The 136,831-nt window shown below is 38.3% G+C and overlaps 3 protein-coding genes across 11 annotated transcripts; 2 read left to right on the plus strand and 1 right to left on the minus strand.

Annotated features, from left to right (window-relative positions):
- Positions 1 to 23,105: 23,105 nt before the first annotated feature.
- On the minus strand, positions 23,106 to 72,864 carry GALK2 (galactokinase 2). 7 transcript variants are annotated; one of them, XM_030498173.2, is made up of 10 exons: positions 72,012 to 72,514; positions 69,347 to 69,435; positions 67,904 to 68,027; positions 62,882 to 62,972; positions 59,857 to 60,003; positions 46,902 to 47,000; positions 44,057 to 44,209; positions 38,844 to 39,054; positions 29,738 to 29,939; positions 23,113 to 23,591 (listed from the first exon to the last, which is right to left on the minus strand). In XM_030498173.2, the coding sequence occupies exons 1-10, from the start codon at positions 72,062 to 72,064 to the stop codon at positions 23,384 to 23,386; spliced, it is 1,377 nt and encodes a 458-aa protein (XP_030354033.1). In that variant the 5' UTR covers positions 72,065 to 72,514; the 3' UTR covers positions 23,113 to 23,383. The 7 variants fall into 7 exon arrangements, with proteins under 7 accessions (XP_030354030.1, XP_030354033.1, XP_030354031.1 ...); XM_030498170.1 differs by lacking the exon at positions 62,882 to 62,972 and having other exon boundaries at positions 23,106 to 23,591; positions 72,012 to 72,864; XM_030498171.1 differs by lacking the exon at positions 67,904 to 68,027 and having other exon boundaries at positions 72,012 to 72,864.
- Positions 72,865 to 73,632: 768 nt separating this feature from the next.
- Positions 73,633 to 96,881, plus strand: COPS2 (COP9 signalosome subunit 2). 3 transcript variants are annotated; one of them, XM_030498180.1, is made up of 14 exons: positions 73,730 to 73,795; positions 74,806 to 74,873; positions 83,734 to 83,847; positions 84,913 to 84,990; positions 85,544 to 85,669; positions 87,144 to 87,254; positions 87,387 to 87,464; positions 88,326 to 88,500; positions 89,543 to 89,721; positions 89,834 to 89,886; positions 92,205 to 92,302; positions 94,032 to 94,114; positions 95,280 to 95,338; positions 96,125 to 96,872. In XM_030498180.1, exons 4-14 carry the CDS (start codon positions 84,967 to 84,969, stop codon positions 96,267 to 96,269), a joined length of 1,131 nt encoding a protein of 376 aa, XP_030354040.1. In that variant the 5' UTR covers positions 73,730 to 73,795; positions 74,806 to 74,873; positions 83,734 to 83,847; positions 84,913 to 84,966; the 3' UTR covers positions 96,270 to 96,872. The 3 variants fall into 3 exon arrangements, with proteins under 3 accessions (XP_030354038.1, XP_030354037.1, XP_030354040.1); XM_030498178.1 differs by lacking the exon at positions 74,806 to 74,873 and having other exon boundaries at positions 73,633 to 73,795; positions 87,165 to 87,254; positions 96,125 to 96,881; XM_030498177.1 differs by lacking the exon at positions 74,806 to 74,873 and having other exon boundaries at positions 73,649 to 73,795; positions 96,125 to 96,881.
- A 6,919-nt stretch (positions 96,882 to 103,800) lies between these two features.
- On the plus strand, positions 103,801 to 133,862 carry SECISBP2L (SECIS binding protein 2 like). The gene is made up of 18 exons (XM_030498169.1): positions 103,801 to 104,032; positions 114,452 to 114,630; positions 116,011 to 116,335; positions 116,860 to 116,995; positions 117,436 to 117,665; positions 117,752 to 117,776; positions 118,574 to 118,689; positions 120,268 to 120,399; positions 120,699 to 120,782; positions 121,822 to 121,989; positions 122,147 to 122,288; positions 123,931 to 124,100; positions 125,358 to 125,490; positions 125,772 to 125,934; positions 126,540 to 126,760; positions 127,407 to 127,561; positions 128,050 to 128,269; positions 129,256 to 133,862. The coding sequence occupies exons 1-18, from the start codon at positions 104,015 to 104,017 to the stop codon at positions 129,927 to 129,929; spliced, it is 3,291 nt and encodes a 1,096-aa protein (XP_030354029.1). The 5' UTR covers positions 103,801 to 104,014; the 3' UTR covers positions 129,930 to 133,862.
- The last annotated feature ends 2,969 nt before the right edge of the window (positions 133,863 to 136,831 follow it).

Genomic DNA, 136,831 nt, shown 5'->3' on the forward strand with positions numbered 1-136,831 from the left:
TGTGTCTGAACTTCTGTAAATAATCTGTTCTTGAGGTCAGAATATCAGGTCAGAGATATCCAATGACTCTGTGTTAAAGCAGGGGAGCCACAGTATCTCTCATCACTAAAGTTTTTAGTTTGCATTTTTAAATAAACCAAGAACAAGTGCAGAGTGTATACAGTATCACAGCCCTATGTTGGCAGAGAAAATGTCTTCAATAGCTTTGTTCCATCATCTTGAAACATTGAGTTGGTTAAGTTGGTGAAATATTATATTTTCAACAATCCATATACAAGAAAGAATCTCTGTAAGCTTGTGCTTATTTGAACTGATGCTACATTCCTGGCAGACACGGGTGCATTTCAATGGTAGGAACATGGAAATATTTCTACCTACTATGTGCAAAAGTACTTTGGAACCCTCGTCATATTGTGGTGCTATTATATTTCTCTGCCAGATGTTATAAAAAACTTCCAAGAAATACTTTACTTTGGGGGAATTATAGAATCAAAAAGAATGGAAAGATGGAAGAGTCTTTTAAGAAGTGAATTTTATTATTTGTTTGACTTTTATTCCTTTTTCGACACTATATAATTTCAGAATTTCGGCTGTATTTTATAAACCATTCTCATCTTTAGAATGTTCTGCTTTGAAAGGACTTTCGTGAGTCAAAAATATTTTTTGTTTCTACTGAAGAAGGGGGAGAAGAATCACTCTACTGTCCATTTGGCACTTTTAATTTCCCTAGTAGCCAATTTCAAGCTGTGGGTACTGAAAAAAGTTTCCAACCTGGGATGCTTCTGAAGTCATAGATGGTGTGCATTGGCTAATGTTTCTGATGTTCAAATTATGCCCTAATTACAAACCAAATTTGGTTTTCCAGGTCCTTGGTTTAATTTGTATATTCTTGTGGTCTAACTTCAAATGCTTTCCTCTCATATTTTTCTCATATGAATTACAGTTTAACTTCTACATGAGTTGCATAAATGCTTTCAGGACACTTGGGGATGACTGTGTAAATAATAAAATAATAAATAATAAAAATAAAATCATAAATAATAAGAAGGAAAAAAGCTTCCCAATAGGTATGATTTCTGAAACCTGGCAACTTTCTTCAGAAAAAAAGTTTACGAACTCCATCCCAAGAGGCATAGGGAAGCAGCAGTCATATGGAGAAATAACAGTCAGTCATTGTAACTTGGGATCATAGCTGGGAAAAGTGAGGTGTAAAGAAGACATGTACAATTTCCAAGGCTATGAAATGAGGGAGCCACGATGCAGGAGCTTTCAGGAGAGCAACCACTTAGGCTGTATCTTGGTGTATGCATTTTGCTTTCTAGTTTTCCTAGAATGGGATAAAGGCTCAGTAAATGGTGAAGTCATGCAATATCTGTGACTTTTGAGAAATACTTTTCCATGCCCACCCTCCCTCCCCCCCATTCCTGAGCTAGTTGCAGCTCAAGCATGTAGTTTTTCACAACTCTCCCCTTATCTTCAGTACCAGAACAGATGCTCTTTTTCCCAAATTTTATCTGAACACTTCCCCTCCCTCTATCCCCACTAAAAATCATCAGCTTCCACTTCTGTTCTGGAAGATGCTACTGTCTTGCTTATGGAAGCCAGTTTGATATTTTTTTTTTTTTCTTTGGCTTGAGAAACAGCTGTTTTGCTAAAATTATTCTTTCTGTGTATCTAGTGCTAGCTTGGAATTTTGCTGAATAAATGAGGAAATAAGGTGCAGGTGGGTAGGAGAGAGGCTGAAAGAAATATTTGGCATGAACTGACTTTCTCCAAATAGTCAAGCAAGTTAATAAATTTTAATACATCTTTAATAGAATGAAATATAAATGTAAGTATAGTTTATAAAGTAAAATGTGCCATTTTTTCAATGGTCAAACTATTTATAAATCAGTGGCATAATATAGCCTCTTCTGTTTCATTTTATACAATTAAACATCATTAGTTTTCTTTCACTTTCTCACTACAAGTAAGACGATACTGGATCATATCATTCCTGTATTCTGGAACCAGAAAACCCACCTGACTTCAATCATTTTGGTTAAAAACTGATGGCATGATAAAGTCATTCTATTTAACATCCAATATTGTAAGATAAGACTATTAAGAGCAGCTTTATTGTGCAAAATGAAAGCAGATAAATTATCTCTGCTCTATCAAAGCTTTACACATTCTAGAAACAGATGCCTTTTCAAACCAATACAAAATTCCTAGATATTAACTTTTCAAACAAGAACAGCTGTCAGAAGTCAATCCCTTGTGATTAACTACTCTTGGAGTAGGCCAGATTTTTTATTATTTTTTTTTAATTTTAAATGAAACACTGTCACACAACAAGTTTCTAACATCAATGTATTGTTTTCATGCGTGGTCTAAGGACATGCAAGCTAATTCAGAATTCATTGTATATTTCATCCCATATTTCATGATATGGGAAATTGTTTGTAATCCAAGTTAAAAAGTTGCTTTTGTCTTTGATTACAGTTTAAGGACTATATAATGCAGCTTTTCTATTTCTTTTTTTCTGGTGGTTTTAATCTAATCACAAGAGTGACAAATGAATGAGGGCTGGTATGGATTCTGTCAGTTGTATTGCTTGCCAGGATAAATTATTTTGGCACCTTTTTGAAGAGATGAGTCAGTTTGGGAGTTTGACCTAGTCTCTCTGGGTTTTGGTTTTTTGTTGGTTTTTTTTTTTTTTTTTTTAATTGCAAACAGATAAATGTGTAAATTAAATATTTGGAGATAAAGTTTCAAACTGTGGGAGAGTGTCTGATGTCATAGAGCCGGACTCCTGCTAGATCCTCTGCCACATGCCTGCGTACACATGCAATTCCCTGCCCGACTGCACCTGTTCGAGCTTTTTGCTATTCTGAGAATACATCTGTGTATGTGGCAACTAGTCTGCTTTTTAAGTGGAGATGCATTTCTAGTGCCTTCTAGGCAACAGCATTCAGAGACTCAGATAGCATGGTGCTTTCCCAGTCAGGACTAAATTAAAAAGTGAATCATTCTTCCCTTCACTGTTGTTATTACCATTTTAGACTAAAAGGATTTGGGATTTCAGATGTTCTAATCTATAAATTGATGGTACAGTTTAGTGAGCAACACTAGAGATAAGGAGCAAAGCTCAAATGATTTCTCATTCATAACCCTCATTTTAGATATTAATTTTTACTAACCAGAACCAGCTTTCTGTATTTTAGGTGATCACAAGTGAGATGTGGTTTTACATGGAAAAAAAGAAAGGTGATCTGTGGTTTCTTGTCCATCTTTGGGGCGGCTGCAGCTCTAGGTTTCCACTCAACTTAGAAGCAGCAGTAACTGCATAACTGCACTAATGAAGCTGCTAATTGTCACAGCCAGAGATACTGTCATTTGTAAGAATGTAAATCTTTCAAGTTTATCACAATGCTTTTCCTATACCTTGTCACTGAAGACAAGTATGATCAATATTTGACACCTAATGCTATTTTCAAGCATGAGGCCCACTAATACAGATACAGAATTACATGGCTCTAATATTGATGTCTGTACTCAAAAATGAATTACATTTGAAGTGTCAGACTCTCAAAATAATATGAATAAATTTGTAGTGTTCAACTTGGAGGCATCCTAAGGGTGCATATTTTTAATAAACTTTTTCTCTGATGGGGATCTAAAAGCACTTGGGTTATACAATAAGTGGCAGTAATTAATTAATTAGGACTTATAAGATATCTTCTGATATCTTATAATGTCAAGAAGACAGGGATGAATAAAAGCAGGCTTTCCACTACTGTGAAAGAAAATTATATAAAAGATCAAATTCTCCAGACTTACATAAACACTTTCAGGAAAGGAACAGTTTTTAGGTATTTACACTGAGAAAAATAGACCTCAAAGATTTGAGTTCCATCTACAGCACCAGTTCTTTTCTGCTTCTATCTTGAAAATCAGGGAATGAATTAAAGTGCTACCAGGTTCTCATCACCTGATAGTTGTTCATTCAAAATTACCGTAATAATTAGAATCTTAGCTCCTTCCTCTTTCTCAGGAATAGCCTCAGAGAATAGAAAGGCCTCGGAGTGTTTCAACATTCACTGAAAACCAAGCTGAACTCCTAAAGGCTCTTGGAGGTTGCTCTTTCAGTCAAAAATATCATGAAATCTGAATGGCAGTAGTGGGGAACAGAACTTCTGTGCCTGTTTTTTGGGGTAGGGCTTTTTGTGTGCATGCATATTTGAATGGCCATTTTTCAAGAGTTCAGTATAAAAGTTTGCCGCTATGATAAAAATGCATCAGCTTTTTCTTGCTAATACTGTTGCTGTTAGTCACAGGGTTATGTGCAGTTCTTAATCAGAAAGAAAGCGTATACATATTTCTACTCTTATTCTTCTATCATGCGAAAATATGCAAACCCGTTTATATAGATTGTTTTGTGGCCAATAAAAGAAGGGGGGGGGGTGTGGGATTTATTTTAATTATGGACTGAGTCCACTTTACCCTAAAATCTGCTGCTCTAGATTTTTGAAATGTTTTTTTTAGTGTCTCCCTAGCTGAAAATAGAGATACTTCTTTTTCTTCCAGCATGCAAATACTACTCAGAGAGGTTCTGGAAGCATTCATCCACCATGTAATCTCCCTGACAGTGCACACACTACTAGCGGAATTTCCTACATATGTGTGCAACAGTCACTGGCCTCATCTCATAAAATGGGGGAGATGGGACCTCATGTGTCATACTTTTGTTGACTAGGTAATTATAAATAAAGCCTCATTTTCAGTTGTTAGTGATTCTTCATTTCTTTTTCCTTTACGGGTATTTCATGTCGCGCTACAAAAACTAATGACAGTCTAGATACTCTGCTTTTAAAAATAAAAATAATAAAAAATATTTTTAAGAGTTAAATGATTTTATTTAAGCTGGAAAAAAACCCAGCAGAGTAAAAGTTTATGGAGTTCAATTTGTGTATGATGCTACAACAGGCTCAGAGTTCATTCTAAGTTTCTGCATGGCAGCTGCACATGAAGAGGTATTGCAGAACCCATTCCACAGCTATTATTACTAAATAGTAAATATGAGAGAATCTGACTCTTCTTCATGTTAATTGAGAAAATCTGGATTCAGAATTTGGGATAAAATTGTACTTAGACTTCCATGTGAGTTTATAAGGTATCAATTTTTTTCTGAGTATGTCCTGTATAACCTGATTAGGGACTCATCTTGAGCAATTTGCTCATGTGGCTTTTCCTCTACACACCTTCAACTTATAAGTCTATTTTCTAAATCAGCTTTTTGTAGGTATGAGATATTTTCAACAAATTCCTCTGGAAATTTATTGTAGCAAATGTGATATTGTTTCCAGCTGTTTCTACCCAGAACTGATATTAAATACTGGAAGATAACGCAACCAAATCACTTTCTCTATCAGTCTTTGACACTAGGTCATGGGAATTAATAATGTTCAAAATATATCTCGCATTGAAGCTGGAAAAGCCAGTCAGAGATCTCAACCAGCAGCAGATGTTAAAGCTGAACTCTGGTTTAGTTATAACCTTGCACTGCAAAAGAGGAAAGATATTCTGGAAGCCAGTCATGACGTTTGGTTTTCTGGGTGGCCTGCTTGTCTTCTCTTCAACTCATCTATTCTGAATATTACTGAAGACACTTAGAGGTCATTCAGCTAGCAACACAATGTTTCATTCCTTCTCTCCGCACATTAAGATATTGGTGAGATAAGATGTGGCCAAGATATCAAGAAAGGCAGATCTAAGCTAATACAATCAGATTTATTTTAACTTTTAAGTGCCTTATTTTGTTAGGGCATAAATGTTTGGCAAGTTTCCATACTATTTTCTAATTGTTTATGGGAGATAACAGTAAAGGTGATATAAAAGTAATAATGTTGAAAGTGAATGAACACCCACTTGTTCACCAGAAGCAGCTGACTCAAAGTACTGGATGCTAACCACAAACTTTATTTGCGCTTCTAGATATTGCTGATATTTCTGGTGTGGTGAAAGGACCACTAATATATAGCTACTTAGACATTCATAAATGAGATAGGGAGTATAGATTGCTGATCTAATTTGCTCATATGCATTATGTAATTTGCAGTGGTCTCTGAAGACTCTGAAGACTTTAGACTTACAGAACCCTGTTCCTGAAACCACTCCACTTGGGAGCAGTGCAGTAGCTGTTCCACTAGGATGTGCCACATCTAAAATAGCTTGGTGTGAAAGATTTCCCATACTTGCTGGGAGGCAGAAATTTTTTCAAGGATCAAGGTGATCATTTAACTCCAAGTGGTTTTTATGAGTTCATTATGTCTTGTACAGTAAAATTTGTTTCTAGGAAACAAAGTAATTAAAAAAAAAAAAAAAAGGAAAAAGGGAATAAATCCTTGGCAGCACCTTGGGCAGCAAACTAGTTTGTCGCTCCATTAAGTGGGCTTTGTTTTCAGGATAATGCATTTCTGTATAATTATACAGAATATAATGGCTAGTTTTCCTAGACAGAATTGTGGGTGTCCAACATTTTCTTGAAAGAACGTCTGCATAAAGCTAACAATCCCAATAAAGGAATAGTTCTGCTAGGAACAAATCTAGGTGAATCCTGAAAAATCATTGTGGGACAGAGCTGCTCTGCTCTTCTGATCGCGTTTGCTCTTTCTGTCTCTTTTCCTCTCACTAGGGCTACTGAGAAGAGTAGAATTTAAATTGCTATGTATTGACAGTGCCTCGGTGAATAGCTACTGAGAAAAGCTGTTTGCTTTGACGTTTAAGCTATTTGTATTGCTTAAGGACCGAGCTAAGCGAGGTGTGATAGCTTTGTTTAAGGACTAAGTGAGATACGCTTTAACAACTGTGCATCTCGGTATCTTGGTCTGCGGACAAGCTCATTTTTACAGTGGTTTATAAGAAGGTAGGGAGAATAACTGATCTGCATCTGGATAAATAGTGTTGTAAAATAATCTGCCAGTAAAATATAGTCTAATGTTAGAATATTTGACAAAACTGCTATTAAATTTTTGGTTATACTATAAGAAGTTGAAAATATTGAATTCAGAAAATATAAATTCTTATCCAGTAGTTAGGGAATATTAAATGAGCAGAATCAGGAAAAGGAACCTCAGTTCCTTCTGCCAGACGACGTTTTGGGAGAAGAGCTTTCTGTTTGCAAGATGTCTTAATGTATAAAATCTTCAGCTGTCTACTGCAAGATTTTATATGAGTTCTTTGATTATTTCCTAATTCTAACACAAATGAGACTAGTAGAATATCAGATTGAACTAAAATAAAACAGAGAAGTAGCTTTTCATACAATATTGTTAAGCACCAAAGAACACTAAATTTTTAAAAGTTCCAAAGGTTACTGAACTAGTTAGAAGAAACTTGTACAAAGCTGTAAGAGTGGCTGCCTCTGGTTACTGAGCCACAAAATGCTTGTGGTCAAGAGAGATCTCTGTGGAAATGTCACTATGTGCTTGCCACAGTCTTAGTCTTCCTTAGGCATCTGACATTGGTCAAAGCTGGAAATTGGATACTGTGCTCTATGTACCTTTGGTTTGACTGAGTACAGCTATTCTTGTATTCTTTGGTTATAACAGGAAACAATCCAGATATGCCTTATTTTTTTCTATGGAGAGAAGTCAGATTTTTTCAAGTATAGTAAAGCAGATACAGCGTATAGCTCTCTAGTGACTTTTAGTCCTAAAAACACTCAGTGTGTTCATTTTGATTTTTAAAGTCTTCTCATCCAGATGGGGAGAAAATCTATAGAGTCTATATTTAAATAAGATGGATCTGATAGCAAATCTTGATTTTTAAATTACCTCATTTCACTCAGAGCCTGCACACCTTAGCTCCACAGGCTTGCTTAGAAAGCCATCTCTTTCCTTCTCTTCCCCCCCTTCCCAAGATTTTGAGAAGATTCAGAAGAATTAAGTGGTATCTGATGGTTGTCAAAGTTGTTCTTATGCTTTGTTGTTAGAATGATGTGTTGGTCACATTTTGAAATATCCTTCTGTCACTGACCTCTTCTTGCACATAAAACTTTGAATGTCCAGCCTCTGACACCTGGTTTTGTAGTTTACTTATCCTGCACTTAGTCCTTTTAGTACTGAATGTCTTTCCCTTTAATCTTCCTTGGGTCACCAATCCTTATTTCTTTTAACAAATCAATTTTTCTTCAAGACTCACAGGACCGGTAATGTAGATAATTTCAAACTGGAGAAGCAGGTGACATGACGTTTGCACCATGTCTGATTTTGAGTCCCTTACACAGTGAGGAAGGAGGATGTTAAAATAAAACCTCGTGGATCTTAATGTGCTAAAATAGCTTCTCGACCATAGAAACCCTACCTCATGTCTCTGGACCAGGGGTGGTGATAGCACCGCTCATACAAAGATCTCCTGTTTCGTTCTTTTAAAATTGGGGTCCTATTTTGAAAAGCATTTTCATAATTCTTGTATATCTAGAAAATAAAATTTCAAAAGTTAAAGGTTACAGCACTTTATACAGCAACATTGTTCTCTGCTGAGATGATCAGAGGCAGCATTTCTCACTTTAATGACAAAGGTTGCTCAAGTTTTTCCCATGTTGCCTTGGCTGTAAAGAACTCGCACAGATTTGAGACGCTATATTAGATTTCTTGCAGTGGTTAACAGAGTAATCATAGACTTTAAAAACATTTTAATTGTATGTATATAATATCTTTAATTAGCTCACCAATGCTAGTGTTTTCAAATTATTTCTATATTTGAAAAGCAAGGATTGAAAAATGTGCATCTCCAAGCCTAGTCTGATGACAGTAGAGTGTGGTCAGTTATTATGCAGAAAAACAGATTACAACTTAGTTTGCAAGCTGTCATGCAAAATAAGCCAGTTGATTTTAAACACCAAAAGGGTGCAGATGCATCACATGACAAGAAGAGTTTAAAAATCTCCAAAGCTACTCTTAAGGATTTCTTTAAGAAATGGTCTTATGAGAAGTAGTGGCTGGTCTCTTTGCTTATTGTTGAGTCTGTTTGATAATGGGCTAGGTATATTGGGTAACTGTTTGAGGCAGATTGTTGCAACACACTTTAAAGCTGACCTGCTGTAATGTTTTTCTTTCTCTTTAGGACGACAAAAGCCATTCTGAATTTAGTAACATATTTCATTAAGCAAACCAGCTTTTCCTTCTCCTTTCACTCCACTTTTCTCCTAACAAGGGGCTGAGTTCTGGTGAAGAGAAGGCACTAATTCCTTAGCAGTAAGTGAGAAACTGGATAAAATGAAAGCCTGTGAGGCTCTTCTCTGTAGGATGACATGTTGTAAAAATATAACTGTATTCTGAAAAGTGACTGTAGAGATGGCATCTTGGGAGTGAGTGGGGGAAGGTTATGTTTATTATCTGTTAATGACTTCCAGATCAAGTTTGCTCAGTTTGCAAGTAAAAAAATCAACCCTTTTTTAACTGCTTTCTCTGTAGACTCAGTTTGGGATTTAAAAATCATGCTGTGTTAATTTTAATCCAAGTATTACTGTCAGCAGTAAAAAGGTTCTTTGGGGTATATTGTGCCTTTAGTTAAACTGTCCGTCAGTGGACTGTAAACGAATGTTAATTCTGTTGATGAGAAGCTTGTCAAAATCAGGATTTGTCTAGTCCTGGTTATTCTTGATTAAGTCTTTATTAATTAAGTCTTATTAACTCTTTTTAAACACTTATGTCTGTTTAAATGGTTTCTGGACTTACCTACTGTAGAGGAATGTGACAGGAAGAGGAGTAAACCTCAGAGCTATTATTTTTGCATTGCTCATAAGGATTGATGGATGGGGTAATAGGAGTTATAAAAGAAGTCCTGTTGAGATACTGACCATCTTGCTAAGTTTTAATTTCTTTGAGGATTTGAGTATCTAGTGTTCATGTGTACCACAAATGAGAAATCTGAGGGAAGAAGCAGTATTTTAATTAAACCAAATGATGTAATTTGGAAAACGTCAGCTTTCAGACATGCAGGTCCTTCTCTAGATCCGGTTGTAATTATGGTATCGGAGACAGAGCCAGCAATTGGGGAAATGTTGAGATTCATTGAAGTGTGGCCTCTCTCTGACAGTGCTTTTATGGCAGTGCCACTGAGCTTGGTGGTTACAGTAAAAGAAAAAGGGGTGTCAGTGGTAATCCTGCACCCTTCTTCTTTGACAGATATTCAGTGATTCAAATTGTCCTCAAATCTTGTCAAGACCTCATTACTGACTTGGCAGGCTGCAGGGCTCAGCCATGTTTTGAGAGGTGACTTCACTGCTGTTCTCACTAGGCTGGCCAACTGGGCTGGATGCTGCCTCTCCCTGTCTAACTTAGCCCTGGGACATTAGGCTCCCTTGGGAATTGAGCTAGGAAGAGAAAGCGTTCATGTTCTTTGGGATTCTTTTCTCTTCCCCCCTCCTCCCTCTGATTACCTGGCACCATCTTTAACAGCAGCTTTTCTTTAGCCTCATCTTGTTGGTTACCAGTTTGGTTCCAATCTCCATTTTCTTCTTTCCAGGGGAACACTATAGCAGGAAAGCACCTTAAGGATTTGCGATCAGTCCTGATTTTAACAAGCAATGTAATTTCTGCCTTCACTACCCCATCAGAGGTGCTCTCCATCTTCTCTGGTTTTGCACCAATGACATCTCAACTTGTTATTTCTGTTGATCAGCTTTTCAGGTCCTTGTCCACCTGCTTGCTGCCACACCTTTCCATGGAAAAGAGTGTTATTTCCCAGACAGCGTGTCTCTAAACACCACGTTGTGAATAAGGTTAGATTACAATTCAGTTTGAGTTGGGACATTACCTTATCTGTTTTCTTTCATAAATTCACATCTTAGGACTAAAGAGTTTCTACTCTCTTTGATTTCAGAAAGTCCTGAGCTATGTCTGAAAACCCAAGTCTTTTCAACGTTGTCTTCATTTGGTTTTATTGCCGAGACATGTGACTACACGCATCCTTTTTCTGAAGCTCTGTGCTTGAATAAAATGCCGTATTCGTGCCCCTTGAGTCATTGCTTTGCTAAGAAAACTCTCAGACGCACTTTGACATTATTATTGAGCTTCTGGAGGGGAGCACTGCCTTCTCAGTTACAGTGTAAACAAAAGGACAAGTAAAAAAAGGGAAGAGTACTTTCCTGTAACTACATATTTTATATATGTTGCCCAAATATGATCCCTGTCACAGATCTTTCTCTTTTTTTTTAAATGCTTCTGAAGCTGTGAAGAACTGAGTATCCCTATGACTGTGCACATAGCAGGGCTTGAAAAAGGTTGATGACTACATAACCTGGGTGTACTGCTAAGGCAAAAGGAAAAGTTGTGAGGTGCAGGCTGCTGGAGTAGATGTTTGCCATGAACCAGCATATTTCGGTATTAAATAACCTTTCTTCATATTTTTATTCTGACATCTTTCTAAGAATTCACATTAACTGATCTGGAAGTGCGTGGTACCTCCTTACCGTTTTTACTAATTTTCAGCAGTCTGGAACATTATTCTCACACATATTCTTCTTGTGAATATATAAATTGTTTTGAAGCCCTACGGGATGTCATTGCTGGAAAACTTCTTTTGAATGGTGTTTGTCTGCCAGCATCAGAACTTGAGGAGGTTATTTCATCTTGGCTTTCATTTCAGTTCTATTTTAGCAGTTCTTTGTCTTCCACTTCATCTTCTCTGTGCACTGAGCCGCTGTGTTCAAAGACATTTTTTGAAATAAAGTCTTCACTTTGTGGTTCTTATTCAATGATGTTATTTCTCATTTTAGGAGCTTTTCTATTTCTTTAAGGCAAATGAGGCATGTTAGTGGTTATTTGTAATTCTTTTTTGTTCAGTGGATTTCCTGTTATGCAGAAATGTAAAGCTTTTCTCACTGTTCTTCCAAATTTTTGTTTTCCTGTCTTGATACTTTTGTACATCTGTGTCTGCTTTATAACCTGTGGCTAAGATGCACTTGCCCAGTTAAGATCTGGCTTTGTTTTCATGGATGCCTGACAAGTTACTGTAAAACTGCAAGTTAGAACTCTTGCTTGTTTGTTTCAAGACCTTCAAGAAGGGAACAACTTTCTTTAACAGTTTTTCTGAATGGACATGAGGGTACCAAAGATCCATCTAAAAAAATCAGCATGTCATGCTTACAATATTCCATTTGTCCAGTAATCATTTTATTCATTTGTTACTGTAATAAAAAGTTACAGGGGGAGCTTTGTAGAACATAAGGCTTGCACTTGGGCAACACATGCATGTATGTGTGCACTGCATGAAGTTTAATGTTTCTCTGTGGCGCACAGGCAAAATCCCATCAGCCTGCTTCCTGCTCAGACTGCACAAAGTTGGATACTTGCATATGTTTTACAGTTTTTCACTTCAGTAGGCGGGCAGGGTGGGACAGGCGGGCAGAAAGATGCCAGTCTTGTGAGACTGGATATTTACTCTCTACTTGCTACCACCCTAGGAATCTAAGATTATTAATAGTAGTCTTTTTAAAACATCTGAGATAAGCAGAGTTAAGGATCTGTGTTTTATCACTAGCGTTAGCAAGATGTTGTCTAGTTTCCAATGAATCAACAGATCATTTATGGCAATATTTGTGTATTGCATGTAAGTGAAACTGTCTGATCTTTCTATTTTTGTTAGCAGAGGATACAATTTGCAAAAATCTACTTGAAGATAGGAAATATGTGGCAGATGAAGAAATAGGTGAAGATTGTGAATGTAAGATATATGCCAAAGGAACCCAAAACCATAACAGAAGTTTGCTTTATGTACTTCTGATATTAAAAGGAGCATACTATGGGTAGCTCACTAACAAAAGCCATGCCTCTGTTAATATTTATAAACTATGGTACTGAAATGTGCTACAGAGCAAAGTTATCTACATAGTGGCAAATCAGAGGATTATGGTGAGAAAAGAGCAATACATGTAATTGGGGAAAATAAACAGAAAAACACTCTACTGATCTGTAGGTGCCGTAATTTTAGGCATGTGTGTGGATTTTAAGTAGACAAAAAGTCAGACATAAATGTAATCTGTGTGTTTATTGTGTAGATTATGCTCAGTTGTTTTGAATAGTACTGCATTTAAGTTGGACTTTTATAACCTGTATTTGTGCTGGGTGTTTTTACATGGTTTTTGTGGGTTTGGTCCCCGCCCCCCCCCCCCCAATGGTCCTTTATACTGTATTTTAATACTTTCAATGTTGAGAAAAGGACAGTGCTTTAGCCCTAGTTTAAGGTAAGAGCATGATTGTAGTAAACTGCAGTTTAGAATGGGATTCAGTAGGTTCTTTATTAATAAAACTTTATCACGCACCTCTTTTTTTTTTTTTTTTTTTTTTAATATATATTACTGTGCTTTAAACACTGCATTGATTTTTAAAATCACTCCAGCTTACTTGCAGGTGTTTATATTCCGTGCCAAGGACTTGATTTTATACCTATTATAGTCTGCAGTTTTCCTGCTTGGAATGGAGAATGGTTTCGCCTATTATTAGATCACTGCCATCAGTCTTTGTCAGAAATTCTGATCCCTTCTTGTACTGCTATCACCATCATGCAGAACAGTGCCTTGTGGTTTTTAAATGATCTGAGCATAAATATCTTTTAATATGAATGTAGAAGGTCCTTGTCTGTTCTGTTACTATTTTCAGACAGTTAACTTGATAATATCTTTTATTGACACTTCTCCTGTTTGTATAGTCCTCTTGTATCAGTTTGGATCCAGAATGCAAGTGTGTGCTTTTCAGACTTCTGTGGCCAAAGCCTTTTGGTCTCCTACTATCTTAAGACACATGAAATAGATAATGCTGTGTCATAATGATGACGTGCAGGACTAATTGTACTGAAGTTTACAAACAACCATATCCTTTTTGACAAGCAACCTGTATTGTGTTTAAAAACTTTTTTCTTAAAATTTTTGCCTAGGTGGTTTAAACCAGCTGGGGCAGGGAGAAGAATGCATTGCTAAAGTCTCACCCTTTTAATTTGTTTCCTTTTTCTGCTATGATCCACAATAGCTGAGACGGTCTTCTCTTTTCTAGACTGAGACAGACCACAGTAATGCAGACAATCTCAGCAAGTGGTTTGCCTAAAAGAGAGAAACTTCGAAATACAGAAAGAAAGATTTGATTGGCCCTTCATTTTGTTATCCTTTAACTTAACGCATGATTTAAGATGTCTTAAGTAAGTCTGCACTTCAGCTTAGTTACTTTATTGCTGTTAGATTTTGGGGGAATAAGGCTGAATGAGAAACGTAAATCAAACCTCACAAAATATAATGAAACTCCTATCGTATCTGGATTCTAGCTTTATATATTGACTTGGTTCTGTTGTGGCCCTGAACTATACTCTTTGGATCCAAACATCTATAAATCTTGAAGAAGTTTAGAGTATTTTCTGAATTTGGACATATTTCTGCCTGACATGTATCTTTCTGAATGTAGGGAGGATTTATTTGTTGTGTAGTACAGATATTTGGAGCTCTTTTTGTTTATATCTTGAAAGGGTTTCAGAAGCTAGTGTTTCCTACTTAATTCTGTTCTTTTCCTGGTGTATATAAAATTGTTCTAGCTAGACTGGTTTTGGCGTTCCCCTGAAACATTTTCTGATGGAAATTCTTAGAATTTTGATCTTCTGTATATTGAAGTGTTTGCACACAACACATTAAAGACAAAGTAGTTTGCCACTGCCTTTGATGTAGAGTACTCAGCATAGGAAGTCACTGCTGACTTGTAAGGAAAACTGTCAAATCTCAGCAGCTCTTGTTACAACAGGGCAACTCTTACTCAGTATATTTAGGTGTCAGATTCTGTGTTATAGTAGTTTAACTTCACTGGCTTCAACAAGTTTCGCAACATCATATAGAAGAGTGGAAAACTTTTTTTTTTTTTCCTTCAGCTTTCAGTGTGGTGTCTTTATTTGTCGTGTTGTTTTTATGAACTTTACAAGGAAAAATTGTAAAACTTGTTATTAGGCTGACTAATGGGATAAAAAGAAAACTTCGGACTTCTTGTGAAACTGATTATGTTTTTCTCAGCAGATTTTAGGTGATTGTTCACGTTATGAGCAGAATTCTGTCTAAAAATAAGTTGTGTCCACTTCTTTATGGGTTTATTGAGAACAGAAATTTCCACACCATTCTCCCTTTAATGTGACCACAATGGGCACTTGTAATTTGTCCATTTATATAAAAATAAGTAAATTAGCTACCAGAAACTGTTAGTATATCCACTTTTGCTGACATGTTTATTGTAATGTGCAATATGCATGATGCTGATTTTCAAAAATGTTCCTTTTTTTTGGAGTATGAATTATAAATTCATGAATTAGAGAAAGCAAAACTGTAATAAAAGTTGGAAACACTACTAGCACTCATCTATGTCATCCTCAAAAAAATCCAAAAACCTAGGATGTTGAAATTTTTCATAGTTTGATTAAAAGCCTAAAACCTTCTATTCATTTTACAGCTAAGACAGGGTGAGATGGATGGGGTTTTGTGCAATTATATAATGAGCAAAAGGCAGCTAATTAACATGCCAGGAAATGTCTAGAGAAAACCTAAAAATGGACAAATATGTAAATTTCAGTGCACCGCTCAGGCCATTACACAGCATAGAACTTCATAAAATAAACGCATAACTTCGTCTAGAGACTTAAAGTATTTTAATGTTTTGTTTTAATGGTACGTATTTCAAAGGAAAGGAATGTATCTCCAAAAACACATCTAGGAATTAAAGATGGCCCCTAATGAACAGACAAAGGAAATATAAAAAGGAGAAGTCTTTGCAGCCATAAAAGTAGAGTTCAAAATATCATCCCTCTTACAAAATATTTCCTGAAAATAGGCTTGTGGAGCACAAAAGTCAGTTCTGGAAACTAGAACTATGAAAGCAAGTCCAGTAGTTGGCACTTTCAAAAAATAAATAAAACCATCAGGCAACAACTGTATGCTAATTGCATTTAAGAAATAAGAGACCACCTACATAGAAATAAAATAAATCTCATTAGTGGAGCTGAAGTTGAGATTCAGTCTCTGTTAACTCAGCCCCTTAGGCTTGCTTGAAAGAGTTCACAGTCACTGCCACTTTCTTAGTGATGGAACAGAAGTATAAAATGTGCACCAGCATCTCAGTGCCCCGAGCTCAGGGGTGCTGCAGTAGTTGTGCATCTCTTGGCATAGTTGTGCCCTCACTTTTCAAGGATCTGACCAGATTTTTCTTGCTGAATGAGCACAGCTAAGACAGGGAGAAAGAAGGTCACTGAGAGCAGGTTGTGTGCAAGAGGCTGCTACTTTGGTACAATAGTAAGAAATCACACAAATCATTCTGTTTTTTCTGTTAATAAAATTTTATTCATTTAACCATTTGTTTTACAGAAAATAAGCTTTGTGAAGGCAAACCCCCAAAATCTCATAACCAAGAAAGTTAAATATTTTATGAATTTCAGACAAGATAATAAATTTTGGAGTTTTTCAACAATAGCGAATGTCCTGCAAGTCGTCTCTTGAAGCAGCTTACACTAGCCATGTATTCCCTCTAGAGGAAGTACTGAAAATCATTTGCAACAGTGTCCCTCTCTCTCCCCACTGGCCATCATCAGGTTATAGATCTTCAGAAACAAAAGCTGTCCAGGCTTCCTCTCATTCTCTCAAATGGTATTCTGAAAAGAACTAAAAAATCACGGCTTGTGAAAGTTCATCATCTGTTCTACTGCTGATAGAGTTGGATTGGCTGTAGAAAGCATTGCACAGGAATTTAACTGGATATAATCTTAGGGTCAATGCCTGACAATAACTGCCTTATAAAACAGCACAATAGGTATTTTTTCCCTTGATCTTTAATCCCTTTGTCCTCAAATTTTTCCATTCATAGTTGGTATTTCGCTCTGATTATGTTTATAATTCTACTTGTAAAGCTTTAAATTCATCTGACAGAAGTTTTGTAAATCCTTGCTAGGCTCTTTTGGTTCTGATTTTAGCTCCTGTTTTCTGTTAGACTTTTAAATTCAGCTATGAAAATTAGAGCTTTATGTTTCTAGCATAAAATTAGGTTCAGACCATAAGAAACCCTGATTATTCCTGCAGCTGTTACTGCTGCTCAAAAGTGCCTCAGTGAGTTTTTCCTCAAGGACAGGGTCTTCTTGTCTTAATTCTTCTCTGGACGGAAGCCTGGACAGGAAAGACACAGTTAAAAGAAAGGATGTTCACTGGGATAAAGCCATTCAGCCATCCAGCATTTAGTCAGAACAATTTAATTCTGCTGATAATTGATCAATAGAAACATGACTAAAAATCCCACTTGTTGTTTTAAGTTGGAACAGCTTAGCCAACAAAAATAAATATATATATTTGTCACATGAGGGACAGATAAGAAACCAGAAAATGTGGAACAACACGAGTAAAACCCTCCATTATGTGAAATTTGGCAAAGTAAGGTGTTTAATAATAATCCTCAGGAACTGCTGTAAGAGTTTCATACAAACCTACTTCAGCGTCCCTTCAAAAATTAATTTGGATTGAAAAAAAACATCCTACACATCTGGCATTATCATTGGCTAATACAACATACTTTTATTCCCACCCCAAATCACACACAGCTTGGCTGGAAAGGAGACAGCTGCCTGGGCACTAGTGTGTTTCAGTTTGAAGTACATCTAATCTTTATTGAGTTATTTGAGTCTCGTGTGCCAAGTGCAGAAAGACATGCTTTTGTGGGGAGAGGATTTTTATATTGTTTTCCTTTTAATATTAATGTGTAATTTTGGCCAACAGTACAGTGCTTAGGAGAAAATAGCAATTCTCAAAATGCATTATGCTTAAAATCCAATAAATATACCAAAACCTTTTGTATAGATCCTCATCCAGTTTGTTACTTCTGCAGAATCATTGCTATTGGAAAACAATCTCAAACATCTTATAGATCAATTAATTCTGAAAGCTCCTTAGTGTCTTCTCATCTGATTAGCTTCAATATCTTTTAGTCCTCTGTAGATCTTTCCATTACTAGATCTTACACCTATGACAAATTTGGCATGAGTGCCTTAAGTACATGTGAGATTTTGGGCACATCAGTTTTATGTGCAAACTCTCACTCAAGCTAACTCCATGTTCTGCTGAACTTGGTGACTGTATCTGCAGAGGATTTAGGGGCTCCAGAAGCTGTTTGTCAATTATAGCTTGGTTCTACTACCTTAGTTAGACTGAGTATTGCAGTCCTGCTGAAGTATGAGAGATTACAGAGGAGGTTAGGTTCTCTCCACCGTCAGCACCATAGTAGATTCTGTCTCTTACTAAACATGGTGCTGTTATTGGAGGCTGTGATGTGATATCTTACAGAATCTCATAGTTAATTACTTCTGACACAAGTCTAAAAGCAGAGGACAGAGTATAAGAGATAAGATCAAGAACAGAATTAATCTTTTGTCTCTATTTTATGGGATATTGAATCTCAGAAGACTGCTCAATGAAAAAGCTGGCTAAACTGAAGAGCTGAGGTAGGACAGATGTGACAGCAGTACTGCTTGGCAGCACTTTCTCTGCCAATCTTGTGTGCACTGAGAAAAATCTGTCAAACAAGGCTGCATCACAGGTAGTGATTTTTGGTTACAGTTTTATGTTCCCCAGTGTGTTCCTTTCTGCATTGTGAATTAGTCTCTAACCAATAGCTAACCTTCCATCTCAAAATTAGCATTTAAAATATAATTTCATATGCTGCAAGATTCACAGGTTTCATGATGTTAAGCCTTACCAGTCTGTTTTCATGCTGTTGTTACTTTGCAGCATAAGTCCTTTTATAGAGTTCATTTTTCTTGATGAAGCATACAATCACAAGAATCAGAAAGCACTAATTCAATCCTGCCCATATCAGCTATGATCTGCAAAGTATCTTTTTTTAGAACAAGATAGCTTTTTGTGAATGTTGTTCTGGATCTATATTTGTTTAACTATATCTGATTGGGATTTAGCATGCAAATAAACTGTAGTTAGCTGAAAATACAAATCTTTCGCTTGACCGGATCTGTAGTGCAACAGTTGCTCCAACATATCAAAATGTTATTAAAAAGACGCATGGACTCAGAGGGGAATTTCAGAAGGATTATACTGAGTAAGCACACAGCAGTTACTAAAATAAAAGTTGGCATTCAGATCATACTAATGAGAAACCAATATACCTGAAAATGTTATTTAAGTAACTACTATATATTAGGTTGCCGTATGTGTGTGTCTGTGTGTGTATATGCGCTGTGTCCAAGACAGCAAATGCCAAATATACGGTAGTGATCCCCTTCTGTCAGGTGAATGGTAAAATTACTCTCATTCTATTTTGGAGCATGCGCATGTTCCTGTGTAAAAGATACAGAGTCAGCAAGTACAGTGATGAAGACATACATGTCAATGGGATTAAGATAATACAGAGTATTAATATGGCACCAGGCAATATTGCTGCACTTAGATGTCTAACAATATCTCCATTCCAAATCCTTTTTGGAAAGATTTAGAACCCATTTACTGCACAGTAAGATTAAACTCATGATTGACTGAATTATGGTCAGACATTATAGTAAGACAACGTCACACTCCACTGATAATAATAGCTTGTGCTGACCGGATGCATTGCCTCTGCACATGTTCTGACATTTAATTTTGTTACTTTCCCAAATACACACGTGTGTGCGTGTGCTGCAATGAATGGCTGTAAATGCTTCAGGAGGGATAGGAAAGGAAGGAGAGGCGGTGGGTCTGCACTGTGTATTAGGGAGTGTTTTGGTTGTCTAGAGCTTGATGGTGACAATAGGTTTGAGTTATATGTAAGAATCGGGGGGAAGGCCAACAAGGCTGGTAGCATGGTGGGTCTGTTATAGGCCACCCAACCAAGATGAAGGGGCAGATGAAATATTCTATAAGCAGCTGGGAGAAGTCTCTCAATTACTAGCCCTTGCTTTCATGGGCAACTTACCAGCTGCCTGCTGGAAACACAATACAGCAGTGAGGAAACAGTCCAGGAGGTTCCTGGAGCATGTCAGAGAACCTCCTGACACAGCTGGCAAGTGAGCCAACTAGGGAAGGGACCAGTTGTTTGTGAACAGAGAAGGACTTGTGGGTGTTGTGATGGTTGGAAGTTGTCTTGGGCATAGCGATCACGAAATGATAAAAGCTTTTGATTCTCGGAGAAGTAAGGAGGGCCCCTCACTCCAAGAAAGGTACTGAGGTGCTGGAGTGTGTTCAAGGGACAACGAAGCTGGTGAAGGGTCTGGAGAACAAGTCTCTTGAGGAGCACCTGGGGGAAAACTGGGGGTGTTGAGTTTGGAGAAAAGGAGGCTCAGGTGAGACCTTTCACTACAACTACCTGAAAGAAGGTTGTAGTGAGGTGGGTGTTGGTCTCCTCTCCCAAGTAACAAGCAATAGAAGAAGAGGAAATGGCCTCAACTTGTGCCAGAGGAGGTTTAGATTGGAGATTAGGAAACATTTCTTCATCAAAAGGGTTGTCAAGCATTGGAACAGGCTGCCCAGGGAAGTGGTGGAGTCACCATCCCTGGAGGTATTGAAGATATTTAAAAGATTATGTAGATGTGGTGCTTAGGGACATGGTTTAGTTGTGGACTTGGCAGGGTTGGGTTAATCGTTGGGCTTAATGATCTTAAAGGTCTTTTCCAACCTAAATGATGCTATGATTCTATGATTCTATATATCAATTAGCATTATTTTAGCTACAGAAGAGATTTTGAAAATATAGTCAGAAAAAGCTATTAAGAATACAGATCTGGAAAGACTAACTCAGGAAATACACTTAGGAGTCGTTCTTTATGCACAGGAAGTTTCATCCAAACCAAGATCGTTTTGCTTTATTATTAGGAATACCACTAATATCCTTGCTGCTTACCTTGCACACTGTTGGTATATTGTTCTCATGTTCTGATTATCAGGGGGTTTTACCGTTACGTAGAAAACTTCTTCAAAGGTTTAAAAAGCAAACAAAAACCCCCGTAACACAGATTCATTAAACTGAAGCAATACAAGAGACATTGAAGTCATTGAAGCAATCAAAAAGGAAAGAAATTAATCAGAAGTTTAGAATGTTCTGTATTATTCTTTTATATTGTGCCAGTTTTCTGTTTTCCTTTTCTTTGTTTATGAGAGCATCTATTTATAAGATTCATTGACAGAAAAATTCTGAAAGGTACAGCAGCCTGCATGTGCTGGGGAAGATTCCATGGCTGTGTGGCATGCTCAACTTCAAAAGAAATAAAAAGCCCCTGTTTTTATTCTGCCCATACACTGATTAGTGCTTTCATGAATCCAGCTGAACTAAAGTTCAATGCAAATACATTAATGAAAGGATTGGTATGTGCTGTCTTGTTCTCCATTTTTATGACAAGATAATAAACAGGAGCTCAATTAAGATGAAGATTATATTTAATAAGGCCATCTGTAACAAAGCCATGGCATTATTTTCTTTAAAATTGCTAAGATTTTCTTGGAGATTTTTGAAAATATTTACTACTTAGTTTTGATTTTTTTTTTCTTTTTTCTTTTAGAGTTCTATGATTACAGATTTAGTTGAATTTAGGGCATATCTACTGTAAATTACAAAAGGGTTACAAGATGGTCAATTTCCATAGGTAGCAATAATGAATGATTTGAGATTACACCTTTCTATAATTGCACCTCTTGTTCTTAACTGTCTTGCTTATCCCTTGCTTTCCCCTTCTCAAATGCATGCTTTAACTGTCCTCCCTCCAAATCCTTTTCATCTCTCCCTGTGTCTATGCCTAGAGCCTATCCTTTTCCTCTCTGGAGGACTTGATTTGCTTATCTACAGCACTCGCTGTTCCATTTTTCCTGGCTGTCAGACAACAGAAATCTTCTCTAGTGATAGTGTTACCATTACATGTCCCCTCTGAGGTTCCTGAAAAGATCTGGCAGTTTGTGTTGGCTGTTGTTCATCTGCTGTGCTCAGATTTGGCAGAGTCCTCTCGCAGAATTTGTAGCCTCTAAGAATTTGGTTTTGGCTGGAATTAGCGTGGGTAATGTACAGAAGATCTCTGCTGAGAGATCTCTAATTTGATGCAGACTTCTGGACATTAGCTTGTGCTTAGCATCACAAAAATGTGCAGAGGGACAAATCTTGCTGTGTCTTTTATGGCTGCAAGGGTTATGACACTCGCACAACTTCTCTTTGGTTTTCATGTTGGATATCAGAGAATCAGAAGTTAGTGGGCTGTGAGAGAGGGCACAGGTCCATAACCTTCCCCTTGGAAACAGGGTTTGGGCATCATTGGGTATCTTGAGGTACAGTCATCTTTCTGCAATCACCATCATTCCTCCTACTGAGGAGATGGCTCATGAATTGCGGGCACTGTGCTCCAATGCAGCTACAGCCTTGAGATTCAGGAGTGTAAAGTGGGAGTGAGACAGGAGCTTGGCAGTAACGTGTCAATGACATTTGCTCTTGGTCTTGCCTATTTACTTTTGCTTGGCACAACTGAATTATCTCCTTAATTATTCCTTATTGATTTTAGTTGCTTCTTTACATCCTCAGTGGATTATATTAGTCCTCTGTAAGTTTTGCATGAAAATGCAAATGTTCTACCCTGTCGAAGCACAACTAGGGTTCAACCATCAGAATACAGTGTCTGGAGAACTCAAAACCAAACTCTGCTTCATTATTTGTTCATTCACTTAGGGGAATACGTTCTCATACTGCACAGCTCACAGCATTTGTTTTTGTTGAATCTTTCATAACAAGTCACCCTTGCACAAAGATACGTCAGACACGTAGCTGGAAGGAAAGTTTTCTTGCTTAGCATAATGTATTCCTAATGTTTTCCTTGGCCTGTAGGTGTTCCTTCAATATTATAATTAATTACAACATTAATAATCCTATTTGAGAAGAGTATAAAACTTCTCATGTTTAGCAAAATCCTTCCAGTTTTCTGAATGCTTCAGTTTAATCTTCCATTTTATAGGCCTCTGAACAAAAGAATACCCAGCACCCAAAGAGAACTAGCACTGCACAGCCCTGCAGGCGTTGCAGGGTTCCTACCCTGTAATGAAACAGCTCATTGCTCCGCCTGGTCTTACTTTTATGACAGTAAATGGAAAAGAGAGGAGATCCACTGTAACCAAGTATCATCTTTATTTCGGTTTCAGTTTTCCTTGTCAATAGGTTTTGGTAAATCAGTGTTTATACTGAAAGATATTTTTACTATGGAAGGAAAAAAAAAAGACTTTATAATCAAAGAGTGTTTGTTTAATCACTTCTTCAGAAATATATTTTGATAATAGCAACTGCTCGTTACAGTAAAAACCAGCAAAGGCATTCATTTGCTGTGGCATGGGAAGTACTGCCAGTTCCAAATGCCCTACATAGTTTCAGAGTTTTTACGTTCTTCAGGCCTCAACAAAAACCAAAGCTCCTCTTCCAGGTTTGGTGGCAAACAGACTGTTCTTCTCCAGTGCTAACCTTTGGACATCACTTTGGTAATAAGCTTTTTTTACATCTTTTAGGAAAGCGTTCAACTTGTCAGTAGGCACCATTGACACAGTGCAGCCACCCCATCCAGCTCCAGTCAGACGTGACCCGATGGCCCCAAATTGCCTAAAATGAAATAACAAAAAGAAAAAAATCATGTAAAATAAACCATAAGGGGGTAATTCGTCATATAGGAAATTTCTATAGGAAACATGTGAATACTTTACTCAGAACACATCTATGTCATCTGATTTTTCTGAAGTATACTTGGTTGTATGTGACATTACAGCAATTTGCAGTTACCATTTTGGAGGAAAAAACCCCGCGCTGACTCTTTAAACTGCACTATGGTCATTAGTCATTTCTGTCAATTCCGAGAGTCACCCTCGTTTATAATGCTTCAGTATCAGCTGTTTGGAGGATCACAGCACAGCCACGATGAAGAAAGCAGGAGAAGAAAGGAATTGCGTTAGCAACATTCATAAGACATCAGAAGTGAAAACAGAAATACATGACAAAAATAACAAAAGAGGGGTCATAAACTAATTGCACAGGATGTAGGCATGCAAGTCATTTTCTAACGTGGCAAAGACAAATAGTTCTATTCTTCCAGGACAGATCTAAAACACGCTGAAGATTCACAGGCTTCTGCAAGGCTGCCGAGCGTGCCAGTCAAGAAAAGGAGAGTTCAGAAACCCTTCAAAAGTCCTACAGAGCCACTGCACTCAAACATCTGTTCATGCCAGTGACAGAGCTGGGCATCTCTCTCCAGAGGAACCTCATGAACTTCACAGATTTACAGCAATAGAGGTAAAACAAGACTTTAGTTCCAAAAGAAAAAAAAATGCTCTTACTGAGGAGGGTGAATAGAAAGAACAATGACAAATAAATGACATCCAAAAATATAAACCATTCCCAGACTCAAGATACTGGCCTTCTAGAAGTGTTCTACAGCAAACCCCACGCCATTACTCTACAAGATTCAGGCACCCCCTCATTAGGATGTAGCGGAATTTCATTAGTTTGCTTACCCGTGTTCCTGATCTTTACCTAGATTCAGAAAAAGTAGGAAAATACCATGTAATAACCTCCTTTGGGACTTTTCTAACCGAGTCAGAACAGGATGACTTAGAAAACTCAGTTAAAATCTTATTTGCAGGAGATCTCTAATCTGATTTGCAAACAGATACTTTTGATACATTTCCAATAGCCAGGCATGGAGATTTACCAGTCCTCAAATGTGTTAGAGGGGAGACAGCATCATTTGAGTAACACTGGAAAATGACAGCTCATTCTGAGTAGGTTGTGGTGGCTTTTCATATGTGCATTTTATGTTAAATGAATCTGGTATACTGCTGGGTTAATAGAGGTTTAGGTCATATTTCAAGCAAGTACTTACATATGTGTTTGATTCTCAGCATGCTTACATCTCTTCTTGAACAGAAACACTTTCTTCAGTGTGTCTGTGTGGTGCCACCCTTCATATTGACTCGATTTGATGTTCATTCTTTATTTCCTGTTGGTGTTTTATTTTACTTATTGTTATTCCTGTAAGCCACTCATTCTCTGATGCAATTTTTATAGTTTCTGGTCCATGAAGCAACCTCCTAAAATGTGCAGGACCCAATTCAGTCTCGATTGCAATCAATAGGGAAATTCCCATTGACTTCATAAGGCCCAATCCACTTTTCGGAGTCAGCTGAATCAACTCTCTGTACTCACTTGGTCTGTTACCTCAGTCAGAACTTTGTATTTCAGATGGTGTCTGGCTTTTATTTTGGTAGGCAACTGAAATCCCTTCAGAATTGTTCTGAACCTTTTATTGATTTCATAATTCTCTGTGGTCATGCTCATGCCTCATTTTTACTGAGTCATTTTAAAATACTTAGTTGAAATAAAGCATAATGTAGACAGAAAATATGCCTGTCTCAGAGCTGAAGTCACTGTGTTTCAAAATACTGTGGATAACAGTTTCAAATGTGGGGATATGATTAGACACTTGGGACTTAATGCCAAGGAACTTTGCGTTTTGATGGGCAGCGCTGCAACATCTGAAACCCAGGCAGCTGATACCACAGGAGTTCAGAAGGGAGCACCTAATTCCACATCTAGTGGAGATGCAGTGCATGGGTGGTATGTTAAGCATCGAACACAAGGAAGTTAACCTTGGAACAGGCCTGAAATTCTCTTTCAAGTCTTCATCAGTTCAGTCCTATGCCAGACCCCTCTGGTGAAGTGGGATTTGTAGCCAGACACTGTTCTTGTGCATTGGCATCCAAATCATGTGTTTATGAAGAGGAATATGAACAGACAATGATCTCGTGGATGAAGTGCTCACCCACATGGCAGATGATGTGGATTTAATGTGTGGGGAAGTGCGCCGTGCACTACCTGGGCTGTGCTGCAGCCATCAGGACAAGTAATGGAGGGAGAGTCAGAGCATGCGAGAAAGAGAACAAGTCTGTAGCCCAGAAGTCTGGGGCACTCGGCTCCCAGTATTCACTGGATAAACAGAGAATTAGCTTATGAGAAAAAGGGTTGGGTGTGTAAATGACAGTAACAACATGTGTGCTGCAGCAAATACGTGTATGGGGGGACAAATTATTCTATTTTGTAGCTTAGTGTGCATTTGAATAGCATCTTTGATTCTTTCTGGCTCTGAAAGAGCTGCCAACTTCTTTCTGGAGGGTGTTCTGTTTGTTTTGTTGAATTTTCACACTGTGCCATGAATGCAGGCTTTGCAGCATTAGGAGACTCGTCAGTGGTAAGAGTCTTGATAAGATGCAGAGGTGTTTTGGCTACCATAAGGCATCTGATGTAATGTAAAAATCATATCATTTAGCCAAACCCTCTCTGATTACTTCTATCTTCAAATGCAAGAGGCATGGCTGGTAACATCAAAATTATCAGGATTTATACCACCAAAAGATGGAGAATAAGAGAATGAAAGTAAGTTATCTGCAGCACTCAAGGATTCTGAGAGATTTTCAGAAGTACTTACTGAGTTCAGGAGCTCAGATCCAAGTTTTTGTCCTTTATTTGTTTTGTAAATCTTCTGTGTTGCTTACTTTGAAAGTCTAACAGGTAAAACAGCTTTTAACAGCATGACATAGGTTAGAGAAAGTACAAGTCTTCTGTCTTTGCAAAAGGGAAAAAAACAACTGACCAAGTCGTGGTTACAGTTTTCAGCACTACAAACCGCAGCAAGTATGGATCCCTTTCTCTCTTGGCAGAGGTTGTAGAGTAAAACATAAAGATTTAGGCAAAACAGAAAACATCTGGATATGCAGATTATTCTTCACAGTTTAAACCTTGTAAGGAGAGAGCAGCCGTAGACTCAGGCAATTCTGTGGAATGTATTTTTGGAAAGGCTTTTTAAAGTTACAGGGCAGCTGTATAGCATTGTAAGTAAAGAATGTAATTTATGTAGTTCCTGGCCATTTCTGTAATCACCTCAGCCAAGCTTTCCTAGAGTGACTAGTGATTTTATGTCCTTTTTTTTTTAATGTACAACTTGAGAAAAATTAAGACTTTTTCCAATAGTTTCCAAAAATTAGATGCTGGCTTAAGCTGCATTCATCTAGATCAGCAATACACTCTTAGAGATCTAATCACAGAATAGTTGAGGTTGGAATGGACTTTAAGATGATAATTACAGAATCAGAAAAGCACTGAAGAATATCAAACTTCTAAAGGAGAAAGATACATTTCTTTGGAAATTCTCTTGGTGGAACAAGACTAAATTATAATGAACAAATAATTTACTTGTTTCTGTGCAATGAATGTAATAGAAAAATCCCAGATTAAGTAATTTTAAGATACTAGTTAGAAATCGTTTCACACAAATGACACTGCTGTGGTGCTCAGTTATGCTCATCACACTAGCTGTGGGCTCTTCTGCTGGTAAGTAACAAATCTGATGTAACATGGGCACACACATCATTTTTTTTTTCTTCACTATTTTGGTCCTTGGAACTGAAATGCTCTGATTAATTTTAATTTAATTTGGTAAAATCCTAACTGTGTACTCCTTTCCTTTGGGTTCTGTGGCTGGGTCTATGCTACTGCCTGCAAGCCAGTGTCACGATACCCGAGCTAGCTCCGAGAGCCCCAGCTGTCTAGCCGTGAAAGCACAGAGCTCAGCAGAAATGAGAAACAGAGAATTTCCATCCCCATGCTGAGCTTCATGCTGCAATAGGCAGTTGCTAGCATCCACAGTAGTTTATTTCAATGTAGCACAGGTAACTTCACACTGCAGTGCAGATCTTACCAGTTTTCCCCTTTTTTACTTGTTTTTCTTGACTTGGAACAGGATAGTTTTCTCCCAGCATTTCTGAGAACAGCCCCTATCAATGTGATTCAAACTGAACACCCTGAGTGAAGACACAATGACTAGTCACTTCTGCAAAGTTCAGTCATCAGGTGCTAGTGACTGACAATACCCAACACTGTAGTTACTCTACCTAAAAACAACGCAGATGGTAAGTGTTAAAGCTCTTTCTCTGTCAGTAGTGTCACGGAACAGGGGGTGCTGGTACCTTGCACTGGATCAAGACTTTGTAGCCTAAGATTTTTGATAATTCAGTACAGTGTAGTTTCTATCTTCAGCTGAGACTCTTGCCCTGCTGAGTGACTGTCATAGCTCATTCTACTATGTGATCATTATGTGATACAGTAAACTGAACGTAGCCTGTGAATTACCTACGGGATTGGCTCCCAACAGAAGGAACAAAACCTGTATTGCTAAATTACTATCAGGCTGCTGTCCAATGGCTGTCAGAGCTCCTCTGTGTGTTAGCACAAAACCAGCATGTGTATCACATATGCAAAATAATCTGTGGATGTCCAAAAGTCTCCTGTTTGGATTTTAAGTTTGTAGTTTTCTGGCTCAAAGGCCATTCCATCTTGTCTGCTGAAGAAATCAGACTAACCTAAATAATTACCTGTATCATACTCCTACCAATTTACAAACCTGCTAAATGGGTGTTACAGCGTAGAAAATCCACAGGAGTATAGAAGTAAGAAAGCACATGGCAAATGGCATGTTTGTAAAATTCCTATTTTCATTATAAACCAGACTTAGTTTAAAAAAAAGAAAAAAAGAAAAGCCAGTTGCTGGTAAAGAACTAGTATTTTGTAACTTTCATTTTCAGGGGGTAAGGTATTCATTTTTTTTTCAGCTTCAAATCAAAACAGTTTCTGTTTTCTTCAAGACTGAAAGATAGAGGATGGGATATTTGCTTCTAAAAGACAGTGAAACAATGTTTTTTGACCTCAGGCCTGCAAATGCTTCTGGCACCCTGTTTACCTTCTGGCAGGGCAGTAACCCTCTGGCTTGGGGCAGAACTTCCCAAACCAAGTGCACTCTTCTCCAAAGAGAAGCAGGAACCGTAACAGACGAGCAGAAGTATAAAGCTGGCATCATGAGGAGCTACACACAACCACCTGTGCCTTCCAGCTCACCTCATGCCATTTCTCAAACTCAGTTGATTCTGGCTAGAGGGTGTGAAACTGGGGAGGAATACAAGCAGAAGAGAAGGGACAAAATGACACCCAGGGAATGTGTCTGGGAGCTTAGAGGGCTTGTTTTACTATGACCAAACTGAGTTAGAGAACCCATCTAAAAGAATGAGGCTTATGCAGAGATGGAGGCTGAGTAACGTGGGGAAAGCTCAGACACGCAATGCGGAAAGGAGAAGTGGGGTGTTGGCCATTACAACAGCTCACACACCTTTTGCATGGTGAAATGCTGTCCAACCTATCTCATACCCTGGACAACGTATGTTTTTAATAGAAAAAAAATGCAACAGCATTTCACAATATGCCATTATGATTTCAAGGCAACCTCAGAATGTGTAACAGCTTGTTTATGCTGTTCCCATGGTGGTAGTTCTGAAATGGTTAAGAAATACCCCAAAAGTACCAGCGTTCAAATAGAACAACTAAGATGATGTTTTAAGAAAACCAGTCATGACTTCTACAACTTAAAAAAAAGAACAGCCAACAGTCTAACGTAACACTTGTGACGATGAGTCAGCCCAAAAGCAGAGACTGTAATAAAGCCATAAACTGCAGCTTTCATCTGAAAATATTACACACATGTCAGTAGGGAAACAATTGACCATGTAATGTCCCTGCAGGAGATTAATTTTGTAATAAGAGACAAGAATACTTTCATTTTAAAATTGCAATAGCCAGCAATGTCATATTTTCTCATCAATTCAAACAATATTCTCAACAGGCGATTACTCTTCCTTGTGGTCAGAACTTACAGGCAGATGTCTACCAGGCGATCCAGTTCAGGACAGCTGCACTCATACATCTCCCTGCAGCTGATATAGCTCTGGTTCATTAATTCTCCCAGCAGCTGGAGCGCATTGGCAGGTGCTTCGCTGCATATCTTCTTGAATTCCAGCACTCTCGCAGCCTCGCTGTACACATGCTTTGCACGCTGGTACAACTTAAAGGTGGAAACTAAACAAAACAAAAACCCAAAGTATCCAGTTATCCATTAATATTCACTACAAAAAGAACATACAAAAGCATAGCAGAATTACATTTTGTTAGTAATTCACATTCTAAATTAGAACTCTCTGGGCTGAAAGTCTTCTGCAAAAGCTCACCTACATCTTCTTTCACAGCCCTAATAAAACAGTAGTTAAAGGTCATCTAAATACAATGTACACATTTTTTTTCAGGTTCGTAACTTCATGCACATGCTCGGGTTATTTGCTCTATCACTGAAGAGACCCAGTCTCTCCTTTGACTTTGCAGAGGCAAGCCACAAGTTCAAGAGTTAGCAGTGACAGGCACTGGGGCATTTATCTAAAGCTTTCAGGTTTCCAAATACCAGCAAAACTGAGTCATGAGAACACCAATAAGGCCCCCAGCCACCAGGGTGCTGTGTGTGACTGCTCCAGGCCAAGCCCACATCAATTATCTAACTGTGCCAATGGACCTTTTCTTGAAAAATCAACCACCAAACCACAGAAACATCAAACACTTCTTTGTTTGTTTCTTGAAGCCGAGGTTAACAAAACTGCTATTATCCCTGTTTCCTGGTGCATTCATAAGGAAGCCTTCTCAAATGTTTTCACAATGATGCAGGCTCACCCTGACTGTAAATAATACTAGATTAGAGGTACAGTGCAGAGCACAGGTGCTTTCAGTTTGGTTTTCAGGGTTTATTTTTGGTTTATTTTTGGACACCATTTCAGAGTGTCAGTGCTGCCTGTGTGGAGGTGAAGAGATGTTGAGCCCAGACAGGTATTGCTTTAGTATTCACCTGCTGAGATCAAAGGCTAGTCCAAGGATTTGGGCTAAAATGTTTCAGTTGTGCCATGAAAAAGCAATTCCTCTGGGAAGAGTGAGTGTGGGGGTACCATGGGGTGTGCCTGAACCTGCATGGCCGTCAGGGTAGAGATGCCTCCACCAAGCCTGAACAGTGGGAAGGGGATGGTTGTGGTTAAAGGCTCCTCAAGCTACTCCTATTTACAGGAGGGTTTGGTTTGTGCCTAACACCAAAGAACTGATCTGCCTTTCCCAAGCTTGTGCTGTAGTTCATTGTTTATTCTCTCCCAATATAGTTCTGTTTGTTTTAATACCATGGCTGCTATTGAGGAAGTATTGTTCACCAGAAGCATGTGCGACATAATTTAATTTATGATTAAATTGGTTTGCTTGAGCTGTTTGGGTGGTAAATATTAGACAAGTGGACTTTATTCTCTATGGGGGGCACCTACTGCAATATGTTGCTTTATTTAATCACAGCACACTCTTGTTAGAGCACCTCAGAGCACCCCTCATTTTCTTTCTACACGCAAATTTTCCTTCAGAGTAACGTTTCTCTCCTCATTTGAGCTTCTGGTTTCTCTTGCTTTCTAAGATGGCTGATGAAACACTCACATAGAGGTAAAAGAAGAAGAGAGACAAGCCCTGTATTCAAAACAGAACTCATGATCTGACCCTGACACATGGAGTTCCTACTTGACTGTTCCGTGGAGACAGCCAAGTCCTGGAACCACTTCTGATGACTTCAGCAATCTACAATTGCAAGTGTATGCAGAAATCTTCCTTGAAAGGCTGGAAATAAGACTGTGTCCAGTACTAAGTCTCTCATACATCTCTCGTACTCCAGGCTGCAACCCTTACAAACTAAAACTTCATCTGTATAATCCCTTCATATTTCTCCATTATCAAGTGTAAATCACAACTGTAAATGCTAAAAATACAGTGCTGAGACACAAGCAGTCTAAAATGATAAACATTGAACATAGCAGTGTTCTGCTACTGGTGCTATTTATTTTGTAATCTGATACAGCTTGCTACTGAGAAGCCCTGTGCTGCTCTCTTTGAGCAGGCCCTCTGAGTGCCTTTCAAACCAGGACAGAAATGAGAAAACTGAGTGCCCCCAAGAAACATCGCCTTGAGAGCATCGCACGGGAAGAGCAGACTTTGGTTCCCATTTAGAGGTGTGTTTTACCCCATCGGATTTGCTGCTGCTGCAGTTACTTGCACTGTATTTTGCAGAGAGTTGCCTTGCTATTTTTGAGTGTTGAAGAAAGGCAGCTTGGCCTATTTTTAAGGATGGTTTCTCTTTAAATTTTCTTTTCTTATGAGCCATTGTTTTAGAGCAAGGAGATTTCTAAATGTGCATTCGTTTAGGGAATATCTAACGTTGCGTGAGAGATTGCCATAGCTCACACTCTCTTGTAAATCACCATTGAACAGTAGTAACCCAAAGAATGAACTGAAAACATGTCTGGTTTCAATTGTCAGGCAACAGACTTGCCAAAGGCTGTGATTGATTCGGAGACCACCCTTTGGTAGAGCAATGCTCCACTGGCCAGATTACCTTAAAAACTGCTGGGGTTGTGTTGTGCTCATCATGTTGGGAATTGGCAACCCGAATGGGTGCTCCAGCGACTGGCTGCCAGCCAGAAGATCCGAGCTGTGTCCTTGATGGCACTGGCTCCCTGGAGAGCCGCCCTGTGTAGGGGAGAACATGCTACCTTGACACTGGCTTTCTCTGGCTGCCAAAGCAATCCTTTCAGGCAGTTCTCAAGTGAGAAAGCGCGGCTGTACGTTATTTCCAGACTCTTGTGGACGTTCACCGAATACGGACCAGTTAAAGGCTGGTATCGTTACCTCAGCTATTGGTTGGTTATCAGCTGTGTTTTATTTCAGGAAATGCCATTTGTGTTTAAAAAACCTTTTTTATAGCTTGCTTTTCCTCTCTGGCAGTGGACTCTTGAGGCAAAATTACCGTCAGGACAGCAAACACCTCTGTACTCTCTACATACTATTCTAAAATAATGAAATGGTTCGCATATTTTTGGCTTTCAACGCTTAAATGCCTCTGGTAATAGAAAAGCCTTCTTGTACCTCTTCTGTTTGGATGGGTAGTCCAACTAACCATTTCTATATAATAAAAGATAGCAGAGCACACATGGTATTTCCAAGAATTACACCTATATTGGAATCTCCTTGCTACATCACAGCCTGTATATTAGCTCCACATAAGTAAAATCTGAACTAACAGGACATGCCGAAGAGCCCAGGAGGATGAGATTTTAGAAGACGGCAGAAACTCATCAGAATCTGCGTGCTTCGTGTGGCCGCATCTTTTACAATTAAAAAGGACTGATTTCTTAAGCCATACTTTGTCACGGTTAAAAGAAACAAAACCAAAGTGCACACAACTGATTAGTTTATATCTGAGCTAGGGCGGGAGTGCTCTGAAAGAGGAAAACTGAAGCCCTCAAAGTAAACTTTCCACTGTTGCACAGGACTGGGTTATATGGTCTCACCCTCTGTGGTATTCAAAGGAGAGCAAAAAGCAGGGTGTAGGGAACTAATGCCAGATTCTTAAAGGCATGTCGATCCTTAAATCTATTATAGTGTATGGAAATCAGGTACTTAATCTGACTGAAAATGTGAATCATAGAATGGTTTGGGTTGGAAGGGACCTTAGAGAGCACTTAGTTCTAATCCCCTGCCACGGGCACCTAGGGCTTGGAACGTTGGTTCCAATAGAGCAGGTTGCTCCAAGCCCTGTCCAGCCTGGCCTTGAACACTGCCAAGGATGGGGCAGCCACAGCTTCTCTAGGCAATAAATACACTTTCCTAATCCAGTAAACTCTAAAGGCTTGGTTTCTCCCACTTAAATTTATTTCTGAATTAGGGGTATAGGTACCCTCAACTCCATCTTCTGTCAGTGAAAAGGGCAGATTAGGGAACCATTTACCTCTCATGAGACCCAGATTGCCCTGTGGTACCCATCTCTCTGGTGACTAGAGAGGAACCTAAAAGCTCTGGTGTAATGAAACTAGCTGGCTGCCACGCTGAGGTAAAGCGGAGTTGTTCTAGGGCATGTCTGAAGTACCGTTCCCTCTCTAAGTGGATCTGTGTGATGCCCAGTGGAAGTGCTCTGCTTGTTTAAAATGATGTAGAGCCATTCGGACTGAGGGAGAGTTGTATTGGCTAGGATCCGGTCTCTGACCAGAATCATGCTCTCAAAAACTGTTCTTTGAAAATCATTATGCATTTTCTCTCTGCTACATTCTGCGTAGTTCATTGCCATGCAGGAATGAACAGTTTGACTTTAGACCTAGACACACTCACACAGTTAGAATCTCAGGGTCTTTTTTGTCCCCTCCTGAAAAGAAGGTAAAGAGATTGGGATTTATTTTGTATGGTATCAGCTGCACACAGAAAAAGTTTCTTGTGGACTTAAGTGATGGTGAGTAACACCTTTTATGGATTGAAACAGATACAGATCAGAAGAAATTAAAGTCAACCTGAAAAGTCAAAATGAGACCAAAGAAAATTTTAAGGAGGACAAGGAATCCTATACCTGGGCCTGCTCTTAGTGACATTTTGTCACTAAATTTTAGCATGTTTCACCTGTATTCAGGAACATCTAATCCACCTTCCAGGTCACAGCCTCAATAACTGTTTCTGAAGTTTCAAAGAGGACACAGTGAATCTTCTACAAGGAATCTCCTCCACTGTTAACTGCTTTGTATTACCAGTTCTCACCTATTTTTCAGAGAATGTCAGCAACTCTTGCTGACCCTTTGCCTAGCTTTGCTCTTCTGCAGAGGGTTTGTAATGTCATCCACAAACAGGTAGATTCAATTCACTTACAAACCACCAAATGCCCTTGAAAGAAACGGTGACATTTTCTAGCGCACTAATAGCTCATTCTGCAGCAAGAGCCAAGTTGCTAAGATACAGCAGACTAACGTTAATGAAAGTTTGTCCAAAATCCATATAAAAATCTCTTAAAAACAAACAAAAATCCTGGGCCATTAGTCCCAAATAACTGTGGGTTAATTAAATATTACAGAAAAGTTGACTGTGGGTTTTCAAACGTATGGTCATATTTTTAATTTTAGCTTTACAGAAAATGTGCAAACCTGTCCACTCCATTTACAGGGACTTTTTTCTTTATAATTAAGCATTGTTGCTTCTCAGCAACTCATATTATTTGTTACAAGTTCAACTTCAGCAGATTCCTTTCTTTAGAGGCTTCCTGTACAATTCTATCTGACCTTTAGCTAAAGACCAACCTCTTCAGGCTATATGTTTTTTTTCTACTTGCTTTGGCAGCTTAAGATATGTTTCACTGTAGATTAATGAGCTACACATGGCTGATGGGACTGTTAGAAATTTACAACAGGAAAAACTCACTGACGCAAAATCATGTAGGGGACAGTTTCTACCACCATTACTCATGTGGAATAGTACCCTTCTCTGTTAGGCATCCTGCTGATTGAACATGATGAGGGTGAAGGTTTCTGGCTCATAATGTATATAAGAAAATGCTGCCAGATGGCTTTAATTTGAGCCAGATTGTGAACCCCTACTTGAAGTGGGGAACAGTTACTCTACTGGGACTGCTCAAGTAACTGTTTGCAATCTGGCTTTCTGAAAATAAACCAGGGGACGAGTCATTGCTGGATTCAGTGACCCATTTAGCAGACACCTGCTTTGAGATTATGATAACTACTGGTTTAAAGTGATTTTTTTCTCCAGAGGAATGCTAGCTCCAGCAAGGCTTTTGCTACTAACCTAGGCCAGTGAGTGCCTGTGCCTAACCTGTGGCTCACCCCAAAAGCTGTCAGCCTCCAGGTAGCTGTACCTCCAGGATCTGCTTAGAGCAGCCACCACTCTGGGGCTCATCCCTACTAAACCGTGTTATTATGGAAGGGGATGGTTGAGGCTGGGGTAGGCATGTGGACCCTCAAGCCGGGAAGTGCTCTAAGGTCTGCTAGTTTGAAGGTAACTTCTGTTCATGTAAGACTCTACTAATGCATACGGCAGAGCTTTATGTATCCCCGAGCAGCCTGAGAGAACATCCGAGAGTTCACCTTCACGTACGCCTGTCTGTGCGAATAGAGCGGAAACTGTTCTTGCCCTGAGCTCACCATTAATACAAATTACTTGGCAGAGGGAATGAAAGGCTAGTCAAGCACCACTCACTGAAGCTACAGCATAGATTTAGAACTCTCTTTCCAGGGGACAGCTAGGAGAGCAGTTAAACAGCCAAATCCGCACAGCAAATGGATGCCTGCTCCTCCCATGGCGATTTCCTTCCCAGGTTCAAATGTCAAAATTAGATTACAGTTTTATACATGAAAAGGAAAAAGGGGTTTAAAAATATCTCATTTAAGAAGGAAAAAAAAACCACTTCATGGTTAAAGGAATACAGTGTTTTACAGGAGAATATCCTTTTGCGGTGAAGCTTATAAATACTTAATGTCCCACAGTCACCACACACTAAATGTTCTGTGAAGCACTCAAGGCCAAGCCAAAATCATGGCACAGTGCACCTTAGAAAGTAATAAATATTATTTTTCTAGAGATGTTCAGAAGCCACAAGTGCAATCCATGTGTAAACATCTGCAAGGGAGATTTAAACTCAGGATTTTGAGTTGGCCAAGGAACAACTGCACGAAGTTTAGAGAGGCTTTATGCACCATCTGTACTTCTCCAGACCTGGGGAACAACTGGGCTGTACAGTGGGGAACTGCAGAAATCCTTGAGTACTCATCTATAAAAGGGATGCAGACCTGGCCTGAGACTTGCCCAAAGCCTGTCCATGCCATTTTTCTTTGGAATGGGGAGTTTTAGCCTTATGCATTTATAAAACAGTACAGTACTGTGACTGAAGGAGTAGAGGAAGGGAGGTTAGACTTAAGGCTAAAATAGTATTTATGTAGCACTTTCAGATCCTTAAACATGAGACACAATGCCAGTACAAAACATTATTTGTAGCTATCATTGGGCTTTCAATAATACAAAAAATTAAAACTACAGACAATTTATACTCAGCCACAGAGAAAACTTAGAATTCAGTAAATTATCTAAACAGTAACTCTCATGCGAACACTGTACCCTTAATGTTATATTGTTATATTTTATCAGAAAAGTTGATAAAATAGTAATAAAAAGTGATAAAAAGCGTACAAAGGAAGAAGGATACTCTAAATGTTATAGTTTGTTTTTCATGTTGAACAAAGCAGTTCAACAGCATTCTGAAATTGTCTGCAGAGATTACTTATTTGTCAGTATGTTCCTCTCACATGAAGCAGCCAGGCATTGTCATTAAAATATAGTGGGAAAGTAGAGGGGATATAAGAAAAATATTTTTGTCAAACAGCCTCTAGTTTCCCAAAGACAACACAATGTGTGATTGGTTTGGTGTGTAACAAAAACAAACAGTGGATCTAGATTCCTCCTTTCTGTGTCTTGTTTCTTTTTTACATATAGTTTTACAGAAATCTGTTATTTAATTTTATATTGTACATGCAAAGAGACTTTGGCATAAGCCATTTTAATTGGCCTTATCAACTGAAATCAGGGTCATGCAGGTTTAAGAGATTCTGTTCAGCAAACATCTGCAAATGCTATTCAGAGCCACGGTACGAAATTTCCTTTGAGTTTCTTCTATAGCTTTTACGTTTAAATTTTGTATCCAGACTTTGGGTTTTGGGAAAAAAAAACCCACCAAAAAACCCCCCCACCTATATAAACAATTCAATTCTACAGAACTGTAGAATTTTGTTTTATAAACCAGGTATAAGGATTATAAACATCTGTAAGTTAGTAGTCTTGTACTGCTTCATGAAGGGGAGAGTAAGGGGACAGCGTAGAAGATTTATAACCTTGTAGCTTCCCATGAAAACGCTGCAGAGTGCAGGTACATGGTTCAGGATATTCCTCATGTACGTACAGCACAGAGTTACCATAACTCTTTCTACGGAGATAAAAGGCTGGATTAAGACATCATTTTCTATCCTGGTACCCTCTGGCAGTGTAATTAGACAATAAGATAGTTTGATACTCCCCGATACCACCAAGGTGCAAAACAGGTTTTAGATTCAGGACCTGGTCCTGAACTGTTCCAGATATACGGATTATTTAAATATAAGCATCAGTGTACATAGATATGTGACTGATTTATATGCATCAAATACATGAGTCCCTGGAAGTGGTCTCGGGAAGGACTGGCAAGGATATAATTCAGCTGCAGAACAGTAGAGGTATTAAGGTTACAGAATGGGAACAAGGAAGTAAGGGTTATTTTAAGTTCTTAAAGAAAGATTCTGATCACAACTGGAAACCTGTTGTGAATGTAAATGCATTATTTCATAAATGCTCTATTATTCAGTATTATTAGCAACCCTACTATATGCATCCAGGATCCATTCCATGTCTGCCAATGCTCATGATTATTCCATGCCAATGCATGGTATAATCATAAGCAGTAATCCGTGGGAAATACTTTTTAAATAGTAAATTGTTCATCTCCACCAACGTCTTCTTTAAAGAAGAAACAACACTGACAGTGACAGGAACTCTCTCAGGAGAGACCTAGAGGACTTGCTACCCAGTGCATGTCTTATGAAGTGATCATGTATTTATCAATTCAAAAACAGAAACACAAGCCCATCTGTGCTGGTCTCTAACACCAGTCAAGGGAGAGCAAACAGGATTCATTTTAATGATGCTGTAACCATCCAAAATGTTTGGCTTTGTTAGAGCTATTGCCTAAAAAAGGAAGCCTAGTTTAGACTTTTCCCTAGAATAAAACCTGGGTTATTTAGAGACAACTTTCAGTCAGCACAGGCTCGTCTCAAACAGTAAATGATCTGCTACTTCTGCTATTTTAGAAACAGTTCAATCAAAATCCAAGTTTTGCTCTAAGTTAAAAACTAGAATGAAAATCGTGATATTGAGTCTCTCACTGGCCACCCAAGATTCTAGGGAAGTATTCTGGGAAGACTTCCACTTGCACTACTTATTAATACATAAACTTTTTACGTAATGCACACGTTGTACACTAAACCCCACCATTTCATATATGCTTACCGTCTCGCGTGTTTTGACTCAGGATCTGAGAGCGGAGCTCCTCCAGGCTAATTCCCAGGCATTTACAAATTTCCTCTGCGCTGTAAGGCTCAGGATGTAATACCTCCTCGACAATGGTCAGCATTTCCTCCAGGCTAACTCCTAGCTTAGTTTGCACATCGTGGAGTCTCAACATTTTTTCCCAGTCCAAGCCTTTTGACTTTGAAAGAAGCTAAAATTCAAAAAATAAAACAGAAAATATTGTGCCTTCCTCTTTAAGACTATTGAATTGTCCATAAGCACAATTAAGACCCATTTGCTCTTTTCATTCCTTAATTGGGAACCATCAGAAGCTACTTGCTATCAATACATAGCAGATAATCATTATATTTATTTATAAAAGGTCTGTGAATGACAGATATTCTTCCCTCAAATCAGGTGCTGTCTGTAAAAGCCCTACTGGTATTATTTGTGTGGTATCAAATCAGTGATTTATCCTTTTCTATGGATGTTGTTACTTCAAAGCACTTAAAGACCTTTTACAATCACAGACAATTGCTTATGCAAATGTTACAAGACTGTAACAGTAGAAGTCCCTAAGAAGTCTGTTTCTGTACTGTTAGAGTTTGCTCTAACATTTAAAACTCACTTTGACCTTTCCAATACATTCCTGGAGTTTCCTGATGAACATTCGTGGTTGTTATTAAAACCCTTTCTCATAATAGCCTTAAAAATACGAAGCAGGCATGTATTTTGTGTGGGATTAAGGCTGTAAGGGTGTGAATTAACTGTAACCTCAATCTTTAGAGTTTAAAGTAAATTTTAAGTATGTTCTTTTAACATCCAATTTAAAGGCAGTTGTGAGCCTTGCAGGAAGGTTATGATGTGTTAGTTGGAATCTGCTCTGTTCCTACGTGATTGCTATGATGCCAACTTGTTATAGCTATATCTGTTTTTCCCACTCCAGACAACTATGTCATGCTTCGTGTATATTTGTGGTGTTTTGGCAATTGACAGTAGTTACTTCAACACACCAGAATTCTAAAAGGAAATATGTCAAAGAGGCTTTATTCTAGAAGGTTGCTCCATGTCTTGATGCTCTCATGTGCCTAATGAAAATGGTTGAGTAAAGCAGTTTTCCTCAGAAGGTGGAATATTTTTAATGTTATGACTTACATATTAAGTGGTCACTGTGGGATCCTACTGATGTACCACCTTTAATTGTAAGAGATTACTACAGAGTAAGACCCAGATTAGCTGATGTGCTTTTAGTGTATTCACAGGCACATGACATACCTCCAGTTCTGCACCATTTGAGATTAAAGCTTCCAAGTGTGCCAGATCAGGCTGTATGATTGCAGACAGTTTAAACCAGAGCAGGAATACCCATGAATGCCATCCTTTTCCTATTCAAATCAGTGTTAAAACCTCTCATCAACAGGGCCAAGATTTCACCCAGGGTGTTTTGTTATTCTTTCCAATAAACACTGGGTTTGAGTGAGATTGGTTTGAAATAATTTACGTCTCAATTCAGCAAAGCCACTTAACTTCTTGGGTTAAAAAAACTCATGGGATTTACACACATGTCTGAAAAGTTTTGCTTGGCTTTGTGCAAAGTTAAAGAATGAAATTTAAGCAGATGTGCTGCCCAACTATCTGCTACAGATTCTCACTCTACTGCTCTCCTCCAACAGTGCTTTTGCAGGGGCTCTCCCAGTTTTGCTTTACTACAGTATATAAAAATTAACTACTTTTGGTGCCATCTAGTGACTTGCTAAGATTTATGTGAGGCTTAGTAGAGCAGAACAAACAAAATCCAATCAAAATCCTAATCATATGACTCTGTCACCATCTAAAACACAGTTTTGTATATTCAGTGGTAGAGGAAGAAGCACTAGGGGCAGATGCAGAAAGCAGGGGGAGAAAATTTTCTTGTAAAGACTGCTTAAGTCACTTCTGGTCTGCTTTTCAAAGGCTCCGAGTACCTAGAACTCCTTAGCCTTTATGTAATTGTATTTTAGCTTACTTATTGGTAAGTTAGAATGACAATTATTGCTTCCTTTGTTTTACTTAAATACTCACTATCTCTTATGTTGGTGCATGTTTGTGACATGTTCTTAAATTTGCTTCAAGATGCTAAATGAATGGAAATTTTTTTCCTCATACTTTAATCCTAACACTCAGCATCCTCTAGATATTATTACCAGTAGTTAGACACAACTAAGAATTTACAAATAAACAGTTTTATAAGGCAACAAAAATTTTACACTTTTTAAAATAAATAATCCCATGTAGAAACCTGTCACGTGTATTGTCACGTGTTCCTGTTTCTATATTTCAAGGGAGATGCTGTATCTTAGATGAACTAACTGCGCTGGGGATTTACAGGTCAAATGTTCCAAATGGAAACTGACCCCATCAGGCCAGTGGGCAGGGCTTAGCTGGAAAGGTCTGTCCTGCTTATAGCAAACTTTCAGTTCTAGCAGCACCTGAAAAAGTGTTACAGGCAAACAGAAATGGTTCGTGAAAACAGTCTAGCTGCAGCAGCTCAAATTGTAATGGACGCAGAACAAAAATGGGAAAAAATCCCATCTATTTAATGAACAGTAGTAATCCCAACACTGATCCCACAGTTGGATATTTTCTTGATGATCTCTGACTAGATGGATTAAAGATGTGGACATCCTGCAGCTGGCTCTTAACTGCCAGGATATAGCATCTGTAGGCTTCATTGTTCAACACAGGCACACTGCAGAACTGTAAGCAGCTGAGAGGAAAACATGCTTAGTAAATGATGGGACAAATATAAATAAAATTTGACTAGGAGTAAGTATAGGAATACTTATATAGCAACATCTTTCTTACACTTTACATTTCTACAACAGCATCGGAGCATCTTTCCACATTTAACAAACATGAGTTGATTAACAATATGGCATTGCAGTTGCAGACATTCTTGGCACTGCTCTGTAGCTGACAGTGAAGTGAACCACACACAGTGAAGCAGGGGAGAGCACAGCATTCGCTAATGCTCATGTTCATCTGCAGCACCTACTGTGAGAGTTTTCTGAAGTACAAGTTAATTTCCTTTGGAATCATGAGTGTTCTGCAGAACATAAGTGTCTTTAAACATACTCTTTAACAGAGTACAGAAAAGCACTCAGAGACTACAACAAGAACAGAGAAAGAAACAAATCCTAATAATCAAAAGAATGATTATCCAGAAGGGAAGGGAAAGGAACAGAACCTGAGAAAGATAATTCTGTGAGGATGATCAAGGGGTTACTTGCTGTAGGACAGAGTGACATCAAAATATTCTACACTAATGCCAGCAGGGATAGGTTGTGTTGGCTGACATCTTTACTTACATGGAGCTTCCTGCAAACAGTATGAAATTCTAGAATGACCTAAAGCAGAAAGGGGAAAAAAATCCTATCCTAAGGCACTTACCAATGAGAATTTCTTTTAAAGCATTACTGCGAGGCCCAGCATGTTATTTCATAGTTCCATTAGCTTAATGGTGCTTAAAAAACTTCCCTGCTTCCGCTTACATACCTGCCCTCTTTCACCCCACTGTGACCTCTTCCTAAACACAGGGGTTTTTCCTGGCTCAGTGTATTTTTATAGTGTGTGCAGCTTTCCATCTGGATAGCATGTGTATAAAAACAGGCAGGTGTACGTTGTTAGTCTCCTTAAAATCAAGCATCTGCTAAAGGCACCTTTTTGGAGATTGCATCATAGCTAGCAGGAATGTTAAAAACCAATTATCCTTCCTTACCACCTTTTCAGTTTACTGCATGGGACCAATCATGTAAAGCAATTTAGAAAACTGTGATTCAATTCACAAAATGTGGCCTGTGGTACAATACTTCAAAAGGTTTTACAACTCCGTGCATTGCTCTCGTTTGCTTTTTGGTTTTTTTTTTTAGACTACATCTTCTGTGAAGGCTCTGTGGTTCCTATGCAAAAAAAAAACCTCCCAAAACAAGCTCTTGCTAAAATACCGACTTAGTCAATTAACTCTTCTAAATGAGAGGTTTATCAGTTACACCAGAACCAACACACAGACAGGTCCTTATCTTTCTTAATGGCATAAGAATCTTTTTATGAACTTCAGTGACAGTTTTAACTCTGCTCACTGCTGCTGTTATTTGCGCCGTATGTTATATACACCTAAAATGCAGCTACGTTCTTTATACTTGCATTTAAAGCCCATTTAAAAAGTCACCTGAAGTGTAGCTTACATCCTCAAAAAATATCTCCACACGGTATTTTATATTACATTTTGTCCACATCTGAGCACTTCAACTCTTTTTTTTAGCATTAACTATGGTAATTTTTCATAGAATTATGATGCCACCAGATGCTCAAAGTACTTTTGAGTATTGCTTAGATTTTGGCAAAGTGTTTTCTGGCAAGGAGTGCCATGCTACGATCTTTAAAGCTTTCATCTAGATTTTCTGACCCAATCCTGTTCTTTCACACAGCACGCTATTTTGAGTATAACTGCAGTGAATCTTTATGCTTGCTCCTCGCTTAATCTAATCAAAGAAAAATCCACCGTATTCCTGTAACAAATTCAAATCAAACACTACATCTACATATCCCTAACTGTATGGTCTACAGAATCCAGAACTAAAGTGGAACTTAAATTTTTCATGTTCAAATTCCATACATTTTAGAGCTAATTGCAAGCTGTAAACTGGCAGCACAATCTAAATGTTGAGGTTTGATTCAAGCCTGGTTTTAAACTTTGCACTGACATACATGCTGCTGTTCAACATTTCCAATATTACTTCCAGGCCTCCAACTAGCAGCTTTGATGTCTTCTAAATCCTAGAAAATACATATCTATTGCCATATATAAACGTGTGACCACACTGGTTGCTTTCCATTATTTGTCATTATTCAGCTTTAATTAGAAACAGTCTATCTTCTTAACTGAGAATATTTTTTGCTGAAAAATAGACTTACTTTGTCTACTGAAATATAATATAAAATATATTTAATAGAGCTAAATCACATATCTTCTATTTAAGGGCACAGTCCTTGCACTTTCATTAAACTCAGCAGGAGTTCTGTTTCTGCAGAGATGGACGTGTCTGGTTCTGGAAAGAAAAATGCTACTTAAAGTAGCACCTAGCCAGGTGTTAAAGACATGACTGGTCAGAAGTGAAAAAAAGCACGTATTTAGATGAAGGTTTCATTAGAGTTTGACATAAACCATATGTTACCTTTGTAGCCAGACGACACTCCATTACCCTAATATTGTAATGAGAAGTTGCTGCTTTATTCATTTCAACACAACTGTTAGCAATAACAAACGCTGCTCCACTTGGAAGTCTAACATCAGTTGCCCTCAGAGGACTGAACTTTATCAACTTGGCCTATTGAAAGAAAAATGAATGGTTAGTTTTAATTTACTACTAGCTAACAGTGCACTTAGTTCTATAAATCAAATGCAAATTTGCATATGTTTTCTCTCTTGAAAATCCAGGGACAGTTAAGGCAAGAAAACTGACATGAAACAGCGAGAAAAGAGGTTTAACCCCATTGGCCAAGTTACACATACATTTCAAACCTTCCCCTTGTAGCTGGATTTTAAAATGTTTCCATTAAGTCTTTGGGTTTTTTCAGCATTTCACAGAACCCCACCCAACCTATTTTTCTTGCCTGTTTAAGACAACAGTTTTTCTTTGATCTACAGAAGAGTACCAGGCCTGGCTGAAGCTAATGTGCATGCCACTAGAAACAAGGGGCTTCACATTCCCTTCCTCAGTGTCCATCTTTCCCTTAGTTTTCTGGTTTTCCACTAAATCAAGATTAGGCCACAGAGGTACAGTACAGTACCAAAATTTTAGGATTGACTGGAGACAGTGATCATGTTACATATGGGCAATCAAACAGACAAATGAAATAAAACTATATATAAAACCGTAGTTACAGTCTCCTTCCTTCTGACAGGAGACTGCCTTGCCTTACAGATGCCTTACAATGGCTGCATAAGATGTTCCCAACATTTGCGACCTTGTCATGGAATAAGCTAGGCATCCATTAATTAAATATTTCAGGATCTTATGTAATCAAGAGATTAAATTCACATCTGGTTTTTCATTGGGATAAATTGTAAATCATGTGCCCTGCTTTGGCTTCTTAGAATAGACTGTAACTCTGCAAGCAGGGATGTCTGACTGGTTTTGGCATTGTTCACCCCTAGAGAGTTCCTTGAGCAGCTAGAGTGCTAAATAAACAATGACAAATCCACTTGTACATTATGTACAGCATGTGTGTTAGTCCCTGCCATTGAGATTCCGGACCACGTCACAAAACTACTATCAAGACAGACATGCTTGCTTACATTTAAATATACCCTTTAAGAACTGCTACATTAGATCAGAATGTACCACTAAGCTGGTCCAGTGTCCTGTTTCTGACAGAAGCCATAAATGGGTATTAGGGGGAATATAAAAATAGGATAGATACAAAGCAATCTTTTTCTTGGGGTATACTTTTCCAGCTTCCCATAAGCAAAGATTACGGTGGTTACACTCACACTGGAAGAAACATCAGACTATTACGTTTAGCAGCTACAAATAGGCTAAAACTCTTATCAGCGTATCCAAAAAGTTCTTTTTTTGAACCCTTTTGCTTTCCATGACATATGGTATTTCTCAATTTAACAATGAATGTTTTTGGGGGGAAAAAAAAAAAACAAACTTCCTTGTTTGTTTTTAACAAGCTGTTTGCTAATATCATTGTGTTTTTATTAGTTCTTCCACTATAAAAAACACTGAATTCTCAATTTACCTTCTCTTGACCATTCAGGGCTTTTACAGAGCTTCAAAATATCACCTGCAACAATACTTGTTTTCCAGGCTGAAAAGTTTTAAATTATTCAGTCAATGTTCATATAAAAAAAAAATAGCTTTGATCAACCTCAGTGTCCTTTAATGTACTTTTCTCATTCGTTTTTTTTCTTTTCAGATGGGAGGCCAGAAGTGAATTCAGCTGCAAGTGTACTGAAGTGAGGATACTTTCAGGTGTGTTCACAATTTATTCTCTAACATTTTCTTTTCCTTTTGATCCCCACCTCCATATATCAGAAGAGCCTCCACTTTATGATCATCTCTGTGTATGCCAGAAAAACACACTGCTTCCTTCAGGATTTATGTAGCTGTGTGTCTACTACTAACAGTATAAAGTGTGAAGGAAAGATCTAGAGCAGGTACAGGAAATGTGAAATTGAATACAACATATGTCTCATGATGGAATTAAATGTTTGGTGTAAAGCTAGGAAATAGCTTATTTCATACAAGATACGGCATTAAGGAATGAAAGCTGTAGGCATAGAATAGCACAGTTATAAGGAAAGTAAATGTTGTCATGAAACGCTACATTGATTTCAATAAAAGTATTTTGGCAGGTGTTAGGTTTGAACAGTCACAGTCCTGTGCACCTTCTGGGACAGTGGATGAACTCCATGGTAAATTCCACTGCAAGCACTCATGCATAACTTGGCAGGTCCTGTTTATCATTGCTAGTCCACCTTCTGTCACCACGTTTAAGACAGCTAAATGCCTTCTACATCAGAAACCAGCCACAGAATTGTCTGGAATTAGCAAAACTGGGAAAAAAAAATCCCCATTGTCTTTGCAACTGAACCTGGCAAAACTTCCTAGAACTTCTTGGTTATAAGACATTTCAAGAAAGCATTTTTGTAATAATTATCCCATTTGCACTGAATACAAGAACATACCAACCATTCAGACTTCATTACATCGGAAACATTCTAAGTTCAGTGATCAATGAGCCAAACAGTGTGGAACCTAGTGGTCTTCTAGAGTACAGCCTTCCCCACAGCTTTTCTTACCTCCTTCTTGTCATTTCTCATTTTCATCATCTTATTCCTTCAAACTTGTCATACTCGATTGTACACAAGTTTATACAATTCCTGTTTCATTTGCATACCAATACTAAGGTATTCCAGTTTCTTGTCTTTCTGCCAGACACACATGAATGTATTTTTGTTAACATGAATTAATATTACGTTGTTAGTTTAGATTACAAAGGTCCACATACAGTTCCTTCTTCTGCCAGAAAAGAGATTGACTGGTCCATTCCTCCACCTTCTGTGCCAATGTAACGTTCGCTCTTTGTGCAAATTTCTGCAAGTTCCACCTGAAAAAAACATTAATGTGAACCTTCAGCCAATGTTAAAGATGGTATTTTTATACTGCTTACATATGAACTAGTGAGAAAACAAAGGAGATGATGATACAGTTCTGAAACCATTGTCTCCCACACACCAAGTAGTGTAAGCTTGTATCAACCAGGATGCCACACGGCCCCTTTTTCCTTTTGTTCTGAAGCAAAAAAGAATCCACTATTCAGCCTGCACTGGACCCACCATAGCCAGATGCTTTTCAGAGTATCTTTGTTTAGATGCTTAACTCTTGCAGCTGTCCTCCTCTCACCTTCCTCATTCCCTTCACACCCTTCCCTCCCAATAGCCAATATTTTGTTGATATATTAGTTGAATCCATCTATATATGCACCTTGGCAGCTTGCAGAAAAACAGCGAGTTGTTACTTTTTACTGTTTAAATGCACTGGCTCCATAATCAGAATTCATGTATTAAACCTAACTCAGAAACCCTTTCTCAATATAAATACTCTAATCAGTGGTGCTTGTCATTCTGCTTGAGATACTGTACTCTGCTTACACTGTTTATCTGAACTAATTTGTAACTAGACGTGATTTGAATTCTTTTGTGACATTTTAGGCATATCTTTGTGCATTCTGGTATCAGCAGGTCAGAGGATACTATGGGAGGGTGGAATATCACTATGTAACTGTCAAAAATAATAATTTACAGTAAAGCTTTCAGCCATCAAGCCAAGTCAAAACATACACAAGAGAAGCCTTGGAAAATGGTCAAAGAACACAGACTAGTAGAAAAAAAAAAGTCAGTAAGTCAAAAGGAAAGCATCCGTGTCCACCTATTGTGACCTCTACCATTTTTTCTAGGCACAAGGTAACCACAGGCAAGATGGGAAAGAACTTTAGAAAAGCCATAGTCCTTTTTTCAGTCTGGTGGCAAAGTCAGATTCAGATTCCACACTAAGGATGTAGCATCACAGGATTGAAACAAACTAACCAGCAAGACAGGGACATTAGCCAGCACACAGCTGTAAAAGGCAGCAGATAGAGGCAGTAAATCACCATGCTAGGAGAGAGGTATGTGCAGAGTGCCTGCCTGCTTGCTCCTCAATTTCTGTAATGGCACCACAGACAAAGTTGTAAAATTGGTGCTTAGATCAATATAATCAGGCTGAACTGTTTGCAAATGCACTAACAACCAATTTACTCAGCTCACAATGCATTTAAAGCCAATAAGCCTCAGGCTGATAAGCAGTTACCAAAAGAACATTAACAAAGTTACTCTAAAACTATGCAGACTGGATCTCTTTGAATCAAACATGGTAAATGACCACTCCCAAGAAAAAGACCATTAATGAGAGAACACAGAAAGTACAATCAGCAAAAAGACTCTCCCTTCCTGCACTGCCTTTCCTTTGTGCATTTTAAAGATGAGCTGAAATAGAGATAATGCTTCTTTTATTTTTTCTTAAGAAAGTACAGGAACATCACACATTTTGGTGTTCTTTTGAATAAAAGCCATCTCCTAGTGCCTGACTTTTGCTGAAGATCAGGTTCATCAAAATTCATTTTTCCTCCTTTGCTCCATGTCCACTCCAAGCAGGAGTGGACTCCCATTTCCAGATTGAACCTTAGGCTTCTTCATCCCATATTTAACATCCAGTCACCATATGTCCCTGCTCCAGTACATGCTGAAAATGATTCTGAATGAAATGCTAATGAATGTAGTGATGCCTTTTTTTCTCCCATTTAATGCTAAATACTCAGCAACAGCTCCACAGAAGAGAAAGTATAAACCTCCACATGCAGCTGTCTCTAGATGCTCGCTCCTTTCCACATGTGAAGGCGTGCCTATTTACAAACATCTGTTGCTGGGATGTGCAAATGCTGGCATGTTTCAGCCGGTTCTGCTCAACCTGCCTTTCACCCCTCTGAGAACAGAGCAATACCACATCCCTGATTTTTGTAGCCATTGGCAGAAGACATCAGACTGGAGTTCATGAATATTACTCACTGGCAGCAACAGAAACTTCTCCACACTGGCTGAGAAGACCACACCAGCACACTGGTCATGCACGCTTAAATAGGAGCTGTGGCTGTGCAAACCTGGCGTGAAGTACAGCTCCTGAGGTACATGGTATTCTGTACTCTTGGACCCAGGTACCTGAGGTATTACTTCATCTGCAATTGTCAGATAAAGCTTTGCAAGGTCAGAAATTAAGCATTTCACCCTTCACTTAGTCTGGCTGCATGTCATCTCCATATACACATCAGCTACCACTTGATTGCTTAAATCGTTTAGATTTTACGATCCTGGGCTTATTAAATAAATATCAGGAGAAGTCTTACAGAGGAGGAATGTTAACAATTAGGACAGTGCCACTCCCCTGTCCCTTTACATGGTTCTGTGAATTGTGCCTGGTTAAGCACTGGGCCTCGCTTCGTCCCAGCTCACCAGCCGTGCAGCTGCGGATGCCGGGCTAACAGCACTGTTCGAGCTTGAGCAACTTTTGTTTTGAAACTCAGCAAGGATTGGCAGGACCACCAAGTAGTAACTGGCAAGGGTTGAGAAGAACCCTCTCCACAAGACAGCCCAAGGCATCCCTGAAACATTATTTGGTTTCTAATTTAAACAGGCCCTTGCTGACACAGGCTGGCCTTCCAACACTCGGATGAGAAGCATGTGAATGGAGAGGAAATCATCATCTGTATAGAAAGCAGTTTCTACTTACTGTTGAGACAAATGGGCAAATGTTTGCCTTATTGCTAAAAAGAGTAAAAGGGCAAAGTTCAGAGGAACTGAATTGTAGCATTGGAAAATAATGTGAACACTAAACTGGAGAACATTGTGTATGTATCTGGTACTTGGAAAAGGATGGTCCTATGACTGAAACAGTGAACCAAATGGGCTCCATTGCTAGCTCCACATTAAGTTTCTTGTGATTCAGGGAAGGTCCCTTTACTTTACCATGGCTCCATTTCCTCAGTAAAATGAGCATCTTCCACCTCTTTGTAATTACTAATTGCTACTTGGGGTTCTTAGAAGACAATGCTATAAATATGTGTGACTTCATTACTACAAACCGAAAAAAACCCGCATTTTGCTACACAAGTTCTCTGACTTAAGGCTTCCACAGAAAATATCTGTAAGGAAAAAAATTGCTAGAACCATGTAGTCAAAGGAAGTAACTTCTGCCTATTCCAGAGCAATGCCTTGTTTCCGTTCAGCTTGCAACACTTAGAAGCTCTTTAGGGCAGGTACTGTTTGAATCATCTGTTATTTATCTCTCTCCCTAGTGTATGTCTCACCTGTAAAAATACAGAGCTTCCCAAATCCCAGATTTCACTGCACAATTTGGCAACATCTCAAATGTATGTCTGAACAATACCTAGGCATTGCATCCCCACCTTCCTCATGGCTGCGCTGCCATTCCTGCAGAGAAGTAACTCCGAGCATTCTCACAGCCACATTTAGGGGGACCATGTCCCAGGCGACATGACGGCACCATCTGCCACGGCAGGCAGGTCAAAGGGGGCCGGCCCCTCCTTGGTAGGGTCCAAAGTAAACTGTTATGCATATCAAATAAACAGTGTCATCCCTACTGAGTTCTGCAGGAGCCCTAAACAGGCATTCTTGTAGAGCTAGGTGAAAACAGACATTTGCTCTTCATGAAGCACCATCAGAAATATGTAGCAAGAATAAACCTCATCTGCACATAGACTACACTTCATCCCATGTATTCTGATCTGTGGAGAGATCACTGCGAGCCAGCCACAAAACATACCTAGTTCTTCACACCCAAGACTCATTAGCATGTTTTTCCATCCCTAAAGCTGTATTTCAGAAACACTAATAAATCATAATTTAAGTCTTCACAGAATTTTACATACTTTAAAAGCATTCCTATAAGGCTGCTGTTATCTTCAATTTAGAGACAGCACAGATATCTGCATGATTTGTTCAAAGTCACGTGAATCAGTCATTAAGCTGAAATGAGAATTCAAAATCCTCCCTATTTCCAGTATTGTGGCTTATTTCTCTAAAGAGTATTTAGTCTCAGGGAAACATTTGCAGGGAGAGTTTAAGATCTTTTTAAGATGATGGTAATGAAAAGTGGAATAAAATGATACTAAAACCAAAGTAAAAATGGGTCTGAACAGTAGCACTGTGACTCCAGAAAAAAATTGCTTAATCAGATGAAGCAAAAATTTCCTTATCCTACTGTTCTGTGATCCACAAATGCTACTGCCCTCTGCATTTCTATATTATTGTTCCACAAAGTTGTTCCAACAGGACTGGCTAGATCAGGTCATCATTTGCAAATAAAAAGTATCATGTAGACTGTAAGTCCTAAGCTGTCACCTACACTATTCAATAATCAAAGTTATGTATTTAATATAGTGATTAAAAAAGTAAAGCTCAAACATCAGGAGATGTTTCCTTTGATTTTGCCCACCCCAGGCAAAAAAATAAACCCTAGCCAAGAAGGGAAGTGCATATAATGCCTGTTAGTAAGGAGTTGTCAGCTAACTAAAATTCATTAAAAGGCTTGGATCAGAATAAAAATATAGAATATATTAACATATATTAATGTCTCTGTGCGTCAAACCAATGCCACTTCTAGCTCTGTATCTTGTACCTGAAAGCGAGCTCTTAGTATGAACCAGAGGACAATTATTCGGGGTATTTCCCCAGAATGTTATTTTTTGATAAAAGAGACTTCCTGAGTTGAATGAGAATTTTGCTCACTTAGTTCTCAACAATGGATTTCTTATGTATGAACTTGTCCAGACTCCCTTTTAACCCGTTCAAACTTCTAACATGTAGAACATCCAGTAACAAGGACTTCTACAACTCGTTAGGTGAAGAATCATCTCCTTTTGTTGATTATTAACATGACTAGCTTCATTTAATACTTTTTAGCTTTTATAATGTGAGGGCAATGAAGAATTGATTCCTATCCACTCCATCCACTCCGTTCATCATTTTATGGGCCTCTATCACTTCCTCCTTAAACTGCCTTTTTCCAAAGAATCCTAGCTGACTTTTATGGAGGTCATTCTGTACCTTTGATCATCCACGTGGCCTTTCCCTGAATCTTTTCCAGTTTAATGTCTCAGTTGGTCAGGAGTTGGTTGGTCAGTTGGTCAGTTCTTCTCAGGAGAAGAAAGGAGAGAGGCAGACTTACATCCTTTCTTAAGACTACCTTAGAGAAAATGTCACTGTTTCTTTTGCTATTTTTATGTGGCAAATGAGCCACATAAAATGTGTGTTAATTAGTGTTGATATAGACATATCGTAATGCCACCTCAACCAGTTCAGCACTACTATTCCGTGTCTTTCACTGAGGTTACTGTCCTGACACCATAGTCGGTCAACAGGAGAGATTATGAGTGACCATGTCAGCCACACCTGTGCGAAGTCCCTTTGTTTAAACCTGCTTTGCAGTGGCATGGCTAAAACAAATCGTTCCCTTCTGCTGATTGTAGTGAGGTCTGTAAACATGAGCAATAGTAAGCAGGGAAGTTGGGATGGAAAGTTAAATATCTAAACTTAATCTACAATACCCTGAGCTATTTTGTATACTTGATCTGTTCAGCCTCTGAATACGGGAGAGAGATAAGGATAACATGACAGCAGTAGTAGCTGGTAGGTGAGTTAAACCTTGAAGTCTCCCTGGTGATCTGGCAAGAAATACTAAATATTGCAGCTCTTGAATGCCAGACCCAATATTATAAACACAAACGCAAATAGTACTTTTATAGTTGTTGGCAAGTACACGTGCCAGGTTGGCTGTGCTTCACTGGGAGATAGACGTTCAGTATCAGTGAGTTGCATGATTAGGGGTTTTTGTCGTTTATCCAGCAAGAGAAGATGCAGCACATTAAATGAGAATACCCATAATGAAAACAATACAAAGCAACAACATTAGGAGTAGAATCTCAGTGCATACAAATCACCCACTTGCCTAATAAGCACTTAAGCATAAGAAATATATGTGAAGTAATTACTTAAGGAAGCTGCTGTCTCTCAAGATTTCAAAACAGAACTCTCAGGTTTTAGACAACTTTAGTTGGAGCATTTGGAAAAATCTGAAGCAATGTACAAAATGTATTCTTTTTCAGGCTGTTCCTTGTCAGAAGTTTGATTCTGAACGTATCCTATTGCAGGAGGCAGTGCCTACCAGTTTGTCTACCAGGCAACTGGCCCCATGTGCAGACCTAGGCTAGCCTTTGATCTAAGAGCTCTACTAACTACCTCTGCTTTTTGTTTGAAGCAATTTAAGGTTCTTCCTGATAAGAAGCAAGTCAATCTTGGGTTACAAAGGAAGAAATTACTACCACTTAAATCTGTTTTATCTTTGAGCCACAAGATTTCCTATCCAGCATGCAGAAAGTCTGATCTGGGAAATCATATTAGTGGAGATACTATTTACTCTGACAAAGAAGGGTTGTGATGTTTTATTATTAGTTGCCTTATGTGTAGTTATTCTAGATGGAGAGATTTCTTGTAATATGAACTCATCAATAGCTCTGCATCATGTTACCTTGTTTTGGATTTTTAATGGAAAAAGTGGGTTTTCAGAAAAACGATACTTTTCACTCGTACATATTGTTTTTCTGCTTGTTTACGTTTCAGTATGAAACACCTAAAATTCAGGTTTTGCTTTTCAACAGAGTATTTTTGATCTTTCAAAAATGTTGAAGAACTGATAAAAGAATATTTTTCTGACTGTTTCCAGGCACAATCCAGCATTGTGTTAAATTGGCCATAGATACCCTGATACTTCAGCAGCATGATAAATTATGAACCACCCAATATTGGTCTGATTCTCTGTTGCCCCATCATTTATTTTAGTTTCTCTCAGTTTAATGTTATTGAAAATGAATATGAAGGCATAAATGTACAAAGGTATTTACGTATCTGAGGAATAATGACAGTGAACAGATGATCAATTACTTACAAAAAAATTCCTAAAAATGTAAACCTGAAGAATTATATGAGTGAGAACAGATAAGGGAGTTTCACCTTTAATAGTCCCCTTGCTCACTAAGAGGCCAAGGGCTAACTGCTCTGATTTTCACTCCTGCAATGGGTCTGGACAGTATGTAAACTGTGACAGAATTTGTCCCTATATAACTGTCACTGTCAATATATTCTATCCCAGTGATCAATCCCCTTCAATCTCACATAGACCTTTAAAGAAGTAAATTTGTGTAAGATTAAACCCCTTAAAAGAGTAAGACAATTAGTGAGTAGGAGACAGGCAAATATCTGTTAGTAAAACAGAATTAGTGTTGCTTAGTATTTTTTTGGAACAGTTCACCCTGCATTACCCAGAAACTTGATATATACAAATCCATAATGACAGCAGCCAAAATAAAGCAACCTTCTCTATAAAATGATAATATTAAATTACATCTGCCTTGGTGGTTTTACGTAAGTTCATTTTGGCCCAAGTTAAACATGCTACATTTTCTATATGTAACAACACAGGAGTAGTGAGAGCTAGTCTTTAAAAATAAAAAAACCCCACAATTTTCTTCCTGTTTTAAGTTTTGTTGTTTGTAAAGGGAAGCTCCATGAAGAAAACACATTTGTAAATACGAGCTAATTTTAGACTGTCATTTTCAGTGCTCCAAAGTCTCTTCAGCATGCAATTTTAAGTAACTGGAGTATGTAAGTATCTATTGAGCCTTAAGTCCCATGCATACATTCACTCTCTCTACAGCAACACAGTAATGGTTCCCCAATGCGCATTCATTAACATTCTGGCCAGTTTAATCTAAAAAGTCAGACTCAGTCTGTTGTCTCCCTTTACAACAAATAATGTTGATCATTTTATGGCAAATTTAGTGTAGATTTTCTGTGAAATTCTACAGGGTTTGGTTCACAGCACACAAGAGAAGAATCATTTATAGATAAGGATGTGCATTTTACATTCGGAAGAAAACATTCTCCATCACTTAGGGAATATTTAGAGTCTAGTTAGATGGTAATTTTTTTTTTTTCAATCTGTGCACATTTTATACATATGTATAGACATGCAAAAATAACTTCTGAGCTACAAGGCACTATGTTTTATTTATTAAGGTATAAAAAGATGCCCAAATTTTGAGGTTATTTTTATCACCAGGAATGTCCTTATTTTTAATATCTGGTCTTGACTAGGAATAGATTGCTGGAAGTTGCCATCTGCTTCCAGTTTGCATACAAAATCCCAATTAGCTGAACCTCATATATGTTTTGCAAGGTAATTATGCTTACTTTTTTCCAAAATGGGAAAATATTTGTCAGATAGTATCTGGATGTCCTCATAAGCACAGCAATCTTAGCTTGACTTCGTCTGCCCTCTAACATGCTCAAATAGAAGGTTATCAATTTGGTTGATGAGAGATTATGGCCTTTGATTACCGCTGCTCCAAAGTACTCTGTTTTTTCTTGATTACAAACACACATAGTGAAACTTACCAAGTTAAAAACCTCTCAGTTTTAATTCCACAGGGAGAAAGGAACTTTAACATTTCTCAATATTAACAGTACTTTAAAATACAGTATCTATGTCCAATTTTTGTTTAAGCAATTTGAGTTTTGCACATAAATAACCTGAGCGCGCATCTATCAAACATTTTTGATGCAGCAATATTATAAAATAATCCTAACTTGTGTTACCAGCAACATCATACTATCAATATGAATACTCACAGATTTTCTTGCCAGAGAGCTAGATATTAAAGCCCTACTGCACAGTAGAAAAATTATTAGGAATTGGTAAAGTATTCAATTAAAGCTTTTATTATAAACAGGCTTCAGTAGAAAGCACTCCAGTTAGCCTATCTGTTCTCCCACTGAAATCAATGACGTTACCAGGTATGGTAACTATTTAAATATTGTTTAAATATGTTTAAATCATAGAATCATAGAATGGCTAGGGTTGGAAAGGACCTTAAGATCATCTAGTTCCAAATCTCACACTCAAATTCATCTGAGCCATAGTGTGAGAAAATTGAAGCCAATGGACACTGTGCCGTTACAGATTAGATTTGGTTCCTTTATCATTCTGACTTAGATTTTTCTTAGTCTAGATAGAGCCAAATATAATTCAACTTCCTATGTGCAACATCTCACATTAAATTAAATAAACCCTATTTGCTTTTGATCTATTTTTCCCAGTAAGTATGTGCACAGTTGCCCTTGAGCAACAGAAAAAATGTTAGGGGTGGCTGGACAGAACTTAGTGCCACAAGATTTAACATTTGGACAGCAACATTATCATCACATCTTTCAAGTAAATCTAGTTACTCAAAAGTACTAAGAGATTTTCTGTACTCATTAATTCCTACCATGAAACACAAAGCTCAGACAATTTAGAACATTATTATATTTCCTTTACAAAATGTGTCGTCTCCTGATGAAAAGTTCTACAAAAGATTGATTTTGTAATAGTAAAATAAAAAATCATTTTTAAATCAAAAGCTAATACTGAGCATTGCTGTTCTTTGAGTGATGCCAACACAGTCTTAGACTGGCATCCTGTTTGGAGGAGAAAAATGGATTCTTTTTAAAGATTGCATTCTAAATTTTCCATCTTGTTACTTGAATGCTATTGCACTGCTGCAACTGGTTAGCACTGCACATCTGGCTGAATTGTCTTGGACTGGTATTTTCCCTAAACTATTGTGTATGTGTGTGATGGGTTTTTAGAAAAAAACCCCTATGCACACTGAAACAATGCCCCATTGCAGACTGCTGCACACAGCAATTAGTGAGAGCACAGTTTTTTTTCCTGATTTTGTTTTCAACATCAAAAAGATGCTATTTTTAAAGTAAGCCACCATGAAATTCTAGCTATCCTTTTACAATATTGTTCATTTTTGTTGTTTTTGGCTCTTAATCTCATAGGCCCAAACTTCACACTGGAAGTGTTATCTCATAAAAGTTCTGAATTTCAGAAACTTTTACTCTGCAGCTACTATTTTAAACTTACATTTATCAGGAAAAAAAAGCATATAACTAAAATATTCTCATAAAAATAGTTTCACAGAAACAAAACAGATAAATGTTCTATTCAGTAAAAGGTCATTTTTTCATAACTTTGGCTACAGAAGCCCTACAATTCAGCCAAATTTGATTCCAGAGCCAAAAGTTTCTATGTCTTGCTGCTACAAACCATCGTATTAAGATTTTGCAAAGTCCATCAGACTAATGAGGGGCATCTCATCTCTTTTCTCATAAAATTACCACCATGACCAAATATTGTTACTTATAAATACTACCATGTACAGCTTTCGCAACGCTAAAACATTTGGGAAAAAAAAAAAAGGCAGAGGGGTGAGGTAAACCCGTATTTCTCCCTTGAAAATAAACACATAAATATCCAGACCCCTAAAAATGCAAAGTCCTGGTTTGCTTTCTAGTAGAAAGGATCTGGAAAGTCCCTATTTCTAGTCAGCTAAGAATTCCCCTGCCATCGGGGAGCTCCCAGCTGATACACAGCCAGCATTATGGGATCCTGCACAGATCCCATTTGACACCAGCACAGGATGCATTAGGAGCTGCAAAGAAGTGGCCAGAGCACGTTTTATGCTTCTGAGGCCTCACATGCCTAGATTGTTCTAATTTATACTCAGACTAGCACTGCCTTATACAAGGCAGTTCTGCGAGGCTAAGCATAAATTCAGTGCAACAGAGAATCTGGATTTAGCTAGATGTAAGAGGTCTCTAATGCTAAATCATAAATTAGCCAAGAACACTGAACTTGGTTTTACTGTTCTGTAAGATTTGGGGAAATTTAAGAGCCTGGACAAAAGTAACTGCTCTTCAGAGCTGCCATCCTTTGTCTTAACTAGCACAAACAGATCTCTTGGTCTATGCAAGCACACAAAACCTTGGATATGTTCTTAACAGCTCCTATGTTGGCTATTGGAAATTCTCATCTGTACATTAATTGCTCTTTTTTTTTTCACAAGTGCAAAATATTTGGCTGCAGACATCAGGATTTCCTAACAAAAATATGCAATTGTGTCTCTTGTGTTTGTCCAATTACATTTGAGACACAAGATTAACTTTCAGCACATTTCAACCAGCAAGCAAAACAGATTTTGGGCTGATTGAACAGGACACATGAGAAGGAAAGACATTTAGTGGAGTCTCTATCATCTTCCTTCTGTTCCTCCACAAGTTTCTATGAAAATGCCAAAAGGAGGTTTGCACCTTTCTTTAAACAGGTCTGGCATAATGCTGGCCAGTACTCCCAAGCCATGTGTAAATTCAGCTCAAGATACACACTGTATCATTTATTCTTTGAAGAAAGCTGTGCAGTATTTCTTGGAATACTGAAAACCTGGCTTCTGGTTTTCCAAATACAGATTTCTACTATCTAGTAAAACTTGGGCTTTCTGACCTCTATCAGTTTTAAGTATTTTGCAGATACCCAATTTCTGATCACATGCACTCCAGTGATTTGGATCAGTAGTTCCCAAGCTTAGCTCATTTGGTTACCGCCATCAGAGATGGTGCTCACCTGTGGTAAGACCATCTTTGCAGAACCAGACGCTTCTTGCCAGGCCAGGTACACATGTATAAAAAAGCACATCTGTCACTTCCAACCCTCTTACTGCAAAGCTCATTCATCAAAGTGGGATCCTCCACTCCGTTTTCATCTACCATTGCACTATATGTCTCGCCTCACAAACTAGAGCCTCTGTTAAGTGTCCAATCCCTTACTTTCCACACCAACACAAAGCAGTGTGACAGTGACTGTAGCCACACCACACCCCCCCCCATAAAAAAGATGCCCTGCCTCACCAACCCTGCTTCCTTCTGCCTTAACCCTGCCTGATATCTTCCTGAAGCAAGCACTGTGAGCAGCGCAATGTGGGATGGAGCACTTACTGCTGAGCGGATTGCTGCAGCTGCAGCTACATAGAGAAGCAAGTCACAAACTGATCAGCAAAAACCTTCTGTGTGGATCTGTTTACCTCATTGCTCAGATAAGTGCTTGTATACAAGCCCAGTTAACAGCTGCCATCATCATGTACCACTTTAAGTTGGCTTTCTACCACAATTGGGGAACGTCTGCCTTAAACAATAGGCACAAATATGTGTAACAGTCACATTTAGATCTGGTTTTTTCTCTTCCTGACAATGTTCTAATTTAAGATCCTAGTTTCACTTAACCAGATATTTTTACTGGAGAGAACTTCACTCCCATATGGCACCTTCAAGGACCATGACTCCTCCAGAAATTTGTATTACACAAGCCAAATTCTCCTAACAGTTGTACTGCTAACAGGTCACATACTTGGGGTTTGTGTTTAGACTAATGTTTGTTTAAAAAAGTGAAGACTACATTCTGGATTGTAAATATGTTCATTCCAAAAAAAACGTGAAGAGAATAAGGAGAGTCAGATGGAAGAATTTTACCTCTACTTTGTGCTGATTATATAATTTATCAAGAAATTGTTCCACAGGCCTCCAACAGATGCTCTGCTGTTAAAGCCATGAAAAGTCATTCAGGGAGAGGGTAAAGGCCTCGGGGGTGTGGTCCACATGCTTCAGCACATACATCCTCAGTCCTGGCCTGCAAGATAGCACATCTGGTCTAGGCATGGACCTGATGGTTGGCCAAAATACAGGCTTACAATAATGCTCCTTTTTTCAGCTTTAATGTAAGCCTGTTTTCTTGCCAAATTCAAGTCCTGCCAAAATTTGGCCAAAGATGTTTGCTCAATTGTGCAATATCTTAAGTTTATATCCAACAACTCTTTGCAAAAACAATTGTATCGTGTTTTTAATGTTTACAGGCATTAACAATATTTAATTTTAAGTAGAATTTTACTGCTGACACTCTCTTGTTTTACAGTAAATTACCTTAGAGAGGGTTTTTCCATTAGCTCTTAGTGTCACGAGTCCTGCACAGCACACCAAAGCACTGGAGCTAGAAAGACCAGAACTTGGAGGGATGGTTCCATCTAGCAGACAATTCATTCCAGTTGGGTTATTAAGACCAAAATGTTCCTAACAATGAAAAAATAAACAATCTCAGTTTCAAGCACAGACAGGCTCAGGCTTGCAATTATCTGATACTTAGAAAGAGAATCTTTCGGCTGAGTTGCTGGAACCAAGGACCTGCTTCTGGTATAAGCAAAATAAAGCAAAATTTTAATTCTATTCCTTAAGAACAAACCCAATGATAGGGCTTTGCCAAAGGTATGTCTCATACACAAACATGTATGAGCTGACAGAACTGTACCCCAAGCAGAATTCAGTATGGGCTAAACACCCAAGAATTTACCAAGCTTCGTGGGTGGGCTCTGCTCTGAGCTGCCATGGTGACAGTACCAGAGGTTACCAATCACTTTATATCCTACTTTTGTCCTTTTCCCCACAGCTCCTGACGTAAGGCATCCTAAAGAGCTTAAGGGCCACTTCATGCTTCACTTCTAATGCTGGCACGTGGCATCAGGGAGTCGTATCACAGTGATGAGGAACTAGTAGCCATGCAGCTATACTCAAAGCCAGACCTTCCTATCTCATGAAGCACTCACAGGACTGACAATGAGAAAACCACAATGGTACTTGAAGGACACTATGCTTTAGGAGGCACGAAGACATACCTACCAGCAGCAATCGTCTCTGTTATGCTATTTTTAGAATAAAGTTTAAAATACTTTTACATGTATGATGGATATCAAAGATTATAAATTTAATCCGAAGTCATAAATCCTATCATACATACTCTTTTAATTATTCTTTTGTTGCTCTGTGTTCGTATTTATAATCACTTTAATATAAGTTTCTCTCTGTTGTTAGTTTGAAATAAACATGCAGTACTTATTAAAAACTCATTGAATGTATATGGGGGGTATATGAATAGCTACATTCCGATACAGATTTGTATGTCAATAAACCATGTTGCAATGTGAATAATCAGAAAAAATAGCAGTATTTCTATAAAGAAATGCCAGCTTTCAAAAAAATATCTACTTTTCCTGAAACAGCTTCAACTGTAAATACCAATGGTAGAGATCAGCAAACACAAAGAGCCTCCTTTAATGTCTTCTGCCATCATTTCGAATTATTTTAAATTTTCCTTTCTCCAAGTATAAGGGAATTCATACCTAAAATACAATTGCTGCCCATGCCCCTTCATGAAGAACACTAGACAGGCTTGTTCAAAAACAGAAAATGCTTGAGTAACCAGAAACTGATCCACAGTTTCTGGATTGTCTTGAATGTGAATCAGGCTTGCAGACTTATCACGCGATGTTTAAATAGAAAACGTACTTCAGTTTCAAAAATGAAAATGGACTTTGCCAACTTCTGCAATAGTTCTGTCCCGAAAGGATAGCATGTTCAACTTAATATAAACAGATTATCCCGCTGGACCCTCTGAGTACTTGTATTTCAGTGTTTCTTAAGTCTGTAACATTTATGCTTCTTTTCTGCCAGCGCTAGAGTCTGCAAACCTGCTTTGCAAATTAACCTTCAAGTATGAAAGCTTGTCCTTAGGAAACAAATCTCAGTAGCAGACTGCAAAATAAATAAAGTCAATTGGTCATGCTAGCCTTAATATAAGAAAGGATATATTGTAAAGAAACCTAATCTATATCTCTACAGTCAATGCAATTTAAATGCCGGTGTTACTGAGCAATACAAAATTGAAAATACTTATGTTACTGCAAACATAAGTCATTTATTGGAGTCTAAACACACGGGCGATGGTCTCTTTAGGAACTGTGGATTGTAATAAAGTGATTTGTGGCACTGATTGTTCCACATATTATATTTTGAAGACTCCTGTGGCAGGTTTGAGGCAGGCTTTGTTGGCTATCTGCAGTCCTTATCTATTGGATCATCCTGTGGGGTGACCTAGATGGCCTATCCACAGGCAACCTTCATGTGTTTTAAAAAGCACATTTACCCACAATTTTGGCTGGCTGTGGTGACCCGTTCCTGACCTAGCCCACATTGCTTATCCCATCTGCCCTTCCAGAAACATCAGTGGATTGACATGGAGCTCAGAAGTCAGCATGTTTTTTCCTCAAAGGGCCATGAATCACCTGCAAACAGCAGGTGAGATTTATAGGAAGCCTCAATTGTGAGTTCAGGCTGCTTCCCAGGACAACACTGACATCAGCACTTGCTTTCACAAGTAGTGCAGTCTTCAAGTCAGTCTGGAGACAGGCTCGCTCATAAAGAAGAAGATAAAGTTCAAATGAAGAGACAGGAAAATGTCTCTGTTCAGTGTTCCTGCCTTTACCGTAATGTGCTGTTTCCTGCATGGCTGCTCTCTTAACTCAGGAAATTTTAAAAATCCCATTCAAATTCCACACAGGGAAATTCTGGATAAGTAATGGCTCTTACTGGAATATTTTTTCTGTATGCTGTTTACCTACTTTTTACACTTTCTTTTGCCTACTGTATGAACCATCTTCACTCTGTTGTTGAGCACAAGTTGTAGGTTTCCAACATTAATGGAAATTAATGTTTTTTAAAATGTTTCCATAGGAAGAAAAGGACTAAAATAGGATTTTGTGTCCTGACAGACTAAGCCTCCAAACCTTTTTGAATGCAAATGCTAATTAAATGATTCCGTTGGAAAGCATTCTTTTTAACTTCAAAATATAAAAATGTCATCTTGATAATGAGTTTAATAGTGACTTTACTAAATAATTATTTGTTATTGCAATTCATGTAATAAAAATGAAAATAGTGTTCTGCAGATATTGTAAACCAAAGCCACTCATAGCTCCTCTTCAAATTTTAACATGAAAATACTTAACTGTATGTCAAGAAAAGCTATAGAATGCAGGGAAGTACTCCGAGGGTGAATAGGTAGGTTTGTTGTATTTTACTTCTACTTAATTTCGTAAGTGAAATGGATTTGGCTTACCTGAATACCCTTCAGTCCACACAGGAAGTAGTTATGCCATTGAGGTTTGGTTTTGTTAATCTGAATGTTATTAACACTAGTACTGAAATCCCTGCAAAACAGAAAAACCTTGAGGCTTTGTCAGTAAATTTAGTTTGAAAAAACATGGCTTATTACTGCCACCTGCTGATGAACAAAAGTATTCCAATGTTCATTTTTTCTGTGCCATGTTTTTCAGAGGTTTTTTACAGATCTTTATTAATCAAATCAGTAAGAATATTTTAGATGGAAGCATAAGAATTTTTGCTTAAGTTATAGACTTTATTAAATAAATTCAGAAAGTAAGCTACCTTTAGTATCCTTAAGGCACCATGCTTTCCATCACATGTGTGTATGTTCTCTTGATCTCTTAGAGAAGTGAAAATCTAAATAATCCTATCTGTCAAACCTAGAAAGAGATAAATACACTTCAGGCTCTCTGGTAATCCTTGCTCAGGAATTCATCTTCATTACCTTTGCTCTGAATAGCACTTCACTAGAACAGGCCTAATCCTGCAAACATATTATTTTTGTTACATGATAAAATAATTTAGTTTAAAATAGTTTATCTATTTCTTTCAGGATAATTCTGATAATGTTCTTTCTACTCCATCTTCATTTCAAAACAATAAAAATGGGAAGCCTGAGTGTTCCTAAAGAAGCTAATGGTAGGATAGGTGCTGTCAAAATGGTGTGATACACAGTGGCCTCGGAGGAGTTAATCACCAACAAGTGTAGATTGTTCAGACATCTATACAGTTGAATGCCCAGTAACTATATCTACCTGATGTCATTATAGCAGATGCTCAACACACAAAGAGGAAAGGCACTGAGAATGTCAAGAAAAGCTAACAAAAAGTTTCAAAAATTGCAGGCTAAGCTGTGCTTTACAGGGCAAGGTCTGCCAAACAATATGAACAGAGGCAGGTGAATTCCCTGGGAATATTTAGGTTTAATAGTAATAAAAAAACTTCAGGAAATTAAGCAGTAGGGGGGATTCTACATCTCCTAAGAGGCTGGAATTTTTCGTTCTTAGGCTAGTCCCAGTCTGTATCTGTACACTATGTAGGTTAGTGATGTGCTGGTTTTATTTCTATCCAACATAGTATTGCTAGTTAATACCTGTAATGAATACCTGTGTGAAGGTGTTTTCATTGCTATGAAGAAATAGTTGTTATAACTATAATATATAAAGCAACTTTACAATAATGTAATTGTCCTCAAATGATGGCTGAAAACTTCACTTTATTCTGGTGCACTTAAAGGCTGAAATTTTTGTGTTATGCAACCCCCAAATCTGACAACCATTGTAAAAATGGCCCCCAGAATCCTGCCTCCTCTTGCTATGGTCTAATGCTAGCTATGCTGTAGTGAGTTACTCCACTTGTACTACCAGTCTACAACCTATTCCTAGCTCAGTGTTACATGACAGATCGCACACTCTAAGTAACAACTCAGAATGACCATTCCGTCAGTTATACATTCAATTTCAGCATTCAATACTATGCGGAAATAGCAGAGATTGGTGTCTTTCTATCTGAACTGTTCAAAATAGTGCCACTTCCAGGATTTTATCAGCAATGCAGCATCCAAGAATTGTATAAAGTTAGTGTCAGACATTACTGGGGTTTGTAGAGTAACACAAAGACCTGAAAGGGAGTATTGAGATTACAATACAAGGAAAGTTTGAGAATAGCTGTAAATTCTTCCAATTGGAGATTCATGTGTATTTAGAACAATATCCCAGAGAATAAACAACATTTTGCTTATGGCTTTTAAATATAATAATATTTAAAAAACCCCACAGAAGTACTCGCAAAATAGAAAATACTTGTCAAAAGTAACAAAGATTTAAAAAGCCCTATGTATGCTTACGACTGTTTTCTTCAACAATCCTGTATTATTGTAAAAAAGCAAGGCTGATGGAAATCAATGTGTAAAAGTGATTAACACAAATCAAATTGGAAGTCCTCTTTCCCTCAACAAAGTTCTAAAATATTTTATCTTTGTAATTCTTTTTATATGATCAGACAAACTAAAACTGCAGTGAACAAGAAGACATATATTATGATTGTATTTGCTGGTTCTCAAGATAAAATAATGTCGTCTTAAAATGCATTTTGCTCATTTCTGCAATCCTCTCATAGAAAATCAAAGAAAAATTGGCTTTGATTTTGGCATGTTTCATATGGACATAATTCACACAAACACAGATTGCGGAACTGTCAAGATCCCCAGATCCTTTAAATCTATTTTTGGTTATGACATTCAGTTTGTTGTAAAAACCAATTCATAAATGCCTAAGCTTTATCTTAAATCTGTAAATCTTCAGGCTTGCCTTTAATCCTCCTACTGGAAAGTAGGCAGCTTGCTCTCAGGACTTTATAATAAAATAAAAAATTGGGAAAAACATACCCATAAAGTAAAAATCTCTGATATTGTCTGTTCCAGCCTTTCTGTTCTAAAGGATTCTTGGGAAAGTTTGCCCCTCCTCTAAGGCTATAGATGGAAGCATTCCAATTCTTCCGTATAATTAGATGAGTTTTTCAAGTACTGTGAAAAAAACCATGTGGCTGAGGTGGTATTTACTGCTTGAATAGTAATTAATCCTTATTTTTTTGGAGAACAGTTTGGTTCTTTCTCACAGAACCTCATTGTCTTTTCAACCTGTCAGTTTCTCTGCTCGAGTCCTCTGGGGAAAAATAAAATAAATCTGAGGTTTTTAAAAAAAGATTTTCATATTTTGCCACGAGGTGGAAACTGATTGGTCATCATCAGCCTCTGGTATTTCTGAAGGTATTTTGAGAATTATCACGTCAGATATTCTCTGCACAAGTATTTCTCAATTACAGAGATGTTATGTGAAGGAGAGGTATCAGAAACTTCAAAAGACTAACTTTTGAATACTGTTTTAGCCCAAATAACATAAATGGCATCTGATCAGTTGGGGTGATTTATGATGAAAAACACATGGGTGTTTTTTCTTGCAACCTGTTCTTTCTCCTGTTTTTCCTAAAAGTCAACATGAACTATCAAGGTGGAAGCGGGCTACAGAACTGTTAAACATTTCACCAGTTCACAACACAAAAATGAAATAGGAAATAGTGATTCTGTGGAGGCTTATAGTTCTTGTTCACCAAAGGCCTATACATATGCATTCACCACAAGCATAAATCTACCAGCGTAACATGCTGGGAAAAAAAGACACACTGTCAACAGTATTGTTATGCAGTGTAACATCCAAAGTGTTGAAAAATATTTCTTTGTTATGAAATTATGGACATGTTTGAGCTTTGTTTTTAAGCAACAGAGTCTCAACAAAACAGAGATGCTTAATGCTGTATTCTGAGACCTCTTCTTGGTTTATGGTTTAAAACATACAATTTCAAACTGAAACAAGGGCAGATATAAAAATACAGTGACTGTGCATATAGCCTGAATTCAAAGGCTGTAATTCTAGATTTGGTAGGAACTATGTACCTTAGGAGAATGCCATTTCAACTGTGATGTAGTGTGCCAGAGCTTAAAGACCAAGTAAAAATGTTTACCTTTTGGTTACTGCTTTATTTAGTATCCACTATGACAACTTTTCCTAATCAAAGCTATTATAATTCTGGCATCGCCTCTTGCAGAATGGTTTTGCAATACAGCTTAAGCCCTGTTGGGAGGTTGCTATTAAAGAAAGAGGAAGGTCCCACTCATATCATACATTTCCTTTCCCCCATTTCACCACTGCATGTTCCCACTATTTACCCCAAGTCAGCTTTAGTGCTGAGTGCATGGCAATTCAATTCACTAAAATGACACAAAATTAACCAAAAAAAAATTAAGCAAAAAAAAAGGAGTGAATAGTGCACTTTAGCTTAAGATCAAACAAATACTACATGTCGTAAAAGGCAAAGGGTGAATCAGTGTTAGAAGCAAGGAAAGGGAGACTAGGGGTAAAATGAAGCAAGCCATGACCTTTTTGCAGTGACAAACTCTCAAATCAGCCCAGCTATAATGTGAAAACAGACACCACAAAGTGAGTGAAAAATATTTGAGTATTTATAGTTATCGCAGAAGTAACAATTCAACTGCACTAGTCACAGACAGAAGCTCAGAACATGCTGTTACAACAAACTGAGCTTTAAGCAGAAATACATGCTCAAATAGTTGGCTTAAGAAAAATGGCTTCAACTACGCTTGTGCTGATTATGATTTTTGCAAAATGCCTACAAAAGTTCATGTGGATGAATGACCTCATCTGAACTGCCATGCAACTACACAAATACCAGTCTGTTACAAGGAAGGAGGCAGAAGAATCTGGCTGAAGTTGAAAAGAATGGCGGGATTATTTCCCTATGTTCAGCACTTGTGAGACCATAGCTAGAAAACTGCGTCCAGTTTTGGAGTTTCCCATTACAAGAAAGACATGGCAGACTGCAGGGAGTCCAGCAGAAGGTGATCAAGACAGTTACAAAGGATCTCCAAAGGTCCCTTCCAGCCCAAATTAGTCTATAATTCTGCAAACAAGCAGCTGTGGAGGAAGTGGAAAAGAGGGAATACAGAGTTTTTGAGCCAGGATTGTTGCTAAAGCTGTTGTGAAAATACAGCCCCAGGTCCTCCAGAGCAGGGGAGTGTTAGCTTATATATGCCCTAATTGATTACAAAACATTTCAATCCCTTCTCCAGGGGAAACTGAGCTGCTGCCAGTTATGGGGATTACATCAAGAAAGATGAGCTAAGAGAAGGGAAGACAGGACTGCACTTTTAGAAAGGTTGAAAAATCAGAGGTCTCACAAGAAAAATCTGAACAGGTGGGAGACAAAAGTAGCAAACCTATTGCTCTAAACTAATATGCACAGCATAGAGTCAGTGGGATTCCATCTGCTTGTATCGTTCATTTTACACAATTAAACTTTATATTGCAATGGAAGTTTGTCAGATCTGAAAAGTTAACCTGAATTGCAATTGCATAAGAAGATCCATCAATATATGTGAATAAAGAAAGTAATTACTTACAAATACAATGAATTGGTATTTGCCAGGTGCACAACTTGAGTTTTTACAGGTTCTACTGCAATCAGTATATCTTGTTCTATAGCCATAGGGAGCACAGCATAACCACAGTAGTCTATATGTTCTCCTACCAAAGAAACAGACGATTAAAATATTTTGGAATAATTCTTCCTAGAATAGCAAGGCTTCTACAGGGCTTCGGTGTTGTTTACTGTATGAGACAATTTCTCAGTAGAGTCTCAACTTTTATGATTAAAAGTTTGGGGTGCATTTCCTCTATTTCATGTTGTCGAACAAAAGTTTTGTTCTTGCTTTAGTAATTTTATCTATTGCATCTGTTTGTAGATGTTCATGTTCTAATATTGGCTAATAAAAATTTAAAAAAACCCCAAACACTACATAAATTGTTGTCCAGTAATGAGAACAGCCACATTATTTGTGCACTGTTGTGACAGTACAAAAATTCAGTCAAATCAATTGCATTTAACTGATGACTGGAAGAGATAAAGAAAGCATATGACTCCTCATGTGATCTCTGCTCATGTGAGTGATTCCCCAGCCACCAGATAAGGTCTGTGGTGGAATTTCCTCCCCACCCCCACTGAATTTCTGGACCTTTATACAAGAAAATAATAATTATATTTAAACAACCATTAATACAGGTGTGTACAACACATACATATTGTTGTAAACATCCTCTCTCTTAGGAATAATTCCCAGTTAGTATATGCTGTCTATTTAATCTATATGGTATGTTCACACAACACCAAGATAAAAATTATCATTAATTGCACAATGGAGTAATTAATTTTTAAAACTCTGTTTTGAAGGATCCTTTTACTTAAAATGTCTTCAAATGTGTAGGGTTATTTTCAGAGTATACAAGAAATTGAGCTCTAGAGAGAGCACAATCCTAACATGGATAGAGAAATCTCAAAAATAAGGCTACCACAGAAATAAATAAGTCCTAAATACAAAACAATTGTGTCTCTCCAGTCTGCCAGTGAATCACAACCAACTATTCTAAGTTCTGTGGACACATCTCTACAGAAGAGTAAAGAAGAGGAGATTACGGTAGAATCATTTCATGCTTTATCATATATATTGCTGTGTGGCTGGTTATATTAGGTAACTTAAATGGAAGAGAAAAAAATTTACCAAGTTAATTTGTGGATGCCTTGTTCATCAACTATTTGCCATCAGCTGGAAAGAAGCTTCTCCAATTTTCAAAACTGTCACTACTATCTATAATATTTTTTTTCCAAAACTGATATTTGAGTGTGCAGCTGTTTATAACAAGGTGTAGTAAAAGCTAGTAAAGTAGTATATTCTCTTTTCCATTTATCTTACCTTATAAAATTAAGAATAATATTATTTTGATTCTATGTTTTTAACTACTAGATTTCCATGATGGCAGACAAAATAAGACTAATTTTTCTCTTTTACCTATTAAGTTGACTCGCCCCGGTGCACGAACATAAAACTTGGGAGCCGATCCAAATTTTGATATAAACAACTCCTTCAGCTTCTGCAATCTGAAAGGGGGATTAGAAACGTTTAGAAGGACTATATTTGCGTAAAAGTCAGGAAGTATCAATGTTTCTCAAAGTAAATTCAAATTAACTTTTCGAAGTACATGGAGTTTTTTCTGTTACATCAGGAGCTACATTAAGGTCTTTATTTTTGCTCTTCAATAACATTAACTGTGACCAAGAAGACTATATAGAATATTCTGATTAATAAGAAATATGTATGTTCACTTGAGACGCATGGAAGGTGACTTATTTTATGTAAGTTCTCTGTCTAGGCTGGTTCTAGACAGAAGCAGGGAAGGCAATTGCCTGGGTAACAAAATACCATGGCCTCACCCATCTCTCCTGTGCCACAGCTCTATAAATCTGTTACCCATTGAGGAAGAATCTGTCAGTGTGGACCAGTGGCTCCTCTGTGGCACTGGGATTTGTCACACACACACACAAAAATACTCCCTTCAGCGTCAGATCTGACTGTAGCAGGCCTGAGCAAATTCATTTTCTTCCAAGTTTTAACTTTTATCAATTTCCACATTAGACACTACCCTATTTTTGTACAAATGTGTATACAGAGAACTAAAGTTCCAAACCTCAGATTAACCCTGCTACTTAGTATTTACTCTACAGGTTTACAGCAGCAGTTCCCAGAAAGTTCTTCAGGTTTCCCATTTGGAAGAGCTGGATGTGCTGTGAACTGAAAGTTCCAATGCAAAGTAAAACGTGGCATATTGCTTTATTTCCTAAGACTGGAAAGGTATCTAGCTTCCACCCTGTGTTTGCAAAGTTGGGATGGTTTAGTGCGTCATGCAGGAACAGGAGTAAACAAAGACCTGGAACAGATAGAGCCATTATCTTAGTGAAGCATAAGAAATTTGATAGTGATTCACTTCAAAACTACCTTAAAGCAATTTAGGTTGCACACTAACCCCTTAACTTTCATTAATGTAAGCAGCAAACTAACATGGTGAAAAAGCAGTAAGAATACAAGAAAAATAATCTTTAGAATGGGACTTACAACATTTCACTGGCATACGCTGCTGGCTTCCAAGCATGTGGCCAATTATTTTTTTGGGTTTTAGTCTACTAACAAAAATCCAGTAACAGGAACCGGCTAAGGTTTCTACATTTAGTCTAAAACTAGAACTGGAAGCCTAGTTAATGCAAAGCATAAGTAATAAGACAGCAATGAGAAACAGATGTTACAAAATTTCACGGTCAATTATTTAGTTTGTACTTCTTTGTAAAAGCTGTGTTATAGTCCAACTGCATATATTCGAATGTTTTGGGGTTTTAGATGGAAAACTAAAAAATATTATTTGTTGTGCATTTGTTTTTTAACAGATCTTTCAGTACTTTTCCATTGTGGTACCCAGTAACAAAGCTGTATTAGGTCCCTTTATAATTTCCCCTTCTTATACTCTCCCCTAGTATTGACTGGTTTATCCCCCTTCCAATTAGCAGCAGCAGTAGTTTCTGCCATTTCATTGTACAATCTCTTTTCTAGATCACATTAATACTATTATAGTCCATGGGGGAAATCTGTTGGCAGAATTTTAGGTGTTTATTCCTTTTTGTGTCAGTATTTAGAACACTTCTTTGTTTCACAGATATTTTTATAGTGGTGTTAGTACCAAGAGACTAAGAACAAACAGCGCAGTCATGGGGGCATGTTTATCTAAGTGCTGATTGATCTCTTTTTTTAGTGTCGGTTTTACAAGCAGGCCTGATGAAAGGCTATTTACAGGCTTTGGCCTTGATGTTGCAACTGGTATGCTGCATTTCAAGCACCTACATCAAAGATAATTATCAGCAGTGTTAAGCAAAGGCATCCTTCGCAACTTCACACATCCATGTCTGGAAATACCGGAGTCGTCCTTGCCACACGACTGTCATCGAAACACAGTGCAATCACACTCAAGTAACACAAATTGCAAAAATGACCCTTCTCCAGTGCTAACACAGGTTGAAAGGTTCATTTGTGCATCCTGCTTCCACGCATCGAGTGCAGCTCCATAGGGAAAGTGCATGCGTTGGCACGTGCTGTAGGCATATCAAGGCAGAGCCAGGCCTACAGTGTTCCAGGGAATGGCATGGGCATTTCTTTTACACCCAAAAGGATGAGAGGATAATCGGTATCCCCAAAAATGTGGAAAAATAAAAGCTGTTCGGAGGAAAGACGAGTGAATTATTCCTCCTGCCGACCCGGTAGCACTGTGTGAGGGCTGCAGGGAGCGGTGTTCGGTGGGAAATGGGCAGGAGCGCCCGGCGGGAGAAGGGACCCGGCCGCGAAGGAAACCAAAGTCCGCCCGGGCCAACGTGGCTGCGGCAGGGATGATCCCGCGGCCACCCGGAATGCAAGTGTCCCCCTGTTTGTGTGGAGGCGAAACAAAACAGCACAAGCCAAAGCCCCCTCACCTCAGAGCCGGGGGACGCAGACACACTGCCCCAGCTGCCCCCCCACCTCCCCTGTCCGCCTGCGCACCGCCCGCCCCGGGATAAACGGCGGCGGACTTCCGCGTCTCGCCTGCGGACGTGGCCTCCCGCTCCCGGGCCGGGGTCGCGGGGAGCGACCCACCCACCTGGGCTGCTCCACCAGCTGAACCGGGAGGGTGCCGGGAGCCTCCGCCGCCATGGCGGCTCCCCTCGGCGGCCCCGGCTGAGGCGGGCAGCGCACGATGCGGTGTCTCCGGCTGGACCACGGTCACGGGACAGGCAGACACCGTCCTTCCGGGCGGCAGAGCTGGCAGCCCGGCCTCCTCCCCGCCCCGGCGCCGGTGGCAGGGCACGGCTGAGGCGCTCAGCCCCAGGCCCGGCTCGCAGGCACAGCGGCACCCCGCAGCGCGCACGCTGTGGGGCCGCTCAGCCCTCAGCTCCTCGCCCACCATGGCCCAGAGGTGACATGAAAGCTGCTTCGACGCGTGGAGGGAATGGTTTCTCCTTCATTCCTGTCAGAATTCAGCAGGCAACAGCGAGACTTCAAAGCCGGTGCGCGGGGCCAGGTGTAGCCGCCCCGCGTTGGCATCGCCTTCAGCGCCGTGCGCTGGGCGAAACACGAGTGTAATGGAAACAATAAACTGACCATGCAATATCCTACGGCGTTATCCACCCCCTTGTTTTTGTTATCTTTCTGGTGTGTGGTGCTTCCAGCCTCCCTCAAACACGCAGTCTCATAGCTCCTGTTCACCTTTCAAGATTAATGGCGGCAGTTACTTTGAAGAACTAAGTTTTTCAAATTCTTCTACAAGCTCACTCGCTCACTGTTACTGTTTATTTTGGTGTCCATGTTAAAGCGTCTAGAATTCCACTCATGAAGTTCTAAGTGCTTGGACTGAGAGAAGCATACTGACACTGAGATTCCATTGTGGATTTACTTGTCTTTCTGAGGCAAAACCTTTTTCTCCTGATTAGCATGGTTAGCGGAATAGAAATCCAGGTTTTTAAAAGACACTTGCAGTAGCCACAGGGAAAAAAAAAAAATCCAACAAAAACCATAAAAAAATGTAGTAACATAAAAAGACCAATCTAAGAACAATTTGGACACCCAGTAAGCACTGTGAACGAAGGAGAACCACAGCCTTGTGGAGTTTGTGGAGAGGCAAAGCTTGTCTGTCGGGGGGTTTTGCCACAGTTGAAGGTGGCAGCAGAAATTACTGTGTAAAAATCTTTACAAAGCCAGTGTTCTGTAAGGGCCGTGCTTTTTACAGTTTAGGCCTTTCAAAACTGCTGCTGCAGCGCTGTTGGTGTACAGCAGCGCAGTGCTTGTCAGCTGTTCGGCGGCGCCGAGGGCGGCACGCAGCCTGCCCTGAGGACCGAGTGGCGCGGCCCGCCAGTTTGAATTCGCCATTCGGGGACGCCCAGCCGCAGCACTCGCCGCTCCACGCCGGGAGCGGGCCCTGCGCGCTCACACCAGGACACACGGACACCGGCCCCGGCGACACCACGGCGCGTCCCCCCCTCGGGCCCGCGCGGGCGGCGGCAGAACCGTGGCCCAGCGCCCCGCCGAGCCGCGGCGCCGCTCCTCCAGCGTCAGGGGACGAGGCGGAGCCGCAGCGGCCCGCTACAGGCCGCCCGGGCTGGAGGGAGGGAGGCGGGCCGCGGTTGCTAGGGGCCGGTTGCTAGCAGGGAGAGGAAGCCGGCGTTAGTGCAGCGCGGATTGGGCTCCGTGTGCTCCGGGACGGGGGCGGGAGGGGGGCGGGCGGCTGCGGGTTCCGGGCGAAGCGGAGCCACATTGGGCAGCGCCGCGCGGGGTTGTGGGAGAAGGGGCTGTACTCGCTGCCTCCTTCCTCCCCCCGCCCGTCCTCCGGCCAAGATGTCTGACATGGAGGATGATTTCATGTGCGATGATGAGGAGGACTACGACTTGGTAGGGCGCGGGGAGGCGCGGCGGCTCAGCGGCGCGGGCAGGAGGCTCGCGGGAGCGGGGCGGCTCCGGGCCGGGGCTGGCGTGGCGCGTCCGCCGCTCTCCGCAGCCGCGCCGGGTGCTGCCCCGTGCGGGAGCACTGACAGGATGAGTTTCCCTCCCGGGGAGGAGGGCGGGTGGCAGCCGGCAGCGGCTGCGAGGGGCGGGTGCTGCTTTCGGAGCAGGCCCCGCCGGGCGCCCGGCCACCTCGTAGCGGAGAAACAGGCCAACTTCGGCCCCGGACAGTTCGCTAGGCCCCGGGCGAGCCTGGGCTCCCGGCTGTCTTCCGCAGGGGTCAGGGAGGGGAGGGCTCCGGCGCGCTGCCGCCTCCTGCCTCTGGCCCAAGTGTGGGGCACGAAGTGAAGTCACGAAGTTGTCTGTCCTCCTCCTCACCCGTAGCTGCGGCGGCGCCTTGGGGGTAGATGTCATTCGTGTGCTTGCGTGAGCGTCCAACTGCGGGGAAAGCGGGGGGAAGAGAACGGGGAGCGAGGGGAAATGGCCACACAGCCGGTTTCTGATGCAACATGCCAAGGATGTGCTCATTTTTAACTTTCTGTCTTCGTAGTCTTAGCGAGCTTCCTCCCTCCCGCCCCTTTTTTTTTGTGAATTGCAGTGTTTTGGGGTATTTGTGTTGTATGTGGTTACATTTTCACATCAGATTTTGTTCTAAGGTTTTACAGTTAAAGAAAAGCTGTTTGCCGTAACCAACAGACCAATTTTTCGAGGGGAATTTGGGAAGGTAATAGGATTGTTTTGATGTAATGAGTCTCCTTTAAATTATTAAACCCAAACGTTTTACAATGAGTAAAACCATATTGGGGTAGTTAGTAAACTAAGTAGCTGTCATATTTGAAACAAAAAATGTTTTCCATGCTTTCAGATTAGTTGTAACTCTATTGCCGTTATCTTATATTGGAGCTTGAGGCTTGGTTGGGTTGTTGTTTTTTCTTGGGTTTTGGGGTTTTTTTGAACAGAGGCATTTTTTAAAAAGCTGTGTGGTTGAGGCTTGAAGGTCTGTATTTCATTCATTCCAGCTAAACCTGTGTGTACAGTACTGCAATTTCACTGAAAAACCCCAGACGCTTGCTTCTGGAAGGTTTGCTTTCTACCAGATTACTTAACAGTCATTGCTACTTACGAATTCCTTTAAAAGACTCGGCTGATTTTTTTGAAATAGTTTCTTGGCCATTCTTGTTAAGAGTTGCTCAGAATGGCTGGATGACATTGGTGACATTGGATATAGAATAAAAGCTCTAGTTTTGAGGTTTTGACATTCACGTAAGAACACTTGTTTGACATGCATTGTCACCTTAATCTTATGAGCTGCTTGTGTTAGTATTCCAAGAGTTGTTGGTGTTCTATTAAAGTCTATGAATGAATTCACAAACTTTTAGAAACAAAGTTTCTGGAGGAAATACACTGAGACTATTAAAAATATGTTGTTGGTCCAGTTTGTTCCAGAATAAATTTCCATTCACTTTCATTAACACTGAAATCCATGTCCTGATTTAAAATACTGTGTTTATTTTTTATATGATACAATCAAAAGAATACTAAACGCAGCTGAATTCATGTTGAATATGCATAGCATGAGAACTGAACATGTAGAGAAACTTTTGGAATTGCATTTTTCAATCCTTAAATGCAGCTCTCTACATACGAATCTGAGTAAGAATGCAGCTCTCAGCTCACGGTGCATAATGTCAGTTTTCCCCTAGAATAATTACTGGTCTAATGCTTTTTCCTGTGGATCTGTTTTCTGAAGAACTTCCTTCCTCATTGGAAAGCCTTCCTGAAATTTCTTGCTTGTGGCAAATTTCAGCCTCCGACTGTAGTTACTTTTCCTGGATCATTTTCATTCTTATTAATTACCACTAGCCCAGACCTTTCCAATATGAAAAAAAAAAAAAAAACTGCTTATAATAATGAGGTGTGTGTCAGTTTTTTCTTCTCAGTGTGTAATTCCTTTGTAAAGCATCAAATAATACTTACACAGCATCTTCAAATAAAACAGATTGTTTAAATTTAATTTGTGCTTATAACTGACAGGGGGAAAACCCAAAATAACACAGAATTTAAGAATAAAAATATTCTAGCCAGAGTAGTTTCAGCATTCTCGGACAAACAAACCATGATTGGATGTTGTTTCCAAATGTGCTTGAGACTGTAATTGCAGTGTTCCACAAAATTGTTTTGGAAAATAGTTAGGGGCCCTGAAGACAAGGCCCGATTTGTTCCTTTCATATTGATGTAAATCTAGTTAAAATTAGGAATGACTATAAGGGTCTCAAGTTCAGTGTAAAGGCTGCTGCAGAAGGGTTTGAATCAACAACGAAAAAAGAGTACAAGACAAAGTACCCCAGATGAGCACAGAATTGCAAATAAAAGAGCACATGTGAGTGTTAGTGAATATTTCTTTTAAGGAATTGGAGGAGAGGCAGAAATTATAGAAATAATGAAAGAAAAAATAGCTATTTTGTCAAAATACAGCATGGCAAAACTAGATTCAGGTCTCCCAGGGTAGCTACTAGCATAAAAATAGTAATGAAGACTCCCCAAAAAGTTGTAATTTTGTCAGCTTTTATTAGATGCAGTTATGGCTGTTCTTCTTTAAACATGCTCTTGACCTGCTGATTATGTAGAACCAGTCAGTTAAATATCCTTAAGTATGCAAATGTTTCACACGTGAATTGAAATGTGAACAGATATTCTGAAGGCCCAGCTCTTTCCCAGCTTCATCATGGATTTTTGTATAATTAGAGTAATTACTGCACTGTTAAACAGCTGAAGACTACTCACTTTATAGATCAGATACAGTAGGGCCGTGAGGATGCTTAGAGGGCAGGAACATGTCCCATATGAAGAGTTGAAACTTAAACAGGGGAGGTTTAGGTTAGATACAGGGAATAATTTCTTTACTGTGAGGGTGCTGAGGCGCTGGCACAGGTTGCCCAGAGAGGCTGTGGCTGCCCCATCCCTGGCAGTGTTCAAGGTCAGGTTGGACAGGGCATTGAGCAACCTTGTCTAGTGGAAGGTGTCCCTGCCCATGGCAGGGGGGTTGGAATTAGATGACCTTACCATTCTATGATTCTATTCTATGATCAGAGTTGACTGTTTCTGCTTAGGTTTTTTATTGGGCTAAAAGTCAAGGGGTTTGCATGTAAATGACCTCAACTGCTCCTGTAGAAGTTAGTAAGATCTTGGTATCAGGAAAAAAATCCATTTATATTTGTGAGTGGATGAACCTAGATTCACAATTTGCTGGTAATGCACAGTGACAGCCTTGATTATAATATGGATTATTCCACTTTATGCTTCAATGACCAGAATAATGTTTACTGGTCATTACGAAAACCAGTCAATTTTAATTTCTCGTTTGGTGCTGTTAGGTGCCTTGTGTAATTTCAGTCCAAGTTCTTTTTGCTAGTTTCAGCTTGAGGGTGGAGAAGAAAAAAGAGGGAAGGACTTTTGTTTTCAGTCTCAAACAAAAAGCTATGTTTAGAATTGACTTTGAGACTAAACTCAGCCTTTCTCCAGAAATTGATAATTGATTCTTCCAGGCACAATGACAACACATTGACAGTTGTTGTAATACATCTACTTGATTTTTTTCTTTCCACCCTTGTTTTAAATAAATGAGGATTTGTCTGTGGTGATCTTAATGAGACATCTTATTGTGTTCTGAAGCATAGACAAATTTGTTTGCTGAGCAGCTTGTCTTTTTATGTTACAGAGTTGTTGTATTTTGGTCACTTCAGTAGAAAAGCTGTACACAATTCCAGTGAAGAGCCAGCATTCTGCACCCCAGTGAGATGGCTACAGGTTCATGAAGACAGCTCAAATATGGGGAGCGTGCCTTCAGATTACTGAGGATTTCCTTTTTCAGTCTGTGTTGATATTAAGAAATAGGCAGTGATACTTTTTTTTTTTTTCCAAGCTATCAGAGTGGTAGCTTAGTAAATGTGAATTGGTTCACTCTTTCTTTCCACCAGGGAGAAATATACTCCATTTCAAAAGGAATTTCTTTATGTTACCAAACTTGATAAGCAATCTCATCAATAGAAAGTGAGATTTTCCTACATTATATGGATGCATTTAATGGGTAGAGTTGAAATTTCATGCAGATATGGTCACCTCTTCCCAACTCTTTGTTTCAGTATTGCCATCATTTATGTATGTATGTATATTGCAAACAAACAGTTCCAAGTCAAGCAGATCCGCTTTACCCTCTTCTGTTTCTTTGTTAGGTTTAATTACATTGGTATGTGATTAAAAAGATAAATAAGTGAGCTTCAAGGAGGACAGCATATACTGTTCTCTGAATTAATTATTGCTTCATATTTTTATAGATTCAGTGTGTGTCCTGATATTTTACTTTATACGTTCTCTTCAGACTCATCTTTAAACACAGGATTAATATATTTGAGGCTTGTTTTGCTCATTACAGTAACATCTCAGAAGTAAGTATTGAGGCAGAAAGCATGAGAATAATTAGTAAATTCTTTCCATCTGAACATTGACAAGTGTCAGTAAATTCTGGGTTTTGTTAGTTTGGGGTTTTTTGAGAGAGTTATTTAGCACTGTGTTCAGAACAGAGTTCCCCAGATCTGATGTGCAGTTGGGTGTTAAACAGAAGTAAATTAGATCTAAGGTATGCTAAAACCTGGACTTGTAGAAAAAGATGCACATAGCAAGTGATAGCTGTGTGATGGAGGTAGAATGAAAAGGCACTTCTTTTCAATACTCCTTACATGTCATAATACCAGGGTTTTTTTCTGCAGTCTCCTGCCTCGCTTCTGTGCCTCTTCCAACTTCTACCTAAAAGAAAGAAAAGGCAGAGCACTGTCCTTCCATGGGACTGTACTGACCCCATTGCAAATTGCTGGCTTCACAGACTGATTCCTGGTGTCAGCCCTGGTGTGAGCCAGCAGGCACTAGATCACTTGTGGAGTTAGCAAGTAGGAGCAGAGAGACCTGGAATTTGGAAAAGAAAACCTGGACATCCAGTGCATCGTTCAGTGGTTGCAGACTTCTTACACAAATCACACTCTTGTTTTTACTCTCTCGGTTTGTCTCTTTTCTTTTCCTCCTTGCTCTTTTGCATTCCAGTCTGATTGCTTTCTTTGTATTCATGCGCCTGGATACCAGTGGCAAATGCACATAGAAACTGTTACTTGCTTTTTGTGTTGGTGCCTGGGGCCAATGGTCCAGGAAGAGCAAATTCAAGTTATACTTACTGCTGGGATGGTATTTGGTTGGTTACTTTGGCAGCCAATGTGTATGAGCTATGTGAAAATAGCGTATGTTTATTGTATGTGAAATGTTCAAGAAATTTATCTGGCAAGCTACTATATTAAAATATTGAGGAGTTACTGCCTTATTTTGTTATTGTTGGCCTCATTTGGGCATTTTTGTGTTTTTAAAAACAAAGTGCCCCCTCTCCCCCAGCCCACATCACTAGTGCCCTTGCAAAATATCAGGTCTTTGCTCCAAATCCTAGAGTTAGCAGACCTCCTAAATGTCATGGTTATGAAACAAACTTAGCTGAAGTAAAATAAAATTTGTACCAGACTTATTCTCAGAAACAATTGCACTTCATAAAAAAAGAATGGTTTGAATCAGCTCAATGGTTGAAATTTGGTAAAATTACCAGCAATTGAAAATTGACAGTTATAAGTATTGTTAACAATGTCCTTGAAGGATAAATTTATACAGAAATAGAACCCTTTGTATTGTGTCTTTTGTCTGGAAAGTTGCCTTCTCTGTAGCTACTTTCCCTTTTTTAGGAAAAAAGTTTGTGAGATAGGAGTTTGGTTCCTATACAGCAAAGTAAAAGCTCAGACCACCGCTCCACTTTCCGTACAGAGGTTAGGGAAGTGCTTTAGGCAGGAGAGGGGACAAGAAAGTTAGTTACAAGGGTAGCTTTCACAAAATATTTTTGTCTTGGTTTTGTACATGTTTAATTTTAGAGTGGCACATTAACCTGGTCATCTGCCAGAATACCACAAATTTACTGTTACATGTCACTGATACAGTGTTAACGGTCTCCAAGTTCATGTGCCTTATTCTGCCATGCTTCAAGAGCGCAATATAATCTCTCAAAACCACATGGACTAAGACTCCTGCTACAGAAAACCACAGCTGGTTTTCTTACCCTCCCTGGTCACCCGCGCCATCGCTCACCAGCCTTAGGGCTTCGTCTGGGTAAGTGTTGGCAGGCCTGTTCTCTCAACCCCAGCAGGGTCAGCCATCCTGAAGGACTCGTACAGCATAAAATGTTGAATCACTGCAGTGAAGGGGGAAAGGGATGCTAGGACTAGAGGGTCAGGAAGTGCTGGGTGCCTTTAATCTGCCTTTTCTACTGGAGAAACTGCAAATGGATCCATACCCTAAAAAGGATGACTAAAGCTGGCTGGGGTGAATTGTCTTCTGTGCATGTTCATTTTAGAATCTGAGGCTTAATGTTTCAAAGCTGTTTACTACTTGAAATGAATTTTGTGAAAACATAATCCATAGTCTAATAAAGACTTACATTGGTTCCTTGGTACTAATTTATCTCTTATTAAAATTATTTGAAAGAGGTATGTTCCAGGCAGAGTAAGCTACATGAGAGGTTCTGTCTCCATTGCAGTTCAGCTACTATGGTAATTTTTCTTCCCTCAAAAAGTAATGTGATAGGATTCGATTGTTTATAACTGACTACATTTAGAACACTCAGTTTTTCAGTGGAGCAATGCTTAAATAATGTCTTACGTGTCTTTTAACTACATTTTTTAAAAGCTGTATCAGGGCTTTCTAATTTAATGAGTAATGATAAAAAACCCCACTTGTTTGTTTTGATCCTCTTGGGAAGGGAGAACTAAATGAGTTTTAAAGATCAGTTCTGTGTACTCAGACTTCTGTTGTTTTCATTTGAACTGGGAGTGTTGATGTCCATTTAAAAATATCACCAAGATCTTAATAAAAAAAGTTCTTAGGCCTGTTACCTTTTTTACATCAGCTGGAGCTAAATTATATCACACAGGTGCTTTTATACCTTGAGGTTATAATTAAGGGTGTTCTTCACTGTGCAGAATGTTAGGTCTAGATGGTACAGTAGAGATGTTTAGGCTTATGTAGAAATCCTTTTTGTAAACCTGCTATTCTACCTAATTTCTGTGCACTTTTATTTTTACTGCATTGTTTGATGCAAGAAACTTTCTCCCTAAAAAGGTTGAGCTGGGGAAGTTGTTCAGGCAGGAAGCATGGGTGTTAAAAATCAGGGTGCAGAAAGGTTAGGTGTTTGGTATCTGAATTTATTGTTAATAGAACTTTCCTGTTCAGTACTGGGAAGGAAATGCATTTTTTCCTTTGAGGATACAGCTTCACACTTTTCCTTTCCTCCTTCTTTCATTTTGTTTTTGGCAAAAGCCGAATGTTCTCACATCTGTATCATACTGCACTAAGCCATCTCTGCATCAAAAGATGAAGTGCTGGTCCTTCTGAATTGAAGCACTGGCATCATTAACACTGATGCTTAAATTAAGACGCAGTATCTACTACATAGCAGATTTATTTTTAAATTTTTTTTTTTAATTGCTTAAAGATTCACAGCATCATCTCGTACTTAGTTCATAGTTTTAAAGTTTTCTTCACAGCCATTAGGTCTAAACATGTCTTTTGAAGGACGCACCTTACCTTACATTTTCTGGAAGTAGGAAAGCCCTGTCTCCCTTAGAGCTGTGAGTCTGTATCAACATCCTAAATTCGATGTAAGGCAAATAGGCATGAAGTGAAGGAAAAATACAGCTGTGGGAACATAGAACACTACCTTTGATGCATTTTAAAGCATTTCCATTAAAAAAAAAAGGTATCTAGAGGTATCTAGACTTAACACTTACTCTATTATATATTAATATTATTATAAAAATAGCTTTATGGGATATTTACCATTGAGAAAAATTATCTGAGAAAAGGCTTCTAGAATCACTGCCAGAGCTAAGATGAAAATTCAGATGTTTCTGGCTTTAGGCTAACAGAGCACGTTGCCTCCTAAAAGGAATTAATTTAGTTTGCTCTTCTTTTATCTTTACAAATAGATGCTTCAGCCAAAAATATTCCCCGTTGCTCAAGTTCAGTATAAACAAGGCATCAGCTGATTACATGTATCTTAAATGCTGTGTTGTTTAAGCTTTGGCAGCCTGGATCTTCCTGAGGTGCCTGATGCGCTTACAGCTGTTGACATCATGTGCACGTTCTTGTAGCAGCTCCATCAGTGTTGGATCAATAGGGTAAAGAATTACTGAAACCAACCTAACCAGAATGAAAATCTGCCCAATGAAATAGGACACTTGCTTCCTGTTTTCATTACAGTTTTCAGTATTAAGTTGTATAGTTTTCTGGGAATTTAGAGGACAGGTTTGTGGGATTCACTAGGCTTTAAAATCCATTTAATTCTCACTAAATACTAATATATCATGTGAGTATAAATAAATACATACATGAGCAACTTGCCTACATGTAACAAATAGAAATATTATCAGGTTGAAGGATAAATGTTTCAAGGACCATATTTAATAAAATTTGGGCCAACTGTGAGCTCCCATAATTAGCTTTTCCATTAGAAATTAAAAAAAATAATTAAACTTTGAAAGGTTTGCTTGCACTGTAGGGAAGAGAGAGCTAATTTAAAACTTCTCTTTTGCCTCATCTTTTTTTCATTCCTTTTCATGGTTTTGAAGGAGTCCATTAATACTAGAAATAGATGAATGAAAAAAAGAATAAATTTGAAGAAGTGCATGGTAAAGAAGTACAGTAAAAGAAGAAATTTGAACTTAAAGAAGGGCACCTGACTATGCAGTTTATACTGTTACAAGGGAAGGTTACTCTGACAACAGTAACTTTTGGGATTTAAAGAGATTCTGTGAAACAGTTTGTCTCCTAATGGCTAAGCAATCTGTTCAGAAAAGTTGGCTTGAAAATGCAGACGTATGAAATGTTTTTGAATTGTGTAAACCTCAAATGAAATTATTATTTGAGCTTAGCTAGTGTTTTGTAATTCAGACACGCAACATTGTCCTTCAGCAAAAGAAGATAAATTATTTAGGGTTTTTTCATCAGAAAAAGCCTCTGAGTACTTTTTTTTTTTTTTTTAAATGAAGTAATAATTGGTAGAAGTAAATTATTCCATTTGTTTGGCGCTGGTGTACATGATGGGTAATTATTTGATTAAATTATTGTGCCTGTGCCCCACCCCACCCTCTTTGGCAGTATCTGTAGCATTTTCTCAATCATCTCCTGCTTCTCAGCACAGAAGCAGCTGGTGTTATCATCATTATTCTTTTTCATTTTTTTTAATTTCCTTAGACAAGTATGAATCGTTATGGCATAAAAAGACAGATTAGAGAGAGATTCATGGCAGCATTTTATATCCTCTGTAGCTGAATCATTACTTGTGTGACAGCTCAGCCGGAGTCTTTTCTGTGGATAGCAAAGGTCATGTAACTGAGTGCCTTTTAGAAGACTAGTGGCCAGCATGTTCTCATCCACATACAGAAATGGCATATGCTATTAGCCATCTGTCCTTAAAATCCAAAATTGGTAGAATTTTAATAATACAATCTGTACTTGTCATAAAAGTGAAATTGGTAGAGCTATGAGTTTGTCAGTCCAGAAAGAAATCTGTTGACAGGCAAGTGCTGGTGGATGGTGAGGCTGGCCTAGTAACAGGGAGAGGTGAAATCATCATGAGAGTCCATACCTGTTACATGCTCTAAACCCGAAGATTTCTGCTAATATACAAGCATTTTGAGGAATACATCTTACTGTGGTTTTTTTACAGAATATTAGATGATCTGAACTTATTTTTTTCTCTCTGGTTTTTTTTTTTTTTTTCCCCTTTTCTTTTTTTCTTTAAAATGTAGGAATATTCTGAGGACAGCAATTCTGAACCAAATGTGGATTTGGAAAATCAATACTACAATTCCAAAGCTTTGAAGGAAGATGATCCCAAAGCGGCATTAAGCAGTTTTCAGAAGGTTTTCTCTCTTTATATTCTCTCTCTTATATTAATTCACATTTGAAAATATTTGGTTATCATTTGGGTTATTTTCTGGAATTTTAAGAGTAATGTTTATATTCTAACTTGCTATGTGCTAAGTTTATCACTTGACAACTTAGACTCCTGGCTGACTGCCTTTCAGGATCATTCTTAGGGAGCATAAATAGGATGTGGAATAGTCCTATTTTATCACAGAACTGAGGTTTTAATCTTCAAGATTTACTAAGTTAATTAAATAGTCCTAAGCGTGTTTTCATGAGTCAACTATAGAACCCAGATCCTTTTGGTTTTTAAAACGAAATTGTGTTTCCCCCAGTGTCTTATGTATTATATTTAGTTTGCTATCTAATTCCAAAGCTTTAAATATATAAATACTAAGTGACACAGAGTTTCTTTCCTTCATGTCATTTTTAAGTTTTTAATGTTTGCACACTGTCACCAGGAAGCAATATGTTACATGTAACTTCTTAAAGAAAAAATAGATCTTTGCATCTCTTGGTTTATTTATAGTGTATAACAGTATTATATACATGACTGAAAAAAAACTTGCTAAAATTTTCACTTACAAAACATTCCCTTAATTATATTACTTTAAAGCCTGGATGCTTTTCTGATATGTGAAGAAAATACAGAAATCCAAAAGTGTAAATTTTTGATTAATTTAGGCAAGGGGGTGGGTTGAGTCAGTTTTGCAGGGGGTGTTACAACTTTCTTGTGTATGTGCATTTATAGAGTGGCATTAAAGTTTAATGTTTGCTGTTAGATTTTTTTTTTGTTGTTGTTGCCTATAAATAACAATTGACTCTCCCTATATCAGCCAGCTAGCGAAAAGTAATAAGGTACATACCGCTCACTAACTTTCTCAATAATATCAGGGAAGAGTAAAATTGAAAAGCAGGGCAGAGGGAAACATTACTTTGAAAGGAGCAAAGTAGAGGGGGAAAGGCGTGTGTGTGATATGTACATTTTATACAAGCTGCAAATCAATTTAGGTTTGAATAAAGCTTTTATAAATATTGTTTAAAAAATTCTTCTATTTCAGGTTTTGGAGCTCGAAGGTGAAAAAGGAGAATGGGGATTCAAAGCTCTGAAGCAGATGATTAAAATAAACTTTAAATTGGTAGGAATTACAGTTATCACTTGAGAGTAAATGGCATAAATATGTATTTGATCCAGAGATCTTAAACTGTTACTGTAATTTATGGCTATGATAACTAAATCTGCTAGAACCTATCTTTTGCATCTGTTAATGGCTACTACAGGCATGTAGTGCTTAAACCACGACAGAAGGCAAAATGGATGCGAAATAGCTGCTGTAGTTCTTGCTCTCTTGAGGTATCATACCATTTAAACCAGTCGTATTTCTATATGTGTGTACTTCCCCAGAACGAATCAGTGAAAAATTTATATGCTACATACGCAACCATTCCAAATAGTTGTATAGCCAGTTCTGCATTCTTCGTTGATATAAATGTCTATTCCATGCAGTCTTCCTGAAGTTACTCGTCATTCTGCTGCTTTGAATAAAGCGATGATGTAAAAGCTCCTAATAGCAATCACTGCCGCATAGTCTTTTCTGTTATGCTTTCTTTTTTGTATGTTTATTTGCAAGATATAACTCTTTTTTTAATCATTAAAACAAAATCTGTGAAATAATTTTGGTTTTCTTTTAGACTAACTTTCCTGAAATGATGAACAGATATAAACAGCTATTGACCTACATACGGAGTGCAGTTACAAGGAATTACTCTGAAAAATCCATCAATTCTATTCTTGATTATATCTCTACTTCCAAGCAGGTTAGATCATCAGTTTTTTCATCTTCATGGTTTTCCATTTTGTGTTTTTAACTATGGACTTTTTTGTGTATGGTAGTCTGGTGGTTTGGGGTTTTTTGATTTTAACAGAGAACATTGGCAGTATTAATTTGCTGTCATATGTTAAAATAGATTTCCCACATTTAATGGAGTCTGTCAACACGAATAACTTTTTCATAAATTTGGGTATTTTTGGCAATATTTACCTGGTGTTTTTATGCTAATAAGTAAAGTAAATGCTAGTGGTTTCTTGTGGGTTTTTTGTTTTGTTTTTTAGCATAGCAGCTACACACTGTCTAAGTGCCTTCTCAAATGTAATTTGTAAATAAACAATACCTTTTTTGGGGTTTTTTTGTTTGTTTGGAGGGCATCGTTGTTTTGGGGGGTTTTGTTTGGGTTTTTTTGTTTGGGTGGTTTTTTTTTTTCTTAACTTTGAAGGGAGAAGGGAACCTTAGAAGAACTTTGGCATGAAGTGTTAGTGTTAAATAGTGCCTGTCTTTGAGTGTACTGTGCAAGCTAGGTACATGTTCATAGATACACAGCCCAGCTCCTTTTCTTTTGTGGTATTGTAGAAGCCTTATGGAGAGTAGAAACCTCCCCTGACTGACTACCTGCAAGTAGCACCTGCATATGGAGGATCACTGGTCTTTAGTGATGACTCCTCTGTCATTATCGCATTCCTTCCTGTCCTGCCACTCTTAGGAAATGGAAGTTTCATAGTTGAATGATGGTTTGCTCTTAAGGTCTAAAGGATTGTCTTAGACTATACCTTGTTGGCAGAAGTCAGTGTATTTGGTCTAAATGCAGTTGGACCCAGACTTGGAGGGACAATCTGGAAATCCGAACCTGATATATAGCCACAGATCTCTTATCCCCCAAAGAACAATGGCCATAAACAATACTAATGCGTTCTCTGTAGAACCTTTGTTAAAGGTCACACTCAGTACCTTGATTTCTATTTTGGGGTTTTTATGCAAAGAAATGGTTGATGTGCTCAAAAGCTTTCTTTGGTGCAGCATTGGTAGTGTAGAAAGGAGAAAGCATTTTTTCCTTTGACCATTTCTTGCTGTTTGTAAATCGTATTTTCTTTTTGATATGTAAATTATTTTTGTTTTTCTCCTTTTAAGTAGGAGCAATGCTGCCAGTGTTTGTCTTCTGTTACGCAACATAAGAATGTTATTGCTTGGTTATATAAGATGGGCTTGTATAAGGTGGCTTTCATTTTCACTAGCATGATAGGTGGTTACAAGTCTTAAAATGTGAATACTTTTTAATTATAGCTATTTTATATAATAAAAGCAAGTGTACTTAGTTTTGTTACTTTAGAAGCTCTTTACAGTTTAAAAGCAGGCATTCAGTAAGATGCAGATACCTTATTTTGAAGTTCAAGCATGCACTTTTAGTTTGTTCAGATTGACTTTATTAACAGGTACAAATTTGCTGTTTACAATTATAGAATTCTGATTTTTTATGTCAGATGGATTTGCTTCAGGAATTCTATGAAACAACACTTGAAGCTCTGAAAGATGCTAAGAATGATAGATTGTGGTTTAAGACAAACACAAAGGTAAAATATATAACTTATTCTGATATTGTTTGTAACACCTTCAGCTAACTCTTATTTATAAACGATAATTGTGAAATCTTAATAGACCTTAGTACTTCAACCTTTTTCTTCTTTCTTTTTTGTTTTTCACAGCTTGGCAAATTATATTTAGAACGAGAAGAGTATGGAAAGTTACAAAAGATTTTGCGTCAGCTGCATCAGTCATGCCAGGTACACTTATATTCCAAATCACTGTAGCTTAGTAAATGGCATTGTTGTTTGTGGGGGGGTTTTATTTGTTTTGTTTATTGGGTCTTTTTATATCTGTTGTTGGCCTTTGAGGCATGTTGCTGAGCCTTGGTAGAGAGGGAAGAAATAATGTGCTTGCTTTAATTTATCTGTTTGATAACGAACAAAAAAAGGATGTGTTATTCTTTGCTTAAAGATGATTTAAAAAAAAATATTCACAATTGCTGATTAAGTTTCCTTTTAGTCAGCTGCAGGGATGAGAAAGAAGTGAATAATCTATGAATAACCTGTAATGCATAGACATTTATTTTAAAATATACTGCAGATTCCAAGTGAGCTTTACTAAAAACTGAAAGTACGGTTGTCCCTTTCCCATTTGGAAACGGGGGGCGGAAATTTGCCATGCTGCCTGCTGTGCCTGTTTTTGTCCCCTTTTCTTCTTCCAGCATGAAAAATGGGTTACAAATATCTGGGAAATGGTTCTGTTATAGGCAGCAGGAGAGTCATATGTATTTTTATATATATATATGTATATATGTCAGTCATTGTATTTATATGCTGAGACTGTGGTTTAAGGAAAGCGGAAAAGAATAAAGGGCAAAGTTATGAGGAAAACATTTAATTAAATAAAAATAATGACTTTTTTTTAATAAAAGCCTTCAAAATTTGGCCTGTGATAAGTTCTTTGAGCGTTATGCTTTGTGTTAACAGCTATATAAAAATTTTTAAGTAGGAATATCCTTATTTCTGACAGGAAATTACGGAGAGTGTTTGGTACTAGTATAAAACTGAAATCACTGTTCTCTTAAAATTTCACAGTATTTATTACTTAATCTATCCTAGACTGATGATGGGGAAGATGATCTAAAAAAAGGTACTCAACTATTGGAAATCTATGCTTTGGAAATTCAAATGTATACAGCACAGAAAAATAACAAAAAACTTAAAGCACTATATGAACAGTCATTGCACATCAAGTCAGCCATTCCTCATCCACTGATCATGGGAGTTATCAGAGGCAAGTTAATCTTGAATTTTTCATTTAACTTCTGTTGTATAGATGAGTTTTATGAAAATTGGATAATTAATGTTTCTTCCAGTTCCAACTGTAAGGACAGGATGCTGTAGATTGAGAGGCAGACAAACTACAAATGCAGTGCCTGCAGTCTCATCATTCAGTGTTTGCCTCCTGTGGGACTTCTTGATGCCTAAATACCAGATGTGCTGGTCAGAAGGGCAGGACAGTGGCTACGTGCAGTGTAGGAGAGAAGCAGTTGAAGAACAAGAGGAAGACTTGAGCTTAAATGTTTGACACCACAGCAGGCAATAAAGGATACACGCAAAGGAATTTGCAAAGGATAAAAACAAAGGCTAGACAGGACTGCTAGCAGAAGGAACTGCTATTTCTGCAGTCCCCTTTCGTAAATTTGTGCTTGGTGTCTCACCTCAGTGAAATTCATCAGAAACTGAAGGGCTTTAAGATGTTCTTGAAAATATTATTTATTATGCGTAATGATGAACTATAGTGGAAACATGCCATTTGACTTGAGAAAAAAACTCTCCAGAATACTGTTGTGCCTTTCCCCTTCCCCTGGTGCAGGTACTTGCACAGAGAATCGGGCAGCAGTGGGTACTTCAGAAGTAAAAGGAGACAGATTATTTCTCATTTTTAATGTGCGGTTTTGCTCAACAGATAGGAAAAGTTCCATAAATACAGGAAGTCTGTTACCTTTGAAATGGAGATAAATTCCATTTCGGTTTTTGTAGTATTTTAACATAAGGTTAAACTAATTATTGGCTGTAAGGATTAGTGTTCTTTTAGATTTATGGTGTGGGTTGGGTTTTGTTTTTTCTTCTTTGGAATAGGTTTATTCAAATGGCAATGCTGTACGTTGAGGCCCTAACGATTTTTTTTTTTCCCCCTAGCAATTTCAGAGAATGAAAAGACTCCTGAAAATATTTCAGTAATCTATTTAGAAATAGCGTGGAACTTCTGAGTACAATTATTGTAGTCAGCAGCAAGCACGCAGTGTTCCTTTTCATCTGTTTTTTCTTTTCAGAATGTGGAGGCAAAATGCACTTAAGAGAAGGAGAGTTTGAAAAGGCACATACTGATTTTTTTGAAGCGTTCAAGAATTATGATGAATCAGGGAGCCCCAGAAGAACCACTTGCTTAAAATACTTGGTCTTAGCAAACATGCTCATGAAATCTGGAATAAATCCATTTGACTCTCAGGAGGTATTTTTTAAATGTTTCATCTCTCCCGCCCCACAATGGATAGGGAAATTATCCAAAAGACAAAAAATATTTAAAATGTAAACATGCATATTGTGCTTTCTGTTCTCTTTAGGCTAAACCATACAAAAATGATCCAGAAATTCTAGCAATGACAAATTTAGTAAGGTAAGATTTTAATTTTTCTGGAGAAGAGAACAAAAATAAGAAGATGTAGTGTCCAAACCAGAAATGGAGTATTTTTAGAGATGTTTTTTCCCTGCACAGCTAATGCAGTTATTTCGTAAATATTGGGAAAATATTTGTACACTGTTTTTTTTTCTGAAGAAACTTATTTACTGTGACATACCAGTGAATATATACCATGCCAGGTAGGGACACAGAAACATGCTGTTATCTTCTGCGATGTTGCATTTCTAATGCAGTGGCAAAAACCTCATTTCTCCCTTAAAAAAAGTTGTCCCACCTTGTACTGCAACTGGTCTTTACGTTTGGCTGATTATATATGAGAAATTGGGATAAGATTGACCTCTCGTACCAAAGCCAACAGACTTAACTGGATGCATGGGCATGATTACTGAAGGAGTTTCATAATTTAGGAATATGAAACTGAACTGTCAAGTCATCTCCCCTATCCTTCAAACATACGTGAAATTCAAAAGAAGGCTTCATTACCTCTTAGACGCAACAGTGATGTGAGAACTTCTAGTATATTAAGACCACTAGGTAAAACAAATTGAACTGAGGCAGTTTTTGTATACTGTGCTTTGAAGCTAACCCGTTCCATCCACTCATCCTGCCTTTGCTTTATCAGCGAAAACAATGAACAAGTAAAAACGACATGTAGGAAAACTTTTCCCACCTTTTCATTACGTAAGAAGTAATGCCTGCTCACGCTTTAAAATACACAGTTGATCTTATGTTGGAACAACCCTTACTCTGATACTGCTATGGTGCTGTAACCACTGTATGAATATAAAATTGTTTCTGAAAGTGCGGCTGTTCATTCGTTATTGCCATAATGATGAATAAATTACCTGGCAGCTATATTAGGGGACTATTTCCTATAATTGCACTTTAGACATGTCATTTCTACTTCACTCTCATAGTTTCATGTGAATTTGAGGCAGAAGGAACTCCAGATGGCCTTACCCAATCTGATTTTCTTCATATTCCTAATTTATATCTTTTATCTTGACATTTGAGTGTAACTTCTTTAAAATTAATAATGCAATTAAAGCAGTGTAGATAAGAAATGCGCAGAAGATAAAATGAATTCCAAAGATTACAATTATGTTTTTAGTTCTTCCTATGTTCTACTTTGAGAACTTGAATGTTTTACATATGTTAAAAAGAAACTTCAGGAATAAACGATAAAATATACTCGACTGAATTTCCTTTAAATTATGAAGTAGAATTTACGGGTTTCATGTGATACAGTCCATTCCACTCATATAACTCTATAAACTCATCATGTTCCACCTTAAATTTAACAGGTCTTTTTCTTGCCCATTTTACTGATATTAAAGGATGACATTTTTTAACCAGCTTAAAAACAATTTAAAAATATACAGAGACTATGAAGGAAAAATAATGTTTTTAAAATGTTTGATTTTAATATTAAACAGAAGTTGAAAGCGTGTATTGGACACTATGTCTTCCAGGTTAAATATCGGTAGCCAGTAGCTTAGTATAACTCAATTATTATGTAAGTTTAATTAGTTAGTAGGTAGTCCCTATTACAGCTGACTGTTCCTGTAAGCAAAGATGATAGATTTGAATTGTAAAACCATTATATTTGAAGAAAAAGGTCTTGTTTCAGTGGTTACAGCTTTTACCTTAATGCTCTTAACTAATGCTGTGGTGCCACTACTGAACAACTGCTGTCTGAACTCACCTCCTTTTTGTAATCCGCTCTCCGATAACAAGATGGACTAGTTAAATGATATATAAACTAAAAATTAGCTATAAATAAAAATCTAGAAAGTAATATTATGCCAGAATTACTGATGGTTAATCGTAGCAGTCAGGATTTCTTCCATCTTCTCATATTTTTAGAAATCAGCTTAAGATGGACATTCTAGAAACAGCAACAGTCCTCTAGACTCTTTTTAGCTCATATTTGTTCCATAAAGTATGGCTGCATGAAGCCAAAATTCAAGTAGTGATACTTTCCAAATTGGCTGTTTTTAGGGTCTAGGCTTATTTAAAGAATAACTTCTTAAAGTACAGAAGTTTTGAAACTAGTGTGCACTTGTGGAATAACTGAATGCTCATACTGAATTTTTGTACATGCTGCTCAAATGGAAGTAGGAGAAAGGGCATTTTTGTTGCATCTCATGTTGAAATAGTTTTTCCTTATAAAGGTTCTGAATATAATTATTTGCCACCAACACTTACTACAGGGGTTTTTTTAGAAGCATAGAACACGCTCTTATATATTTAACTTTTAAAAATAATAATTCAGTCTCTTGGTTTTGGTGCAGTGCCTATCAGAATAACGACATCACGGAATTTGAGAAGATTCTGAAAACAAATCACAGCAACATCATGGACGATCCCTTCATAAGGGAGCACATCGAAGGTATTTTTGCAGGCTATTTTAATCCTTTTTGTTTTCACTACTTGGTAGAATAAGAATTCTTTGTAATTACTTGTGGATGGTTCCTTTACTGTTTCCAAGTTCTTTAGAAGTTGATCAAGGCCAGCATGCATTCAGGCATGTAGAATGACAATGAAGAATTGCAGGAATGAATGGGAAAGTTCTAGCAAGAGTGGATATTCTAAGATAGTATCTACGGTGCTGTTATGCACTGAATATTTTGGGTGGTTTGTTTTTTTTTTTCCATTGGAACGATTGAAGAAGGGCAACCCTTGCTTGTGAAGGTGGTTTGTGCCAGTCTCAGCAGTTAGATATTTAATAGTTCATAAGGTTAATTTTCTGCTTCAGATTAAAAACAAAATATGTAGACAGTGTAATGAAGGTTGTATCGATAAATGTGTAGTAATAAAATAGGTAACAAGACACATAATTCTAATGTAGAAAACAATGTTTGGATTTCTAGTACCTATGCTTGAAAAAAACGGGAACACACTAACAAATGCTCTTCCATTCCATTAACATGACAAAATACAGTTACCCCTGCATTTGTCATGTATCTGATAATTTAAAAGTCTCTTCACTTGAATATAGTGTCCAGTTTCTCAGGTAACTACTGTTTTCATCAAGAGTAGGGCTTACTGTGGCCCAGCAAGGTCATTTAGCCGGAATGACCAGCTTTTATACATGAAAGAGAAGAGCAGAGACCTGGTTTTCTTACACTTCTTGTTTGTAAAAGAGAACATGGCAAACAGCAGGGGAAACTAAATATAACTTCTCTACTGCTGCTACATGTCGACTACTGGTAAGCTTCAAAGTCTTGCACGGAGATTCTGTAAGATTAGAGAGACGGATGCTTAAGGAAGAAAGTAGAACTGGAAAGCAAGAGATGGAGGACCGTTAAATGATCGAAGAGAATTTGAGTTTCATCCCACATATGCTAGTGATACCTCATCATTTTCCCTCTGTAGTGATATAGAAGGTACATTCGTGGTTATAATGTTTACGTACCTTGCCTCATTGTTTTAATCTTAGTTTTGTTGAGATACATAATCTGGACTTCAGTATTATTTTTCATTATATAAACAGTGCTTGTGTAACCAGTTGGGTAAAAATGGATCTAGCTCTTTTTCTGTTAATTTACAATTGTAATTTATGCTTTCATTTTATCCAAATTTAACAATTTAAGAATTTCTAAAACAATGGCTGCACTATCTTATCAAAGCAAAATCAGGCACTTTATGCAGACTCCCTTTTATACTTCAATTCCTCATCATAATTATACCATTAGGCCCTGATCTTTTAACTTAAAATCTGACTTTTCCCCATGAAGTTACGTGCACGCAGACTGAAGTTTCAGAGCCTTAAGAGTACCTCTTTTCACTTTTGGACAAGACAAGCTTTCTAGCCATCAGTTAGAGGGGCAGATATATCGTGCAATAATCTGTATGATTTATCCAGTTTGAATAATAAAAATTTTTACTAGGGAATATGTTGCTCCGTGTTTAACCAATTTTCAACTCTATATGTTCATCTTCAGAATTCCATGTTGCTTGGAATCCTGGAAAAAGAGGGTCCCTTTATTTTGCTATCCTTCCCCTCAATGAATTACTACCTTAAAAGATCATGGTATTTAGGATATCTTTCTATATGGAGCTGTACTGCATCTTTATTTCAGTACTGTTGTTTTTACAGTATTTATTTTCTCTTACAGAGCTTTTACGAAACATCAGAACACAAGTGCTTATAAAATTAATTAAGCCTTACACAAGAATACATATTCCTTTTATTTCTAAGGTATGTGTCAGTGGAGCCTTGCATTTGCCTAAGTAAATGATTAATTGTGAATAGAAGCTCTTAAATAAATACAGTGCTTCCAGAAATAGAACATCTAAAATATAAACCATGAAGTAGTACTGATGCACTGCTGGCAGTTTTGCAGTGCGAAAATGTAAATTACAAGCGTCGTCCCAATGTTTTTTATACTATGTACTATGATATATTTCTAAAATACTCAATTACCATGTTCTACTTGGTATAGAAAAGCATTTTCTAAAATACTCAATTACCATGTTCTACTTGGTATAGAAAAGCACTTTTCCCAAGAGAACTATAAAAAGTGAAATTTGTATAACTCAAAATGTAATTATGAATGTAAATTTTGTGAACATAAAAATGCAAATTTTAATTCCTTTTGTTCAAAAGATATCTTCAGATGTCTGTGTTGTATGAATTACAGAACTGTGGTAATAGAACAAACCAACTATTATACTAGAATCACTGATTTCATTCCCTAATCTGGAAAGAACAAAATCAAAACCCAGTGACAATAGATGACTATTTCCATCTCCTGTGAGACCATGATTTTTCTTGCAAAAATTCACAGCATTCAAAAATATGTCATGAAGTATTAGAGATGCCTGGGTTTTATGCTAAAATTCTCTTTAGAACTCTGTATGCCTTTTTTTAAGATAACCTAAGATTTGTAGAATTTACCTGAGCTGGAAGATGCAATTAGCCCTTTAAATGGTTTTGAGTGCAGACCCATTATTTTCTGACAATTATTTCTTATTTTGTTTCCTGGGTTTTGGTGGGGAGATTTTGGTTTGGGGGTTTGTATTTTTTGTGTGCGTGTGGTTTGGAGGGGAGGTGGTGTGGTGATGGTGGTGGTTTTTTGTTTCTTTGTTTTCCAGTAAGTCAGTGAAGGAACTCATTTCTGGAGCTTCCAAGAGTTTTGCTTTAGCCTCTTCAGCCTTTTCTGAGAGGTTACTGATCTCTTCTTGATCATTGGCCATGTATACTTTGGGAGAAGTTCCTTTGCTTGATAGTTCATTACTTAATTGGCTCTTTTGAACACAAAGAAAGAGAAATGAAATCAAATTCTGTATATGAAAATAAAGATTGGAAGGATTCAATGTTGCAAAACAGAGTAGCAGCATAATGAGTTTTCTTTTTCTTTTAGGAGTTAAACATAGATGTAGCTGATGTGGAAAGCTTGCTTGTGCAGTGCATATTGGATAAGTATGTATTTTATTCTTGATCACTGATATTTGATTACTTTAAAATAATCAAAGTATATATGAAGCAACAAAACTGTATTTTTGTGCATTGTGACAATAGCGGTTGATTCTAGAACCAGAAGGTAATGACGCTGACTTTGGATTTGCTTTGCTTATAGGCACTAAAGTATATTTGTAAGACATGAGTGAAGAAAATTAAACAGAGAGGTTGAGCGGCATGTCCTTACTTTGATTTACGTAATCATTTACGTGAATTATCATGAAATTATGAAAAATATTATTCTTAGTAATTGCTGCTTATACCCATATATGTTTTTGAGTACGTTTTCAGGTTGAGAAATGAGTAGTCTGCTCTCCTTGACTTGAAAAACTTAATTACAATTTGTAAAATCTTTTTTTGGAGGATAACTTGTTATAGCTATAGGAAAATATAATCCATACATGGGTTTAATTTCTTTTTATATAAATCTCCATTTTCCATGATTCCTTGACTTTCAAGGACGGTTTACCTCATATTGCTTCAGACTTTTATGGGGGTCATAGCTTGGCAGATAAAATATGCATTACCCAATGAATTAGTTAATTTGATTTCCAATCATGATGACAACTAAATAGGCAGGACCGCCCACAGTATATGTAGAAGTCAATATATTATAGAAATGCTGAATTTTGAAATGGACTTTGTGTCTCTCTTGCAGAAGTTGACCTCTTATTTTACCTCTGATTTACTGTTAGCTCCTATTTGCATGTGCATTAGAGATTCATTTATTTATTTACTTACTTCCAGCACTATACATGGCCGAATTGATCAAGTCAACCAGCTTCTAGAACTGGATCATCAGAAGAGAGGTGGTGCACGGTATACTGCATTAGATAAATGGACCAACCAACTAAATTCTCTCAACCAGGCTGTAGTCAGCAAGCTGGCCTAACAGAAAACAAGCTTTTACAAACGTACTTAAGGCAACAGTGCAGTGATGTAAACCTTAAAAGAACTGGGAATGGCAAAACTACTGTCGGTTGGTGTGCCCTGAAATTATTGGAGTTATGGCAGAAGTGCTTTTTTGATCAGCTGGTTTGTGTTTTGCTGCTGCATTTATCCCAAGAAAAAAACAGCTTTAATCTCCAGAAGAAAACCAAAATGCCACGGGATTTATGCTGTATTGACATCTTGCCCTAAACATACAACATCGTAGTAATTTGTCAAAGGGGCAATTAATGACCAGAGAGAAGATTTTTGTCATGATTTTAAATACACTGACACGTTACCGTTGGTTAATTTTAAACATGTTTTACCTACAGAAATTCTCTCACAGAAATAACCTGCAATAACTTGAAATGCATACCCTTTGGAACACTTCCTTTTCTCATGTATAAATTGAAATGTTTGCTGCATTTTGCAAAATGTCAATTCTCCAAAAATGTGTCCGTATATTTCTGTACCTGCAGTGTAGTAAAGGTTTAGAAGAAACCCCATAATTATAGTGGCATACTGTCACTTAGGTTTCAAGCAGCAAAATAAACAGTGCAGTTCAGAAATTGTACAGTTTGTTTCTTGATGTGCTTTCACTATACTTTTTACTTTGGTTATTTTAAAAGAAAATAGGTATTACTTCCTTTTCACCCTGCTTATGAAGGACAATATGGAGATTTTAAAGCCTAAATGTTGGTATCTAAAAGCCTAAATGTGTGCTGTTATTTTTACTCCACTCCCCTTCCCTCCTGGAAATAGTTAAACATAAATACTAATGAGTTTAAAAGCTGGCTAGTATCTTGCAAGACACCCAACTATTATCAGTCCTGTCTAGTTGCTGTTGGTGGGTATTTGGTGTTTCTCAGGAATATGCTTGGTATTTATTTTGGTACTTCAAGAATACAGGTTTGCCAAGCAGTACCCTGGGAATAGAAATGCAGACCCTGATTGTTACCTTTTTCCCTAATCTGTGGTGGTTTTGACCAAATTCAGTGTATATAAGACGACACTGTGTGTATAGTGTGAGGACAAATCTGTTCTGTCTCAAATGTTTGATTGTAATGTCATCCCTTCAGAGCTGCTATTCAAGTCCTGAAGTCCTGTCACATAGTAGGCACAAGCCTTTCATGTCCTAAGATTTTTGGGATCATCAGATCCATTTTAAATATAGAGCTGCAGTGTTGACCCCAGCAACACTTTTCTTCCTGTAGCAGGTTGTCTGGAGCTGACAGAAAAATTCTCTTGCAGGTCTCAGAAATGTAGAAGAAATTTTGTAGGGTCACTTCTTCCATAACTGCAACTACTCCATTTTAAAGCTGAGGGTATGGTGTAATGATGCACAAAGCAGTGCCACACACAGTCATTGTTGTAGTAGAAGGAGGAAATATGGATGCAGAGCAATTAATGCTACCCCAAAAATAATGAAAAAGCCTAATAAATGACACATGGCAATCACATACATGCAAGACAGCATGGAAAACTCAATGTTCTAGGACAGGATTTAAATTGGTAACAGTGTATAATTAAATAGGATAAAATTAACTTTTACCTGAAGGATAGTTATGTCCCTTAGAAAATTATTTTGCTCTGCAGTTGTCAGAGCAAGTGACTTTTTTCCCTAGAGCTGACACAGTAAAACTTAATGTGTTGCATGAGTAGCATGATGCTCAATCTTGGGTGGGCCATTTCTCCTTCACTGATGTATATTTTTACCAATAGGTGTTTCTAATTTATCCACTTATTAGTAAAATATAAATATAAATTGAACTTAGTTTTTATGCAAAGTTTTTCTTTCATAAAATCTGTATTTACTACAGCACATTGTAGTTTGTTTCCTTACAGTGCTGTGATGTGCAACATAGTTTTTACTTTGAAAATTCCACCAAGAGCTGGTGATGTGAAACCGAACTTAATAATACTGCACAGTAACTGGGACCCTTCCTACAGATAGAGAGACTTTAATCTGGATAGCAAATCTTGCAAGGTTCTTCCTCCCTTAGGGACAAGGGACTGTGACAGCTATTTCAAGGTTCTCCTTCCCATGGGGACAGTGACAGCTATTTCAGCACATTTCCTTTCTCTGCCATTTCCTGCCACCCTTGCTGTGGGAAAGAACAACTATTCTCTTCTAAAGAAGGGAAAAAAAGAACTGTGCATAAACTTAGTGTCACTTAAAAAAAAAAAAGTCTAGACTTTGTCTGTTGTAACTGAGGTAACCTTTCCCATCCCAGCTATGTCTGTTGGGAAGGCATGTTTGGGTTTTTCAAGAAGGAAATAGGAACACTGCAGTAAATCTTGTTCCAACCATCGAGTTCCCTTGTTTTATCTTTTTGTTGTGAAGGACTAATTGTAGTAGGACTAGTCCAACTAGTGAAGGACTACTAATTTCAATAGTGAGGGCTAACAATGTGTTTTTAGACTGAGAAAGTGTCAGTCTACGTCTAGTAAGTTGTGTGTTTTGGCATACTTTAGTTCTTACTCATTCATATAGTGCCTTAGCATCTGTGCTCTAGGCACATAATGAAGATTTATATAATCCCTAAGGGATTCTACCCCTTTTCTGTGTTCTCATAATTCTTAACCTGGAAGATGAGAATTCTCTGCAGGGAAATACGGAGGAGCTGTGTTGTCATACAACTGCAGCAGAAACTGCTAATAGTTGCTTTAGCCCACTTAGTGGTAGATGTGGCTCTGGTGTAATTTCTATCTCCTCAGGAAAAGTGAACAAGCAGTTGAAGGAAGAGGGTGAATGAATTCATTTTTCAAATAACATTATTGCACTGCAGGTTGTTGCAGAAGTGCTGAGCAGCCTCACTGCATTCTCCAGTCTCGGTTCCAATCATTATATTTCTGCAATTGTCATTAGTTGTTAGAGCCACGCTTTTCACAACTTTTTTGATGTTTTTGTACACCTTTTGTTGCTGTTGGTACAAGACAAACTGGCACTTTAGCTAGTACCAGTAACAGTGTTTGCAAATGAGCATTTTAATGGCTGTTGTAGTCTTATGTAAGATTACAATAGTGATTAAGCTGTGTATATATAAACCCCTCTTCTAAGTTTCTGGCAGCTTATGCATTAAAACTGAACATCATTGCAAATGAAATCTGGGAGGATGCGTGTGCTGTGTCTGCATGCATTTTAGATTTGTTTTAGTAGTATTTATCAAACATACGTTGGAAGAATGTATTTTTTTACTCATCTCAAAGTCCTTCTCTAATGGATCGGATCTGAAACCGTGATGTAGTGAGGATTTAATTTTCATTTTAAGTAGGCTTAGAAATATATTAAGCAAAAAGAAAACAGAAAAAAGGCAAGACAGCTAAAATGCACCTGGCAGAATAATATAATGAAGGTATTTGAATTGTAGTCTGTAAATAAACACTGTGATTTTTGTAATTACTGAGAAATTGTCAGCTGTAAAACATCATGTCTGTATTTGAAGATTGTATTTTCACTTTTTTTTTTGAGAGGTGGTGAATTAATTTACTTGAGCAGGAACTGCATAAACATGGATTAAGAGTAAAATGAGATCATTCTGGACAGTACCCCTTGCTTTCTTGAAAATACAGCAGTTATTTGAACTAAATTTCCATATGGAGACGTTAATACCGACTTTAAAAATAAAAGTTTAGCTGTTACTTTATTATTTTCAAAGTGCTAAAAATATGTTTTAGAACCAGATTAGAGAACTAAGTACAATACTACATTACAGCTAGTCATAAAGTGTTAAGTAAGATATTGACAGAAAGGATTATTGCTCCTATAAATGCTTCTAAAGCTGGGGAAAGGTAGATTGCAAACTGCATCTGTGTTATAACTGCATATTTAGCACTAAATTTCAGCTGTAATGACTGTAAGCATTACAGCAAGAGTAAAGGTTAATCTCTTTCTGGCCATATTACAAGGAGTTGCAAGGCAGGATCTGTCCTGGTTGGCTCCACTGCCTCTTTGCAGCTGCTCCCAGTGGGAGCGCTGGGCTCACTCTGGCTGCTGCCAGGTATTAATCGCATGTTGCTGTCAGTCGTGATTCTCAGCTTCACGGACTGGTTCCCAGCTCACCTTCCCACTTTGGTTGCAGTATGTTTTCTGTGGCGTTTGCCCTTAGCTGCCTCTGCAGGATGCTACATGTATCACAGACGCAGATGTTACTTGCTAAGATACACTTTCCTTTCTGTACTGGTCTTTTTCTATAATTAGGTTGAAGACTTTAGTCCCAGTTCAGTAAAACTGTCATTTTGGAGTCAGCTTCATTCTTGCTGCCTCTTCCACTTCCTCCCTATGGCAGCCTCCAAACCTGCCAGTGCTGTTGCAGTGCTCACTTGTGGAGCTCGGTCTAAGCCTGCTTAGATCTCGGGGTGGAGGGGGTGTTACTGAGCAACCCTTATTTCATACTTCCATGCCAGTGCGATTAAGCTTATACGTATGTTCAGCTTTCAGTATAAGAAGCTGCCTTATTTCAGTGAGATGTGCTTAATTACATCCTTGCGTGTTTTGCAGGACTTTATACCCAGTAGATGTAAATAGAGCCAATGTAAGTAGAGAGCATGAGTAGCCACACACATGCCGTTAGATTTCCTTGTAATTGTGTGATGTGAATTCTGAATACGGTCATTACCAAGTGCCTTTCCATACTTTCCATATTTTGGTTTAGACTCCATTTTTTAATTTTTGTGTTGACCTAGATTTTCTTCTTTATTTGGTCGATGTCCTCCACTGTATTCAGGAAGGGCTACCTCCACTATCCAGCAGATGTAGCAAGAAACAACTTATTAGCAGAATTGCAGTCAGCACCCGCTAGGTTGGAGCATAATTTTTGCTTCCAGACTATTCATTTACTCCATGTTGCAATAAAAAAGTAGCAGTAATTGTTTACAAACTGCCAGATTTGAGAACTTGACCCTTAGGACTGAATATTCAAAACCAGCTCCTGCAATTACCAGCGTGTTTAAATTGAACACGGTTTTAAAACGTTTTTTTATGGCTTCCTTAAGGACTGTAACATTGTTGAGTTCTGTTACACAACACTGGATCAGGGCGATGTAACCAGATACCCTGACATAGTTGTGATAGCTGTGGACAGAGGATCTAACATAACTGGTTCCAAGTGCTTTGGTATGCTTCTCTTTACGCTGATAACACAGAGTTAAATTTTATGGGAGACTTGAGTTCTTTTCACCCAAGTGGCCACTCAGGTCACCCAGCATGACTTGCTGTATTACATATATTGTAGATTTATGTAGATCTGATGGCTGTTTAATCACTGCCCAATTTAGATCTTAGAAGTTCTTGTTATTGTTGGTTAAGTATGCATAACAGCCCTTCCAAGTGTGACCTTTCTGTTGGTATGTATCTTGGGAACAAAAGAAGGATTTCATAATGAAAAGCCTTGCCATAATGAGTCATTATTTTTAAAAAATACAGCAACTATCTTAAGCAAATGTCATAATATATATTCTGTGGTCAGCACCAATTTGGACAAATTAAGCTGCATTCCACACTAAAATGCTGGTGTGCTAATACAAGACTACATTGTTCTAGTTGTTTCAGTGGGATTTTTTCACTGTTTTCTGTCCAGTCAGGCAAGTTCTCCCACATTACTTGGGAGAGGAAAAGTGACTAGGTTTTAAAGAAGTCAACCTAATTTTGCACAGATAAGCAATACACATTCAACCATTGGGAATAAAATACATTTCACTTGGTAGATATTTGTTGTTTGATTTACAAAGATGAAATTTAGATGGCTTTTTATGTTTCATAATGATATATCTGAGATTTACATCTCCTATTTATCAATGACTGATGAAATGCTGTTCCATTGCATCAGCTGAAAGCTATCTTGATAGAACCAGCTTAATCCTCAGTTTTATTTTGTGACTTGTGTTGAAATAACAAATGTCATTGTGTAAAAGCCCCTGGGAACATAACATAATAACCTCAAATTAATCTGCGTTACTACCTTGAAATGGCTTCCTAGAGTTACGAACACTTGTGTTAGTTCTGCTGACCATTTAATCTTGTCAAGTGCTGGGATATAGAAGTGCACAACTGCTGCAGCTTCTCCAGTTAAGGTGAGGCTTCTCTATCAATTAGGGTGCAGCAGCAGCCCTATCATTTATTTGGGATTACAACTTCACCCTCTCCCTTTCCCCTATGATCCAGGGGACCTATGATTTTGTTGGCTGCAAGCCCATGAAAACTTAAGACACAGAATGTAACTAATGTTGTAGACATCTAGGCAAAAGTTACACTTGGATGGTGATCCTCCTGCTGGGGATGGTATAGCAGAGGAGGCACCGATAGTCTCAGCAAGTTCTGTGTTCATGTCATCTGTTTGTAAGATGAGATCTTGCTGTGCAATGTAATAGCCATCTTCATAATACCATGTGTTACATATGAAGATTCAATGGTGAAGATCAACTCTTGAAAACAAAGGGATTATGATGATTAATCCAAGAAATAATTTTTTTAGAAAGTACAAACTGTTACACAGCATAATGAACATAAATATGGAAAGATTAAATAATCATAAAATACAGGTTAAATCTAGGAAGCTCTAGCAAAATTGCTCTGTAGAGGCATTTTAGGTGGTTTTATCGCCATCAAATTCAGATACAGACTTGCTTTTTCCCTTGACTCAACCACATATTCTTCACAAGAACCTCCATCAAGCAGGAACCTGCTTCGTGCATTAATATGTTTTATAAATGCACTCTGCCTGGAAGTGCTCAAGAGTCTGCTCCAGAATATCCTTTGCATATTTCTTTTACAAAGGTAGTTAGTCTAGTTCTACTTTTTTTTGTCTCCTTGCCATGATTTAGGAATGTTCCTATAGCATTATCAACCTACTTGTAAATAAATGATGCTTAATTTCCATTAAACCCAAGGCAATAGACATACTAGCTTAATGAAAGGTAGGAACTTAACACATCGAACGCGTGTATGGGAGGACTGTTGTTAGGCAGCACTGGCTTGTACTCCGCGGTCTGTGGTCTCATGGACTTTGCTGGCATTACAATAACTAGACACAAGTTAGAACCAAAACAGCAATAAAGGAGATGTCACACGAGCTGTGCTGGAGCCCGTGTCTTACAACGTCCCTCCGGTGCTCGCGGCGGCCCGCTCACGGCCCCGCCTGCCCTCCAGGCGCTTCTGACTCAGTGTTGGATTTCTGCCTCTAAACGAACCACGGGTTTCTTTCATTTTTCCCTCCGATGTTCCAGATAATTTCCAGGACGCCGCCGGCCTGAGGCTCCCCCGACACCGCCCCTGAGCGCAGGGCCCCGCGACGCACCTGCCGCAGGCTGCGGCGCCGCGTACGCCTCGGGCGGAGGGGACAGCCCCGGTCCCCGCCCTTTACCTCTGGAGCTCTCTTTAACGTTTCAACCACCGCCTCCCCTGTTCTCGGCGGCCGGAACGCGCCGCGAAGGGGGCGCCCACCACAACCTCCCACCGTCGCTGGGGCGAAGGCGTTCCGCGCCGCTTGGGCCCGCCCGGCCTCCGTCCCTGCGGCTCCCGCCCCACCGCCTCCCCGCCCCGCCCCCGGCCGTGGCGTCGCCGGGCTCCGTTTCCGTGATAGCTGCGAGCGGGGCCGGCGGCGCGCTGGGTGTGTGCGGGAGCGCGGCGGGGGAAGCGGGCGCCATGGAGGAGGCGGCTCGGGCTCTCCGCCGTCCTTATTAGAGCCGCCGCCCAGCCTAGCTGGAGCCATGGACAAAGCCGACAAGGTGTGAGGGGCGGGTTCGGCGCTGAGGAGACCGTAAACAGCTGCGGCGGGAGGGGGCAAGCGACGCCCCGGCGCCGCGGTGAGGGCGGGGGGCGAGCGGCCGGGCGGGGGACGGAGGGGAGCGCCGGGGCGGCGGCCCGGCTCTGTCAGACCCGCGGTTGTCAGGCCCGGCCCGTCGGGCAGCGGCCGAGCGGAGGGGCAGGGCGCGGCCCGCGGCCTGCCGAGGCCGGTGGTGGTGCGAGGGGTGCGACGGGGACCTGCCGTGCCGGGGTGCGGGCTGCCGTACCTCCCCGCCGAAGAAGGGCCACTGGGAGGCTTCAGACGGGGCGTTCTCCAGGCTGCGCGCCGGAGCTCGGCGTATGTTGCCGGGTCGGTAGCCCGGCCGGCGGCCCCTCTGCCGCTCGGGAGGCCGGGCGCTGGGCGCTGCCCGCCTGCGAGAGGTGTCCGGCCGGGCCGGGGCTGCCGGGGTGGGCTGCGGAGCGGGCACCTCCCGTCCGTGTTCGCAAAGGGGTGCGTAGGTCTGGCTCGGCCTGTGCCCTTCCTGTTCCTTCAGGCTTTGTTTCAAGCTTAGGCAATAATTGCACTTAGTGACATTTGATTTAAACTTGCCTGGTCACTAGAAGAGACATTTACGGGCTTCCCGAGGACTTTGCAATATGAGAGATGTGTCACTCTTGTTGAGATACTGCAAATATCAGGTTCAGGTTGAAATTTGTAGTGTTGGGACGTAGCCGTTGGTCGCAGCTGGTTAGCTGAGAAGGACAGAGTTGGGTATAGCTCACTAATCCTACAAGTTGCTATTTTTTTCCCCTCGATGTTTAACTTGGCTTTGTCAAGGTAATCTGTTTGAGTTATTCTTAAGACTTCTCAAACTATAGTTAGGAAGAAGCTTAAGCTGGGACTTCAGAGTTCATATGGTTTGTTACGTACATGCAATAAAATGTTTCATCATCAGGAGGTCGTTCTAAAAAGTGTATCTGAAATGAATGTTACCATCCATAAAAGCTTAAAAGTAAGATCAGGTTGTTGTTTCCACAGAATGTGTTGAAAATTAATGAATTACTGCTTTTTCTTTTTTTAGTTTTCACCTTTGGCGTCTCCAGGGGTTCTAATAGTTGGGTTAATAGATAAAATAACACAAGCTCCTGTAGCAAAGTAGATACTGAGTAATAATGCACTCTGTGAAGGTATATTGCCTTTCATTTTGTACGTATGTCTAAGGAAGTCAGTGAACAGTGTATCTTATTACAGTATGGACCCACTGTGTCTTTCTTACTAAACCTTCTCATGTGAAAATTACTTTAAATTCACTTCTTTTCATGCTTTCTTATTTACCTTCATGTGGAACTGATCTTATTCTGTAAACTTAACATTAATCTAACCCTTTTGCTGTAAAATCTTGTGTTTCAGGTTTTAAGTGTGCTCCCTTTCCTCCCCCCCTTCCCCCATTCATCTGTAATTAGTACTGCAGTACACTTGTGAAATATTTATTCCTTGTTGCTTGAGCTCTTCATTACTGGAGGTTCACACACATGCCTCTATCAAACCATTCTCTTTTCATTTGTTGGAAATAGCTCATGAAAACTGAGAATCATTGTGTTAATTCATAGTGTAAAGTGTTGACTCTGTCTGATTAGCTTAAGTAAGTCCAGTATTTCAACTTGGAGGTGTATTTAAGCTCTTTGAAGCAAGAACCATCTTATTTATTCTGTTTGCAGTATATCTAGTCCTGTTGGTTCCTTATTCACTAGTAAGGCTTCTAGGCAGACAAATAATTAATACCTGATGAGTTTCTAAAATGATTTAACTATCTTATTGCTTTTGTCCCCTCATTATACAGTAGCATCTTGATTAGGAGATCCCTAAATGCTTTGGGTTTGAACCTTTTATGCTGTAAGAATTGAACGTAATCTCCTTTTCCTGTGTGTTTGAGAAGGTTGCATAAGTTTTGGATGCTGTTCCATCTTTTCTTTGATATAGGCTCCTTTCTGCACCTGTGTTGCACGGCATCTGATAAATGAATATTAAAGCATGCAGACATGTGTTAACAGTGCTTCTCTGCTTTCCCCCTCGATGTTCTTTCAGCCACAATATGGTAACTGTGCATGCTGATTTGGAATCACTAGTGTGGAATTACAATATGGAGTAGGAATATTGTACTATCTTATAGTATTTCAAGAGTAAAGGGAGATAGTAAATGCTTTTGAGGGAATGTATTTGAACAGTGTTTTGTGGTGTTGGCTCAGTAAATCTGTATGAGATGCCATGCACCAAGAACATTTGGACAACTAAATGACAAAAAGTTGTAGATTGCCCTTCAGGTTTCTCTTACCTAAATCCTGGTATGACTTTGCCTGTTATAATATGCTCAGTGATATTTTGACAGCTGCCATAGAAGAAAACATAGTCATGTTGTTTAAAAACAATTATTTTATGATGAGATGTGTTCTGATTTTGGTGGTGGGTGTGGAAGTTTACTTTTGTCTACACCATAACCATAAAAAGTGTGTGGGTTTCAGCAGTTAAATATAGGTTATATACCTACAAGAGATAGAACTTGCCACATGACCTCTGGCACTCTTTCCATTGAAGCTGATTGTGATAGAAAACTAAAGAGAAACAACTTGCACTTTCCCCTCTCGAAGACACTGCTGTGCTCTGATTTTTCTCGGTGTTAACACATGTGTCTTGCCCTGTGATTAAGACATTTAGTTCCATCAGTGCAGTTGAGAAATTAGGTGAAGTTGCAAAATCAGTGACCTGTGTTTTGTATTAGTATTGCTTAAAGACAGGCTGTTCTGCTTGCCTCTACTATTCTTGACCATTCGACAGTTGGCTTGATAATATGCTTACCATAGAAATAGCACTGGTTCTGTGTTTTGTGCTACCTATCCCATGCAATTTCCTTAGGAGTTTCCTACCCACGGCAGAATTTTCAACTGAGGCAAACTGGAAAAGGTCAGTTTTCCTGTGCTGGACATTTTGTGTGGGTTTTTTCTCTTGAACCTTGAAAATGCAGAAGAACTTAGGGTTTGTGAGTTTTGAATTATCTTATTAGAGAATATGTTCTCCAGTGAATTTGGATGTTATTGATATGATATATGAACATCTTTTTGATCAAATTTATTTATCCTTGGCTAGCTTGTAGAGATGAGGAAGCTGATTTACATGAATGGTTTCTATTAATACTTTTAGTACATAAGCTACAAAGCATTCAAATATTAGTACTTCAGATTTGGTGGTGTGAGTTTTTAAGTTTGTATGTACTGTTGAATGCTGTAAACTAAAGCAAAGAGGATCCTCTTGGTGGCCTTTTTAAATCTTTGGATGAGCTTTGTAACTGTAAACATTAAATTTTACCACCACCACCACCCTTTTTTTTCCTAGAATATTCTGGGTTTGAGTTTAAACATGGCAACTTGTCATATTGTGTCACTTACCAGTTTCTACATATACATAAAAATTTTTATACTTAGCTTTGTTACATTCTGAGCGTGGTACTTTCTTCTGTGAAAGGGAAGAGAATTATGCATGGCTCCCTTATTATGAGCTGAGGGGAAAGGGGAAGACTAACTTCATAGAGTATTTACTTTAAGCGTTGTGTTGAAATTACTGTGTTTAAGCTAAATAGGGAGGATTAAATTTTGTGCTTTGTGAAATGGCCTGCTGCTGGTGTTTCCAGTTGGACTGCATATTTACCATTCCTTAAGTATTGCCACTTAGAAGCAACTAATTATAGAAACAGTGACTTCCATATTTGTAAAGTTTCTCTTAAAATAGAGGAAATGTGACCTGTCTTACTACTAAAATGACTTTTAAATTATGAAATCCAAAATTCAGAAGTGGGATTGTTTTTCTAAAAACAGAGAAGTTTGGAGCTATGTTTTTTTATCTTACATTTGTGATGAGACTTCTTGTTTCCAGACTCTGAGGCAGCAAAGCAGCTGATTTTATTATAGCCCTCTGAGATGTGGCATCTGTGTCTATTTTCTCACCCTGTAAATGGCAAGATTGATATCCAAGTGTTCTTTTCTGAGAGAGCAAGCTGACAGAGATCCTATTTAATGGAAAATGCTGAATGACATTAAGCTACAATGAACAAAAACTTTTCTAAGATTAAACATACAGTGCTATAACTATAGGACAAAGTTTACCAGTCTGTTCCTGCTTGTGTCATCTTCTGTCTTTGCAGCTGTTGATGACTACAGTAGCTTTTATATAGGAAACAAAGGATCACTTCAGTATATATGCTGTCTTGCAAGAGTTGTAATTGTTGGACTGAAATATGTAATGAGCTACTGCAAAACATTTTGTAAATTGAAACTAGGCATATCTACAAAGGAGACTTCTGTAAAAGTCTTGGGTTCTTTTGAAGGGGAGTGCTTCCATTAATAGGCAACTGATTGAAAATCTAATGTTTTGGCATGACTTAAGTTTATATTGAGAATTGAGTTTGGTTATGAAAGATAAATTCTAATAAAGCTTTGTTTAGCTTTGTGATGTGAAAGGTTGAATAAACATGAAAAAGTTGCATTCCAAAATAAAGTTTGGTCTTGCAACATTTGCAGTGTTTGCCTTTAGATTGCCTGATCAAAACTATACACTACTCTGTATTAACTGTTTAGAGTCTGACCCTGCATTTACCGTTGTCAGTGGCAAAGCACTAATTTCTTAGTGGATGCGGGCTAGAATAAATCTTAGTACTGTGAGTGCAGTTAGAGCATAAGTTAGTATCACAAGTGCTGTGTTGTAAGGATTAGGGAAAGTGTGGAAACCTTCCTTCAAATCCTTTAGTGCTTAACAAATTTTTCTTGTCTAATTCTTTTTGCTTGCTTGCGATTACGACCCAGTGGCATGGTCAGTCTTGCTGGTTCTCTTCATTTGCACTTGTCACTCCATTTATACTGTGTGGATGAAATCTTTGGGGAATCGTATTCATACATATTTGCATGCACTTGGTTTATGCATTTAGTATTTGCTTCTGAAACAAAATACTGTTTAAAAGAAGGATCTCATCTCTTATTCTGAAGTTTACTTCAGTTATCATTGGTTGCATTTTCTGCATTTTCCATTGAGTCTTAGGCATGTCAACATGGTATTTAAAAAAAACAAACCCAACAACAACTGTTTTATTTGGCATCATTATTTCTGTATCTGGCCAAAGAAACACAGAGACAACCTGTTAAAAGAAATAAGAAGTCTCTGTTGGAGATACTTTTTGCTTGTCTAGCGCAATCAGAAATTAGCAGCACCTTTACTTCCTACTAAATTGATTATTTTATTTTGCTTTTTGTTTCCCTTTCTCTTCTTACACTATTAAGGAAATATTATGTCTGTTCTGACAACATATTAGGAGCCAGGAGACATAAAATGCCATTTATAAAAAGAGAAGTTACTTTGTCGTCTTTCTTCACTGGTCCTTCCTCCCAGCGGAGTAAAGGATAGTCCTAAAAAAAATCTGCTTAGATGACTTTGGGCAAATTACTTGGCGTTGCTGTTTTGTTTCCTTCACATGTCAGATGAAACCACTAACCATCTGTGAAAAGTACTGAAATGTCTGGGTAATCACATTGGAGAGTTAATTCTGTTTATGTTTTGGTTTGGTTCCTGACTTGGTACATTTGCTTCCCCTTTTTGCTTTCAAGTTAATAAAGTTTCCTGTCCTCATCTGAAGATGCATCCTAAGTAAAAAGGAACTTCTAAGTATTTTAGAGGGACTGGTAAAATACTATAAGGAAGCAATATGTTCGAGTTAATTTGTTTAGCTGGTAATACACTTGAGCTGTCTTTTTCTACCCTGGATTGGAAATGGGGACTACTTTTTTCATGAAGTGTATCAGTTGTGATGAGGATTGCTTGTATTATGCTTCCTGAATGATTTTGAAACACTTGTATTAAGGCTTTTAAGTTTTTAGTCGCTGCTCTGGCGAGTTAGCGTATTTTTTTTTTTTTAATATATATATACACACACATAATGCCTGCAGAACAAATTGCAAAATTTAAAACCAGAGCTTTACCTTAAATTATTCTTTTGGCTGAAACAAGTTTCTTGGAAGCATTTAAAAAAAAAAAAACAAACCCAAACTTTCTCGAACTGACCCAGCCTGTAGGTACAGATTAAATTGCACAAGAAAACTGTGCTTAAGATATAAGGCATGTAAAAGATTTCTGAAGTGCAGTTTCAATTCCTTTAAATAACAGTCCTATTGAAGTTCTGTAGGCAAAAAAAGAAATTAACTTTCAAATACGCTCATATGTGTTTATGATTACAGGATATGCTGTATCTTTATTTTACCACTACAGGTAAGCTGCATATGTTATGAGCTGTACAGAAAATGGTAATTAAATACATCAGCCAATTGCTCTGTCATAGCAATAGTTAATCATTACCTGTAGAAGAGACCGGGCAACAGGAAAGGAAACACTGAAGTTGTTCTACTTTGGGCATCTCAAAGTTGTTCGAACCTAGCAAAATCAAGCAGAAGAAATCAAATGAGATTTTCCTAAACTTGTAAAATTACATAAGAGATTTGGGGTTTTTTGTTTTGTGGGGTTTTTTTGTGGGTTTGTGTTTTTTTTGGGGGGGGGGATTATTAGTATAAATAAAAACAACAAAACAAAACCGAAATATAATAATCCTATTTTTACTAGAAAGATTAAAATACATCAAATTCCATCCAAAATACTTAAATGGAAAAGTAAGGTAGGGATTATCTTTGCAAATTGACAAGAAGTACTTTGCTATGGCAGCCCTGCTGATGGGAGTCATTTGGCTCCTGCTTTGATCAGTTATATCTCCTTCTAATACTTGATATGAAAGACTGTTCTCACGTAATACTGACAACAAATAATGGCATAATACGATATCACAAAAAACATTGTAATGAGACCATTCTGTAAGTGACTTGCCATTAAGGAATGATGTTTGTATTTCCACATCAATTTTCCAAAATAACATAGGGAAAGAGCAGACGGAATAGAAAGACCTTTAAATTAGGGAATCTTGTCTCAACCTCAATCACAAATAAAATGTTTTGACTATTTTCCAAGCCAGCACTAAAGTCGTTTATAATTAGTATCTTGGCGAAAGTTCACTTGACATGTTGCTGGGAGATACTGACCAGCAGATTAGGAATAGTTGTTTGAAAGTTTTCAGAGCTTCATGAAGAACACCGTATTTACAAAGCACTTACCCAGGTTTTACTGTTGAATTCCTTATGGATGAGACAGCCTTGGTGTATTCCTTTAACATTTATGCCATCCAGCTCTGTAGGCCAGCCCACAGCTGAATCTATTCTTAAACAAATATTTTTGCCTTGCAATCTTGAAATAGCATGAAAAAAACCCTTTTAGTTTTCTGGGAGGGATTTCAGTGTTGGTATTTCTGTTGTTATGTGTAAGTGTACATAAGCACTAGAGGGGGTTTTTTTAGTTAGTTATTTAATGGAAAGTGTTTATCCTCATGGTGCTGTGTGTGGAGGAGAATGCCTTGGAGTTTTGCATAGGGGTGGGTGAGTCACCAGCAGCGGAGGGATGTGCCTGAGGTCAGAGGAAGTTCTGTGTAGAGCAGTGTGTTTGAGTTGTGTTGCACAAGTTCAGTGCTGCCGTTGAACCTGCACCATAGCTCATACTCTGTATGTAACTTCAGGACTTGAAAAAGATTTAATGTATTTAATATTAAGGTGGTTATTCCACTGTAATGTAGACCTTGTTGCACAGCAGGTAGTGATACTTTTGTATTGGTGCTTGTAGCCATAAGCATTTTCACAGCAGTCATTAATAATCACTTTTTTGGCAAGGATAGTGTATCTTGTCACTTACTAAGATGTACCTTTTCCCCCTCTGCCACTCTAATTCTACTTTTATCTTTTCATTTATTTATTTAGATGTTTTGTTTTCCTCTCTTGATTGCTGCTAAAACTTCAGGTCTCTTATGCTACAGTTTTATCTGTAAATGACTGATGTTCTTACTAAATAAGCATATCAAAGAAGAGACTCATTTTGGTGGAAGGGATGTTTCTGCTTTCTCAGCACACTTTGACAAGCCCAAAGTCAGAGAAGCCTCTCAAGAACTGGTTAAAAATAATAATGGACTCTCTACTCCACAATTTTTGCTTCCCACCCCCTCTTTTTGTATAATTTTTTTGAATTCTCAGTCCAATTACACCAAGCTTTGCCCTTGGTCACTGTGGCTTGCAGAACATCGTACCATCAAAGTTGTTAAGGATGTAACTTTGATCTCAAGTTAATACTTGCAGACATCCTGCAGACAGCTGTCTCCTATCCTAAACAACATTTCGCTTAGAAAGCTTCTGACTGTGTTTATGAAGTTCATTTTTAGTGAGGTGCACAGTATCTGGAAAAAGCGAGTGATGTTTAAATAAAATTATTTGGTGAACTGATGTTTACAGGAAATGGCTAGTGGTGAAGTTCAAGCTAATACTGTAGCTAACACTGCATAAAATCTCATGGAAGTATGAATGGGCAAATTTGATAATGGAAGGGTAAAAATAAAAACAGAGACAGCCACTTTGTGTGTAATAACACTTTTTATAGGAAAAGTTTGATTTCCACTTGTACTAGTCATCCAAATAGCTGCTACAGAATGACTGTCTTTGCAATTACCTAGTTTGAATGTCATATTTGGAGCTGAAAAGAATGGATTGAGCAAAACTTTTGGTTTAATTTTCAACATTGGCAGGGAATTCTAATACTGTAGTCATAAGTAATCTGTATTGAAAATACTTCTGGTAGTTCTGATGTTTTAATAGTGAACGTAAGGCATGAAATTTAGGGAGTTTTTACAGTCTCAGCTATGGGCTTTTTTTCCTCTCCCCTTCTGAAGAGTATGTGACAGCAAAGTACTTAAACACCAGTTGGTTTTCAACTTGTTTGGTGAATTACAGTGTAACTCATGGTCTTAGTAATTTACTTGATGATGATTCTACCTTTTGCTTAGTAATTAAATTTTCTCATATGTAAGTGCGTCAGACTAACTAAACAAAGATCCAATACTCTGCCTGAGTGGATCTTGACCTCACTTTTTCTAGTTCCTGCTGATATATTAAAGTACCTACTCATCAAGTAAAAGCAGCTTTTCTTACTCACTGGGACAACTGTATTTTCAAAACATTTCTTGGGCTTACCCCTCCATCTCTGTGCTGCTAAAGAAATACGGGATCTTGCTTAAAAAAGATAAATGTTGGACTTACTAGATTCAGATATTGGGCAGGAAGGATGCCTATGGATGCACTGAGCAAGGACATGGACTGAGAAGTGTGCGGTAGACACAGGACTACTAGCCGTGATATTTTCAAAGCTTCCACTGTTTAACTGTTTCTGCTCGTGTGGACGGTCTACAGGTAGTGGCAAGGATATAAGGCTGTCCTCAGCACATCAAACTGTCAGGCTCTTCTTTTGTAGAATAGAAGCATGTACTTGTACAGGTTATGCACTGCCTTTGGAGTGCTTTTAGACAAATGGAAGGAAAAGTTTCTGGAATCCTTGCCTCCTTTAGAGAGAATCGTCTTAGAAATTGGTATTCAATGAGATACTAATGTGAGACAAGTATAATTAAGCTGCAAACTTTGTACAAAAAAGGTGCTTTTTGGCTGAATGTAACTTAAAATGGAACACAGAATTTAAGAGTACTTTGGATCTGCACTTGTCATACTGAATAGAGAAATTTTCATTGTTTAAGATCCAGCTATTCTGTACAAGACAAAAAGTGTGGGTAAAAACATATAAGCTTTTGAGGATACCTTCAGGATTGGGAGAGATACTTTTATTTGAAAGCAGTCTTTAAATTGCTTTCTAAAACTTAATTTCTAAGCAGTCTTTAATGCCTTCATTGCAAAATATAATCATATTCTTAGCACTTTTAACATATGTTAAAATTGTGCAGATGGAATGTGTGTGTGGGGTGGTTCTGTGATACGCTATTTTAGTAGTAAACCTATGGTTTAATGCTGAAAAATCTTTTTTATAATTGCCTAGAAACATGGTCAGATTTGTAGAGCAGGCCAAGCATTACTATATCTTCCATATGTTGGTTTCACTTGTGAAAGTCTCCAGAACTGTGCTCCACCTACAGTGCTAATTTGATTTCTTTCTGTGCTCAGACTAGTATATTCTTTGCAAGATCTGAACTTCAGTCCCTTTTAAATTAATTAGTGTTTGCACTTTGAAATGTAAAGGTTAATACAAATGCTAAATGTTGGTGATCTGTATTATACCCTGTGATGGGAAGGATGTAATAAGCACTTGCCAACTGTTTTACGCCTCTTTCAGTTTACTGCAGAAATCCTGTCATCCATTTGCTTGTTATTTGTGGTACAGACTGTACAACATTATGAATCTAAATTTTCCCAAGCAATCTATGATTGTGTTTAATGAAGCTGTTGTTTCTATTTTCTTCAAGAATGTCAAGCTGTCAGCTGAAGTAGAACCATTTATTCCTCAGAAGAAGGGTCCAGAAACACTAATGATCCCAATGGCACTTCCTAACGACAGTGGAGGAATTAACGGCATGGAACCAACTCCTATCCCTAGCTACCTGATCACTTGCTATCCATTTGTACAGGAAAACCAGCCCAATAGGTAATAAATGTGTTCTTCATGGAAGATGATGTGTTTTTAAATGAGTTTAAACTTTTGGTAGACTTGAGAGGAATGAGTGAGCATATTCATTCTGTTCGCTGTATTTAATTTTGTGACTATTCATGGGTGAGGGTGAAGTTTCTCTGTCTCTGATCTTTTTTACTTACTTCCATGACTCTACTTTTCTCTATTCATACCCTTTGCAGCTTTTCTTGCCCTGACTACAGAGGTCTGGTACAAATCCCTCACAAAGTCACCTGCTGTGCTCTTCCATCTTCTAGGGCAGTCAGTAGGTCTGTGTCTGAATCTCTGATGCTGAAGCAAGGCTCCATGTGTCTAACTTGGATCCTGCCATGGCAAAACAGTATGCAGCTGGCAGTTGTGTTGTGTAGCTGTGTCCAGGGTTGTTTTTTTAGCATAAGTAGTTATAATACATTTTGTTTGGGAACTCCTTTATTCTAACGCACATGCTCTTTATCCTTACCCAAATGGGTATTCACTAAATGCACAACTTCAATATAAATAATCAACTCAACTCTGAAGGCATAAATTATTATTGCTGTTTGGTTTTGAAAAATGTACTCAGTGTTTGCTTAAGACAGCACTTCAATGCTGCTGTACTTGAATATGTAAGAACAAAAATAATCCTTTAGCAACTGCCTGCTGCTGATCTATAAAATTATCCTTATCTTTTCTTACTCTTTCTTTAATATTCTGGCCTCTGCGTTTCCCATGTAGATTTCCTGGTCTCTTGGGGATTTGAATAGAGAGAGAGAGAGAGAGAGAGACTTGGGTTCATAGTTTCCAATGGGGTCTGCTAGTAGTATGCTGTATCACAAATAAATACAAGAAGTCGTCTATGCACTTGGTTTCAGTAGTGAGGTCATAAATGCCTGTTTTCATGTGTGCTGCTTAAGGCTTGCATTTTCATAGGAATTCTGAACAAGGGTGACTTGGCAACTTAACATGCTCAAGTACTTGGCCCTGTGTTGGCTAATGAATGACACTGTTCCATGTGTCTGCTAGCTTACCTTGTGTAAACTTGGGTATCTACTTCGGTTATATTATTGAAATTGTAATGGGACCAAAGTACTTGTGAAAAGAAATGCCTACATTTTGTTTAATATTGGAAATTTAATAAACTTATACAAATGCAAGATCGACAAAAATACTTGGTTTGCACTGGAATGTAATGCGAGCTTGTGAATCAATCAGCATCTTGAGGTCCTAATAAATTTAAGTTCAGTTATTAAAAGCTAAGAGCTCATGAAACAGATGAGTTAAGGTTGGTTGTTTTCTCAGGTTTTTTTTTTAAGGAGGTGGTAGAGATTGAGAGAGAAAAGCTTACTGAGCAGTTGCCTTTCCTTTTGATTTTTACAGACAGTTTCCATTATACAACAATGACATCAGATGGCAGCAACCCAACCCAAACCCTGCAGGACCATACCTTGCTTATCCTATAATATCTGCACAACCTCCTGTTTCTACAGAATATACATATTATCAGCTGATGCCAGCACCATGTGCTCAGGTCATGGGTTTCTATCATCCTTTCCCTACCCCCTATTCTGCACCCTTTCAAACAGCAAATGCTGTAAATACAGTTACTACAGAATGCACTGAGCGTCCCAACCCATCGGGCCAGGTCTTTCCATTATCCAGTCAGCGGAGCAGAAGCAGTAACAGGGGACCAGTCATACAAAAAGTAAGTCTGTTTTTTAATAGGGTAAGTAAAACTGCATAGAGAAAATACCTTTGCCCAGGAAGCATCATCTTATTTCAGTAAGAACAGGTATGGCAGTAGTATCAGTGGAAGGAAAGGTGGGCAGAAAAGGTATTAATCAGGCAATAGCAAAATTCTGTCTACAGAGATATTTTGTGGTAAAGTACTTGGTGAGCTTATAGAGCCTGCAAGTATAACATGGGAAACTCCCACTGCCTCTCTGCTAGATTGGTCTGAGCTTAGAATTACTTCATTAGGGAACACAGGAAGTATACCCATACCTTCTTCACCTTTTTTTTTTTTCTTTTTTTTAAAATACATTTCCACTTTATAAAAACCAGTTCATTCAGAAAATATTGCAAAGAAGTCTGATATTTTTATTTCCCTTAATCTTTTTTGTTTTTAAACGTGGCTTCTGTAGAGAGCATTAGAACTTTCAGTTGCCTTGCTTACAACTGTGAAGTCAAATCGTATGACGTGTGTGTGTCCCTAATCTTTTAAAGCAGCAACAGCAGTTACAGATGCACATAAAAAATAAACGGCCTCCAGTGAAAAATGTTGCCACTCAAAAGGAGACCAGTTCTTCAGGTCCTGAGAACAGATCAAAGATCGTTTTGTTGGTTGATGCATCACAGCAAACAGGTAATGTTTTTTTTTGTGTTCTGGGTGTACGAAATTGCTAGTACTACATGTCAGTCACCATCCTTCCTAAAAGAAGGTGGCTCTGGTTTAGATGTGGCTTTTTAAATGTGGCTTTTTGGTGGATCAAAAATATAATGAAAATGTGCTGATAGTTGCAAAGGCCTACTCAGTCTGTCACATTGTAACGTTGCAATGATATGGTACTCCTGCAGAGATTTTTTTTTTTCCCCCTGTCGAAAGCAGGCTCCTCTTGAAGGAGTTAATTGTTATTAATAGTTGTATCTAGATATAATATGTTCAAATACAATGCTGGTTTTGATTTTATTAGGAGATTGTTGTCATGTGTTGTCATTCGCTTTCCCTATTTTTTATGGTGTGTAGGTTTTTCATGTCCTTTAACAATTCCTGCATAAGTAATTTATTTTATTTTTCTCTTGCAGACTTCCCTTCGGATATAGCCAATAAGTCACTTTCTGAGAGCGCCTCTACAATGCTTTGGAAATCAAAAGGCAGGCGCAGAAGAACTTCTCACCCTGCTGCAGAGTCCTCTAGTGAACAGGGTGCAAGTGAAGCAGACATTGACAGTGACAGTGGCTATTGTAGTCCTAAGCATGGCAATAACCAGGCTGCAGCCATGACTTCAAGAAATACAGATTCTTGTGCAATGAACGTATGTAAACAGAACTGAATAACTTAACTACTTTTGTTTCCTACAGACTAATAAAAATTACTAAAACCTTTTTTTTTCCTTTTCAGGTTGTAGAGCCATCAATAAGTACAAGTAAGTATTGTCTTAGCTCATGAGCTGTTTACAATTTAGCTGGGTCACTTTTGCATGTATTTTGCTTTACATTTTGCTAGGAATCATCTTTTGATCTGCTTGCAGCATGCTACACTGATTGATCAGATGATCAATCAGAAGATTATCTTCAGACATATCTTCTGAAGATATGTCTTTACTGTAATTTCCACCACCTCCAACAAGACCCCAGTTATTTGTTGAATGAATGAGTATATAAGTAGCTATCACTAATGATTTGTCATCAGCTGCTTTTAAAGAATTAAAGAAAGCCAGAGACTCCAGTGGAAGCATTCAGATAAAGCTGTGCTTCTGTTGTGTTTTATCCTCAAGCTTCCTTACCCTGTGAGACTGAAGTTCATATCTGGGTAGAAACAGAGTTGAAGACTTCTCATTGTCTATTTGAGAAGTACTCATACTTTTATTGAAGCTTTAAAGAAGTATGGTAACATGAACAAATGTTTTTAGTCTGGGCTGCTATTAATGGCTGGACTCAAATCTGTATGAATGTGAACCTGACGTTTCCTTTGTCTGACTGCTTCCTGATGATCGGTTGTTGGCAGTTTGAATGTCTATAATCTGACTCTTCCATTAAGACTTCCATAATTCTCCTAATGTCTAGATACAGCTACAGAAGTCTTGTCAGAGGAGAATTAGACTTTCTTTGAGAACTTTATTTGTATCAAAATTGCGTTCCTGGCTCTGACGGCATGTGTGTTGTTAGGACGTGTTCTGTCATCCTAATTAATCTTTTCAATGATGGCACTTCTCATTTTCAGCTGGTATAAGTTGGACTAATGTAAATTCCCAGGCAACTCAAAAAAAACCTTGGATTGAAAAAACTCAGACGTTTTCTAGAGGTGGAAGACAAGCTGAGCAAAGAAATAGTGCACAGGTATGTTGCTAATGGTTCTAAAATCTAAGTATTCAGTTTCTTGTAATGTGTGAAAATAAGGAATTTTAAAATCATTATAAAATTAAAATACGAAGAATAGTTAATGAAAATGGTGAATGAAAATTGTGGAAGTTCAACCTGAAAGTCCAGTTGCACATTTCTACCTTGCATGTTTCTTCAGCTTGTGCTATTTCATATATATATGTGTGTGTGTGTGTATATATATATACACACACAATTTCACATGTCTGGCAATTTTCTACCTATAGCCTGTTCTTTATATGTATCTGCCTAGGAAAAACATTGCATACATCAAGTAGCCGGTGAAATGAAGACAGTGTAGGCGTAGAAAAGTTAGTTCAGGTTTTGACCCATTCACACTTCAAAAGGAAAAAAAAAAAAGCCCTCCCGCAAACTTGCTAACATTTTGCTTGAATTCAGTTATTGCAGACAAGAATAGCTGAGGTTGAAGTGGGAGCTTTGTCATAGATGCGTCTGTATACTCAGATATGTGAGCTATCTTGCCCTGTTTAGTTTTTTACATGCAACTGTTAATTTGTCTTGAATCTTGCCATTTGGTATCCAAGGGTTTATTATTTAAAGAAGCTCGATGCTCCTATCAGGCAGTGTAGCAGTTCTGAATCTTTTTATAATCTGTAGTTAAATCGGAGTCTTTTAGAAGACACTATTTGTCGTTTGTGGAATTGGGAGAGTAGGAAGAACCAGATTTCCTTTCATCTAGTTATAGTTTAGACTCTATGTCTGGCAGTTATTTTAGATATTTAAGAGCAAAGCAGGCACAGTTTTAGATTAGGTTTCCCCAGCCAAATTCGCTGTACCTCAAGGCAGAATTGTTCTAGAAACTATTTTCCTTTGAAACTAAATTTTTACCAGGTCCGTAGGACACTTTCTTCAGAAATACATTAGCATGAAAGATGCAGAATTTCAGATTCAAATCGTGCTTTGCTTTCAGCCACCCAGTCTTGCACATGTGATTCCACCAACCTTTCACGCAATAAACAGAAGAATGTTTATACTACAGAGGCCTCTTGTTGTTAGAGAACTCTATGCCTGTACTTTGGCCTGTACATTGGTGTGGCAGTAATTGCAAGCAGAATAATTTTGTAGTGGGAGATAGTTCTTTTGATCGTGGTTATAGACAGTTCCTCAAGACCCATGTCTGAGTTACATAGTCACCAGCAGCTCTTGTGGTTTTCTTCATGTTTGGCCAAAGGGACCTTATTTTTTTTCTTTTTTGTTGTTTTTTTTTTTTAATTGGAAATTTAGAGATGAATGTATACTGATGCTGTATTTGACTTGGGAGGGGGGAATAATCTGGTACTACCTGTAGAATATATTAGTACAGGTTTTAAAACAACAACAAAAAAAAACCCAAAATGACAAACAACAGCAACAGAAAAACCCCAGGGGAACACCAGAGCTCAGCTTATTAAATCTAATTCTGTCAAAACTGTATCACCATAGTTGCTGATTAGCGGACAAGAGAGCCTTACATGCATGCACACACATCTTGAAAAACTGAAATTGCAAAATGCAAATCCTGTTCATTATTTTCAGTCTGGGTTCAGAGGCAGAGACCACAGCACGTCTTCAGAAAGAAGGCAGAATTTGCAGAAACGACATGAAAAACCTCTAACTACAAGCCAGTCAAGCAGAACAGAGCAGAGTCCTGAACCTCTCTATTTTGAGGTAGTGTATGAAAACTGTTTCTGCGCTATAGTGGTGTGAGTTGTGGAGTAAGTGATGTTCCCCCTAATTGGAATTGGATTTCTTTAGCATAAAACATTACTCTTCTTTAAAAAAAAAAAAAATACAAATACAAAAATGCTTTGTTAATTTTTTGTTATTTTCTGTTTGCGTCACTTTTAAGCCCTTCTAGCTTATGTGGGACTTCAGGATTCAATTTATTCTTCTAGCTTCAGCTGTTTCAGTTGATGCTTTTCATGTGACTTTTGGTTCCATTCTCTTCGTTCTTGTGTATTGTTTAGGATGAAGATGAATTTCCGGAGCTAAATAGTGACAATGGCAGCAGTAAAAGTGGTAACATGCAGCAAAAGATTTCACCCAAAGTAGTAAGTAATTATTCGTTTTGCAAAGCATTTCTAAGTTAAGTAATTTTGAGACTACTTGATAAGTGTAATTTCTTCATCAATCTCCACTACTGTACTTAATGCAGTAAAATTGGATGTTCTTGGAGTATTGGCGTTACCAGCTTTGGATGGTAAAGAAATGCCAGTTAAAAGTGGTGTAGAGAACCCATCTTTGAAAAAAACACAGCTGGATTTTTGTCTGCTAATGAGATTGTTAACGAAGTGAAACTGTAAGATAGATGGATAGATATTTGGTATCATAGACTATCCCAGGTTGGAAGCGACTTATAAGGATCATTGAGTCCAGCTCCCAGCTTCTCCATCTCACTGGTTTCTCATGAGTTTTGTGCTTTTTGAAGTCACATGCTAAATTTTGGGTGAACAGTAGATGCAACAGGATTTTTGAGGCTAAGATTAGTTTTGAGGATTATCAAGCTTTTTTTGTGTTAATACATAAACTACATCCTGGTTATTCTTTGTGACTCAAAGGGCTTGCATTCAGACTGATCCTTTGATGCAGACTTTGCTTAAAACTGTTCAATCTACAAATATGTAGTAATGGTGTCAGTTTTTCAAAATAACTACAGTTTGTGTAATTTATTTTGAAATGAAAGTAAACTGAACTTTATCTGCTTCAAGGCTGTAGGAACAGTTTTTTGAAAGATATTCTTTTAATACCTGATCTACGTAAATGTTTTTGTTGCAGGACCATACATACAGGCTACTTAATCTTTGCAAGGGGGGATAAGAACACTCCCTTATTCAGCAATCAGACTAGAAAACCTTCTGAAGGCATAATTGGAGATAAATATAATAGCGTTTTAATGCAAAAATGAAATGCACGAGTTTCTAGTTCTGTTAACTTACTGTGTCATCTAGCTGTATTTAATAATTGGGATGCCATACTGGTGACTGAAGCACTGAAATGGTTCATTTGGTTTCTGGAATGCCACATTTCTTATGGTCTTTAGAGAGATGTCTTTTAATTGTGGTTTTTCTTGCGTTTTGTTTAAAATCCTAGTTGGATGACTTGCCAGCGAATTCTCCAATCAATATAGTCCAAACTCCAATTCCCATCACGACCTCTGTACCAAAGCGTGCAAAAAGTCAAAAGAAGAAGGCCTTGGCAGCAGCACTTGCAACAGCTCAAGAGTATTCAGAGATAAGCATGGAACAGAAAAAACTTCAAGTGAGTAGCACACCCCCACCTCCCCAGCAGTTGGTAAAAAGGAGTATCGATTAGTCATTGCTCTTCTTTATTCTATAATGGCAAGATTCTCCTTGTAAAGAATGTTTTGCAGGCACTATTTCTTTGTATTTATCACCATGTGATGTTTGTGTTATAGGAGGCTTTATCAAAAGCAGCTGGAAAGAAGAGCAAGACCCCTGTTCAGTTAGATTTGGGGGACATGTTAGCAGCTCTTGAAAAGCAGCAGCAAGCAATGAAAGCTCGTCAGATCACCAACACCAGGCCTCTCTCATACACAGGTATTTCTGAGCTGCCTGACCATGGCTGAATGTGTTTTGTGACAAAATAAATGTGATCAATCTGAGCATCTTAAATATGGGTTGAGTTGTTTTCCTGTCAAGTTTTAGTTTTTTAATATAATCATAATAAAAACCTGGGAAAACTTTCTTGGTATGTTCTCAAAATTTACCTGTGCTATCTTCGTCTGAGCTGCAGTATGCAATGGTGAAAGTCCATGTATAATTGAGGACAAACTTCTCCTAAGACCTGCTATTCAAAACTCAGGATTCATGTCTTGATTGTAATTCAGTGCTAAAATGAATATGTGAGAAGAATTGTATTAGATCAAACCAAACATTTACCACAGATATTACAAAATTCTCTTGGAAAGCAGCTTAGTAAGGATACCTGTGACTGATACAGAGGGATACCTCTCCAGGATATTCTTCCACCTCTACTCATTGTAGTTCATGACCTCCTGACCCCAGGCTTTCTAAAATCAAATTTGTTTCCTAAGCTATCCATCACTTCCATCACATGCTTTTACAGTCTATAAGGTCTGATGATAGTGAATTCTAACCTTACCACATGCTGTGTGGAGAAGCTTTTCCTTCTGTGTTTTTGGGGTTTTTTTGGGGGTGGCAGTCAGGGTTGGGTTGGTTGTACCCCACTCGCAGTTTTGTTAGCTTTCATAGCCTCTGTATTACAAAGACTGAAAAATTCATTCCCTGTTCTCCTCCTCTGATTCTTAGAGGTCTGTCATATCTTTTGTAGTCTGAAGAGTCCTGGTCTGTTTAGTTATTCCACTGTGGAAGCATGTTCCAGATCGCTTTCTCTGTACCTTCTTGTAGTTTTGTTGTATCTTTTTGAAAATAAGGAAGGTCAGACATGCACAGAATATTAAGTTATAGTTCCATCATGAATATATGCAATAGTTTACATATGCTTTTTTCCTCTCTTTCTTTTTCAATACTTAACATTAAATTAGCTTTTTTAATGTTTGCTGCTGAATACAGAACAGACATTTTTGTAATTATCTATTATAACCCATGAATCTCATTCCTGAGCAGTAAATATGTAGCCTAGAGTCCATTGTTATGGACATAGTTACCATTTTCCTTCTTGTGTGTTGCTTCATTTACCTGCTTTGAATTTCAGCTGTGTTCAAACATTAATTCAAGTTGGCAAGGTTATATCAAACAAAGCTCAGCAAAGAACAGTTCGCATTTCCATTGGAGTCCATGTTTGTTTTATTCTTTCTTGTAGAAGATACACTTAACTACATGCTTTACTCTCTTCTATTTTGTCCTGTCAACTAATCAAGACTTTGACAGCTAAAACTCAATGTTTGGATAAATATTTGCAACTTATCTTGCTATTATCGGCTTACTAATAAAGCTCATTTGAAAGAGATCCCTTACCAGTAAAGTAATTCCTTTCCTGGAATCCATAGCTTCCTAAAACATGAGGCTAAGTTTGAAGAAAGCTTAAAACCATCTGGGAGCAACAATATCTGATGATGTAATTTTCCTGTCATTATGAACTGCTTTTTTCCAAGGAAGGAAAATCTACTTTGAGAATTCATCAGTGGAAATACTGAAAACAGTGTTGAAATGAAGCTGACATGTCTTTTGGTGAAACTAATATCTTTCTTGTATTTAGTTGGCAGTGCTGCTCCCTTTCATACCAAAGAATCTGCCAACAGAAAGTCCTTAACAAAAGGACAGCCGTCAATGGGTTGCCTTAATCCTTTGGATTCAACTGCTCCAAAAGTGAAAAGAGGAAAAGAAAGGGAGATTGCAAAACTGAAACGCCCTACAGCACTTAAAAAGGTAAATATGTCAACCGTGGGGTGTCTTGATCCACACTCAAACTTCAGAAACATACTTGTATTTTCTTACTTGAGGACTAGCGACCGTGAGCATTGGGTAAGAGAGTTGTGAGCTTCTACCTCCTAGCTCCTGTTGCACTGATGTCCTGTCCTTTGGATCTAGGCATGCGACATGACTTTCATATCCCCATAATTAGTTGTAAATGGTACAAATCTATCTCAGTACAGATCGCAAGATTTTTTTTTTTTTTTTTTTTTTACTATAAGCACTAGGAATATGGGAGAGTTTGCAGTTTTTTCATGCTGAATCCTAGTTTGTAGTGCAATATAGTATGCTAAGCTTAAATTTTGCTTCTCTGCTTTTAGAGATGGGTATAGAACTTGCAGTAAAAATATGATTTTGGGTGGGTTTTTTGAGTAGATTTTAGAAGTGATTTTGGCTTTGGTTGGTGTTTTTTTTGTTTTGGTTTTTTTTTTTTTTTTTTTGGGTTGGTTGGTTGGTTTTTTTCATTTGTGGTTTGGTTTTTTTTGGTTGGTTGGTTTTTGTGTTTTTTTTTAAAGTGTGAAAGTCACCTGTACTCATGCTCCACATTTCTTGTCAAGATCACTTTATGGTATGGGCAGTTAGAACTGGTAAAGCTGTGCCTGTACAAAGGGTGGCTTGGGTGAAGTCGCTTTCCTCCCTGCCTCCCTAGCAATCTTTCTGACTGATCCATGATCTACTTGAGCTAAAGAAATTCACAGCTACCTGTTCAGAAGGGTTTTCCGAGCTCTCTGTTGTCAATACCTTATATGTTGTTGTTAATTATCATAGTAATACCAATATATCCATGGCTACTTACCTTTGCACTTTCTTTTCTTGTATAGGAAGGATTCTGTGTGTTCTGCTGCTTCACAAAGATGACTAGTATTCTTGCATAAGGTTTCTTTACAGGGGTGGGAATGAAAGAATTGTTAATGAGTGTTATGTGTCAGAAAAATTGTGAAAGTAGTTAATATTAAAATGAACTGTTGAAAGCACTATTTATGTAGAAGTATGAGAGTATTGCGTAGACCATCTGTATAATGCTGAAATGAAATACTGTTTGTGATCAAAGAGGAAACTGAAATGATTTCAGGGTTTTCTATCCTGGCATGAGTAGGAAAGTTCAATACAACTTGTTTAACTTTATTTTGTGTTACATTCAAGCAAATAGACATTTTTCTTTACAGGTATCTGTAATTTTCAGACACTGACAGCTGTTGGGTTTGTTCCTAGATCATTTTGAAAGAGAGAGAAGAGAAGAAAGGCCGTTTGTCAGCTGACCACAGCCTGTTGGGATCTGACGAGCAGAAAGAGGTTCATATAAATGTGACTGCTGATCAGTCTCAGGAGCTGGCCTCTCAAGAAGGTTGGTCTCCATCTCTCTAGCTCCCCTTTCCTCCCCCCCCACAATTGTGCTGGATATTTTAAATAAATAATCAAATATTGATTATTTATCCAACCCATACTGAACGTTGGGTATGTGCTTGTTTTGTCCCGATCCCCCTTCTCCCCGCTCCAGGGAAGAACACTGTTTAGTTTTTCAGAACATAATTTGGGAAAAGCAAGAGAGGGATCCAGAAGTGTGATGCTGTTTCTTTTATGTGAAAATGTCTTTGCCTTTTGTAATGTTGCAAAACTGTTTTTCAGAGACTGGACTAAGCATGACTAGTGATACTTCGCTTTCACCGGCAAGTCAGAATTCTCCGTACTGCATGACCCCAGTGTCGCAGGGTTCACCTGCTAGTTCTGGAATAGGCAGTCCAATGGCATCTTCTGCAATAACCAAAATTCACAGCAAGAGATTCAGAGAGTAAGAGTTTTGCGTTATTAATATAAATTCAAGGCTTGCGCTTCAGTCACTTTGTCTTTTAAGTGTGGATAGCTTTAGTAGACTTAGGAGGAGTTTAATGAACATAACCTACCCTTTCATCAATAGAAGTTTCTGCCTTAGGTGGATTGCTCTGTGTGTGTGTGTATACATACATAAATGCGTGTAGATATATGCACACACATGCACATTGGACTACTTTGGTTGCTGCAAAAAATAAGCTAGGTGGAAGTATTCTCAAAAAAATTTTTTTAAAGGAGGGCTACATCCACTTTGGGTGGGAAGGAATACTTACAGAGAACCAAATTAAGGACCAGTGGCTTGTGGCACCTAGTGGTGTAATTTTAGTATTTTTGAATATTTTTTGACTGACTTCTTGAGGTGAGGGATGTTAGCAGAAATACAAATTTTCCTAGATGTATTTTTATCTTACAGTATACAGTCTGATGTCTGAAATCCTTTTAATAACTTTAATAGCAGTTTAGCAACTGTTCCAAGGAATTAAAATTATTTGGTAAAAGAAAAGGCTCAGTGCAATAGTACTGATTATGTGCTATGCTAATATTGGATGTTTTTTGAATTGACAGATACTGTAACCAAGTGCTAAGTAAAGAAATAGATGAGTGCGTGACTCTCCTATTGCAAGAGCTTGTCAGCTTCCAGGAACGTATTTATCAAAAGGATCCCATGAGAGCTAAAGCAAGGAGAAGACTTGTTATGGGGTTGCGTGAGGTTACTAAGCATATGAAACTAAATAAGATCAAGTGTGTAATCATATCTCCCAACTGCGAGAAAATCCAGTCAAAAGGTATAAGTGATAAAAATAAGTGTGCATTTAACTGTTTACAGTTTTCTTATGCTGATTAGCATGGTTTAAACATTTTTTTAGTTACTATGTGTGATGTAACACCCAGAATCAGTTGTGTAATTGCCACTCCACATTCATTCTCTTCTACTCAATTCTGGAAGAAACTCGTTTATGAGAGGTGAAAAACTTAAAGAAAAATAGATATTATAACAAATACAATAAACAAATTATATTCTGTTTAGTCTTTGATACATCTAGAGTTCTGAGCTTTGGGTGCTCTTAAGGAGGATTCCTTGAGAGGAGTGTGAATTGCTTAGTTAGCCAACCAACACATTTTGCTACAGCCAGAAGTGTAGATAGAGGCATCCTGAGATAGGAGAATAGCAAAGCTCTGCTCAAGAAAAGAGCTGTAAAAAATTCTGGTTTAGTTTGTGTGCAGGACTAATAGAGAATACAGAATGTTGCCTTGATCTATACTGACTATACTTGAAACGTACAGCTTGTTATCTTGTAAGACATAATAGCTGGTGACTCTGTGTATTGAAGTTTTACTGACCAGTTGCAATTAAAATGGGATAGAGTGTTGTATAGCACCATACTGTGACTTTAACTGATTAGATATGTATTTAAAATTGCTTTCTCCAAGGTGGACTGGATGAAGCTCTATATAACGTAATAGCCATGGCACGGGAACAAGAAATTCCTTTTGTCTTTGCTCTTGGCCGGAAAGCTCTTGGCCGTTGTGTGAACAAGCTGGTTCCTGTTAGTGTAGTGGGTATCTTCAACTACTCTGGTGCTGAGGTGAGTAAATCCATTCATGTCAATGGCTGGAATAAACAATTATGTTCCGTTAAGAATTTATTTGGCATGGAGAGCCCACCTAACTAATATGCATTTGATAATGACCCTGACCTAATCTATATTAGAGTGTGGTTTTCTTTGAAAGGAAGTATTTACAGAACTGAGAGACTGTGTTGAAACACTTCAGTTGCAACATCTTTGTAGCTTTCAAATAGACTTAAATGCCATCTGAAACTCTCTGGAAGGCTTAAAATTGTATTTAAAAAAAAAAAATAAAAAATCCAGTATTTCTTATATTTCCTTAAAGCTGCATAAACATGGGGTGGTATTTTGATTTAATACGTAGAATAATTTTTAGTTAAAGTAAAGCTATTTGGTGCTAATAAGCTTAAGGCTTACTATGTGGTATACCTCTGACTAAAAGGAGTAATTTAAAGTGGAAATTATTAGGAAGAACTACTGATTATAAAAACTGCCTTCGTACTTAGGACCTATTTAATAAGCTGGTATCACTGACTGAAGAGGCCAGAAAAGCATACAGAGATATGGTTGCTGCAATGGAACAGGAGCAGGCAGAAGAAGCCTTGAAGAACGTCAAGAAGGCACCCCATCATATGGGCCATTCTCGTAACCCTTCTGCAGCAAGTGCTATCTCATTCTGTAGTGTTATTTCTGAACCCATATCCGAAGTGAATGAGAAAGAATATGGTAAGTGTCTTAAAACTTACTTTTGTAACTAGGAGCTGGAATTTTCCAAATGATGCTCATTGCAAACTGTAGCCAAAAATACAATATTTCTTCATAAATTACAGTATTCTACAGTTTTCAGGGATAAGAGAAAATGGGTTAGACTTCAGGGACTTTTGTAAGCAATTCTTTTCTTTGAACTATATAAAAATAGTAATTTGAATTTCTAATCCTCAGAAGTGTTAAGTTACCTAACTTGCATCAGTGGAGGTATCTTCTCCAGTTTTATTGAACTGATGTAGAACTGATACCAAACGCAGAATTGATTATTATATGATTGAGGAAAAACTAATGACAGGGTAGGAACTAAGTTACTGAGGTCTCTGAAGATAGGATATGTGGCTTAATTATTGAAACATGAGATGGTAGTGAGTGATTCTAGTGTGAGCAAAAGGCAAACTTATTTAGCCAGTTGCTTAAGCCCAGATGCCAGAGGGGATAAAAGGGGGAATGCTTGTTTGAAGTCAAACAACTCCTCTTTTTCAGTCTTATGGTGTATTAAAAAGAAAATTATCTTGGTTTTAATTAGTTCTTTTGTGGTGTCTTAGACTAATTCGTTAAATGTTTTTCGAAAAGACCTTAATAGATGACTTAATACTGTAGCAGTTTTCTGTTTTTAAATTATGCTTGAGAGTAACCTCCTTGACCACACTCACTGTTACCTCTGGTGCTTCCACAGTTTACACAGGAAACTAAGTGCACCAACTTTCAACTTTGTAATGTCTGGTTAAGGGTACTGTAAAAACCTAAAGTTATTCACAGCTCTTTCTGTTGTCTCTCCATTTCTCTCCTTCCTTTTCCTAATTGAAGCTTTTCTTGCAAGCATAGAATAATATTAAAATCATTAGCTCTTATTGCTACTTAAGCAATTTTGGGATGTTCAGGGGAAATACTTCTTTATAGAAAGAATTAATGTTTTCTACTTAAACTTCTTTTGAAACTTGTAGAAACAAACTGGAGAAATATGGTGGAAACATCTGATGGGTTAGAAACCTCTGAAAATGAGAGAGAATCCTCATGTAAGACTGCAGTAACAGAAAAAGCTGGTAATGGTCAAATTGAAAAAGCCACTATTAATAAACAACCACCTTTGGCTACAACTGGCGCTACCTCAGCAACAAATCATGGAAAAGCCACACCAGGTGACAAAGATGAGGTGAAACCAGATGACAATCTGGAATGGGCCTCACAGCAGAGCACAGAAACAGGATCACTGGATGGCAGCTGCCGAGATCTTTTGAATTCCTCCATGACCAGTACCACCAGTACTCTTGTACCAGGAATGCTAGAAGAGGAGGAAGAGGAGGAGGAAGATGATGATGAGGATTATGCCCATGAACCAATCTCTGCAGAGGTTCAGCTTAACAGCAGAATTGAATCTTGGGTTTCAGAGACCCAGAGAACTATGGAGACTCTTCAGCTTGGGAAGACCCTTAGCGGTGCCGAAGAAGACAACACAGAACAAAGTGAAGAGGAAGAATTAGAGACTTCTGAGCAGGCTGATCCAGTCACTGATGGTGAGGAATGGACAAATGATAAGCACGCAAGTACCGCTCAACATAAACCCACGATTTGCAGTTCTTTGAATAAAGAACACACAGATTCCATCTATATGCCATAAAAATAAGCAGGAACTCAGGAACTTTTTAGAAATAATATTAAAACTAACTGTTGTAAAGGTTGCAGCCATTATTTCGTATGCTTCATCTCAACATTTTGCACTGTTAAACATTTAATATGTGTATTTAATTCACAACAATATTTTTGTAGTTGTCTGTTACTTGATTTAAGAACTAACTTAGCTTTTAATCAATATCTTTTTCCCAGAATAGAAACTGTGTGGAAAATTTGTCAGTAAGTATTCATTTGATCTTTTGTAAAAGGAAACATCTTGTAACTGACCAGTTGTAAGCAACATTCATTAAGATGTAACCATTTAGCTCATTTTCACACAGATAACCTATGTTAAGACTGACAAATGACCAACCCTTTACATTGGTGTTATGCTGTTATGCCAGGCACGTCAGTGATTTTGGCTGTGATTTTCTAGTTCCATCTAGAAGTAAAATTTTAGTTTTCTTCAAAGGAAAACTATAAAACCCCATTTGCAGTCTTAATGAACAGTAAATAGTAGAGAAATCTATGCATGATTCTTATGCCAAGATGTAGCTTTTTGGTTGGTCTCGGTGAATGCATCGTTAAAAAGCTGATGATAGTTGAGATGGTTACAATAAGCTACAACAACTTTGATTCCAGAAAAACTTTAAACCAGAGGGAAAATAATAAATATTTTGGGTTGTGGGTTTTGTGGGTTTTTTCTTTTGTTCTGTTTTGTTTTTCCAAGGTGAAAACACTGCATTAAAGGCAGGAAAGAAAACAAAAATTCCTCGTTCTCTCCACAGTTGCTGTCTGCCAAACCACACAAAGTGAATCACTAACCATAATCTCTATCCAGGGCTCTTAGCAAACTGATGACTTCCTCTTTCTCCTGTCACTTACCTCAGGAATGCTGTTTTGCATATTGTAACCTACATAACATTGCAAAAAGCAAGAATAATCCTTTAGCAGCAAGTGTGAACGATGTGATGGCTCAGTGTATCTACGTGTTCATCTGCATGCTCTGATCTTGGCCGCCCCTGTGTTGAGTTCAGGATGTATCTTGGCAATTCTTACTCAAAATGTGACCTCTCTTTGTTCTCACAGTTGTAGCAGCTTTAGGAGTTGATCTCTAGAGTAGAAAAGGAAGTAGTTTTCCAGGAAAGGAGGAAGTGCCCTGTAGTATGGGGAGGTATTTCAGTGGTTCTGAGGTAAAAGAAGCAAAAATACGCCCTCCCTGAAACATACATGTTGCTGGAGAATTGTTCCATGTTTTGTTCTGAATATTGAAGCAAAATCCATCAACTAATAATGAATGCATTATAGATTGAAGATGGAGTATGTGTCTAAATGTTGCATGTAAGGAGTATATTTTCCATTTTTGTCTTATATTGGCAAGGGATGTACTGAAACTGCTGGCAGCAGGAGCTTCACTACAAGAGTAGCCAAAGAGTAACTCACATGAATAACACTTTTATAGTAAATGTATGTTTCTTTTAATTTCACTTCATTTTTCTTGATCACTTGTATCAAAATGCATAAAAATCCTCTGGGTAGGCTGAAAAAGAAAAGAAAAACCCACAAGAAATGGATAGCTTAGTTAAGTATTTAGTCCACACTTATATTAATATGGGACCAATGCTTATAGTACTAGTGATGCTGGCATTTTAAGTTGCACTGGGAAAATAAGACTCCAGGTTTAGAAGTCATCTACCCCTGGGTTTTTTGGATGCTAATGAGTATAATAAAAACTGTGTGTATTATGTAAATAATGCTTTAATAGGCATAGCAAATGCTATGTAGATAAGCAGTATAGAGAGCTGCTAGGACAACTGGCTGTTCTGTCATGTTCTTAGTTCCTTAATGTAATCTTCCTGGATGTTACAACAGGCATTTTATAGGAAAACCAAGACTAAGGAATGATGCCTCCTGAATGTTAAACCTTTTACTGTATGTAAAATGGCAGATTTCTACTGTCTGTATGTTTTGAAAGAGTTTTTGCTTTAGGAAATGATAAGTGTTTGAACTGCTGACAAGCAAAACTTGCCCTTGGATGTGTAAGCACATGTCTCGACACTAGCTGAGATCCATGGATACACTGAGGGCAAAACTTCACCAGAACATCAAAAAAAAACAAAGGTGTTTGTAATTTTTCCTTTTGCTTTTTCAGTGCCAGTGATTCAAATAACTTTTGATCTTGAAGTATTAACATCAAAGGCGCATCTTTTTATATGTCTTTTCTGAACTTGGACTGTCATTTTAAAATTTTCTGATGTTTGTATCAAAGAAGTCTTGTAATATTCAGCCCACTATTTAACTGCAGTTTTGCTACAGGTTTGATAGAGTTCTTGAAGGTGATACAGCACTTCTAATATCTCTCAATTTGCCAGCAAATAAGGAACTAGTCTCTTTTTCAAATGTGGCAGATCACCCTTAGAGGAGCAAACTGAAACTGAGTACAGGAAACTGGGTTTTAGTGCTTCCTTTTGATAAGCTGGGAATGAGCAATAACTCTGAGAATGAAATTGCAATTCCTTTGGGAGTGATCCATTTGCATCTAAAATTAGGGAAGTTCCTTGCCACTTGAAGCACTTGAAGAGAGTATCTCACTGTGGTAATTTTGATTCTGTTATCACCAGAATTTAGAAAGAAAAACAAATGTTTTACAATACGATGATTTTTTTTTTTTAAAGTAGCTGAATTTCTATTTCAGTATAAAGGTATGCAGTGTACTATACAGGTTGTTACTGTCCCCAGGAGATGTTTCTGTAGTTACAGGTGTATAGATATTTTTGTTGTGAAAATGATTATTCGGAAAACAAATCTACTTTTCTTAAGACATCCTTTATAGAAATTATTTCAACCCCTTAATTTATCTGGTAAAATCCAAACTAATGTACCTGTGGTAGGGGTAGGGATCTTTAAATCTGGTAGAGGTGTCTATGTATACAGCCTATTTATATAAATACTTTGAGTATCTCTGTCAAAGTAAGTGGATTACAAATATGTAAAAGGGAAAAATCTGAAGAACTTTGTCCTTAGGTGGACCGAGTAACAATGTCTGAGTACAGTTAGGCACCTGATCCTGCAAACACATGCTTAAGAGCATTAGTTCCACTGGCTTAAATCAGTGGCCTGTTTATCTGCTTAAGTTGTGTGCAGGTAGTTGTAGGACTGGAGCTGAACAGTGACAGAGGGTATTGACCTGTGTTTTAAAAGCTTATTATAGAAAATGTTCAGTAATGCACTTGTTGGTGTTCTTCTGGTAAAGATAAGAGGTGTCTTTATGCTCATTTGGGTGGGTGGGAGCTTACACAATGTGATTCTGTCCAGTTCTTTAACACAAGCTTAAATTTTAATAATGTTACTTTAAATACATATGTAAAAAGTATTATTGTTTGAAAAGCTGCTGTTTGCTGAACTGTCATTAAGTATTTCCTGTGAAGTTGTGCCAACTAATGAAACTTTACTGAGTTGATGTCAATGTTAGCCAGTTAAAAATTAGACATGACAATTTGTTAATGAAACGAAAACCAGCAGAAGCAAGCCATAGAAACAAGTAACGTGGGTCTTCTACCCACCCTGCCACACACAAGGAAATACGAGAATGTCAAACCCGAAACTTCCTCGCCAATGAATGATAAAGCTGAAAGTAGAAACCCAGTTGGCACAGCCCACCTTCTAAATGTTGATGAATAGTTCGTATATTTTACTTTTAAATAGATTCTACTAAGGAAAGCTGTTTAATGTCTTAAAATTTATAGTAATATTTAGGTTAAAGCAGTAGAAAAATCAGTATGAAATACAATATGAAGGGTTTTGTTCCATTTCTTTTTTGCTGTATGAAGGATAATTGTTCTGTCTACCGTACTTTTTGGAGTAATAACAGCTTTTTTGCACTATGTAAATACTAGTGGGGAATTCTTCCATAACTAATAAAAATGATTGTAGAAATTTACAGCTTTATTACAGTGATATGTTTGTTCACAACGACTTTACCCTGAGTTTGTTTGCGAATGCTGCCCTGGCACTCCAGGAGGTGAAGATCTGTGTTACACCGTACTTGGCCACAGGGTGGAGAAGCCATGTGGTGGCTCCTGGCTTCGGCCCCAGCGGAGGGGTGACAGCCAGCGCAGGGAGCTGAGCCCTCTACTCACTCAGACTGTGAGTGGTGACTGCCAGGGAGGCTGAAAAACGCGGTTAGCAGGGGGCTTTTCCTGTTATGGAGCCCGGTCCTGTTTGTCATGCACCATCTCAGTGATGACTGGAAAAATATTATAGAAAAAACCCTACCATTCTTCAGATGCCACAGGACTGAACTAGGCCCATGATGTTTTATGGTGAGAGTGCTGAGGCCCTGGCACAGGTTGCCTGGAGAAGCTGTGGCTGACCCATCCCTGGCAGTGTTCAAAGACAGGCTGAACGGAGCTTGGAGCAACCTGGTCTAGCGGAAGGTGTCCCAGCCTGTCGGTGGGTTTGGAACTAGATGAGCTTTAAGGTCCTTTCTAACCCAGACCAGGCTGTGATTCTATTGAGTTGGAAGAGCCAAGTGAGCAGGAAATAACCACAGGCACCTCCAAAAACTAGAATTTCTTGCATGCTGCTAATATACAAGAGTGCAAGCTGACCTGCCTTTATTGTTATCCTGATGCATGAAGTCACCTTTGGAAAATAACACGAAGTTCTCAGCATGTTGTCCCCCGTTCTCCAGTGACTCACTGGTAACTGCTTACGCTTCCGTGGCTCTAGTAACAGTGTCATTAACTGGTTTTGCAACTCCCACGTGTGAGAATATTTGTAGCAATTCATAAAGGATACAGCTTCATCCTGTAATTTTGAATTTTCTATTTATGTGCCTTAACTTCACGTTTCAGTTCTGCTATTGCAGTTGTCTTCTGTTGAAAGTGCTTCTGTTATAAACCTGAAGGTTTATGGGTGCTATCAGTTGCTGTCAGAATTACTCCTCGCATCTGGGGTTTTGCCTGCGTCTTCACCTGTTAAGAGTTTTGGAAAGTACAAAAAAGCAGGTGGCACCGTGTGCCTCGTGCTATGGAAACGATAAAGAATATTTATTACCCCAAAGCCTTACAAGCTGAATTCTCTTCTCCATTTCTTCATGGTTAAAAACCTACCATTTTGTAGTGCCCCTGAGGAGAGTTCCTTCCTCTGTGGAGAATTTTGTAAATGGTGCACACAGAGAACAGCCACCACAAGAAGGAAATTGCTCTCGCCATTGCTGCACTGAAGTTCATGGGGGGTTATGAATCTGCATGCCTGTAATGTGCAGAGAGACCCCAGTTAGTCAAATTGCACTGTTTATGCAACAACTATTGCTCTTTGGACTTGCTATCAGTTGGTTTTGGTTTTTTAGGATCCCTGTGTGTAAAAGAGATATTTAAAAAAAAAAAAAAAAAAAGAATAGTTTTTTTGTTGTTCAATAATGCTTTAAAAGAACCCACACGAACCCCTGAAAAGGTGATGCAGCTGAAGTCTGTGTATCTTTTGGGGTCTTTTGAATTAGCAAACAGTACAAAATACAGGGAAACCAAAGCTGGAATGTACTTCCTGGCAACAGCTCCAGGCCGCTGCTGTGCTCGTAGCTGCTGGATCCCAGTTTTGCACCGGCGGTCGGTGAGCGCTCGTGCAGGCGGATGTGGGTGGGTGTCCATCTGGTCGCTATCTAAAACGCCCGGCTCTATCTCACGTTGTTTTCCAAGGATAGTACTCTGAGTAAAGAGGAATTCAGTAATGGTGTAAGGCTGATAACAGACTTGCTCTTACATGAAAGGAAACTGGAGAAGGGTGCAGAGTAAACTGTGTTTCCTACAGTTATCTGTGTGGCAGCCATTAGCACTTGGGTTCCCCTAGAGACTGCTGCGGCAGCTCCATGAGGCAGTGGTTCAGTCAGTGTTCGTGGAGAAAGTTCATGGGCGTCCACACTAAATTCAAAAGAACTTTGTCTTTCTATAGGGCTTCATCCCTGTATAGTAGGTTACTCATTTCTTGCAGAGTTATAAAGCAATAATAAACATCACTCTATGCTTGTGCGGGTTATTTACACTTTCCAAAAAAACCTGCAGTCAAAGTCCTACTGTTTTTGTAGCATCTTTCAGGGAAAAAAACCCTAAATATAAGCTGTTCAAAGCATTAAACTCATTATAATCGATTTCCTGCAAGGGAAGGGTGCATCTTCAGGTGGATTCTGTCCCTGAGAGTACAATTTCAAACTCAGGGGCCTTTGCCAGCTGCAGTTGAGAAGGTAAGTGTCCTTTCTGCTACTGACTGTCTTGAGGAGTAGGTGAGCGCTGGAGAGGTGAGGACCTTTGGCAAAAAGGCTGTGGGGAACAAGACTTGGAAGAAGCTCTTGCAAAGCCTTCCTTGTGGAGGAATGTTGATTATAGAGGTACAGAGCAGATTAACAACAGTAAAGCAGTTAGAAGTGCCCCAATGTCAAGGTTTCCTTTCTGATTTACTACAGCCAAGTTAAAGGCAACCATCTAAGGATGGAAGCAGGAGATGCTCAGTGAGGGTATGTCCTTCAATGTTTCCCTGGATCTCTTCTGCACAGCTAAGGAGACACTGAGAGAAGTTCAACTGTGTTGTGGGATTTATTCCTTTCAAATATGTGCTAGTAGACTGTCCTACAAAAATACAGCTGAAATGCAGGAAAGGATGTTCCCTGCCTGCTACTGCACAGATACCAAACCTTGTGATGCCATTGAAGTGTGACTGCTTCCAACTTCCTTTTTAGCCGATGGTAATTTTGTGGGGCTGTTGCTGAAACTTGTTTCATGCAGTGGGTAATTCTGCAGAGATGAAGCTGGGGGATACTTTAGGTTTAAACTTGTCTCTGTATCCTTCCTGCTGTGGGGCTGTGCTGAAAGCAGGAGCCCAGTACCGGGTGCTTCATCTGCTGTTGCTTCCAGC

Source organism: Strigops habroptila, chromosome 9 (genome assembly GCF_004027225.2).
Source record: "Strigops habroptila isolate Jane chromosome 9, bStrHab1.2.pri, whole genome shotgun sequence".
NCBI lineage: Eukaryota > Metazoa > Chordata > Aves > Psittaciformes > Psittacidae > Strigops > Strigops habroptila.

Excerpts from the sequence above, each read along its gene's own strand:
- COPS2 (XM_030498177.1), top strand. The coding sequence starts at position 73,742 with ATGTCTGACATGGAGGATGATTTCATGTGCGATGATGAGGAGGACTAC. Across the intron at positions 94,115-95,279 it reads ATATTCCTTTTATTTCTAAG|GAGTTAAACATAGATGTAGC; the intron begins GTATGTGTCAGT and ends TTTTTCTTTTAG. Across the intron at positions 95,339-96,124 it reads GTGCAGTGCATATTGGATAA|CACTATACATGGCCGAATTG; the intron begins GTATGTATTTTA and ends ACTTACTTCCAG.
- SECISBP2L (XM_030498169.1), top strand. Across the intron at positions 125,935-126,539 it reads CACAGCAAGAGATTCAGAGA|ATACTGTAACCAAGTGCTAA; the intron begins GTAAGAGTTTTG and ends TTGAATTGACAG. Across the intron at positions 127,562-128,049 it reads TCAACTACTCTGGTGCTGAG|GACCTATTTAATAAGCTGGT; the intron begins GTGAGTAAATCC and ends CTTCGTACTTAG.
- GALK2 (XM_030498170.1), bottom strand. The coding sequence starts at position 72,317 with ATGGTGGGCGAGGAGCTGAGGGCTGAGCGGCCCCACAGCGTGCGCGCT. Across the intron at positions 60,004-67,903 it reads AATACCAATTCATTGTATTT|GAACATTTTGGTCTTAATAA; the intron begins GTAAGTAATTAC and ends TTTCATTGTTAG. Across the intron at positions 29,940-38,843 it reads GAGTCAAAACACGCGAGACG|TTTCCACCTTTAAGTTGTAC; the intron begins GTAAGCATATAT and ends TGTTTTGTTTAG.